This window comes from Amblyomma americanum, chromosome 9 (assembly GCF_052857255.1).
Source record: "Amblyomma americanum isolate KBUSLIRL-KWMA chromosome 9, ASM5285725v1, whole genome shotgun sequence".
NCBI classification, from domain to species: domain Eukaryota; kingdom Metazoa; phylum Arthropoda; class Arachnida; order Ixodida; family Ixodidae; genus Amblyomma; species Amblyomma americanum.
Window position 1 is genome coordinate 73,995,321 of NC_135505.1, and position 144,179 is coordinate 74,139,499.

Here is a 144,179-nt window from a genome sequence, read left to right on the forward strand (position 1 = left end):
CGCAGCGCTGCTTGGAGCGCTGCTGTGAGTCCAAAATGCGAGTGCGGCCAAGTCGGCGTGCTTACACAGCTCGGGAAACAGTGGCGGCGATTGAAGGCTCTTCGTGAAGAACAATAAGAAGGATTGTGCCGCGACAGGTGCGGGACACGTCAGCATACAGAAGGTAAAATGGGCTGTATCCAGTTGTGTCATGTTGCGCAGTGTTGTACGCATAAACAATGAAAGAGAAAAAGTCATCCCAATTGTAGTGGTCAGAAGTGACGTACATCGGCAGCACAGTGATGAGTGTGTAGTTTGGGCACCAACTCCGACACCACTGGCGTTGGTTGTGAACTTCGATGGGAGCAGAAGGGCAGAAATGGCGCAGGATAAGGCCTAACGTCAGAAGAAATTTAAAAAGGCGGAAGGCAGAGTCACAGTCGGAGGCCACGTGAAAGGCATATTTTTGTGTAATTGGGAATACTGGTAGGTGCTTGGCCCCCAATGTACTAATTTTGTAGCTCTTATAAGATTGCTTTCATACTATCCTGGCAATGATGCACGAGTCCTTTTATGCTGCGTCTCTGGTTCCGCGTTTGTTTTTTTGGTCGAGCTGGTGCCTTTGGAGATGGTATGTTTCCGACATCACTAAGTCCTCTTCATGTTGCAGCAGTCTTGGTGCTATTGATGTGTAGTCTTCAATCTCTTGGTTTAACTTGACTTGAGTTTGAGGGGCCTATTCTACTTCTGTGGAATTACGGAGACGTTTTCGTGCCTTCCTCATGTGAAGTAGCCGACTGTCGATCTCTGTGGTACCACGTCTTTTGCGATATCGAGTTTGAGGGTTCGAACGCCATCAGAGAGCTAGTGCGTTCACTTTTCTATGTAGTGATTGCTATTAGGCACTACCTCCTATCTGCCTTTCTATATTCAATCCCATTATGTTAGTCATGCTGGTTTTACTCGAAATTATTGTATGACCAGGTGGCGGGAGAATGCTTTGATGGCGCAGGTCCAGCCTTGAAAGGTGACTTACACTAAGAAAAAGCACAAAAATGCTAGGGTTGGGGCATTGTTGCACTCAATATATAGGGGTCGCTTCCCGGGCATACCTCTGTGCTGAACCACAAGCAGTTAACCACGTTTTTGGCCAATGTGAGGTCTGGGGACACGTTGGTGGTGACGATGTTTCGTATTCCTGAATCACAACGCGGTTCATTTAGGAGCGTCACTACGTCTTGCTTTTTCGCCATTGACAAGTAGTTGCACTAAGGCATTTCTGTTCGATACCCTCATGATGCTCCAAAGGCGTTGAAAAGCCTTACTATAAACAAAGAATTTTTCTTTTATCCTAAAATAGTGTCGTGGAAAAGGGAATGAAAGCGATTGTGCCTAAACTTGGGAATGATGTATGCGCAGAGAAGGAAATGGTATATTCCTTCCCCCTGCGTGGGAAAAGCTCTAACAAGGCACTCTATTTATCTTTGTACGATTTAATGTGGAATAGTCGTTTCCATGTCTGGGTATGGCAGCGAACATATATTAGCCCTCTCCCTGGTAGTTTTTGTAACTTGCCGATTTTGGTGTCACCTCCCTTTCCTGCAAGTATATGAAATTGTGTCGGTCGCCCTGCGGGCGCAAGTATTTGTTAGACAATTCCCTGTTTTCGTTCATCTCATTTGCAGCCCCATTTCCAGATTCGGCATTTCCGACTCTAAATCTCGATCAAAAATGCATTTGTGAAGTGTATAGGTTCCAAAGGCATTGATAGGACTGCTCTAGCGTGCTGCGTTTTGAAATTACAAGTCTAGGCCGTCGAGTTGCTGTTGTGTCCGCTATAATGTGAGCAATGTTTTAAGCCTTGTTCACTTTTCTTACTGTTATTTATTTTATTCCCAACTCGTAGTTACGCTGTCGTTCTCTGGTGTTGTGACTGCATGATTGATTGGCTATGTCCCGGCGTGGAATGAAGGTCATAGATTGCGTGCTCGATGGCTTCATGACTAAAGTCATCATGAATTAATGACAATGACTTCACCACGCACTCATTCGCTATGAAAACTCGCTCACAAATGGGCTTGAATTTTCAAAGCTGTTCCTTCCTGTGCAGTTCAAGCGCGAACGAAGTTGGCTTTTTAGGAAGTGTTTTTTTAACAAAAGCTTATCGCGTCAAGAGTAACCTCTTTCGACAAGCGAGGACTGGAATATAATTTCATGGCGACGGGGCCTCTAAAATGCTAGTCATTAATAGCGCTGGTAGAAAAACAAAACGAAAATATATAGCGTTTAGCAGCCACTCACAGCATTTCCAAGACAAGGCATCCAACCGGAATGGCACAGCAGCGCCTCTGGTAGTGTGTTACCGTATGGCCTTGTTTTTGTTTTAAGTACGCTCGGCTGCTCCTCTAGTCCACTTTATATTCACTCGAACATGACCACCTAGACATTTTCGGCTCACTGTCGTCGCCTGGTTCAGTAAGCGTCCAATTTTGGCGACTGACCTCAGCGATGGCCTAGTGGTAGAGCGTCCGCTTTGCATGCGGGAGGTGCGGAGTTCGATCCCCAGTGTCACGGGGTACCCACCGGTGATAGAATGGGTACAAGCTTCCCCTGCTTGATGTTCGGCTTCATTAGGGTGAAATGCTTGGGAAATGGGTCTTTGACCATACCTTGAGCAAACGAATATACCTTATGCCATGGAGCTCTTTGGCCGCAGCTGCCCTTGCGCCATTAAAAAAAAACATTTGGCGACACCCTCTTAGCTGGCTCTCAACTATATTTGAATTTTATTTATTACTGAAAGCAGAAAAAAAATTAAAAAAATGATGATAATTTTTTATCAGTGCTTAACGTATTAAAAATCCGGTAATTCTTGGCGAAAGGTTCGACGGTTGACAACTGCTATCCTTTGACTGTGGATAAACAGATAATGCCAGATACAGAGAACAAGCCTTGACGCGTCCAAAAAAGGTGTTGCTAACGAATTTGGTTGATTGTCGCAGAAACTGTCGACGCGTTCCTTGGTCAGAAAATGAGAGAGCGGCTGTGCAGTCAACACTAGGCATGTGTGCGTGTTTACTTCGGTGCGCACTAAGAAACAGAAGCGGCACACTTTATATATGAGGGATAATTAACTACCTTCGGTCAGCCCGTGCCATAGTTCTCCATTTAGCCAAGCGCTCTTCTGATGCCCAGCCACAGACGGGCGATGAAGCACGCGCCAGTCTGCAGGACGGCAACATGGTCATCCTCTATTGTTGGTTCGCAAATTTCATTTATTTGTTTGCCTCTCTCCTGCGTTGGTGCGCTGTTGCCGTTAGATCTTTCTTAGTGCTGTACCCTCTCTGGTGTTACTTAGCATATGGTACATAGTTTTGTACATCACCCTGTATGAGTTGTCACGAGTGATTAGATATTCCAGTTTATCGTCTCTGCTGTATAAAGCTTGGTATGCTTAAGAACATTTCACTCTGATCCATTCTCTAGATTGCGACCGGCGCAAGCTAGACACCAAACTACCACAGCCCCTTCTTCATTTCATGGCTGGATTTAGCCTGAGCTTGCCAAGCCGACTCGAGCAAAACTCCTTAGAGGCCGAAACCGTTACCGCCGCAAGCTCAAATGGCGTCTGGTAGCGCATGCAACAGTGCGCGGTTCTTCGAAGCTTGAACTACGACACGGGCTACCGACGGCGCTAAACTATCTTTATATGTAGGGCGAGCAGCATCTGTTCGAGCAATCGATGGCATGGAGCTGTTCGCTGTGAACCAAGCTGCCGGTAGGAAAGAGAAACTGGTCAAGTTATTCCATTTCACCGCATGGTTCATAAAGGATTGACAAAGACAACCTCGACTAGATCAAATAAAGATATAATCCTGGTGTTCTGCAGCGCACTACTGTCAGGCACCTCGCACTGCCGTGAACTGCATAATGGGAGACTCCAAGGGAACGCCAAATGCTGAAGTTCCGCTCATGGCTCAAGCAGTACAGATACAGGAAACGTTGAAAGTGGGCTACCATCATGTACACAGTGTTTAGAACTAACGGGACCAGAGATCCTCAAAGGACAAATTTTGCTAACGAGATTATGATTGATGTTGTTGTTGTCTAAGAAACGATGGCACATACCCACGGTGGGGGATTGGCCAGGGTTTGGTGCAGATCCAAACAGGGAAAAACTCCTCCAGGTTTATCTCAAGCGCCTCATAAATGCAGAGAAATCTGAGAGAAAAAATAAAGAATTTTGAGAGATCTTGAAGAAATCGGAATGAAAATCGAGGAAACAAAGAGGTGTGGGTTGAATAACTAAATTTTAAGGAATTAATCGGAAAGAAAATAATTTTGAGAGAAAACTAAAGGTATCGTGAAGTAAACACAAAAATATCCGAGTTTCAATAATATTCCTGTGAAGAAACTGACACACCTGCCTAATGGCATGCCCTTTGACGGTTGCACCGAAGGAGAGGAGAACGGGAAGAGTAAGCGGTTGCCCAAATTGAGCGAGAGGATTTTTTCAAAAACTGAATTCGCTGCCGTGCAAACCGCCGGCAGTAGATGACGTAATGATCTATCGTTTCTACGTCCCCGCATGACGCACATAGATTTGATGGCGTGAACCCAGAACGGCATTAATATAGATTAAGGCGAGGAATCCTGAAGCTCAACAGCCTCATGGAAACCTCACATTATCTTGATGCGCAAGAACGTATGTTCCATGGGAATTTTAAATGTTGTTGGCTTGACTGTTACTGCCTTCATCGGCTTCTTCTACAGAAGGAAGGAAGGAAAACGTTTATTGAGCTTTAGAGAGTAGGTGAGCAATTTGGCGGAGTCAGGTGTGTCGTCCGTCTTCTTAGCAATGGTCTACAGAACAGTCGCCACAGCAACTGCCACTACCCATCTCATCTGGCGGGAATGGAGAGCTTTGAAATAAGAATAGGGTTAATTGACTGCGAACAATTCTATATACCCCCTTTTCCGCGTCCCTGATCAGCTAGAAATGCTGACCAAAATTCCGATATGTGCGCGTGCACGTTATGCGCACGTTTGCACGCGTGAGGAAGCAGAAGAAGAAATTTTTCACCCTTCCTAGCTAGGCTGCAGCGTCGCTCCTGCAAATATGACGGAGGAGAAGCGACAGGTCAAGAACCCATCGCTAGACAGCAGCAAAGAAGCCAACAGCTCTGGAAGCAAGTCGAGGCGTAGCTTGGCAGAAGAAATGTCGCAAGGAGAATCTCGCTCTCGTCGCCGACGGCGACCGAAGCGAAGGCGTCCCTCAAAGAACAGCGACAGCCACGAAGCGGACTTGAGTGCACGCGACGGCGGAGGGCAGCCGTCCGAGTCGCATCCTCTTACCGCGGTGAGGAGAAGTTCCAGGAGGAACAGCGGCTCTGCCACGCCAGGCGCGAAGTCGAAACGACGGCCAGATGCGCAGGCTGCAGGCAAGGGCACGCCCACAGTCCGCACCAGGACTCCACACGACAGTGGAAAGACGTCGGACACGCCTCGTCCTGCCGAGGGCTCAGCCGCGGTGATGACGGGTGCCAGGAACGATGGCGGTTCAATCTCACCAGGTGCGAGGCCAACACCACGACCAGATGCAGAGTCTCCAGTCACTGGCACGTCCGGCCTCCTCCCTAGGACTCGACACGACAGTGGACCGACGTCGGACTCACCTCACCCTGCCGAGGGCTCAGCCGTGGTGATGACTGGCGCCAAGAGCGATGGTGGTTTAGTCTCGCTAGGTACGAAGCATACACCGCGCTCCGATACAGAACAACCGGACTCTGGCCCGTCAAACATGAGCGCTGGCACTTGCGACAGTAAAGCAGACACGTCAGCCTCTTGTCATCCCGTCGAGAGCCCGGCCGCCGCCACGACAGGCGCGAGGACGGAATGCAGTTTAACCTCGCCACATCATAAGCAGACACCGCCGCCTGATGCGGACTCCCTACGCACTGGTACTGCCAACATGCCCACTGAGACTGCCGACGGCAAGGTACAGGCACCGGCATCCCATCTTGCCGAAGGCGCAGCTATGGTGACAGCCAGTGCCAGCAAATCAGCCAGTTCCGTTGAGCAAGGTACGAGGGTATTCGGCACTGGTACGTCCGGCGTTTGGGCGCATGCTGAAGTGCAGTTTTGAACAAAGTGCCGGTTGCTCAGAGCTTGTCCTCTCTCTGTGCTGAGCACTAATCGGTCTTTACTAGGCGTCACATGTCTTGAGACTCCCGAGCTAGCGATAACGCGTCATTCGAGACTGACAGAGCTGGAATATCCTGCTGACACACGTGGGATTGCTCCCGTGATTAGTAGTAACCTCTCTTAAAACAGTGATTAGCGCCAGCTGGTGTCACACGTGCAGTCTGGAGCTTGCAGCTAGGACTTTGTGGAAACTAAATTTGTCGTCGGTATGCTGTGGCACATTACTTTCAGGAATCAAGGCGCTGGGGGGAAATTACAAACCATGCAGTAGAACAGAAAAAGGTGAAATGTGGTCTTGGCGAGAATCGGAGTTTTGTATCGGAGCTGCTGGATGAAAGCAGAGCAAGGGCGTGGTGAATGCCTCGCATAGCCCCCCGCCTTTCTTTGGTTGCCTTTCTTTGGCTACACATTTTAGGATGCTTCCTACGCCACACAGCCTACCAAGCTCTGGCTCTTTATATCATTAGTCTCGTATCATTTGCTCAGGGAAACGGCCACCGTATAGTGTTTCAGTGGATCCCCGGACACTGCGGACTCGATGGAAATGAGACCGCCGACGCTGAAGCAAGGAGCGCCTTCAACAGTGGCCTGCGTACAGCTGTACCGTTCTCTATAGTGGACACAACTTGTCTCCTTTCGGAATTGATGAGGAGGGTGACGGCTAGGTACTGGGCCCTGCCAGACACCCGCCATATCCGTCTTAAACGGCTAGATCCGACGATGACCCTTTCAGTTCCTCGCGGAATACCTCGCCCTATTGCACGCGTTATCCGTAGACTACGTTTAAACGTGGCATTCACGCGCAAATACTTGCACTTAATAGGACAAGCGGACTCCCCGGAATGTACCACATGTGACGTGCTAGAGACTATAGAACATGTTTTAGTGGCGTGTCCAGCGTATGCACGTGAAAGACTCATACTCGCATCTACTCTGAAGCCTATGGACACATCGCTCCTCTCTGAGGATTTGATCCTCGGCGCTTGGCCAGATAGTTTTAGAACTGTAAAGGCAACGCGAGCGCTCTCACGCTTTTTGAGCGACACGGACCTTGTCTCGCGTTTGTGATGTCAGAAAGTGTGCCTTGTTTTTTTTTTCATCTGCCTCCTCCCATCATCGTCGTCCCCCATCGTGACCTTCTTTTATTTCCTCTTCCCGTCCCCCAGAGCAGAGTAGCAGGCCAGATATTTATTTTTCAGGCCAATCTCTGTGCATTTCCTATCAATAAACCCCCCCCCCTCTCTCTTGGTTGACAGCGCAAAACGGCGCGGCACGTTGTAGTGTTTATATATGTTGCATTGTAGCCCAGCAGTCACTCGGACATCTCTGAAAATTTCTTTCGATATTTGCAGGATCAACAATGCCTTCTTTTCAGGTTGGACGGTATGGATATTTAGAAGCTGTTTTTCGACTGTGAAGCCTTCGCTTACAGTGGGCAAAGCTGCATTATTCTTGGGCTGCCAAACACAATGAGGAAAAGGGTACTCTGATGGAAGAGGAACCAAACTCAGAAACTGAGGACAATCTTGTTCACCGCCAGGCGTTAAGGGGGGAGCATCTCTTGGGAGTGTGCTCACGCGTCGTCCTCCTCAAATGCAGGGCAGTGTCATCCTGGTAATATGTCGACTGGAGGCAGCGATCTTCCTGCCACCAGGGACGATGAGCAGCTCCCGGATCATGGTCAGGAACCAGCACCAGCAGTGCTGGTCGCCTCCCCGCCGACAGCTGTATTGGCGATCCAACAAGAGGACATGTTCCCATCACCAGGCGCTCTCAAGGTTTTTGAGAGCACCCAGGTGCATAAGGTGAGCTCAGCGTGTGGTTGAAGGGCATTCCCCATAGAACATAACTTTCATCCTTTCGTCAAGCTTTCTGGTATGATATTGTGTATATTAGGCGGTGTTTCCCGCAGTACGTCATCCTACCACCTTAATGCAGCTGTATTCGGACATATTTACACTACTGGGGATTGGGCCCCGATGTTGGTTCAGATAAGCTGTACTCGATGACAACTTTCCGAGGCTCTGCGGTGTACGCTGCCAACACGATGAGCTAGATTCTACGCCTGCTTGGCTGTCTTTAAGGGATACAAATACAGGCCACCGGAGAAACTTGTCGCCTTGCGCTCGTAGCATTTATTGTAGAGTCTGAAAAAAAATGGTCCCTCACCGTTTTCACGCTGGGTGACCAGGCTGCGTGCGGGGCGGGGGCAGGTCGCGGCTCTGGGTGGGGAATGGGGGGGGGGGGGGGTTAGGAACGATGCGCCATGATGTTTCGGACAGTTCAAATACAGGGCAGTAGAAAACTTCGCATGTTGTCTGAAACTCGTCATACTACTAGTTTTCTGGGCGTGACATGTCCGGTACTTGGGATTTCTTTGAATAATGTTGCTCGAAGCAGTGTCTCATGTGGCCTCAGGATAAGATATTCAGAACGGAGCTTCCCGTTTTTAAATGCATGGCATAAACTGCTTGAAAATCCTCGCGAAAGTAATAGCTGGAAAGAGACAAGGGCACAGATTGAAGAAGCTCGGACTGTTATCCCAAAGAGATTGTGTAGAAATGCGTTGCAAAACCTTTGAGTACAGCCTGAAGTTTTGATTCCAGAGAACAGACCATGTGCTGCTAGAGAAGAACATCGGTCTTCTACTAGTTTACACCGGAGCCAACTACGACTTCTTTTAGGAATATATGGACAATAGGATTGGGGGCTTCCTTCGAACGCCAGCTTGTTACCGTAATTCAACCCTCCTCCACTAGCGGCGTATTTACTAAGTTTACAGTATTGATTTTAAACATCAAGGTACAATAATTAAGCATTCCATAATTACTTCCTCTCAACCAATAGTCCATATTGTACCCACTCTAAGCTTACATGTAACTAGGGCCTGAACGAATGTTGTTCTTTGAATATCTGCAGCTGGACCACTACGCATTGTCAACTTCCACTGTTGCGGAAACGAAGCAGTCAACAGTATTACCATGGCGTAAAACACTTGTTCGATGTAAGTATCTTCGATTTCGTTACACAATTATCCACAGCTTTCTGTTCCTGAACAACATTTAAGGCCAGAACTGCATGCGTTTTAAGCGTCCTCGGGAAGACTGGTGAGCAATTAAGAAGTAGTTCTGAATGATTACCGTTCGTACAGATTTATGGCTCTAAACATACTGTGGAAACGGCTGCATAAGCGTCAAGGGGACTGGAGATGTCTTTTACAACTTGTCGCAAAACATGCCAAACAGATAACATCATATGCCCGCTTGCTGGACGGCAACTTTATTTGTGTGTACCATCCGCAGAATACAAAGCTCTTATAAATTGCTGTTCAGGAGACGAAAGTAATTAAACTCACCATCATCATCATTACTAGCCGGGTAGCATCTATTTACAGGACTAAGGCTTCTTTCAGTGACCCTCACTGGCACTGTCATGCTGCGTCTGTCGGGCCGGCTCTTATACTGCTGAACTGCCTGTTAACTGATCTTTCCATCTGATTCTCACTCTCTTCTGCCTGCATTTTATTTCCTCGGAAGTCAGTGTGCTAACCTCTATGCTCCCAATTAATTTATTTCAAAGCGCTTACTACTCATCTCATTGACCTGAGCAGAGCCAGAAGGGTACAATGAAAAATCCATGTTTTTTTTTAAGAATCACCACATTTGAATAAAATTCGTCTTCTCCAACCCGGTCTCGGAAAGGACCAAAGCTTAGGAGTGCTCTATATTTTTTAAAGGGGAACATTGCCCACTGGACTTCAGAAATTTTCTCCTTCACTCTGATCTGCTGCACAACTGAGGATTCATTTAAACTCACTGGTGTGGAGTTCATTTCCTGCTCTGTATATACCTTACAATATCAAGAACTCTAGTTTGTTGGCGGTAGTTGTGATTATACAAGTAACATTATGCGTTCCCGCAATTATAGCACAACAGAGAGTTATAGCATAGCGCGATCCGCTACCGTGAACCGCCACCGCGGGGCTCCACTGTGCTTGCGCAGAGCTCCATAAGGGCGCCAGATGGCGCCACGTTCCCGTCAACTGCATGCGCGCCTGCCTCGTCGCGACCAATCAGCGCGTACGCAGTGGCGCCCCGTCGATCACGGTACCGGATCGTGGATCACGCTATGCTATAAAGGCTGAACACCATGTACGCGAAAACTCACGAGAACGCGAAGGCGACGGCAAACGCCGTCGCGCGAAGCATTTTTGCCGTGTCGCTTGTCTCGTCGTTCGGATCTGCACCAACAGAAAATTTCGCTCGTCGACCGAAAGTCCCCCACGTGATTGGCCAATCAGAGCCCCGCACAGCCGTTTCCGGTTTTTTTCGTGGTTTGTCAGCGTATCTCCTCCGACGTCCGAGACCGCCTCACCCACCGTGGCCTCAACAAGCGCGTTGTCTTGGTCATGACCTCCGCGGAGAAAATATTTGCTTTGCTGTAGCTGTGAGGCAGACCCGAATCATTTAAATAATGAGTAGAATGTGCTTGTCTGTTACGGAGGGCTAATAGCATTTGGAGCGGGCGTACTGCAGGGAGAGATGCGTGTCGAGCCGCGTGTACCGGCACTCGATCCACCGTGCCGCTGCGCTCCAACTGTATATACGTGTAGAAACACTCGCGGCGCGTATTCTCACTTTCACATATTAGTTTGGTCCTCACTTAGAAGCAGATTGCGGTGACAGTTTACGGGAGTGTTTTTACTAAGCCGGAGTGCACAGGCACCGAACGAAAGCACACCTCCCCCGTGAATCCGTGATGTGACTTCGTCTCCGCAACCACGCCGGCTTGGTTATCTCCACTGCCGTAGAGGAAATATTTCTTTTTCCCTGACTATGAGGCACACTCACAAAATTTTAATAGAGAGAACAGGTTACGGGGCGTGTTTACTAAGCTGGAGTGCGCAAAGCACGGAGTCCGCTGTGCACGTCGCCTACCGCCTTCGCTTGCATGGGGGTTGCCCACTAAAAGCGACGGAGCGAACGTCGCTGGTTCTTTCGCGCACATGAAGCCCACTCTTAACTCTTTAATACTGAAGGTTCACCGCTCGTCTTACCACATCTTTCCTTCCTTAAACGCTGCAGTCGGCGGAGCAACACTTCGCGAGTTCGTCCCTCTGACCACCGTCACCGAGAAAATATCGCAGGCCCCAGCGATGTACGGCAGTCTCGGAGTCTTCGTCGGCCTGGCCTGTGTCGCTGTGGTCTTCATGGTGTGGGCCACGGAAACGAGGCGCCGGCGCAACGAATGCGGGAGCGCAGAGTGTCGCGATGCCCGTGCCTTTTTGGACTCCTTCCTGGACAAGGCCATCGAGCCCTGCAGCGACTTCTACCGGCATGTGTGCCGTCGCTGGCGCATGGAGAACGTCGACGGCGCCACCCTGGCTGAGAAAGCAGCGCGAGACCTCATTGGTTCGCTTCATTTGACCCTGCTCGAACGAGCAAGGCATCAGGAAGCAGGTGAGTCCGCGTATCCAATCCAATCAAAGAATGGGCTTGGGCAGGGCGTGTAATGCGAAGACAAGATAACCGTTTCTGCCTATGGAGCACAAACGTGGAAGCTAACTAAAGGGGTTCAGCTCAAGTTAAAGACAACGCAGCGAGCTATGGAAACAAAAAGATAACTGTAACTCGAGGGTGAGGGAACAAACGCGGGTTAATGACATCCCAGTCGCAATGAAGAGGAAGAAATGGGCTTGGGCAGGGCCGCCAAGACAAGGTAACCGCTGGCCTTTGGGGGTAACGGAGTGGATTCCAAGAGAAGGTGAGCGTAGCAGGGGGTGGCAAAAAGTTAGATGGAATGACGAGATCAAGAAGTTTGCGGAGATATGGTGGGCGCAGATGTCAAAGGACGCGGTTAATTGGAAAGATATGGGAGGGGTCTTTCCCCTGCAGTGGGCGTGGTCCGGCAGATAATGAATATAGAGGCCGTCTGCTCAAGTCAAATCGAAATGTAGTTTTTTGCCTAATCGAGCACGTTACGTGACGCAGGGAAGCCTACTGTAGACCCACTTATAAAACCGTTTCTACTGCGTCTTCCTGAAAAAGTTACAAATTTGATAATCTTCCTTTCTCATGATGGGTAAATAAAAAGGGCCCAGTTCAGTTATCCCTGATAAAACTGGTCTATAGACTCTCTATAGACTTCTTACAGACTCTATTGTCTTCCTGGGTATTTTTTGCCTATTCATAGTTTATAGACTGTCTATAGACAAAAGTAGACTAAAAGTGTATGGTGATAAATCTATAGACTCTCTATAGACTGTCTATAAGGTTTGTATTGCCAGTATACTAGTCTGAAGGCTTTGTCACTAAAGGCTTGGTTTGGTTTGGTTTATGGGGTTTAGCGCCCAAAGTGACTCATACCCCTGTCACACGGGCACTCTAAAGGCACTTTGAACTAATGCTCCTTTACGCTCCCAAAGGAGCACTACTTCAAGGGAGTTCGTCCGTGCTACACGGTCGCGGAACGACCGTCGCAAGAACTTTTTAGCGCCCTCATCGGCGAAAAGAGTTATTTAAATTGCAAACCTCACTGCACATATAAATGCATAAATGTCACATGTTTTTTTAGTAAATTAGCTTTATAACCGTATTATGTTAAAGCAACGCAATTTTAACTGCAATAATGACACGATTTTCCAAGTACAGAGCATAACATCACAGTGCTGGCCACACTGAGCCCAACTCGCTCGTATATCTGGAACGAGAGTATGGCGTGGTGAGACTGCCGCAAAACAAATGGTCTTATATTTTAAAACACCACTAATCTATGAAGTGAATTTATAAAACGAAAATTGAACGTTTCTTTTCTCAATTTATTTGTGCTGTTAACTCGCTGGGAGAGAGAGTACTCCCTTGAAGCCTCAAAGGACGAACTCGAGCTGCCTTGTTTCGAAGCTCCTTTGAGCTAGGTGTCCTTTGGCACGTCCGTGTGGCAGCGCGCGTTCGTCCTTAGAGTAATGGAGCATTAGTTCAAAGTACCTTTACAGTGTCCGTGTGACAGGGGTATCAGGCTATGAGGGACGCTGTATAGTGGAGGGCTCTGAGTAATTTAGACCACCTTGGCTTCTTTAACCTGCAACGACATTGCAAAATACACAGGCATTCATAGAAATGCGATCGCCGCGGCCGAGATCAAACCCGTGTCTTTCGGGTCAGCAGCCCAGCACCATAACGACTGAGCCACCGCAGTGGCTCAGAGACACGGGGGAGGCCTCTGCCCTGATGTGGGTGTAGTCAGGCTGATGATGATGAAGTGAAAGGGGCAAACGGTGTTGAGAAGGTGACAGGACAGGAGCAGAGACAGGGCTCTAAATTGTCATAGGCAGTCGGGTAGACAGAACAGGAGGCATAAGAACAGAGAAGGGAAAGGTGTCAGCAAAAATAGAGAAATAGACCTTTAAAACACAAACACATTTTTAACTAGAACTCTTTTCTTAACTAGCTTCCCAAGCCGAAGCCCTCCTGGTCAACTTCTACAACGGTTGCAGGCAGTTCGTGTCATCCACACGCCGCATCCAGGGGCGGCGATTCGTGAGACCGAACGAAAGCGACATCGACATTCTGCGGCTCCCAAACCCATCCGCCGTTCTTCGGAAGGTCGTTCTTTTGTCTCTACACCGGGGAATCTCCACCCTCCTCAGCGTCAACATCGTGCGACACGGCGACAGGGGCATGGCCCTTTACGTCTCCAAAGGCAGGACCTTAGCCGAGAAGCTGGCGGACACTGCTCACAGAACCGCACTGACTGAATACATCACGGAGTCGCTCGAGCAGCACACCGGCGAGATTGAAGCCAGCATGAATATGTCAAACATTGGAGCCAAAATTCACGAGCTGATGTCCTTTGATAGAATAACTTCCAGGAACGAAGACAACTTTCCAACAGCAGAGACAGTTAACGCGTCGCACTTCGCCACGCTTATGCAGGAAACGCAGCCTCGGCACTGGCTTGAGTTCGTCAACTCGCTCTTGCATGGAGCTTTCAGGCTGAGCGAAGAGTCGCCTGTAATGAGCCATCACCTGACTCTTGTGAAGGCCGCAGTCGAGTACTTTGCAAATAACCAGAGAATTGGGCTTATCTACATTTTCCTGCACATAATTACGGAAGTCGGCCAATTTTACCACAAAAGCTCATTGAAAAGCGAAGCAGACGTGTGCCTCACTGCGAGCCAGGAAGTGATGGGGCCCAGCTGGCTAATCATTTTCTCAGGTCTCACACGGTCCCTGCTGTCGACGCCATCACGTGCCGGCAGCATATTCTATAGCGTTCGAAGGCTATCCTCGCAGCAGTTGCTAGACTACGCAATGGAGGAGGCGGACAAGATGAGAGCACTAGCGGCTCTTAAGGGCGTCGCCATGCTTGTGGACTACGAGCCCCTGCATCCACGATCACCGCCCAATGGGTCGGTCGTACCTCAATTAATTCTTGCCGACAATTTCTCTTACTATTATGCGTCTCTCAAGGCTCTTGAAGCGAGACGACGTCTGCAGGAGCCACCTTACCTCGCAGAGGTTCTCATCGCCGAATCATTCATGACGGGAGAGACCACCTACTCCCGCCTGGCGAACGCCATTGTGCTGCCGCCTGCAGTGAGACAACCCCCTATGATGTACTCTACCAGAGTCCCGCTTGAGTTTGACACGGGCACAGTTGGCGTCCTCTTAGCCAAGGAAGTGTTCCAAGCTGGTCTGCCCTCTGCCGGAAACGGGAAGTCCTGGTACGAACAGAACGTCAAGAGGTTTGTCCAGTGTGTTCAAAGTTCCATTATGGGCAATGCTACTATGTCCCTTCGACAAGGTCTCGAACTGTTCTCCTGGGCCCGTGCCGTTAAGGTCGCCCATAACGTGACGTTGCACATGTACGGGGCCAATAGAGCCAAGGAGGACTTTGAGGAAGTCTGGACCGCAGCACAGCAGACTTTCTTCCACCGGTTATGCCTGATGACCTGCAGCGCCGTCGAAACAGGAGTCGATTCTCGGTTACGGTGCCTTGTGCCAGTCCTCAACATGATGGAGTTTTCCAGCGCCTTCAGATGCAACGCTTCCGAGGGGGCAAGCCTCAAACATTGCGCTATCTTCTTGGGCTACTAGGGACGAAGGAGCCTACCTCAATGATTCTGTTCGCAAACTAAATGATGTTACCTGTGCAGACCACGCGACAAGCAATGGCGAAACCTCGCATGAACACTTCAGTTCTGATTACAGTGCAAATAGCCATCAACGTCATTTTCTTTATCACCTTAGTTATCGGGATGCACTTGATTTGCGACAGTGTAATCCTGCTGACTTTATTTGCAAGCGTGATACTGCGTACTTTGGTGCATGATTGCCTTTTTTCTTTGTTCTTGTGCAGAGCCTTTGTTTTGCAACGTCTTACAATCGAACTGATGCGCGTAATCGCTCATTACAACCTTCTATTGCAAAAGGGTTCTTTTTGCACTGTGTATTAGGATAATTATTAGATATATTGCTGCCTGTGCAATCAGCTACAGATATGTTGCTGCGTGACATCACTTAACGCTTATTTTGACGCTCCCATTTGCATCTTACTGTTTCTTTAGCAAACACAATTCGATGCTACGTATTAAACGTCATTTTGTTGTAAGCCCTTACAGAATGACTTGTGTATAATACAGCTGACTTGTAATTGCGTTAGCGTTAGAAGCTCCACCATGAAGAAAAATAAACCGGCGCTGTCTGCCTGCGTGGCGTTGTGTGCTCTTGGCGCCACCTGCCAGAGAAGGCATGCAACAAAGTGGAGAAAGAAATCCCTCCGTCCACTTTTAGGATAGAGGCCGGATGGTGGTTGCTACGGGAAAAACCGCCAAAAAAGACTGGAAAATTAAATAATGACTAATAATAAGCGCGAATTACACCGAAAAAAGAAAAATGGTAAGAAATCACTCAGCGAAAATGACAGATTTAGCCTCACTCCACAAAAGATGCAGCATAGAGAAAGCAAGTTTCTCAGCAGTTCGCTAAGAAAAGTTAAGCAAAATACCTTTAATGAGTAACGCAATACATGATAAATTATACGAGAAAGTATTTATTTCGATCTAATAAGGGCTACCAGATGTGGGAGGCCCGCATAAAAGCTGTCATAGAGGCAGCTTGAAAAAGCCGGAGACCACCCTATACGAAGAAATATGAAGGGAAGACGTAGAAGGAGAAGCAGTTAAAAGCAAGGAGAAGACCTCGTTCCAACACTTTCTCATGGCGTAATAACAAGCTTCTTATCATTATCATTTATTTATTCATCATGCCAACCTCCACCGGACTGGCTGTGCCATGTCCTCTGTAAATCCGAGTTAGCCACTTCTTGTGGAGAACCATCTCATTAGACATACCTAGCAATTCAGGACGAAAGCATTTTTGATCTAAAAGCCATTTAAAACGCAGTTTTTTTCATATAATGTAAGATTTCACTACAAAAATCAATATATCCACAGATCACCCGATGACAGTCTTGCCTTTTTTTTTCTCGTATACGTTAACGCTATCATAAAAAGCGTTCCCCACTGGCTTTCTATGGCACTATTATCCGTTCGATGCGATTGATGGAAACAATTTAGGCGAAATATTTTGCAACATAGTGGATGAATCGACCATTACCCTCAAATTTTAATCGGGGCATCATACAATTTTAAAAATGTTTAAATTTTCGTCGCATTCGCATCGATCAACTAGACGATTTCTTACGTTTCCTCGTTATACACTGTAAATCATGTCGACGTTTCCCACCTAAAATATGAGATTTACGAACTGAGTTGGGGCGTAAAGACCAAAAATGCGTTTGTTTCCTCTACGAACAAATTACATAATGGAGTAAATAGCAAGGGGGAACGAGCAACAATAACAGTTTTAACCCCATATTGCTAAAGGTTCGCTTACGCACAAAATCCGCCGTCGGCGTTGTAGACGTTGTGGGCGATTAATACGGTGGCGTAGGGTGGCCCAGGCTCCAACCCCAGAACAGTAACCAAGGTGGGCAGCCTGCGTCATGTGACCTTGATGCGTCATCACAACCTGCCCACCGTATAGTCATCAAACTGCCCACCATGGCAGGTGGCAGGCAAATTAATGATTTGTCGCTCGGGCAGAGCAACCTGGGTCGCACAAGGCCCACCGCTGGGAGCACCTGCCGTCGCAGAGTGGTTCTGCATCGCTTGAATCACCACTGCGCCAGGAGAGGAATGAGGACTCACAGGGATCTATGAATGTAAAGAAAAAATGATGTTCTGCATGTATGGGAATCAAACCATTGCGCTATGGCGTCATACCCTTAAGGCGGAGCTTTAGTGTCCCCGCCATTTTTTTTCGTTCGATCACTAGGTGTTCACCCATGTTGAACGCTAACCTACCCAAAATTAGCATGCTGCTACTTTAGCATCCGCTTTCTAGCAAACTGCTAGAAAGCGGATATTTCTGCAAAAGTTCTGCATCACGCTGAAAAAAAAAGTCTTAACAGGCAGCAAGAAATCTTTAGTGAATTCGCCCTCTTTTAATTTTTCCGTTAGATTGGTGTATTCGGTTCTGGAACAACAGATTTATTCTTTAAGTGCAAGAATTTATATGAAAATTAGAGAGTTTGCATAAGATAGTTAGCATCATTTAGGCAATCGCAGAGTGCAACGAGCAACATTTTTTTTTTTTTCAGTTCGCTCGTTAGGCCTTCTCTATCAGCTTGACGTCACAACTTCACAGCATCCGGCCTCCGAAAAATTTCGTTGTGCGACTTCAAAGAGCAAGTGTGCAGATGTCTTCTGTAGAAAACGGTTCCATCTTGTTGGAAAAGGCAGGGTGTAACGAATCGCAAAAATAGTTTCAGAGAGACAGCGTCATGATGGATTTTCTCCATTTTTGTAGCGAATGTGTATCGCAGCATGTCATGAACGGAAAGTTCTCGCTTTAAGCTTCAATTACCGAAGAGGGACCTTTCATGACGCACTGAAAATATTCCATTATCAGTCATGTGGTAAAGGATGACATGAGTGGTATGCTAGTAGTTGGGCGATCGTGGAGACGATGGATCGAACTGCAGCACTGCTATGAATGCCACTTCGAACTTAAGAGTTGCCTTAAAGTCAGACGTGTTTTAGAGCTTGTACACTGCATACACTTTTGACACTTGACGAGCGAGTAGGCTACGGCTCTTCACGGATGCAAAAGGCGTTGTTTGAAATCAGTAGATGGCCAAAGAAACCAGTAGTAAAGGAAGAAGTCATCAAGCCCCTTCATGTTGTAGTTATATATGTGAAACAGTATGTACGGGGACTTCTTTTTGCTGAGGCACGCTGCCGCCTCACAGGCCGTCACATAGACAAAATCCTATAGTACTTTTACTGGTCATGAAGCTTCGCGGTTGAGCTATGGCACAGCTTTGCACGCTGCAAGGAGCGACCACGCCGCGGCGCTATAGTTTAACAGGGTAAAGTTGTAGGCCAGTTGGTGCGACATTAAGACTAAAAAACCGCAACAGACGCAAGACAGAGGGAGAAGACAACACAGGGCGGTACTTACAAGTGAATTTTTATTGAAAAACAGCATGACTTTTACAAATGGGAAACACGTGTGCGCTAATATCAAAAATGACAAGGAGCCGTAAAATATAAACACACAAGAGGAAAATTTTCTCGGAGGATAAAAAACGATAGGTTACTTTTGGAAATGAAAAAGCGATAATGGCACCAAAACTAAAATGGAAAGCTCCTGATAATGATAACAACCCAGGTTCAGAAACAGAGAAGATAACAGTGATGCCACAGAATGCACATAGATATACCAGTGTGCAACAAAGAAATTAAACTGCAAGAAAACGCAGTTCTTTTTGCAAGATAGCAACCGAAGGAGAGCTAACATATTCGTGTTATAGGTGTCGTCTTAGATAACCGAGCAGACGGAGGGCTATATTTCCAGAGTTGTCAATTAGAGATAGAGAAGCCGATTGGCACGTAGTTTTTGCCGCTCATTCTACGTGTTGCAACTATTAGGTTGTGTGTGAGCGCTATGAAGGATCGTGAACAGCTGTTGTGTTGCTGGGTTTCTAGAAACACACAGAAAAAAAAGGAAAAGGTGTTTTCTCTGCCTAGTTTCTACCAATCGTGCTAGAGGTGGAAGCGGCCATACAGCGGCAGGGAACTTGGCGAGTTACGTTCGGCTTCTGGACAGCAGTAGTGGCGCAGTGGTTTGAGCATCCGCCTCTCTTACGGGGTGTGCGGGGTTGAATCGCCAGTTCCGCCAGATAGCCACCGGTAATAATACGTTGGGTACAAGTTTCCTCTAGCCTGGTGCTCGCCCTCTTCGGGTTGAAGTGCTTGGGAAGTGGGTCTTTGACTCCACCTTGAGTGGCGGCAGAAAGTCAGCTGGGCGGATGAGATTAAGAAAACAATAAGATCTACATGCATTGAATAAACATTCATGTGAATGTTAGCGCATGTGGTGTCTCCTTCGTGTTCTTCGTGGTTACGAGCGCTGCAGTCGACATAAAGATATTAGGAAGTTTGCGGGGATACGGCAGCCGCAGCTGGCACACGAGAGATTTAATTGGAGAGACATGGGAGAGGCCTTAGGCCTGCACTGGGCGTAGTCGGGCTGATGATGACTAAACTAAAATACCTTGTGCCATGACGATATTTAGCCACAGATACTCATGCGCCAAAAAAATAACTTCAGCCACCTAATTAAGTAACTAAACTATATTAAAGAACTTCGTAGCCACTATCGTTAGCGTGAATGTTAACATTTGAAACATAAGGGTGGTCGCATTTACAGACTACTTCATTTGGCAGAGTAGTTTAGAAGAACTTCTATTTGGGCTAGATGCTTCAGCGCTTGTCCTATGTCGTTCTTCTGCTGTGTGTGTGTGTTTTTCGGCGCTAATGTTTCCCTTTCTCCATTTGGTAGAATTCCTCTAAATCTCGCGTGTTCCGAGATATTCGCCACAAAGTTGCCATGGGTCTCGCATAATTACGGGCGCAAGGCGGTGCAGACGCCTCCCTGCCCCGTAAGCATTTCGAGCCAGTGCATTGTAAGCCCTGTGTATCGTGTGCCGTACCTGTGTAGTGTGTATCATGTCGCCAGTTCCAGTGCGATTTGTTCTCGTGGGCGAAAAGCAGCGGCGCCATTGTCGGGTGCCAACCTGCGCTTTCATGCCCATGACAATAAGAAAAAAAACGTGATGCAAGCGTAGGTGGCCAAGTCGAACATTTGTATGAACAACGGAAGCTTCTGCGTTTCTCAAGAGCATTCCGAAAAAATGTGCACAGGCTGATGAAAGCGCGATTGCACAGTCACCAGATTCACTCTCAAGGAACAAGACGACGCCAAAAAGAGCAGCGCGAAACAAATGGCCATGGGATAAACGATCTCAGCCTGCGTAAATCTACGTCGAGCTTGCTCTGATCGGTTCATATGGGGAGCAGGTATCGGCAGAATAAACCTAAGCAGAGTTTACTACTGAGCAAGTCGGTTTGACATACTCAAATACGCAGCGCAGGCAGACGACGGACGAAGAGAGGACGAGACACACAGTTGCGCTGAACTATCAACTTGAATACATGGCATGCTCAGGTTTCGTCATATATTGGGTACAGAGAGGCAGTGACTTATGTGCGCAGTGACAAATCATGTGGTAGTCACAGCCTCATGCAGGATTCCAGATGAGCACAGCTTCGCTATCTACGCACCCACGCCATTTTGCGACCTTTCTGCGTCATTCTCCAAAGATACGAGCAGGAACGTGTCATCCTTCTGCTCCTTTCGCGACGTCGTATAGAAGCGGAGAACACGACGTTGTTTTTTTTTAAAGCATTGTACAAACGCTTCACGCTCTGAATGAAAGGTAAGAAAGCACGAGAGACGACAGGCGAATCCGCCTACTTCTGTTTCTTTGAGCCAGCAGCGCATATGCCGTAGCTTTAGATGCGCTGAAACTGTACTACGCCCACATTTAAACTTTATCAGCGTCAAAGTCATTTAAAAAAAGAACGCCAGAATTCTTAGGCTTAATTGCGTTTAGCGCTTTTCGCTCCATGTGTTCGTCACGTTACGGCAGTAGATAATAGTCAGCCCATGGCCCCCTGAACCGACGCCAACCGGTTGTCACTAGGTTTCTTAATCTTATTTTCCGCTAAATAATGACAAGCTGGGCTCACTATCTAAGACCCGCTGTGCAACACAGGCAACTGGACAACGCTTGTGGTCGCCGCCGAGCCACTGGCGAACAAATAGCTTTCAGTGAAAGCGTACAGTCCACTGTGCACACGCGCGGGGTAGACAAATCGATTCTATCGGGGCATCGCACGCACTGCGCCACCAACCATGCACCCCGCTCCGTTTTCGATATTGGGAGCCTTCCTATGTCTCCACGCTGTTGCCCTTAAAACATTCCCATGGGTGGACGAGAAAAGGCTTGTGAAGCACCAGGATTCTTGGCAGGCGTTCATTTTCTTTGCATCTTACGACTTTGCTTTAACGCGCTTAAGAAGCACCTAACAGTAGAACAATATCGTTTCAGAGACAGGCAATAAAATTCTGTGCAATTCAATTTCAAGAGTATTTAATCTCGATCCACTGCCAATGACAAGTCATTGCGAACAAGGCGTCCCTACCGGAACCGATACGGCGTTTTTCCGCTTGTTTTTTGAGTTTTAATAAAACATGACTATGAATGGAAAACTAAACAGAACACCTACAACTATACATATATGTGAGGTCGCTCTCATATACTTCACCACAACATATCGTGAAGCATAAATACATTAACAGCTGTGGCTGAATCTGGCGTTAACTACTGGTAACAGTCCTGACAATTTTAAAGCGAAAGCTTTACTGGCCGCAGTTTCGCGTGATTCCCGGAGAGCCGTGCTGCGCATGCGTGAGGAGCAGTGGCGACCAGAGGTGGGCATTTGACATAAAAAATCTCGAACTCACCTCAACCTCAACCAATATTTGCTGACCTCACTCAACCTCAACAGTTGAGGTTGAAGTCTCCTGATACGCCCTCACCTCACTTTTCCTAAGGCCGCTGCCAACCTCACCCAACCTGACCTAAACCTCAAAAATTGAGGCTGAGGTCGGCTGCTCGACCTCATCAAACATGCAAAAAGCGATTAAGTTTTTCTGTTAAAACTGAGAAGCCTGTGAGACAGGAAGGCCAAAATGATGGTGGTATTATTTAATAAGGTAAAACGTGACATTGAAGACGCGGACCACAACAAAGAAAAGAACACACAAAAGACGTTTAGGCTCTCATACGGGAGTCTTGTTCACAGTAAAAAACGAGAAGCGGGTGCGCGAGCTTATGTATGCTTGAAAAGGGGGAGCGGAGAGCGTGCGTAAGCAGTTGTCAGATAGCTGCAGTTTCGGTTCAAGGTGTGACAGGTCGTTTGTACAATCAAAGATTCCAGGCGAAGGCGAGGGAATTTCCTCCTCTCTGCCGCAGGAACTTGTGCCTTGTCCCAGTCGATAATGTGCTGTTTCGATATGCAGTGTTCGGCGATATCACTGGAATCCACTGTCCTGTGTTTGACGTCGTTTTTGTGATCTTTTAGGCGCCTTTCGAAGTTACCAGTTTCGCCAATGTCGACGCAGTCGCAGTCGGAGCAGGTGGTGCTGCAAACCACGCTGGGATATTTTTTCTTTTGGAAGAACGTCCTTTACGTTGACCAAAGCATGTCGCAGTTTTCTGGTCGGAACGTGGGCAATGTAAACATTGCCCACGTCTTTTGTGTGTTCTTTTCTTTGCTGGGGTCGGCGTCTTCAATGTCACCTTTTATGATTCACCCCGACCGGACGAGGTTTCGTCCACTTCTTGATTTCATTTTATTTAATAAGGTGTGCAAGACACTATTGACGTGCATGCAGTAGGAGAAGCGTATAATCTGGGATGAACCCTTGGAGAATTTATGGCCTCCGGGCAGGGGTGTCCCATACGCGACTACCACCAGCACCTCGGTGAGTACTTTCCTTTACCGGTGTCAATATTCGGCAACCTGCTTCGTGTATACACATACTATGCATACACTTGTTCGTATTGGAAGCCTCTCGCTCATTCACCCACGAACTGGCAACTGACAACCACAGACCTTCTACACCATCTACCAAAAATTGGAAGGCGGGCGAAGGTATTCACGATACTCTTTTTAGATTTGAGAATAGTTAGCGAATGTAAAGAAACTGGTCGTCGATGTATTTCCATGGCGACGGCTACGCAGACGCATATGAGTATATTTCGATTTGCTAGCTCTATCCGGCATACCGAGAGGACTCAACGTAGATAATCTGACGGTTCTCTTCTCTCGTGTGTGTGTGTGTGTGGGGGGGGGGGGGGGGGGTCGGGCGCTTCTAAAGTACAATGATCAATTACCAACTACCCCAACAAGAAGTTCTCTTAAGCTTTATTTCTAATACAGTGGGCCCTTCTGTTTGTGTGTCGTCTCCAAGCTTTATTGACGAATGGATTACACGTGTCGTCACCAACACCTGTCGCGCAAGAAGCATCGCCTTCTGCATCAAGAATGAATTGGTTCCCGCAGAAGTGAGTGCCCTTTTTCGCCCAGTGTTACCTTCATGTGGACACGTGAAAAAAAGGCGCTCTGTACCGTTCTCTTCTCTCGTGCGTGTGTGTGTGTGTGTGTTTTGCCGACTTTAAAATAAACTAATTTTGTCCCCCAGCAAACGCTGTTTTCAGTCCTCTGTATGCAGCCTTCAAAAAACACTTGCGATTCGGCGCCATTTCTCGCTAGAAATGAAGGCATGCGCTTTTAAGTTGCAGACTTTCGCTCATACGTCGAGGTTTGAGTAACAACGCCATGTTTTTGAGACAGCCTGACGATTTTTGAGCAATTAAGCCTAACTATATGTCGTGTTGTGGAAACCTGTGCCCCCTCCATTTCGACTCGGCCCATCTTCATCGTCAGCCGTCAGGACAGCACCGGTTGGGCGAGGAGGGAAGTCTCTCCCGTGCGGAAAAGGGAACGGCGTCGGGAGCGCCACCTCGTAGGTTACGCGGAATTCTGCGGGTCCGGACAGTCTCATCGGGATCCGGCCAGCGTTGTGAGCGTTTGCAGCCGCTCCTGGTCGCGTCACCTTCCGCGGCAGGCGCACGGGGATCCGTTGTGTCTTGCCGCTGCACTTCTGGTTCCAGGCAGCGAGTGCGCGCAGCAAATGCGCGCTCTCGGCACCTTCCCCGGCAAGTGCTCGGGGATTGGCCTTGCCCCAAGAATGCGGCTCGCACGGGAAAACCCGGCCGCCATTGTCGGCGCATAAACACGTTCGCCGCCGATACCTCCGAAGTCGCACCCCTGCTCCAGCCGGAAAGTCGGAAGTCCTTCTTACGTTGCCTTCTACTTCCGAGGAATGCCTCGTTGATGCTCTGTAGCTAGCTGGCCCGCTCTGTGTGTTACTTGCAACTGTAATAAATAGCATATGAATGTTAATGCTATTGTCGTCACCTCCCTTTGTTTCCTTCGAGCACGAACCCCTCCGCGGTTAGTGAGCGGGAACGCTGCATCCGCGGTGTGGGAGTGCGGCAGGGGCAAAAGGCTGTCCCCCGCTATATTTCCGCAGTGTACATAGCCAAATAGCAACGACTACACTGCAGCTCTTCAGGGTTATGCGCGATTTGATATTTTTCTATACTTTCATGATTTTGTTTCCTTGAAAGAAAAAAAGACTGATAATTCTTCTACTAAATTCATCAGTAAATGCGGAAAATAAAAGGTTTCTCAAGCCCTGGGTTGGCGCGCTTTAACTTACTGTCACTAGATGGCGCCACTATGTTTGCAAACACACAAAGAAGCGACGATGCGGCACGGCAAACAAGTGCCGTAGTTGCACTTTTTAACAGCGCTCACAACGCAGCACATTTGAAAAGCCGCTTAGTCGGCTGTTAGCTGAAGTGTAGCCGGTATACGTCTTTATATGCAGAGAAAAAAGATTACTAAAGTGCATATAGCATCTCATTTCATAGAAATGATTGCGAAGCATCCGTATTTTTGTCTGCATTAAAGGCTGGGCATCTGCCATCATAACCACTCGTTTTAGCCTAACGGTAACTGGTTACGGGAGAGACGGTACGCTAAAACGTCTTCTGCCATGCGGCGCGCTAACCGGAAAGTCCGGCGTCCGGTAACACGGTATACGGTAACGTAAACACGGTAACCATATGCTATAACTCTCTAATTTGACCATTCCAGTAAAACAGGAGCTAAACGCAGCTCAAAATGGACAAACAGGCCGTTGTCGTAAAGGGCCGTGTGTTTCGGGGATGTTCGAACACGGGGAATTGCTACTTTCCAAATGCAGTCAGCACGGCAGTTCTTTGTATCGTTTAAAAAAAGACTTCCTCGGAGCTAAATGGCTGACGGGGTGCATTGGGTATTCGCTATATCCCTTCGTATACTCGTGGGAAAATTGTAATTCGTAGAAACCAGATATGAATACATAGGCGCCTACAGTAATTTCCATAGGCTGTCGGTGTGCGATCTTCATACGAATTATTTGCTAATAAAACGTTCCGGTGTAACAAAGTAGTGCTGCATGTCTCCTTCCCGCATTGCGCAGCATGCCGCTAGTTGGTATTTTTTTGCCGGGAAATATATCTGCACAGCCCAGTCGAAATCATGAGGAAGAAGTGCACGTGCGTAGGGCATGTGATGCGAAGTCAAGATAACCGAAGGGGCTCTAATAATTATAGTCGCAATACGCCTGGGATGTTAAAGCACACCGGTTCACGAATATTGTCCTTCAAGAACTTTTTTAATGCGCTTTATAAAAGCTGCTTTATCTATGGCCAATTTTTGAATTTCAGCGTCCTCGCGCCTTTCCCTCTCCTCTCGCCACTTTTTGCACGCTGGAAGGTCGGCGCTCCACGGCCGGCCCCACCTCTGGGAGCAGAACTTCCTGACTACGCGGCTTATTGGCCGCGGTCATGGTGCACGGTAGCTGCCTCACGTCTGAAAGAATCTAACCAACACCCACCTCTCAACTTGTATACGCAGGTGCGAGCAGCAGAGGAGGGTGCGAGCATGAAAAAGTTGCCGGGAAGGGCTCGACAACTTGACCGCGTGATTGTGGCTCCTCTGCTGCGAGTGGAAGTGTATTATTTGACTCAGGATTTCATGAGAACACAGTGGAGTGACTGCGAGAGTTCATGTGCTCTCTTCAGAACGTGTCTCAGGGCCCCTTTACGGGTAACGGATTGTGGTACCAATAGATGGCGAGCACAGCAGCGGCGACAGAAAATCAGCTGGGCGGAAGAGATGAAGAAGTTTGCGAGGATACAATGGCCGTAGCTGGGACAGGACAGGGTTAAGCGGAGAGACACGGGAGGGGCCTTATCTCTGCAGTGGGCGTAAACATACCAAGATTGAATAACCCAACAACTGAGGACTGGGAGGCGGCGCTGTCCGGCTCACATTCGGAGGACTAGCTTTCGCTGGTGGGCCGTGCAAGAGAGGAGACAAAAGTCAATACTGGCTCCTGCAATGAGGGCCCACCTAATAAACGTTTTGATCTCTCCCTCTCTCTGGGCGTAAACACGCTGATGATGATTATCTTCATGAGTGCACACACACCTGAATTTTCGCATGACGTGCATTTGGGGACAACGTCTGCATAGCGCGAACTTCCCGTATTCAAATTCTCCGACGTTTGCTAGTCCTCAGATCGGGGCTGTTTGCAGCGTCCGAGAGGAGTTGTGAACCACTCTGTGACGTCAGAGTCAGGCGACACCTCAAGACAGCTCGTTCCACCTGTTACTGACAAAGGCAAGACTAAGAGCAGAGCTCAGGGCGGTTGTAGGGGGGGGGGGGGGGGGTAATATTACCACGGTGAAGCGGCCGCCTCCAACGAAAAGACGAGAGAAGCGCGAGACGCGAGCAATGGGTCTTCTCAGAGTTCATTTAGGTGTAGACGCCAGGAGCCACAACCACTCATTAGCCCACGGGGAGCCAACAAAACACCGGCTAAAACAAATAAAAATTTATTTCGCATGGATTTTCACTCCTGCATTTAACGAAGTCGCCTGTGCCGGAATAGCACGAGCGATAGCCCCTCAACAAAACCGCTCCTCCCCCCTCATGACACTCTCGGAGCCATTTCAATCACAGGTGGGACTGCAGTTATGGACGAACTAAGAAGACTCCGCGCACGGAAGGTACAACGATGCAAAATACAGCCGCAGCCCTCAGCTTGCCTAACATCGATTATACCCATGTACGCACACTCATGCCGGAAAATTCGTGGCGGTGTTTATCTCTCTGTCATTTTATATTCAAGCGGCTGCACTGCTTCACCAGGTTCAGTTGTCCCTCTGCTGTTTCATGGCAGCTCGATCATTGAGACACATCCTCAGAACCACCGAGCGTAGGACCCGCTGCGCTGTCCTAACATATTCGCTGATGTCACGTGAGGACACAGTAGTTACAGCATTTTAAATTACGAATGCTTAGCTTACTTTGGATAAGCTGAGCTTTGTGGTAAACTTCTTAACGCAATACACTCTTCACTCGTCTATATTATTCTTTTCCCATGTATGATTCTAAAGTGACCAAATTTTTTACGTGACAGCGCATACAGCTGGTTCGGTCGAAAAGCCGTGACCTAGTCGGCACCACGTGTCGAAAATAATGACGGGCTGCGCAAAACAAAAATCGCGCCATGCCAACCGTTTTGCCGCAGAATGTTCTCGGTGGTGGCATACGATTCACCGTTTCGTGCAGCATAAACTTACATAACTTACAGCCTAGCTCGCGGCACGGATTTGAATCGGCGATGAATAATGGACGGCTGTGTAAGAAAAATCGTATGATGGTAATTTCCGGTTCTTTTGATTGATGATTGATCGGTATGTGATAGGAGGTGAGCAGTTAATGAAATCATTTTACATATTTCAATAATTAAGAAACTTACAAATAAAAATTATCAACGGCGCTCCAAAGGTGTCGAAATGCTCATAATGAAAAGGCAATGCTTGATGCTGATAACTTTAAGGCGTGTAATTGATGAATTAATTGAAACAATCAGAAAAAAGATGAAAAATGCGTTCAAAAGTGTGAAACTGCTCAAAATGGAAAGCCTAACCCACTACCCTCTCGCGCCATTCCTTTAAGCCGGAGATGAACCGTCCTTTGAATTTCCTTTTTTTTTTTGCACTCGAAGGACGAAATTGGCAAATAAAGTAAGAGTAGAAAGATTCTAGCCCCCATATGTTAAGATGCACCCAACGCGTACATCAGTACATCAACACGCATAGCGTATTTCGTATACAGGGAACACGCCCGTCTGGACGGCCTGCTTGTCCGTGCCACAAATACGCGTCTCGACGGGACAAAAAAGAATGAGGGAAAGCTACCCGTGGTTGTCAACGGGCAAAAAAACATATCCTGAATTTCATGTGTTATGCTAATGCTCCCGAAGCCTGTGTATTACAAAGCTTGCATGAATACCAACCACAGTAAACAATCTGCTTCTACCAAACGCAAATTAAATACGGTACCGACACGGTTCATTCAGAAACGAGAACATACCATATAATTTTTAAGTAACTTGGGTAAAAATGTCAAATACAAAGAGAATCAAGTTCATGGTCGCTAAGGTTTCGGCAATTCTGGTAGGTTCGCGTACAATGCTAAATCAACAACCACCAGGCAGGACATTTTATTTTTATTTCTCCTTAAGATCCCACTTCTATATGTGTGTGTCCACGGAGCTCCATCGCAGCGATGCTGACGTGGTCGCTGTACACACATTCCGGCTTAAATCACGGAAGCAGCTCCAACTTCAGCCGAAGCTGGTCGTTTTCCACGTAACCCCCGCTGATGAGATCCTCGAGATAAAAAATTAAAGAAGTCTCATATAGATATTGTGCACGTCCCTCTTGCGGCCGTTGAAGTGGTGGACGGGAACCAAACACATCTTCTTCGCGCTCCCGTTCTTCTCCTCTCTTTGGATGCACGACACGAAGTTTGAATCTCGGCTGGAACGGCCAGTGAACAACGTCGTCCATGTCACCCTGGCGCAGGCGGAAGAACGCACGCATCTGTGTAATTCCACTCGACAAGTGGAAGAAGCGGAAACTGGGGGACATGCAGTAGCCTCGGAGGTATACACGCTCGCTCTCATAATCAGCCCAACCTCGCTGCCGTGTTTTTTCTTTGAGTGATCTGACACCCTTGACGACAAACTCGCACACAGATGCCTGTGGGTCAGGTTGTTTGGACACTGCTTTGTCCATGCGGCCCATTGCACTGCTGCTTTCTCCCGCTTGTTGCGTGGCCCCCTCGGCGCCTCCTGCAACCTGTGCGCCACAGACGCGCTTTCCTCTGGCCTTTTCTGTCAGCTCGCGTTCAAGTAGCTTTTCTATCGAATGTGTGCAGTTGGCAATGGCGTTCATAGTCTCACAGCTAGCAATGAAACGGCCTTTCGTGTCCTCTCTGAACGCGGTAATTTCATCCGAGCACTTTTTCAAAGACTCACGATGCTCTGATCTGACTTGTACGACTTCTTGCCTCAATATGTCTTTAACGCTGCTGATGCCCAGTCTGAGTTCTTCTCTCAGTGTTTTTTGGCAGGTGAACACCGCGGCTATTTCATCCCGGTATTTTTTCACGGAGTCACGATGCTCTGTTCTGGCTTGTACCCCTTCTTTGCTTAAAGTGTCCTTCACATTACTCATGCCCAGTCTCAGTTCCTCTCTCAGTGTTTCTTGGCAGCTGTTCACCCCGTGAACTACTTCGTTGAGTCGGTCGCCATTGGCGCCAGTTGCCACGAGCACACGCTCCATAAGCGCCTTCAGTTCACCGGCCTGCGCTTCTAAGGATTGCATGGGGGATGTCAGCAGCGCCGTCTCCTCCTTGCGGCCTGAATCCCCCTGGCATTCCAATCCAGCAGGCGTCGCAGTTGTAGTGCAGCACTCCGACTCCAAGTGCGCGCACACATCAGTGCAAAGAACTCTGGCCGTACACTTTGGGCAGCGAATGGAATGGTGCCGACATTCACGACGGAAGTGCTGGCCGATCTGCGATGCAGGTAGAACTGCACTGCAGGCACTTCCTTCGTTCCAACATTTCACCTGCAAGATTAAAACATGGGTCGTATTCTCAGCAATCGTCACTGCGTCTCCTGGCATGTGCCAAGAATTTGTTCCCTTCTTTCTTATTTATGAACGGGCTATATGCGACACGGCGGTCAAAAACAGCCTAGCTAATTGCACTTGAGCAATTTTGTGACGTCGAGCTCCACATTCCGCAAACTGACTTGGCTGGTGCGGTGCCCTTTAGAGCACAGTCATTTAAGTTTACAGCGAGTGCCGTTTAGACAGCACTTCCCGCCGCTCGTCAACACCCCGGTATGCTCCGCAGTCACGTGAGCGTCCCCTCAAACTGCACTCCTTGCGTATCGTGCAACATTTGTCGTCATTTTTTGGCAAGCTCAGTCTAGCGACGCCGCCTAGCGCGCTTTGAAACACCCCTCGTAAGTTGCATGCAGCCAGCAGGGGACGGCCCCTATACCACATGAAGGAAAGGAATAAGTAAAAGGGTTAGATTTAAATTATGCGCGGTTACGACAGCTCACGCCTTATGTGATTATCGCCCCCAGCGTCGATGTATTTATTTTTTAATTTTGAATTCTGGCTGAAGAGCAAAAGTACAACTACGAGTAACATTTGGCAGAATAGGCAAGTGTTAAATGCATATTTTGCACAGAACTTCTTTCGTGGGTCTGCCCAAGGTTAGAAATGAGCTCCGGCGAAATTACACACAAAAACTTGCTTAATACATCTGGACGTTGCCCACGAGTGCATAACTGAAGGGTTGCTAGTGCAACTGATGCTTAAGAGGCATGTTGAGCGCAAAACATGTCAGCGCTGTGTTCTGTCCCTTTCTGTTGGGCTTCGAGCCGTTGCGCTGGTTTACAAGAACTATGTCTGACCAACTCGCCCACCAGTTCATGTTTTAAAGAATTGCACACAACACGCCTATCCACAGTCCAGTGCGGCGCTTATAGAAAAACTCACAGAACAAGGAATGGTTTAAGAAAAAATTGGTAACCTGTCTCCTCGTCTCAAGCAAGTTGGCATAACCTGGCCTTGAGGAAACAGCGTAACGTAGTCTAGAACTGCCGTCGGCGATTCAGCCAAGCTTTACCTCGTCACTTGTCGGGGTGCATGGCGCAGAAGGTGTAGCGCTGATTGCATAAAGAAACCTGAAGCAAAGCATGAAGGGAAAAAAAACGGTTGCGATGATTTAGCCGCTATATCAACTGCTGCAAAGGCTGACAGAGGGCACGAAATTCCCGAGCAACGAAAACAACGCAAGCTCGATGAGGAAATCGTCAAGCTTGACCAGTGCTTCGTGAACCTGTTATCAGGCAAATCTCTTTCGACGACGGCGCCTTTTGCTTGAATTTGCATGAACAAAACAGCAACATATCCCTTCATGCAGCGACTTCGAGGCAACCACTTTGGTCCCCAGGTAAATCTCTGCTTCCGGTGAGACAGCCTGACTAGACCACTTCAGCGAGCTCTGACATTTTGCCGCAATAAATGCATACAAAAAAGTTCCAACCACTCCGTTTCCTGCTGGAGGTATAAGAAATGCGGGCACAAGGCAGTATGTTCTTTCACTAGATAATGTAGCAATTTTACAACCGTATATGCAACTAACGTACAGCTGGATCATATGATTCCACGCTATTAGTTGCACCTAGCTTTCCGTGGTATAGGAGTCTTACCTAAATCTTGGATACACGTGGCTGTGAACCTCCGCTCAGTCAGAGTCATTCAACACTGCTGAGACAAAAAGCCAAAATTCTCAACGGTCTATAATGCAACATTCATTCCAAAGCACAAGGACTGATAGAAGGATTTTAGACGGTTTTTTTTCCCTATTGGAGCACGAACACATGAGGTACTTAATATCTCTTCTCTGCCTCTGGACAGATACGGTGTTCTTAGACAACAAAGTCGCCAGTAAATTATACACAGTAGCACTGCGGTCCCTTTGCACCCCTCCCCACGCATACCTCTCTCCTTAGCAGCTCCTGGACGGGAAACTCCTTCAGGTCGACGTCTTCCTCCTCGCACTGGAGACCGTCCAGGGGACACACGCGCCCGCCATGACGAGTGCTCAGCTCGTAGCAAGACTCGCACAGTGTGTGCCTGCATGGAAGCACTGCCGCTCTGTTGCGCACCAGGCCACAGGCTTCGCACACCCTGTGCGGTGGAATGGGCTTCACGAAACGCAGGGGCCTCCAGTCCAGCTCTGCGGAGAACCCGACCAGGGTGTACTGCATGCTTCCGGAAGGCATTGCGCACCGCGCGCTCTTGTTGCTCGGGGATCTGTGCGACGGGATTTTTCCGCCCCCAGAGCGCGCTCTCATCGTTCCTACTTGGCTTTTGTTTTGTCTATCGTCGAGGCTGCAATCGCGCCGCCGCTGCACGCAGTCGGCGACTGTAATCCGATGAGCTGCGTCGGCCGGCGGCTCTGCAGCGCCGACGTGGCTTTTTCGGGACGGCACACAGCAGACTCAGTTCTCGTGACGCACCATTTTTCGATGAGACGCCCAAGAGATGCGATATGCTATCAAGTGGTCCAAGTGGCCTATGAGCACACACCTTCGAATCAAAGTTTCGCTGAATTTCTCGAGTAGTTCGGTACTAATCAGATATACCAGGTGTTTCAGGGAAGCCGGCCACTAACGTTTAATAATAGTTCTTTGAGGTAAAGAGAAGCTTTCTGCGGCATTGTAATACTATTCTTGGCGAACGTCACAAACCGGACGATTTATTGTAACTAGTTGTCAGCGAGGAAGTGGCCGGATTCTTCTCGATTAAAAGCAAACTGGTTTATTCGAGCTTACGGATACAAGGGTAAAACGAACTGGTTCATTAATACGTAGTAGGTTCGAAGGATCTGCAGAGCTGGGAGGACCGTGCTGACGCGTCTCGTTTCGTCGGCGTCTCTCGTTGGTCTCCCTGGGAAAATGCTCTCGCTCGAAGCTCGGAGTCTCGCAGCGCGCCTGTCGACGGCTCACGTTACGTCGTTGTTCGTCGCTCGCGTGATGCCGAGGCTTGGGAGATTTAGGAGTTCGGAGTACGGGCGCGGGCAGCCCTCGTGAACGCGTGGTTTATGTGGCGCGGAGTCGTGTGCCTTGGGCCACGGGGTCTGTGTTTAGACATGATTCAGAATGAATGTGCAGCCGATCCCCAGTCAGCGTGGCTCGAAAGCAGTCCCCCCCCCCCAGGCGTCGTTCCGCTCGGCGCTCACCTCGTGAGCCGGAAAGAGAGCCGGAAGAGGGACGCCTCGTGGTCGCTGCGAAGGAGCGTTAAGTGTCTTGTGCTGGCGTGATGGGTCCGCGTGGCGTGCAAGTAATGCGACCGCTGACATAGTAAAGAGATTAGCTAAATTCTAGTTAAATTTTAACAAATATTATTAGGCGTCTAGCTGATTGCAGTTAGATATTTAGTGCCGGCCGTTATTATTAGCCACATCCGTTTTCTGAAGCATGAAAACATAATAACCCTGGCCGCTGTGGCTCGAATACTTTCGGCCATACCTCACGCTGTTCGAAAACCGCGCACTTGCTGGAGGGCACATCGGGACGTCAATCTAACCGCGACATTCTCTGATGCACGTACCACGTGACAATTTAAGAACCGCCCTTGCTGCTGAGTGCCCCCCCCCCCTCCCCACTTCAGTGCTCCAGTGCGGGCGGGCGGAGAAGGTCACATTTTACGTGCGTTAATACGATTCGCCGGGTTTCGGACCCATTAAATTGGTTAAATTATAATAATAATAATAATAATAATAATAATAATAATAATAATAATAATAATAATAATAATAATAATAATAATAATAATCTACTTCCATCACCATAGAGTACTGGAGGGGATGGCGATAAAAGCGGTTATCGCTTGACAAGGTCCCCACCCCCTCTACAGCAAGTGGGCAGTGGCATGCGACGTCACTTCTGTGAACAGACAAATACACAATCACCAGTGCGGGTAAAAAATAAATACGGGTTGAAGCAATAGCAATAAAAACAACAAGAAAGAGAAAAAACGCTGTTATAAAGATTATAACAACAAGAGCAAGCAATACATGACAAAAAAATGTTTACACTATGAATACTAGGAAAACGTGGCTTCAGAAATAACGTAGTCGAGGAGGTCAGAGGAGCTAATGTTTCCTATGTCAATATTTGCAGCAATTAATCTATTCAGGAGTGAGGGAAGTTGGAATGTTAGCATTTGGCGTCCGTAGTTTGTTCTCACTAGGGGTACTGCACAGTGTGGTTTCCGACGGCGTGGGTATGCGCACTGAAATAGCTGAATCGGGGTTAAGTCATATATATTTGTTATGCATCTCCTTTGTTCTATTTTATAGGTGCGCAATAGTTTATAAGCATACAGGTTGAAAACGTTAATAATCTAGTGCCTGGAAAATAATTTTTTAGTTGAGTGTCTATTTGGGAGGTTATGAACAATTCTGAGGGCCCTGTTTTCAAGAACAGCAAGTTTTTTCAGACTCGTTCGTGTAGCAGTATCCCATACTAATGAACAGTAGTTTAGATGTGAGCGAAACAATGCACGATACAACAGAGGTTTTACCTTTTGTGGGAGACAACATTTAAAACGTGTCATAAATCCTATGGCTCGAGATGTCTTTAATGCTATATGATTTATGTGGTCATCCCATTGCATATCTTCGGTGAATATTACGCCAAGCGATTTCAATGACTTTACTAACTCAATCTGGTCTCGGTTGTAACGTAGCTCAATAAATTCGCTGCACTTTGATTTTTTTGGATGAAAGAGTATGACCTTAGATTTTGTTACATTAACTGAAAGAAGATTATTATCAGACCATGCCATCATTTTTTCCAGGAGTATGATTGCATTTTCCAGTAACTTACTACTAGAACCGTCGGATAAAAAGAAAGTGGTGTCATCAGCGTAAATTATAAAGCGAGCGTTATTATCCACACTAATGATGTAGTTAATATACAGGTTCAATAGCAATGGTCCAAGGATACTTCCTTGGGGCACTCCGCAGGTGACTGTTCGAAGAGTTGACTTGTATTCATTTATTTGGACATACTGTTTTCTATTGGACAAGTAAGATTTAAGTAAGACTAACGCTGGGCCTCTAATTCCATAAGATTCAAGTTTTTCCAACAAGATGATATGGTTTATGCAATCAAATGCTTTGCTGTAATCTAAGAAAATTCACAATACCAGGTTCCTATTTTCAAAATTTCTTTCTATATATTCCTTGTGGTATAAAAGAGCAAGTTCCGTTGCCCGGTTTTTTCTGAAGCCATAATGGCAGTCGGTAATTATGGCGTGTTTATTTAAAAAGCTTTCAACACGTTTGAGAATCAGTTTCTCGAACGCTTTGGAGAATACGAGCAAAATACTAATTGGTCGATAGTTCCCAAAACTGTTTTTGTTAACTTTTTTGTATATGACTGCTACTCTAGGAATCTGCCGTCTTGCACCGAAGGTGAAAGTTTCTCTGCATAGGTTGTATATGTGCTCCAATGGCGCAGCGATGATGTCGATAACATATTTAACTGAACGCATCTGAATATTATCCTCATCACACGAGGTACTGTTCTTTAGGTCACTAAAAGTGGACAAAATTTCTCTGGCAGAGACAGGTTCGAGGAACAAAGAATTGCACGCCTGTCAATGGATATGTGAGATGTAAAAGCAGAGGGGTTCAACGCAGGAGTAAAATACTTATTAAACTCTTCTGCGAGATGGTTACCTGTGTATTCTATGCCATTTTTAGTAATTTTATCGGGTTTACCAGACTGTGAAGCGCCAGAGTCAAGTGACCGGGTTTTACGCTAGAGTTTATCAGGGTGATTACATGTATCTGCGAAGTAGTTCTCGTAATACCTCAATTTTGCTACTCGTATGTCAGAGTTTATTTCTATACTTCTTGAAGCGGTCAAAAATAAGGATATCCTTGATGTGAATGAATAGCTGATATAGTTTGTGCTTTTCTTAAGTACGCGTATTCAGTTGCGTGATATCCATGGCTTTCTTATTGTTTTCGCTAGCCTCTTTATTTTTGAAACAAAGTATATGTTGTAAGCATGAGTAAAGTGGTCAAGGAATAAGTCATGAGCACTCTCCGCACTGGCCTCTTTGTATATATCGCACCAGTCCACACCTAGAATATGCGCTCGAAATCTTTCTAAAGCTCTTTCTGTTATACACTGGCACATAACTTTCTCACGAGGGTCGCGCTTCAGAACCTCCTTCTGGAAAAACAAATATACGCCCATATGGTCACTTATGTCACAGCATGTAACTCCTGAGTGAGTAAGTGCAGAATCAATATTTGTTAAGAATAGATATATGCATGTTTGGGAATTTGGAGTTAAATGGGTTGCTCTGGTTATCATATTTGTAAGACATCAAAATTCACACTGCTGCTCGTTGAACATGACATATCTATGTTAAAATCGCCTCCAATGATTACACCGTATTTATTCCTAATTACAAAACCTAAATAAGATTCTATTGTTTCAAGAAACATAAGCATGCCACGAGACGGTGGCCTGTACACCACAGACATTACAATGTTTCCTGGTTTAACTCAAAGGATTTCAACGTCATCCAACAGGTAACACAAAAGGTTTAAAATTTCCCACTGAAAGTGGGCATTAACAAGTATGCGTACACCACCTCCACGAGAGGTTTTTCAATTTAAAGGAAATGTTGAAAATGAAGGCAATTCAAAGGTATCGCTGTCGGTCAGCCAGGTCTCCGAGATCATAATTATACATCGAAAGGGACGCCAAAGCTACTTAACAAGATAGAGATGTCATCTCGCTTGTTCCTAACTGACCTGGCGTTTAGATGAAAACATCTGAGTATCGACGGGCTTTTCAATTCAAAACAAACGCTGCTACCGATTTCGGACCGGAGAGGGTACGTGTCCGGCGCCATCATGCAACATTCACAAACGGTACCTATTCACGGCACCGGATCAACAAGGTCATTCTCATCTGGAATGATCTGAACAGAATCACCTTCCCTACAAACATTTTCCCGTTTGAGCACCAAACAAACCGGAAATTGTTTTTCTTAGCTCAATCTTTAGTTTGCAGAAGCAGCCATTTCGTTCTTCGAATCAGGTTTTCACAGACGTGCACGTTTTTGCCTTTCTCTACCAAACATTTTCTTAAAACCTAAGACCCATCTCGTTAACATCATGTCTAGGCAAACTCTACGAAAGGGTCATCACGAAAAGAATACAGCAACACCTTGAAGACGAGGAACAATACCTCCAAAGTATGTTCGGCTTCAGAGCAAACTTGTCAACCCAAGACATCCTCCTACAAATCAAAGAGGAAATAATAGACAATTCCCAAAACAGGAGAAAACATCGTAATGGCCCTGGACATCAAGGGTGCTTTTGACAACGTCAGTCATGAAGCAATCATGGAAGGAATCAACAATACCAGGTGTGGGAGAAGAATCCACAACTATGTAAGGGCCTTCCTGTCAAACCGCACGGCCATGGTGGGACTGGGAGACCTAAGAAGAGAAACATTTAACACACCAAACAAAGGAACTCCACAAGTATCGGTGATCTCACCGGTCCTGTTCAACATGGCAATGATCGGCCTCGCACGCAAGCTGAGCAAGATCGAAGGTATCCAGCATGCCATGTATGCGGATGACATCACTGTCTGGGTCGACCAAGGGTCACTTGGCCGAAAAGAAGAATTATTGCAGAAAGCAGCGACATGCGTGGAGGAATACGTCAGGGCTAGAGGAACCAGCCAACTCCAGACTCCAGCAGTCGACCACCGGCCGTGCGCTCCTCCGCAGGTTAGGGTATAGCAGTAAAGAAACAGAAGGCAGAATAGCAAACATACCAAAAGAAGTCAGACAAACCATCAGAGTCTCAGAGTCTACCCCTTACCGAGAAACATGGACCCAAACCTGCACGCGGCTAGACGGGCCGCTAGGGCAGAGTACGTAGAAAAACACCTAGCTACCAAAGAAAACACGGTGTACACGGATGCAGGCCTGTATCCGTGGAAATGGGACACCAAAGAACATAGAGTTACATCAGTGGTCGTCAACCAGAGCCTAGAGGCGGTCACGTGTATAACAACAAAAAGTGTTCGGTAACCGATGGGGAAGAAGTTGCCGTAGCTCTGGCAGTAGCTGAAGGGAACCGACTAAATAAATCACTCACGATTCTGGCGGACTCGAAAGCCGCGTGTAGAAGCTACACGGCGGGAAGAATATAGAAGGGAGCACTGCAAATCATCCTCCAGACAGGGCCTCCCAATACATCATTACAACACAAAATTTTCTGGATACCGGGACACGCCGGAGTGGAAGGGAACCTGAGGGGAGACAGTCTAGCTCGCGAGATGACCCACCGAGCAGACACAACGGAGTCACAGGAACATACCACAACGGTAGAACCCACATATGCAGAAATACTAAATTACCACAGAGGAAGGAGACTGACCAGACCCGTTGCTGACGCAGCACGAGGCAGTGGGATGGCGAAGATTAAAAACAGGTACCTTTACAAACCTACACACACTACATAAGATGTATCCAGGACAATACAATGACAACTGCAACCCCCCCCCCCCCCCGCTATATCATACTACATGGGAATGTAGACACAACTATGCATTCCATAAACCAGAAAAGCCCAGTGCGGAACAGTGGGAGGGCCTGCTCACCAGCAGCGAGCTGGAAGTCCAGAGAGGACTCGTGCAGCACGCAAGCGAGGTGGCAAAGCTCAGCGGGGCCCTGGAATGAGGGCACCGACCATTGGAACTCGGAAGATGAAGACGTCCGGAATCCGCTAAACCCAAAGAAACGAAAATAAAGTTTTATTCATTCATTCATTCTTGGAGGCATTGGTCTCTTTGTGCTTGTCGTTGAAACCGAACAATAATGGCTGGTACCTTATCGATTTTTGCAGGAAGCCGGTGACATGCCTCAATGTCACTCTCACTAAGCTCAGCAACATTGATTTCTTTAGTCCCTTCGTTCACTTTCGGCTACGAGGTCGTCACGCTTGGTTTTAGAAATGCCATCAATTTCTGTATTCTTTTTGCTGCTTCGGAATTCCAGCTCGTCCAAGTCGGTATTAAGCTGACAAATTTGTTCTTCAAATCGCGTATTTTCGACCTGTGCCATTCTTTTCCGCAGGTGCGCGATTTGTTTTTCTTGGTTATCAACACGCTTCATGATTTCATCGAAATGGTCGGACATTGTCTGGACTGACTGCTCAATGTTGTCTACCTTATCTTTCAACGGCATTAGGCTATCCAGTTTTTGGCTGAGCTGAAGAAAACCAGCGACCACGTCGAATGGAGGAGCGTCGGCAGCGGGGAGCATTTTTCCGCCACGAGCAGCTCCCGTTTTACATGTTGGGCAGAGGAACGCTTTACGCGAACGAGCACTCAATGCTTTACCCGACTCGGGAATTCCGGAACGGCCTTGTACATGATAAGGGTACTGACGTTCTTTGCATCTTATAAGGTCATCAGGAGCATCACTTGTTTTGTTGCAAGCAATGCAGACTTCGTCCGCATCCCCTATAAAGAACAATCACGTATAAAACAACCACGTTACGACACGTTTTGGCAGCATCAGTGGCGCTGGAATTGGTCCACGGTGGCTCATTTAACAAGAAAGAGTGCATCAACATGGAAAGTGTGCAGAGGCGTGCAAGCCAAACTGCCGAAAGCGAGGGGCCTGTCAAGGAAAGCATAGGCTTTTACATGAACGAGGAAAACATGCTTTCACCGATCTCGCATGGAGAACATTCATTTACAAGCTTTCCTCCGTTCCCCGACGTTATTCTCTGCCCCCCGAAAGCTGTAAGTTTCATTCCACGGCCAAGTGTGCGTTTTGTTCTAGAAATGTTTGGCACCATGACGGCTTCAACACGGACATCCAACCAATCGTTCACAGTGTGTTGGAGCACTGAGAACAAATGTGCGGATGCAATTTGTATGTCTTCAGAAGCAATTTTCGGCGCATCAGGTGCTTGTTTTCTGAAGCGCTTACTTTTGTAGCGATAGCTAAATTACGGTAGCGTTTCGAGCCTTCAGCGTGGCGGCGCCGCCATGTTGTCACGTGGTGCGGAGCAGCTGCCGGCGGCGCGGCGCCGTGGCTGATCACGTGGTTGGCCACGTGACCAAGTTCCACTCGGCAAGCTGTAGCTATAACACAGTAGTGGTTATAGCTGTAGCTATAACCACTAAACAGTGTGGTTACCACCTAATCTGTTACGGATTTCCTGGGGCCACATTTCGCCAAGTGCGCGCTCTTTATGAATCTATTTCTCTATGGCCGCGCATGCGGTGGATGCGGTGCCAGGGCGTATTTGAAAAGATGGCGAAGGCGGGAACTAAACGCAGTCATGAGGTACTGAACCACAGCGAACTTGTAGCGAGCCATACACTCATGTAGTTAAATGAACAAATAATTCGAACGTTGTGCACCGACACAAGAGAGATTATTATTAAAACACAAGATTTTATAAGCCGAACAGCATTTTGTCTAAACCAATATGCCGAATTTTGTCATTATAGTGCAACGTGCTTACTGCGCCCCTAGTTAATGACTGTGGCTGGACAGGAAGCACGACTTTCCCCTGCCTTGTTACGGTTTCTGGTCGCAGTGGCTGGAGCTTACGAAGCAACTCATACGAAGCAGTTTCTTATCGCTGCTGTCCCGCTGCCGGCACTGGCGCGCCTGAGAAAGTGTGTAAAGTTAGCTCTCAAGTCTAGAATTGTGTCGGTCGAGATGTTTTAATCTAAACCAAGATGGTCGCACCTCTGTCATTGCCGTTTGGTAGGATTAATACCACGCTGTTGCCGACTTGCCTTGGCCCGTGTTCTCCTGTTCTGCGTGCTGCCAAAGTGAACTATTGTTGCGCCGGTGCAACGCAGATGCTCCTTGGCCGTTGTGGCTAGCTTATCACTTTTGGTTTGAAGCGCTTAGCGCTGTATGATACGATATGCTTGCGGCGCGTTAAAAACCGATGCCCTGGGGCAAGCTGCTGAAATGTTGACTCTAACGTCGGTGTCGCACGACATTACTTTCACAACTTTCACAACGGATGCATACTGGCTTGCCGAACTAAGCACAGCCATTTTCCTGCACCTGACCTAAAGAAAATGTATAGAGTAATGGGACTGCTCTACGCTCCATGTCTATAATGATGTGCTTGAATTTCATGTCATCGTTGTCTCAGTAGCAGCAACACAGCTATTTCCTTCTATCTGAACAAATACAAATCTGAAGAGTAATCCAACTACTCTATGCCTGATATAAATAATGATGAACCAACATATCATGTCATCGTAGTCCCAATTGCAGCAATCCTAACGTTGTTGTTCTGCACATTTTCGACGCTTACCTGGTGAAGTGTTGTAGCACTTCAGGCCGTTTCTATGTATGTGCTTTGATCAATGAGCTACTTTACGCGCTTAAACGATGGATACAATAAATCACGAACGTTGCAGCCACACTTGCTGGACACTCTTCCGATTTGCGCGTTTACGGCATTGCTCTACAGGTGATACCTTGCTGCAGTGTGCGACAAAATACGTGCTCAAGAGTTTCCACTAAGAATTATGCTGAGTCTTCCTATCTGGAAGATTTCCTTCCTGTCTGACCTGCCTTGTTTGCCAGGCACTTCTGTTTGCTTGCCAGCTGCATACAATGAACAGGAACTCGAGAAAGTATGAACGGCAAAGGTTGGCCTGCACTGCAAGGCAACAACCCTCAAGAGGGACGAGCTCGTAAGTGCGATGGGCCGGATCCAAAAATAAAAAGAGCAGTTTAACATTCGCGCCAAAAGCATACGCCGGCGCGAAGTCATACAGAATCATGAAATTGACTGGCAGCCCAGCACCCAGAGGCGCTGGTGATCCCATGAGCTGCCATGTTTTGAACGCATTAGTTCCTATGGAAACTTCGCTACCATTTAAAATTTACCTTGGTTGACGCGCCAGTCGGCACCTGGGCCGCCGGCCTCTCCTGGAATCAGCCCGCACACCTTTGCCAATTCGACCTTTGTCCGCTCGACGAGGATTTGCCCATCACCTGCCGTTATGAACCACCCCGAGGGGACCCGAATGTGTGTGCTTTCAATCACCGTGCTCCAATCACCGTCAACAACCAAACAGGTCCGCGCGCGGAAGTTGGGCGCAAAGGGGCCCCCAATTCCAGTGTCTCTTCAAGTACGAGCCCCGCTGCGGCGTGTGGGAGGATGGGGGAGGAGGAGGGGGGCATTATGCCCAATAGCCTCGACAAGACGTGGAGACAATGGTAACGTTTGTCGGTGGTTCACCTCTCGTGTGCTCGCCTTGCGCGTCGAGTGTTATGAAGAGCAGGATGTCGGCAACACACGTCTACAACCAGCTGGTCATATATGGAACGTCACATGCTGCCTGACGACAGTCGACGCTGGCCCCACGGCATCCTCCTCTCCCTCAGCCGCAACATGTGTCGGGGGGCGTGTCCATTAGTGCGGAGGTGAGAGATTCTGCCCAAAAGTGAACGGGACAGGCCACTCCCCCCTCAGCGATGCCGACCTCAATCTTGGGACTTCAGGGAATGAGAGCCTTACAAAACTCGGAAACAGGGGTGCCCCATAGACACTCTTATTTCTTCGTGACATTCGACAATATGTGAAATAAACTTGCAGAGCCTTTCCGTCATCGTACGGCTCTCGCTACTCCGCTTCCGGCCGCGTAGTTCGGAACCCGTCTACGAACACCGACTGCAACAATGGCTTGCGTGCTGGCCTCGTAATCTGGTAAACCTTGCTTCATTTCCCCTAACTTTCGCCAGATTTGTTTCTTCTTTGCTGGTGGCTTTGTGGGCAGCATTTCCTGGGCGCCGACGTCGAAGCCGGGTTTCCGTTGCTTATGAGCCACGTAAGGCTTTCGCCTCAAAATAGAGCCACGCCCCTCAGATGGCCTAACACCGGTCGGCACTCGGGCAACGCAGCGAGCTATGGAAAAGTAAATGATTGGTGCAACGTTAAGAGACAGGAAAGGAGCAGAATTGGACAAGAAAGAAATACGAATAATATCGTCCCGGTTGAAATAGACCATAACAAATTGGGCCAGTTCAAGGCATGCAACGCGAAGGCGGGATATCTGTAAGCGCAACGGACAATGCTCCAAGCGAAGGTGGCAGAAGGTAATATGGCCGACGAGGTTAGGAAGTCTACCGGAATATGACGTCCGCTCTAGCAACGGTCAGTGTTATTTGGGAGTATATTAGAGAGGCCTTTCCCGGGGAGTAGACGCGTTTATGATGATGATGATGCGTTGCCTTGGTTGGCATTGCCCACCGCACAAAATTACGTGGCCGGACCACTACACTTCTCCGCATGTCAGCAGTGCCTTGAGGCGAGTGCGTACGCCAGACCGAAAGCTTCAGTGGTGGTCGCCTTCTGAACAACTGATTACACCCTCCTTTTCCCCCCTTTGGCTTTGTCAAACCGGTCGGACCTTGATATCGTCAAGCGCACCAAGCCACATGATTTTAATAATCTCACCATGCTGCTGAAACAGCCGCTAAAATCTGTATATATGCTGCCAGCAGGTTCGAGCACGCGGGAACTGAAATTTGCCAAAAGCAGTCACTTGGGCAGTGTTCTATATCGTGTAAAAAAAAGACTTCCTCTGCACTAAATGGAAAACGGAGTTCACTGGGTCTTCGTTATATCGCGCCAAAGGATAATCTTACGTTGTAAAAACCACATATGAAATACATAGGCTTCTACACTACCTTCCAAGACGTATCGCTGTTCGCTCTTAATATCCGTTATAGCAAGGTTCCACAGCATGTCGCTTTCCCGCATTGCACATTATGCCGTGAGTTGGCATTTTTGCAAAGAAATATGTGCGCACATCTCATTTGAAATCAAGAAGAAAAAAATGCTTGGGTAGGAGATATAGGAGGTATTCAGGTGATGTCACGGGCGCCATTTTGTTGTCGAGCGCGTAGCTTCAGCAGTGCAGGCCGAGCAGGAGGGAACAATAATCCCATCAGACACGCCTGCAGCCTTTCGCAGTACTCCACAAGCAACAAAGTGGCTGTCGTCACTGAATACTCCATACAATGGAATCCTAACGGTATCTAACTCAGTGCCTGTTTGCCGATGCCCAGGAAGTGAGTAAAATACGACGCCAGGTGCACATCCCTTTATAACTGACCCGAACATGCGAAACACTCGCAGTGTGCTTTCGCTCTTCCTGCCTGCTGTTCACCGTGGCCTCCGAGACTCCAAAATATCGCAGAGGCCGTTCTTACGAGCGGCCGACGCCGACATCTGCAGTCAGAAATTCGTACAGCTAGCAACATCACCTACAGTAATAGCCCTAGGGACCGCGCTGGCAACAGGCGCTTTATAGAAACGGTGGAAAACGCGGGACCCACGAGCATGCACACGTGAAATACTGCGACTATGATGGTGCCGTTTTCTCGGACACACATCTCTGCTATGTTTGCCGGTTTCGATGCATATATACGCTGCAGAGCCTCAGATAGAGCAACTTCCGAAAATATCTCTGCACAATTCTCAATCCGATCTCAGCTAGCCTCAATGTGCGTTTAAGATGATAGTAAGTACGGCAAGCCACATGGCTTGTCAACCGCGGTGCCTGTGTGATTGAAGCGCGAATAAATACATTGCAGCTGCTATCACATTCCACATTCTTCACAAAATGCCCCCACTTGAAATAGTTGTTCTATTTTTCCTCTACTTGGGAGCTTCCCACCACCCTCTGTACAGAGAAATTCTCTGCATCAATAGCGTCGTCTGCTCGCGCGCGCATTGCACGACGGGACTGCACCGCCACCGTCGGTCTCCACTGTGGCGCAGTGCCGCGCACTGGTGTTGTGCTCCTCCCAGCCGAACGTACGGCACTGCACGAGTGCCCAGAAAACTGGACCCCGTCAGATACCCGCCGGTCCTTAAGGGTAACGGAGGGGATTCCAAGAGAAGGCAAACGCAGCAAGTTGGGCGGATGAGATTAAGAAGTGTGCAAGGATAAGGTGGCCGCAGCTAACAAAGGACAGGGTCAATTGGAGAGACATGTGAGAGGCTTTATTTCTGCGGTTGAACTTAACATGCTGATGATGATAATCATCATGAGTGCACACACGTCCTGAAGTTTCGCGGGCAGCGCATTTGGGGACAGCGTGTGTATAGCGCGAACTTCCCGTATGCGAACTGCGCCAGGTTTGCTGGTCCTTACCTCTCGGCTACGTGCAGCCTCCGAGAAGAGTTGTGAAAGCACTCGGTGGCGTCACAGCCACGTGACGTCTCAAGACAGCGCCTTCCACCGGTTGCTGACAGAGGCGAGAGGAAGCGCAGTGTGGTTGTAGGGCGTGTTAACGTCGCCGTGGTGGAGCGCCCGCCTACAACGAAAAGACGATAGCAACGCGAGACCCGACCAACGGCTCTTCGCAGAGTTCAGTTCTATGTAGATGCCAGGAGCTTAAATTTAGAGGCGCGAAAAATTGGAATTTTTCTCGGCAATAACCGTTCATTTGCCCACAGTGAACGAACATAGCAAAGACCAAAACGCATAATTTTTTTTTTTGCAAGGATTTTCACTCCTGCACTTAACGAAGTCGCCTGTGCCGGAATAGCACGAGCGATAGCCCCTCAACAAAACCGCTCCTCCCACCCCATGACACTCTCGGAGCCATTTCAGTCACAGGTGGGACTGCAGTTATGGACGAACGAAGAAGGGTCCGTGCACGGAAGGTACAACGATGCAAAATACAGCCGCAGCCCTCGGCTCGCCTAACATCGATTGTTCCCATGTACGCACACGCTTTTCGGCAAATTCGCGGCGGTGTTTATTTCTTTGTCGCTTTACAGTCTAGCGGCTGCATTGCGCAACCAGGTTCAGTTGTCCCTCAGCCGTTTCAATTGTCCCTCAGCTGTGCAGAGAAATCCTCAGAACCACCGAGCGTAGGACCCGCTGCACTGGGTCCTAACATATTCGCTGCTGTCACCGTGTGCATGCACACAGTAGTACGGCATTTTAAATGATGACTGCTTACCTTAATTTGGGTAACCTGAGCTTCGTAGTAAATTTCGAAACGCAAATCACTATTCACACGTCTATATAACTATTTTATTACGTAGGTTACCGGTAGTCCACTTATTATTTACGCACATAAAGAGCTAGTTCGGTCAAAAAGCCGTCGGCGTGGTTCGCACCGCGTCTTGAAAAATACTCGCAGGGTACGCGAAAGCAATCGTATCATGCCAACTGTTTTCCGCAGAATGTTCCAGGTGGTGTCATAGAATTCAGCGTTTTGTGCAACTTACTATTTTAGATAAAGCCTAGCTCTCTGCACGAATTTGATCCGGCGACCTACAATCGGGGGCTGCGTAAAAAAAATGGTATCATGACAATTTGTGGTTCTAGTGATTGATGTTTATTGGTGTGGGACAGGCGGTGAAGAGTTAAAGATATCATTCTAACTTAAATTGGAAAGTAATTAAAATCAGCAGTGCTTTAAAAATGGCTAATTGGTCGTTCATTATTACAGGGGAGCGTTAACTCCAGAACTAACAAATCTGACGCAACAACACGAGACACCAAGCGCAGACTATCAACTGAGTTTATTTTCGAAGGGGCTCATTTCTATACAAACCTAGTCGTGTAAAAAAGCGAGAACAAAGACAAAAAGCAGAAACCACCAAAAACCAAGCAAACATGACACGAACCGCACGTGGCTCCATCTTTTCGCACAAATCATGCTTAATCACCTTAAGCTGCTAAAAACATTTTTCTTTTTTGGTCAAAGCCACAGACGGGTCGCTTACGTGCCCCGCGGATGGTGTCATATTTGCTTGATTTTTGGTGTTTTTTGCCTGTTTTCGTTTTTTTTCCACGATTAGGTTTGTATAAAAATAAGCCCCTTCGAAAATAGACTCGGTTGATAGTCTGCGCTTGGTGTCTCGTGTTGTTTCGTCAGTTTCGTCCGTCCCGAAGTTAAGCGATCCCCTATCATAAAGGAATTAAAAAGTGAAAAAATTTGAAATATGGGCTTCAAAGGTGTGAAGCAATGCTTGATGCTGATAATTAGAAAAAAATGAGAACGGGTAATTGACGATTAATTTACAAAAATTGAAGAAAAGAAAAACATGCGTTCAAAGGTGCAAAACTGCTCAGAATGAAAAACCTAACCCACTACGCTCTCACGCCATACCCTTAACGCGGAGCGCCAACTGCCCTCTTCATTTTTTTTTTTTGCGTTCGAAGGGCGAGCTTGAAAAACAAAGTCCGAGTAGAAATTTCTGGCCACTGTGTATTTTATAAGCGCACAATGCGTACATTACCACGCACAGCGTAATTCGTATGTTGGAAACGAGGCCGTCTGAATGGCCTGCCTGTCCGTATTACATATACGCGCGTCGATGAAAAAAAAAAAAAGAAAGCAAAATCTGCCGGTAACTTTAATAACTGGCAAAAAACACATGCTCAATTTGTTTTAGTATGCGAATGCTCCCGAATCCTGTGTATTACAAAGCTTGCATCAATACCGGGCAGAATAAACATTAATCTGCTTGTATGATACGCAAATTCAATATGTTACGCCGCGATTCAATCACAAGAGGGAACACATCAATTAATTTTGAAGTAACTTGGGTCAAAATGTTACATATACGCTGAGAATGAAGTTCATGGTCACTAAGCCTTCAGCAATTCTGGTAGGTTCGCATACAACGCTAAACCAACAACCACCAGGCAGGACATTTTATTTTTATTTCTCCTTAAGATCCCACTCCTATATGTGTGTGTCCACGGAGCTCCATCGCAGCGATGCTGACGTGGTCGCTGTACACGTATTCCAGCTTAAATCACGGAAGCAGCTCGAACTTCATCCGAAGCTGGTCGTTTTCCACGTAACCCCCGCTGATGAGATCCTCGAGATAAAAAAATAAAGCAGTCCCATATAGAACTTGTGCACGTCCCTCTTGCGGCCGTTGAAGAGGTGGAGGGGAAGTAAGCACACCTCCTTCGCGCTCCCGTTCTTCTCCTCCCTTTGGATGCACGACACGAAGTTTGAATCTCGGCTGGAACGGCCACCGAACAACGTCGTCCATGTCACCCTGGTGCAGGCGGAAGAGCACATCCAGCTCTGTAATTCCACCCCAACAGTGCATGAAGCGGACACCGAAGGACATGCAGTAGCCTCGGAGGTATACACGCTCGCTCTCATAATCAGCCCGACCTATCATACGTGCTTTTTCTTTGAGTGACCGGACACCCTTGACGACAAACTCGCACACCGATGCCTGTATGTCAGGAGGTTCTAGCACTACTTTATCCACTCGGCTAATTGCACTGCTGCTTTCTCCCGCTTGTTCCGTGGCCCCCTCGGCGCCTCCTGCAACCTTCGAAGGCTTGTCCCGCTTTTCCGTGGTCACTTTTGCCAACTCATCTCTGGGCACCTTTTCCAGTGCATTCACACTGTTGCAGATGGTGTTCATAGCCTCACTGCTTGCAATCAAACGCCCTTTCGTCTCTTGCTTCAAATCACGGAAGCAGCTCGAACTTCGGCCGAAGCTGGTCGTTTTCCACGTAACCATCACTGATGAGATCATGGAGATTAAAACCTGCAGTAGTCCAAGGTGAATCTTGTGCACGTCCCTCTTGCGGCCTTTGACAAGATGGATGCAAATAATTCACAACCCCTACGCTCTCTTCCTCTTCTCCTGCCTTTGGATGTACGACACGAAGTTTGATTCTTTGCCTGAACGGCCTCCGAACAACGTCGTCCATGTCGCCCTGGTGCAGGCGGAAGAGCACATCCAGCAGTGTAATTCCACCCCAACAGTGCATGAAGCGGACACCGAAGGACATGCAGTAGCCTCGGAGGTTTACACGCTCGCTCTCATAATCAGCCCGACCTATCATACGTGCTTTTTCTTTGAGTGACCGGACACCCTTGACGACAAACTCGCACACCGATGCCTGTATGTCAGGAGGTTCTAGCACTACTTTATCCACTCGGCTAATTGCACTGCTGCTTTCTCCCGCTTGTTCCGTGGCCCCCTCGGCGTCTCCTGCAACCTTCGAAGGCTTGTCCCGCTTTTCCGTGGTCACTTTTGCCAACTCATCTCTGGGCACCTTTTCCAGTGCATTCACACTGTTGCAGATGGTGTTCATAGCCTCACTGCTTGCAATGAAACGCCCTTTCGTCTCTTGCTTCAAATCACGGAAGCAGCTCGAACTTCAGCCGAAGCTGGTCGTTTTCCACGTAACCATCACTGATGAGATCATGGAGATTAAAACCTGCAGTAGTCCAAGGTGAATCTTGTGCACGTCCCTCTTGCGGCCTTTGACAAGATGGATGCAAATAATTCACAACCCCTACGCTCTCTTCCTCTTCTCCTGTCTTTGGATGCACGACACGAAGTTTGATTCTTTGCCTGAACGGCCACCGAACAACGTCGTCCATGTCGCCCTGGTGTAGGCGGAACTGTGCATTCAGACATATACTTCCATACAAGGCGCTGCATTGGAAACAGACACTGGGGGATATGCAGTAGCCTCTGAGGTATACACGCTCGCTCTCATAATCAGCCCGACCTTCCTTACGTGCTTTTTCTTTGAGTGATCCGACACCTTTGACGACAAACTCGCAAACCGATGCATGTAGGTGAGGTTGTTTGGGCACCGCTTTGTCCATGTGGCCCATTGCACTGCTCCTTCCTCCCGTTTGTCCCGTGACCCCCTCGGCGCCTCCTGCAACCTTTGAATGCCTGTCCCGCTTTTCTGTGGCCACTTTTGCCAACTCATCTCTGAGCTCTGTTCCGACTTGTACCACTTCTTGCCTCACTGTGTCCTTCACATTAGTAATGCCCAGTCTGAGTTCCTCTCTCAGTGTTTCGTTGCAGGTGAACAACGCGGCTATTTCATCCGAGCATTTCTTAAAAGAAGCACGATGCTCTCTTCTGGCTTGTACCTCTTCTTTGCCTACAGAGTCCTTCACATTACTAATGCCCAGTCTGACTTCTCTCAGCGCTTCTTGGCAGCTGTTCACCCCGTGAACTACTTCGTTGAGTCGGTCGCCATTGGCGCCAGTTGCGACGAGCAGCCGCTCCATGAGCGCCTTCAGTTCACCGGCCTGCTCTTCTAAGGATTGCATGGAGGATGTCAGCAGCGCCGTCTCCTCCTTGCGGCCTGAATTTCCCTGGCATTCCAATCCAGCAGGCGTCGCTGTAGTAGTGCCGCACTCCGATGCCAAGTGCGCGCACACGTCGGTGCAAAGAACTCTGGCCGAACACTTTGGGCAGCGAATGGAATGGTGCCGGCATTCACGACGGAAGTGCTGGCCGATTTGCGATGCAGGCAGAACTGCCCCGCAGTCGCTTCCTTCGTTCCAACATTTCACCTGCAAGATTAAAACATGGGTCATTTTCTCAGCATTCGTCACTGCATCTCCAGTTATGCGGCGAGAACTCGTGTTCTTGCTTCTTATTTATGCACCTGCTATATGCGGCACAGCGGTAAACAACTGCTTATGTAAATAAATTCTCATGTACTACAACTTTAGGATGTTTAAGGCCACATTCCAGGTACTGATTTTGTAGGTGCGGTCCACCACAGCACGATCATTTAAATTTTGCAGTGAGTGGTGCTTACAGAACAATCTCCGCCACTCGGCTGCTCACTCGTACGCTACGCAGTCAGGTGGGCATCCCCTCAAAATGCATGCCTTGAGTATCGTGCAACATTTGTCGTCATTTTCAGGCAAGCTGAGTCTAACGGGTCCGCCCAGCGCGCTCTCGAACGCCGCTGGTACGCTGTATGCGACCAGAAGGGGTCAGTCCGTTACCATGAAAGAAAGGATTAAGTAAAAGGGTTAAATTTAAATTATCTACGGCTACAATATATCTCGCCTTACTATGTGGTTTTCAAAACCGGAGTCAATTTTTTTGTTCGTTTTTTTTTCAATTCTCTCTAAAGAACGACGCTAAATTACTGGTAACGTTTGGCGTAACAGGCAGTGTGATGTCAATATTTCACAGTGATCTTCTTTGGTGGGTTTTGCCGGGGCTAACAATTTTCTCCGGCGATATTCCCCACAGCAACTTGCACAAACCATCTGGACATTGTACACACGTACATGTTTGCAGGCTAGCTGGTGCATTGCACACAGAAATTGCACACAGTGATGCCCATCCAGGCCTTAGTGCGGTGCTGAGAGAAAATCACATAGAATATGAAGAGGATAAAATTAAATTGATAGCTTGTTTCCTCGTCTCAAGCAGGTTGGCATGGACTGGCCTAGAGGAAACTCCATAGCGTACTCTATAGCAGTTAATTTCACACAGAGTGGTAGCCGCACTAGGACATTGGGAAGATCATTTTGGGTGATGAACCTGCCCATGGCATGAAAATCGGTTTTCGAGGAAAGGAAATGGCGCAGGATATGTCTCACATTTCGGCATAGACAGCTCAGCTGAGCCGCGCCGTAAGGGAAGGGATAAAGGAGGGAGTGAAAGAATTAAGGAAGAAAGAATAGTTTCGACAAACTGGGGATCTTCAGCTCCACCGCTCTCTGAACTGAGCAACGTGCATGTCTCCCTGGTGAAAATCAAGGAATACAATCAAGGAACAATCACTGAGCCTGTAGCAGTTCCGAGCCTGCGAGTTTAAAATTGAGTTAACTTTCGAGCGCTGCCGACGCGCGCCGCTCGACACAACATTGGCGCTCAATTCCAAATGAGGAGGCCTCGACATTCAGCTACAACAAATGTTGGTCAAAACTAAAAGCAACGATAAGTTTTAATTTCTAAGCTGAGAAGCATTTATTTTAATCCTTTACACGATATCTTTTCAACGGATGGGAGCTTCATTCAGATCAATCTACTTGCAAACGCCCAAAGCCTGCAGCGCAATCACATTCTCTCAGGAACGCTTAAACACATAGCCGTGTGTCGGAGTGTTTAAAACTTTGACAACGTTTTCCGACACAGAACTTGCCTCTCCGAGTCTATGGGTTGTTCTGCCCACATTGGCTCAGGCAATTACTAGTTCACATACAGTTTTCTTTGAAGCCGCACTGCAGCCTCGGTAAAAAATAAACGAATGATATGCGAATGCGAAATCAAAAGAAGAGCGTTAGCCAAGTTGTTTTCAACTATCCTTTCCAGGAAATTAGGATACAGCCGTGTACATCACGAAACAACAATTCGTTTGGCACCACCGGCATCCCTCTGCGACCACTGGTTCGCCCGCCACGGCCTCCGAAGGTCGCCACCCATTACGGTTTCCATGATCAAAGGTCGTCGGTACCAATCCCTCGCGCACACCAGGCTTCAACTCGACTAACTACTTTGTGCACCGAATCTACCCATTCGTTTGCCTCCACCCTGAGTCCTGTGCGCCAAATGGGTGGGCCACGGTTCCCACAGCTTCGTTACCAATGGGGAACCCAAGTGTGTGTGTGTTGTGTTATATATATATATATATATATATATATATATATATAATATATATATATATATATATATATATATATATATATATATATATATATATATATATATATAAACACACACACACACACACTTGGGTTCCCCATATATATATATCGGAACGCCAGCATGGGTTTAAAAACCAGGGCGCCCGCACGGTCACGTGCTAGGATGGTTGGGGGGGGGGTCAAACTTTGAGCTACGCTGGAGCAATTTGATCACATCACACCGGCCGCCATCTTGTAATCTCGCACGGACAAGAAAACGCTCTAATGCGAGCAGTAAAAGCGAACGCTCTCAATGTAAAAGTGATAACATAAGGAAATACAAGGCGCGACAGCATGGCGATTCGCGTCGCAGTGAGTGAGTGAGTGAGTGAGTGAGTGAGTGAGTGAGTGAGTGAGTGAGTGAGTGAGTGAGTGAGTGAGTGAGTGAGTGAGTGAGTGAGTGAGTGAGTGAAAGACTTCATTGACCAACAGAAGAGGACGACCTCATCCTATCCTCGGGCTCTCCCTCTCAGCCGAGAGATGAGGTCCAGGAGGGATTAGGGTGGACAGGGTCGCCGCGTCAGATGCTGGCCTGGATTTCTGGAATCCCGGCGGCCTCTTCAGCCAGTCGGACGGCTGGGAGCTGGTGCTCGGGGTTTGGGCTACGCAGCGAGGTCTCCCAGGCGTCTCTACTATCTATTTTATTCGCCCTGCCTGTGTGCACTCCCAATAATATGACCGAGGGTTCCTCTCGCTCCACATTTCTTACATTTGTCATCCTCAATTTCCAGGATATGTTTAATAATGTTGGGTGCGGCCAGACGCCTGTCTGATGACGTCTCCACGCCACCGCTTGCTGATTGTTAAGCTTCAAACTGGGCGGGAGAAGTTGCCTGCGGTGTCGGCTGTAGTACTGAGTCACTTCTTGATATGCGCCACAACGCTTTCAGCAGGCACCGACGCGCGCTGTCAGCAGACCCTTACCTCGTGCGTCCGGCGATCACTCACGGCTGCTCGAACGGGCGAATCTTACTTTCAGGCTGAAACACCAGGGGTTTATTTGGCGCTAGCTGCGATGCGTTCGAATTGCGATGCGCGCCGCTTGAAGCGGGTCTGCACTGTCGCGTGTGGCCTGCATGGTGCACTGAGCACACGTCATGGCTGCCTGACTTGATTATTTAATCCAGTCATGATGCTGCAATTAGGGGCGGGTCGCTTGGCGTTGTTATATTTCTTGTGCTACAGTCGAAAGCCTCCATTTCAGTTTCTCCCTAGGATAAATCCTTGCTCAGGAACGGAATCCTTCATTCCACGGTGACAGCAACAGCGCTAGAACGCGCTATGAGCGTCTTAAATCAGGTATAATGCGCAAGATGTTTTGTTTATAAGGTCATTTAACTACTTAAATTCGTCCGCATGATCCATCAATATTTCTCATAACCTAAGCAGAAGAAATTATTGTTGAGAGAACGTATGCCCCATGGTTCATATTGTGCTTGACATTTTGAATGATAATGCAATCATAAGCACCGAAATCAGAGACTAGATGAATGTTTTTCAGTGCCCTTTCTTGTTGCTGTGGTTGTCCGTTAACAGGCTACTTAAATTTACTTAAAAGTACCCCCCTACCATCCATTTCTAACAAACATCATTCCCTCTCACCGGCAATAATGGTCGCTTCTGTGAGGGTCTCAATTAGTGAGCGAGGCCTGCTGTAGTAACGACCAAACGGAGTCACGTCGCAATAAGTCCCGCGCATTACAAAAGATTTAACGAGCTGACAACAGTGCGTTCTCACGGTCTTCGTGTGACCATCGAATGAAGGATGCCGTTCCTCAGCGCGGCTTCTGACCGAGAAGCCGGAGCGAAGCCTTGAAGAACAAGAAATAAAATTGGAGGACGCTTAGAGGGCCACTGACCACCCTCAGGTCGGAAATATTTTCTACCTCTCTGGTAGCGAGGCACCGTCCCCACGGTAAGCGCCGCCGCAAAAATGTTTTGAAAAGGCTCATCAATAGCGTTGTTACAGCCATCGCAATCAAGCTACTTCGCGCTGCTCCTCTGCTTCCGTTCCCTCCCCGAGATGTTTCGCACCTCGTGGAGCAGGCTCCGCAAGCGAAATTAGCCCTTCCTCCTCTGACGTTAGCCGGAGGCGTGGTGTCTGGTGGAGTACGTCACATGTGTACGTCATGGGCCCGCCTTGAAAATGATTCTTTTCTTTCTTTTTCCTACCCGGGATACTTCATGCCGTGGGGGAGGGGGGAGGGGGGGGGGGGGCAGCGTCATGGTTTCTCAACGCTTTCTCTAATTTGCTCCTCGGGTTTCCTTTGGTTTCCTCGCGATTTGTTTCTCTGTGCTTCCTCGCCCTGGTCACTTTTGTTTGTTTCAAGCATTTTTTCACCTTCTCCACTCCCTGCCTTGCCTTCCTCGGTTGGGCATGCAACACAACAGCTTGACCCCCGTCTTTTGCCGGCCTGTGTTCGTCCCCCGCTTCTGCACCGTCATTGCACACTGCTTGGCGGCCTTGCTCCGCTGCGCTCAGAGATGTTTTTTCTGCACTCCGCGCCTTCGATGTTATCTAAGGCGGCTTTGTCTAGGAGGCGCTTTTGCCTAGGATCGTGGTTCGACTCCAGTCGCTGCGTGCACATCCAACGACGAAACAGCGTCGTCGCATTTTTCTCCGCACATTGAACGATCGAGAGACGCGATCGGCTCGACCGCCTCAACACGTTAGCGAGCGCACCCTTAGATATATCTGGTTGTTTTTGTCAGTGACATACCCGGTTAGCGAGCTTCCTTTTCACGACTATTTTTTTGTGCGTGTATGTGTGTGAGAGAGTCCTCCCCGCTGTTTTACGACCGGAGGGGCGGGAGTCGCTTTTGTTCCAAACGTCCGGCAAAACGCGGACCCCGCAACCATCCGGTATTTCTTGGAATTGCACATTTGCGCTTCTCCGTGGGTGTTTGTGTGCTCTGTGCGTTTGTGTCTTTTCTCTGTTCCTAAGCTTCCTGTCTTTCAACGGAGCTGAGAAATGCCAGTACAGCGGCACTGGAGACAGGATGGACGAGCGAGAAGTAGTGTGTGTGCGGAGCGGTCGAGAGTGCGATGGAGGGAAAGGCTCTACGACACTGGGCACACGCACAGAACACGCTGAAGTATACATTAACCGGCAAGAGTAACTAAATACCTTGTTTGGGGGGGGGGGGGGGGAGGGAGCCGCTACGGAAAGCGTGCGTGCAACGAGCAGACGACGCAACGAACTGGCTCCGCCCACCCTTCGCACGTCAGTCAAAACGACGCACCAATGGAATGCCTTTCGCGAGGGTCTTCGAGATGACGTCAACTTGAAGGCTCGGGAGCCAGAGTAGAGATAAGGAGGTTTGCTTCTCGAAGGAAAGAGCGGCCGAGGTTTGATTTGATTTTTTACTGCTTTTCGGGGCGCGCATGGCTCTAGTATTTTGCAGAGGTTATCCTCGATGCCTCATCTATGCACTGGGCTTGTTTGTCTAAAATGCCCAGATCACTGGTCAGTTGCACTTTAAGCTTCGCCTTTAAGAGTGAAACGCGACAGCGTGTCACAGCACTGCCAGGGAGTCCACGGAACGCCAACGCCTGTTCGGCGCGACGCCTTGCCCGTTAGACAAATCGCTCTGCTACGTACAGGGGTAGTCAAAAAATCCTGCAGACCGCTCCGAACGGCCGCGGAGCGGCTCCTCTCCGCTATCGGGGCGCTGTTATCGCACGCTTGTCTCGCCACGCTTGTGTTTCCAGGGTATGTGCAGAGAGGGGGTGATGCCCCCCCCCCCCCCCTCTCTCGCTCTCCTCGATAACGAAGCAGTGAAAAAAACAGTGCGGCGTATGCCTGCAGCGTTCGCTCTTCGCTCTCCGTATTCGGCTGTGGTGCAGCGCGTCGCGGTGCAGATGACCCTTCGCATAAAGTGACGCACTACGCCGGCGGCCGTATTTAGTACGACTTCGTGTGCGTTTTCCTACGTTTCGGTTTCCTTGCGTACGATATAGTGCATTTACCTTCACCTAAGTTCTGTTGCGGCTCTCTGAGCAGTCAACTTTGAATTTTCACGTTCAGTATTTCCAGTATTTTTGTTCAACTTTCTGGAAGCTTAGTACACTCGAACAGGGTTTGAAGACGCACTCTCTGCCTGCATTTCTGAAGAGTTTTTACTGCTTCGTTATTGACAGGTTGTCATCTCGAGTCTTGTGTTAATGAATAGGTTTAGCGTCTTCGCGCAGGCAAAGCAGATGAAGTCGTACTAAATACGGCCGCCAGCATAGTGCGTCACTTTATGCGAATGGTCGTCTGGACCGCGACGCGCTGCACAACAGCCGAATACGGAGAGCGACCAGCGAACGCTGCAGGCGTACGCCGCACTATTTTTTTCACTGCTTCGTTATCGAGGAGAGCGAGAAAGGGGGGGGGGGGGCATCACTCCCTCTCAGCGCATACCCTGGAAACACAAGCGCGGCGAGGTAAGCGTGCGATAACAGCGCCCCGATAGCGGAGAGGAGCCGCTCCGCGGCCGTTCGGAGCGGCCTGCAGGATTTTTTGACTACCCCTGTACGGTGGAACGGACGCGCGGGGCGTCAAACCACGTAGAAGCGCTGCCAGGCGCCTTGCCGAAACGCGCGGGACTCAAGCTGCAGTCGTAGTTCGTCGGAACATCGTTCTCGACAAACCCGATGCCACGAACGCCAGCATAGCTTCCGCGCCGAACGAACGGGCAGCAAGCCGCAAGCTTCGTGGTGAACGCGCTTTGGAAAATGTGCGCTGCGTTGTTCGCCGCTCACCGCGTGATTCCTGCGTGCCCGCACGGCCCCACTGCGCCCGAACGAGACGAGCGGGGGGAGGAGGAGGAGTGCGAGGAGAATTTTTCGTTCATGTCCGACGCCGCCAACGCGGACACCGGCTTTTCTGCGACACGAGCTCCTTAACGCTGTGGCGTTAAAAGAGCGCCCCGAGACACGCCGCCCATATATCAGCATCATGACGAAACTACACAATCAAAGCAAGCCGTCGTGTAGTGTTCCCATTGGCGGAGGCCGCACTCGACAGCTGCCGGGCCACTTCAAACGGCGCGAACAGCTCTTGAAACGCACCGCTGCCAGCGCATACGAAATCCCCGGTGTTGCGATTGAAAAGCAACAAGCATCCATTTTAGCAGCCGGGAGTGATCGCTAGACAGGCAAGATAAGGATCAGCCGATAGCTCGCGGTCTTTCGGCGAACGATCTTACCCGTTATGAGCGCCGGTGTTACAGTGAGCTGTCGCACAGATTGCCACTCTGCATCGCATTCCAGTTACTTCATACGGCACCTGTACACACGTTTTACGTTCGCATTGCATCACGGTTATTGTCATGAAGTCGTGGCCAGACTACGCTTTGAGAATTCTTAAAGAACGAAGCTGGAAATAAACAACAACCCAAACATGGCTGCTCCTTTGTCTCTATGCTTACCTCTCTTCTGAGGAGGTCGCCGACAGTAAATTCCTTCAGGAAAACATCCTCCACGTCAAAGTGGCGGCCATCGAGAGGACAGACGTGGACACCGTCCCGGGCGCTCTGCTCGTAGCAAGACTCGCAAAGCGTGTGCGAGCACGGAAGGAAGGCGCTCCGCTTTCGCACCAGTCCGCAGGCGCCGCAGACGCTGTGCGGTGGAATGGGCTTCACGAAGTGTAGAGGCCTCCAGTCGAGTTCCGCGGAGAACCCGACCAGGGTGTACTGCATGCTTCCAGGAGGCATCACTCACGGCACCCGCCCGCGCGTCTCGAATGTCTGCACGAAGGGAATTTTTACGCCCCCTGACCGCACTCATATCGCTATTTCCTTCCTTTCTGTGCTGGCGATCGCCATGACAACAATCGCGCTGATATCTGCCGGCTCTCAGTCGCAGCATGAGCAAGGCCGCGCATCCAGCGAATGCGGGGCGTTTGAAAGCGTGGGCAGTCGGTTACACAGTTTCTACAGCCTTCTTTCGAGACAACTCATATGTAGACTGAACAGTTTTTTCACAGCTCTTACTAGCTCTTACTCCTCGCATTCGAACGTTTCTTGTTCGTCCGTGATTTCATTATGGCGGCCGCAAATCTTCAGAGGCTTCTGCCGACTTTCTGGCCTGGTCGTCGAGGCGCGCGCTTTTAAGCTTCACCTCCCACAGCTGCTGGGCTGGATTACCCGGCTTTAGATGGTTAGGCTTCTGGGGACATGTCCATGTGACATGTGTTGTCGTTGAGGTGTCGCCGCAGCATTAACACTTGTCTTCGTAAAGAGCGATGTAAGTGGTGTAGGTTGAGATAGGTGTTTCTTTGAAGACGCATTCGGTTTTATTGCTTGTGCTTTTTGAAGCGATACTGAAGCTATAGCTTCACTGCACCGTGTAAAACCGAGGTCACGGGGCCGAGCCGGAGCCGTCAATGCGCATGCGCCGAGCAACAGGTGCGCCGCGCGTGACGTCAGAGCTGCGCCGCTGCCGCTGCCGACTCCGCAGCCCCGCTGCTCGCGTCGTGCATGCGCAGTACGTACGAAATCCTTCACGGATCATCGTAGTGTCTTCGTAGCTAAAACGAAGGAAACACCTTCTGCTGATTAAAGAGCTTTACCACGCGCAACCATGTGTATGAAGCTATCGCGTACACACTTGTTTAACCGGAGCTAAACCGTCAGCACTTTTTTATATTTAATTTTTTTTGCAAGACGCCTGGAAACTCGTGATAGAAATATAAGTGTTGCGCTTCTAAGTTAAACGGGCATGTTCTGGAAGGAAGTCAGTGCAATGCCACCTACCAAGGAATCAGGCCGGTTATCTTAGCATACTGACAGTCGAGCGATTTAAAGTGCTCGTTCCCACATTGAAATCGTATTCGACCGAGTCTGGAATCACCCACGGTGTTAGCCCTGTAACTGTGCTCGCTCTGGTGCTGCTTCGATCGCGGTAGCTGAACCTTTTTCCAGCGTTAACGTAAGAGACCCGCCGCGGTGGCTCAGTGGTTAGGGCGCTCGGCTACTGATCCGGAGCTCCCGGGTTCGAACCCGACCGCGGCGGCTGCGTCTTTATGGAGGCGAAACGCTAAGGCGCCCGTGTGCTGTGGGATGTCAGTGCACGTTAAAGATCCCCAGGTGGTCGAAATTATTCCAGAGCCTTTCCCACTACAGCACCTCTTCCTTTCTTCTTTCACTCCCTCCTACAGCCCTTCCCTTACGGCGAGGTTCAGGTGTCCACCGATATATGAGACAGATACTGCGCCATTTCGTTTCGCCAAAAACAAATTATTATTGTTAATATTGTTATTATTATTAAGGTAAGAACAATATTGGCGAACATGCACAAATGCTGCACGATGTTAGTGCGCGTTCAATGTGGCGAAAAGAGAAGACCCTGCGCCGTAACACTGCGAGGATAAACATGAAAAGGCATTCGCTGATTGCAAGAAAGAAGTAGTTTTCGCAGTTCCCTTATCGTGTGGTAATCGAACATGGACGGATAGGCCGCTGCCTGAATGGCAGGTTACAAGCCAGCACACCAAGGATATCAATAATGGTTTGAAAAGGAAGCTATAGAAACAGGTGTTCTTTTGGAAGTGCAGTGCTGACCTGGGCAAAAGCAACGTTCTCGGACGATACAAGCATCAGCTTCTGCGCCAATTTTACGAACCGAGTTAACCCGTCCCACAGATGGGGACTGCGTCAGCGCCCCGTCTGTAGATCTGAAAAGACAATGGATTAGGTTTGTAGATTGGTTGCAATATAAAGAAACTTGCTTCTTTGTCGGAATTTTTTTGTTTTTATGAATACGACGAAGTTCTAGAAAGGTTGTTCAAAATTAAACTTTTGTTTTACTATTTTTAACTACCCAGAGCAGTACACAAAAGTCATTGCCGTAAATCGGTTATACGGTCAGGCGGACACGTAATGAGAAAAACTGTAATTGTCATCTGAATACTTAACTATAATTGATGAAATAACTTTTTAATCACATTACTTCGCGTGATTGTTTATATAAAAGACTTCGAAGCAGTGGCATATAGTGCACAATTTTTTGTGAACGTCTGTGCCCTGAAATATGCGCGTGTAATATCTGGGCCCAAACTGTGCAATTACGCTTGCGAGATCTCGGTGCTCGGCATCAGGCTTCGTCCCGATGTGACGCAGCTGTTGCGTATGGCGCTCCGCCTGACAAGAATGTGTCGATGCAGGCGACGGTTCCGAAGTTTCGCTCTTCGCCAACATTTCGTTACAGCGGCGCTTGACCGCACGCGGAGTCGAAAGCGGAACCATGTCTTATCACCCACTCTTGCAGCCAGCGCTTAAACAGCGCTCGCCCAGGGCCGCGGGCACAGCGATTCCTCGGTTGGGCTGGCAGATAACGATAAGTTATCAACCTCGCCTGCAACGCCACAGTCTAGTCAGGCGGAGAGCGTTACGCAACTGCTGCGTCACACCTGGGAGGTGCCTCAAGCTGACTGAACGCCGCTGTCTCAGATGCGTAATTACACGGCTTGAGCTGAAAGTTTAAACGTGTGTATCTCAGGGCGCAGGCATGCTACTTAAATTGTACAAAACAGATTTCACTTTGAATTCCACGGCTTATAAATTTTATTTATGAATACGCAAGGTAACAGCAATGAATGAAAAGTTAATAGAGGAACTGTAGGTAATTACTCAGCTCGCGATGAAAACTTTTTTCACTGCGACTTTTCTCAAATTACTTTTCTGTACTGCTGCGATATTTGTTAAGCCATTAAAGCTCAACTTTCAACGCCCTCTAAGTTGCGCGTGCAGCAATGAGCTCTTTCAGCTAATGTCCGCACTACTGTCTGTGCCTCATTCTACTCTGTCCCATTTTTGGTGCTTCTAATTTTAGGTGGGATCTTCACAGCACGCACACATTACGCATTTGTCGCCTTCACTTAATTTCGCCCTGAAATTTGTTCATCGGTTCTAATAGAATACATCAAAGGCCAATTTTAGCAGACTCGTTCTTGGTCCAGTTTTGTTTAAATGATGTCAACATGCGTTGATTGTTATTCTTTGCATTTAAGCACTTGGCCTCCTTAAATGCATCCTATTTTCTAAGCTCTAGAACTTTTCAATTTCACATTCCTTACTGTGAGCACTGACTTTAGGAACACCTAAACACAACCAGAGAAATGTTTCAAACGATAGGAAAATGCGTTAACGCAGTAAGCAGTTTAATATCCGGCGCTATTGAAACTAACAATGCGCCATTTCAATTTCCTTTTCGCGCATATACTGAACAATCGGGAATTTCAGGCACCTGTTCATATATTGATATGTGTGTGTTAAACTATTTACTCTTTCATTAAAGGCATTACTTTTGATGTTACATTTTGGCCCATCTTTCCTTCGTGCCTTCTTCATATAACCTTCCTGTACACTACTTTTTTAGTGCATGAAAGCTAGTCTCCTGCAATTCACTATGCACACATATTTTAAAGACGTCCGAAGTGTGAGAAGGAATTAACGGCACGTATCGTCAACTGGACACCGGCGGTTGGGAAATATAGACAGCAAAGCCGACTGTGCTCACAACAGCGAAGACTAGTGCTTCACAAGACTGCAGCGTAGGACAGCTTGCGCAGAGAGCGTCACAACTTATGCAGGGGTCCCCATCGAACGCCACCTCCTCCTGACCGTCCGGTGACTGGCGAATTTTGTTTCACAGCGATGTTCGAGCGCAGCGCGTCGGTGTAATCACGTCTGTAGAGTCAGTGCTAAAATTTTCAGAGTTGAGTATTCATTTTCTCTATGCCGCCGCGCAAGGAAGGAATATGGCCGCCACTTCCCAGTGCCGCTACAAAAGCTGGAACGAGCCTTCCCACGTAACTTGCATAAAGCGCGCCCTTCCAACAACGTTGTTCTAGGACCTGCATAAGTTCACAATGTGCTGCCCAAACAAGGTTCAAAAGTTATTCTTTCCTGTTCCTTGGGTTAGTTCACGACGTCGTCGATGCAAGTTTTGTGAGCTGCGCATGTTCTTAAATGATCGCCTAAAAACACGACGTTGCGAATGGAGATACGCATGACGTCACAACGGTTATTGTTTGACTGCGAAGACTATCCAGCGGCAGCTATATCATCGTCAGGCCCGAACAAACATTTCAACGTTAACCCAAACATTAAGGCGGAAGCCTCTAATGGCTCATACACGCAGTGTCCGTCCGTCCGTCCGACCGTGTCACTCTTCAACTCGATAAGAAAAAAAATCTTTGTGCCCAATAGGATGCCAACCACCATCCTTCAGTTTCCCAGCTGAGCGTGCTAGCGACTACGCTACTTCCTGCCAACGCATATGTAGTTCTCCTTGTTTTAGGACGCTCGAGAGTGTTTGCAAAAAGGCGTCGAATCAGATGGATGCCTCTAAAATGCCCTGAGGTGTCTCCAGCATTTAAGATTCACACACACTTGTATACTTAACATCTTAACCACACATCAGTGACACAAGCAGCGACACCGCGCTAAAGGCTGTCGCCTCATCTCACTTTAGGTCAAATAACGCCCCCTGATTTTTTTTTTTACCTCAAGCATTGGCGGCCGCGTTATATTCACACAAAATATGGCAGTCGTAGCTGCAAGATTTCTTCGCTTATTGGTTTTCTCTGTGATTTCCGCTCAGGCTAATTAGCTTACATAAAGTAGGCAACAACGTTTTATGGAGTATATTTAATTAAATATAAGGACGGCATAATGTGCAACTGAATCAAAATTACAAGAAATCTCTTGCAAAAGTGCGAGCGACTTTGGAGCTGTTTCGACGCTGCGGGCAGGAACCTGGTCTAGACACATCCCCCAGCCATGGAGGCTGCTCAGAGCGCCCATATCGTTTCGCAATTTATGTGAGGAAACTGACTACGTGGGAGCACCGGGAGTACATTCCGAATCTGGAGGCGTGGAGAGGACAGAGGCATTCTGGCAAACCTTCCAGTGACTCTAATCGTGTCTGCGAAGGGGGTCGAAAGGCAGATGTGCGCGCAAAGGCGCTTTGCCGAGCGATGGGGAGCACACTAAAGGGATGTGTGTTACGTCATTGTGGCATTATGGAATGCAAGATAGCGTGGGAGAAAAAACAGCTACTCCAAGATCGGAAAGCACGTTTGTCAATTATAACTTTACACAGCTCATGAAGCTGTTGAAGTGGGCAGCGAAGACAAGGATGAAAGAAAAATCCTACAAATTCACTTGGACACGCAATAGAAAAGTATTCAAGAAGGCAATGGAGGAAGATTCACTCATCCATATAACATTTGATGACGACGTGCAAAACCTTCGAATATTACTCATTAGACACTTAATAGACAAACCGTCGTGCTTATCTCACTTGTTGGAGCGACTGCGCCGGTGGGGCGTTGATCGCGGTTTCCAACCCCGGAGCGGGAAGACTCTTTAACTACGAAGTTTCTGTGGAAGCTGTATAGCTTTAAGTTTTAACCGCATGGCTGCGTTTGGACGGATTCTGGTCAGTAATTACCTCCTTATTACAGATCGGAAAGTGTTTCAATCAAGGAAACAAGATCTACATAATGTCAATCGTGTTGTGTTTACGGGAGATATTTAAAGTACTGGATTAGGAACGCTTAGAGAAAAAGCTGATGCAGAATACCTGTCAATCTCGGACTTGATGATACCATTGCTTTGCGCATGAGTGCTTTGCAAAGGATGATCGAGCACAGACAGTCACCGTTGATCCGGATAAAGACAGGGAATAAATTGGCAGGTTAAGAATGGGTCGAGTTAAACTGCCCCGCACTCTCAGCTGCTGAATATCAGTTTACCATTATCCCTTAAGAGAACAGTATTTAAGGCCTCTGTCTTGCTGCTACTAATCCATGCAGCAGAGCCGTGGAGGCCGACAAAAAGGGCTAAACTTAATTTGAATACAACACAGCGAGGTGTGGAAAAATCAATGATTAGTGTAACGTTAAGAGACGGGGAGGGACCCGAACTGGTCAGGGAACAAATACGAAATTATATTGTCCCTGTAGAAATAGACCACAAGAAATGCGGCCAGTTCAGAGCACGCATTGCGAAGGCAGGATATCTGTAAGTGCGACGGACAGTACTCCAAAAGAAGGTGGCGGAAGGTAATGTGGCCGGCGAGGTGAGGGAGTTTACCGGAATGTGATCTCCGCTCTGGCAAAGGTCAGTATTATTGGTTGGTATATTAGAGAGGCCTTTGCCGGAGAGTAGACGTGTTTATGATGATGATGATGATGACCTGTCTTGGTTTGGTTTGACGCCACGACACAATCAGGCGGACCACAAAACTTCTCCGGATGCCAGCATTGCCTTGAGGCGAGTGCATACATCAGACCGAAGGCTTCGATGGTGGTCGCCTTCTGATCGACTGGAATTGTTTTGCGCCTTTCTTTTCCCCCGGAGTGATACCGGCCGGACCTTGATACCGTGAAGCACACCGGGGTACACGATTTTAACAGTCAGACCATGTTGCTAAACCAGCAGCTAAACGCTGCTCAACAGCAGACGAACAGACCGTGATCGTAAAGGGCCGTGTGTTCCGAGGAGGTTCGAGCACGGGGCATTGCTACTTGCCATATGCAGTCAATACGCCAGTTCTCTGTATCGTTTAAAAAAAGACTTCCGCGGGGCTAAATGGCTGACGGAGTGCATTGGATCTTCGTTATATAACGTCGTATACTCGTAAAAAAATTGTAATTCGTAGAAACCAGATATGAAATACATAGGCGCCTACAGTAATTTCCGAAGGGTGTCGGTGTGCGATCTTCATACGAATTATTTGCTAATAAAACGTTCCGGTGTAACAATGTAGTGCTGCATGTCTCCTTCCCGCATTGCGCAGCATGCCGCTAGTTGGTATTTTTTTGCCGGGAAATATATCTGCACAGCCCAGTCGAAATCATGAGGAAGAAGTGCACGTGCGTAGGGCATGTGATGCGAAGTCGAGATAACCGAAGGGGCTCTAATAATTATAGTCGCAATACGCCTGGGATGTTAAAGCACACCGGTTCACGAATATTGTCCTTCAAGAACTTTTTTAATGCGGTTTATAAAAGCTGCTTTATCTATGGCCAATTTTTGAATTTCAGCGTCCTCGCGCCTTTCCCTCTCCTCTCGCCACTTTTTGCACGCTGGAAGGTCGGCGCTCCACGGCCGGCCCCACCTCTGGGAGCAGAACTTCCTGACTACGCGGCTTATTGGCCGCGGTCATGGTGCACGGTAGCTGCCTCACGTCTGAAAGAATCTAACCAACACCCACCTCTCAACTTGTACACGCAGGTGCGAGCGACGGAGGAGGGTGCGGGCATGAAAAAGTCGCCGGGAAGGGCTCGACAACTTGAGCGCGTGATCGTGGCTCCTCTGCTGCGAGTGGTAGTGTATTATTTGACTCAGGTTTTCATGAGAACGCAATGAAGTGATTGCGCGAGTTCATGTGCTTTCTTCGGAAGGTGACTCAGGGCCCCTTTACGGGTAACAGATTGTGGTACCAGTAGATGGCGAGCACAGCAGCGGCGACAGAAAATCAGCTGGGCGGAAGAGGTTAAGAAGTTTGCGAGGATACAATGGCCGTAGCTGGGACAGGACAGGGTTAAGCGGAGAGACACGGGAGGGGCCTTATCTCTGCAGTGGGCGTAAACATACCAAGACTGAATAACCCAACAACTGAGGACTGGGAGGCGGCGCTGTCCGGCTCGCATTCCGAGGAGCAGCTTTGGCTGGTGGGCCTTGCAAGAGAGGAGACAAAAGTCAATACTGGCTCCTGCAATGAGGGCCCGACCAAACATTCTGTCCAATAAACGTTTCGCTCTCTCCCTCTCTCTGGGCGTAAATACGCTGATGATGATTATCTTCAAGAGTTCACACACACCTCCGGAATTTTCGCATGCAGCGCATTTGGGGACAGCGTCTGTATAGCGCGAACTTCCGTATTCAAACTGTCGGACGTTTGGTGGTCCTCAGATCGGGGCTGTTTGCAGAGTCCGCGGGGAGTTGTGAACCGCTCTGTGACGTCAGAGTCAGGCGACGTCTCAAGACAGCGCGTTCCACACCGGTTGCTGACAAAGGCGAGATGAAGCGCACTGTGGTTGTAGGGGGTGCTAACACCGTGGTGGAGCGCCCGCCTACAACGAAAAGACGAGAGAAGCGCGAGACGCGTGCAATGGGTCTTCACGGAGTTCATTTCTGTCTAGACGCCAGGAGCTTAAAGGGAGCACGCCCGTCTGGACGGCCTGCTTGTCCGTGCCACAAATACGCGTCTCGACGGGACAAAAAAGAATGAGGGAAAGCTACCCGTGGTACATCAACGGGCAAAGAAACATATCCTGAATTTCGTGTGTTATGCTAATGCTCCCGAAGCCTGTGTATTACAAAGCTTGCATGAATACCAACCACAGTAAACAATCTGCTTCTACCAAACGCAAATTAAATACGTTACCGTCACGGTTCATTCAGAAAAGAGAACATACCATATAATTTTTAAGTAACTTGGGTCAAAATGTCAAATACAAAGAGAATCAAGTTCATGGTCGCTAATGTTTCGGCAATTCTGGTAGGTTCGCACACAACGCTAAATCAACAACCTCCGGGCAGGACAATTATATTTTTATTTCTCCTTAAGATCCCACTCCTAAATGTGTGTGTCCACGGAGCTCCATCGCAGCGATGCTGACGTGGTCGCTGTACACATATTCCGGCTTAAATCTCGGAAGCAGCTCGAACTTCATCCGAAGCTGGTCGTTTTCCACGTAAACCCCCGCGGATGAGACCCTCGAGAAAAAAACCTGCAACAGTAAAATATAGATCTTGTGCACGTCCCTCTTGCGGCCGTTGAAGAAATGGATGGGAACCACTATACACACCTCCTTCGCTCTGCCGTTCTTCTCCTCCCTTTGGATGCACGACACGAAGTTTGATTATTTTCTCTAACGGCCACTCAACAACGTCGTCCATGTCGCCCTGGTGCAGGCGGAAGAACGCACGCAGCCATATACGTCCATTCAAGGCGTCGTATCGAAAACAGACACTGGGGGACATGCAGTAGCCTCGGAGGTATACACGCTCGCACTCATATTCAGCCCAAACTCGCTTACGCGCTCCTGCTTCGAGTGAGTTGACACCCTTGACGACAAACTCGCACACCGATGCCAGTGGGTCAGGTTGTTTTGGCACTGCTTTGTCCATGCGTCCCATTGCACTGCTGCTTTCTCCCACTTGTTCCGTGGCCCCCTCGGCGCCTCCTGCAACATTTGAAGGCTCGTCCCGCTTTTCTGTGGCCACTTTTGCCAACTCATCTCTGAGCACCTTTTCCAGTGCATTCACACTGTTGCAGATGGTGTTCATAGCCTCGCTGCTTGCAATCAAACGCCCTTTCGTCTCTTCACTTCGCGCGGCTATTTCGTCCGAGCATTTCTTCAAAGACTCACGATGCTCTGTTCTGACTTGTACCACTTCTTGCCTCACTGTGTCCTGCATGCTACTAATGCCCAGTCTGAGTTCTTCTGTCAGTGTTTCGTTGCAGGTGAACAGCGCGGCTATTTCGTCCGAGAATTTCTTCAAAGACTCACGATGCTCTGTTCTGACTTGTACCACTTCTTGCCTCACTGTCTCCTGCATGCTACTAATGCCCAGTCTGAGTTCTTCTGTCAGTGTTTCGTTGCAGGTGAACAGCGCGGCTATTTCGTCCGAGCATTTCTTCAAAGACTCACGATGCTCTGTTCTGACTTGTACCACTTCTTGCCTCACTGTGTCCTGCATGCTACTAATGCCCAGTCTGAGTTCTTCTGTCAGTGTTTCGTTGCAGGTGAACAGCGCGGCTATTTCGTCCGAGCATTTCTTCAAAGACTCACGATGCTCTGTTCTGACTTGTACCACTTCTTGCCTCACTGTGTCCTGCATGCTACTAATGCCCAGTCTGAGTTCTTCTGTCAGTGTTTCGTTGCAGGTGAACAGCGCGGCTATTTCGTCCGAGCATTTCTTCAAAGACTCACGATGCTCTGTTCTGACTTGTACCACTTCTTGCCTCACTGTGTCCTGCATGCTACTAATGCCCAGTCTGAGTTCTTCTGTCAGTGTTTCGTTGCAGGTGAACAGCGCGGCTATTTCGTCCGAGCATTTCTTCAAAGACTCACGATGCTCTGTTCTGACTTGTACCACTTCTTGCCTCACTGTGTCCTGCATGCTACTAATGCCCAGTCTGAGTTCTTCTGTCAGTGTTTCGTTGCAGGTGAACAGCGCGGCTATTTCGTCCGAGCATTTCTTCAAAGACTCACGATGCTCTGTTCTGACTTGTACCACTTCTTGCCTCACTGTGTCCTGCATGCTACTAATGCCCAGTCTGAGTTCTTCTGTCAGTGTTTTGTTGCAGGTGAACAGCGCGGCTATTTCGTCTGAGCATTTTTTCACAAAGTCACGATGCTCTCTTCTGGCTTGTACCCCTTCTGTGCTTAAAGTGTCCTTCACATCAATAATTCCCAGTCTGAGTTCCTCTCTCAGTGCTTCTTGGCAGCTGTTCACACCGTGAACTACTTCGTTGAGTCGGTCGCCATTGGCGCCAGTTGCGACGAGCACCTGCTCCATGAGCGCCTTCAGTTCACCGGCCTGCGCTTCTAAGGATTGCATGGCGGATGTCAGCAGCGCCTTGCGGCCTGAATCCCCCTGGCATTCCAATCCAGCAGGCGTCGAAGTTGTAGCGCAGCACTCCGACTCCAAGTGCGCGCACACATCAGTGCAAAGAACTCTGGCCGAACACTTTGGGCAGCGGATGGAATGGTGCCGGCATTCACGACGGAAGTGCTGGCCGATCTGCGATGCAGGCAGAACTGCACTGCAGGCACTTCCTTCGTTCCAACATTTCACCTGCAAGATTAAAACATGGGTCGTATTCTCAGCAATCGTCACTGCGTCTCCGAGCATGCGCCAAGAATTTGTTCTCTTCTTTCTTATTTATGAACAGGCTATATACGACACGGCGGTCAAAAACAGCCTAGCTAATTGCACTTGCGCAATTTTGAGAGGTACAGCTCCACATCCGGCATATTGATTTGGCTGGTGCGGTGCTCTATAGAGCACGGTCATTTAAATTTTACAGCGAGTGCCGCTTAGACAACACTTTCCGCCGCTCGTCTACTCTCTCGTATGCTCCGCAGTCACGTGAGCGTCCCCTCAAATGCACTCCTTGCGTATCGTGCAACATCTGTCGTCATTTTTTGGAAAGCTCAGTCTAGCGACGCCGCGTAGCGCGCTTTGAAATGCCCCTCGTAAGTTTCATGCAGCCAGCATGGGATAACCCCTATACCATATGAAGGAAAGGAATAAGTAAAAGGGTTAGATTTAAATTATGCGCGGTTACGATAGCTCACGCCTAATGTGATTATCGCCCCCAGCGTCGATGTATTTATTTTTTTATTTTGAATTCTGGCTGAAGAACAAAAGTATAACCACAAGTAACATTCGACACAATAGGCAAGTTTGATTTGCATATTTTGCACAGAAGTGCTGACGAGGGTTTGCTCAGAAATTAGCTCCGGCTAAAGTCCCCACAACTTGCATAATACATCTGGACATTCCCCACGAATGTAATTGGAGGTTTGCTGGTGCAACTGATGCTTAAGAAGCATGTTGCGCGCAAAACAAGAATTACACACAACACGCCTATCAACAGCCCAGTGCGGCGCTTATAGAAAAACGCACAGAACAAAGAACAGTTTAAGAAAAAATCGGTAACCTGTCTCCTCGTCTAAAGCAAATTGGCATAACCTGGCCATGAGGAAACAGCGTAACGTAGTCTAGAACTGCCGTCGGCGATTCAGCCAAGCTTTACCTCCTCATTTGTCGGGGTGCGTCGCGCAGAAGGTGTAGCGCTGATTGCATAAAGAAATCTGAAGCAAAGCATGAAGGGAAAAAACGGTTGCGATGATTTAGCCGCTATATCAAGTGCTGCAAAGGCTGACAGAGGGCACGAAATTCACGAGCAACGAAAACAACGCAAGCTCGATGAGGAAATCGTCAAGCTTGACCAGTGCTTCGTGAACCTTTTATCACGCAAATCTCTTTCGACGACGTCGCCTTTTGCTTGAGTTTGCACGAACAAAAAAGCAACACATCCCTTCATGCAGCGACTTCAAGGCAACCACTTTGGTCCCCAGGTAAATCTCTGCTTCCGGTGACACAGCCTGACTAGCGCACTTCAGCGACCTCTGACATTTTGCTGCAATAAATGCATACAAAAAAAAAGTTGCAACCACTCAGTTTCCTGCTGGAGGTATAAGAAATGTGGGCACAAGGCAGTATGTCCTTACAATAGATAACGAGCGATTTTACAACCGTATATATAAATAACGTACAGCTGGATCATATGATTCGACACTATTAGTTGTAGCTTGTTTTCCGTGGTATAGGAGTCTTACCTAAATCTTGGATACATGTAGCCACGAACTCCCGCTCACTCACAGTCATTCAACACTGCTGAGACAAATGGCCAAGATTCTCAACGGTCCACAGTGCAACATTCATTCCAAAGCACAAGAACTGGTTCAAAGGATTTTCGAGGGTTTTTTTTTTCCTTATTGGAGCACGGACACATGAGGTACTTAATATCTCTTCTCGGCCTGTGGACAGATACGGTGTTCTTAGACAACAAGGTCGCCATTAAATTATACACAGTAGCACTGCTGTCCCTTTGCCCCCCCCCCCCCCCCCACCACGCATACCTCTCTCTTTAGCAGCTCCTGGACGGGAAACTCCTTCAGGTCGACGTCTTCCTCCTCGCAGTGGAGACCGTCCAGGGGACACACGCGCCCGCCATCACGAGTGCTCAGCTCGTAGCAAGACTCGCACAGTGTGTGCCTGCATGGGAGCACTGCCGCTCTGTTGCGCACGAGGCCACAGGCTTCGCACACCCTGTGCAACGGGATGGGCTTCACGAAACGCAGGGGCCTCCAGTCCAGCTCTGCGGAGAAACCAACAAGGGTGTAATCCATGCGTCCCGGAGGCATTGCTCACACTGTTCGGTCGCCGCTCGACGATCTGCACAAGGTCACCTTTCCGCCCGCTCAAAGAAACTAGTTCTAGGTGGCATTGTCAAAGCGCGCTCATATCTCCTCCTTTCCACTCTGCTCTTGACGTGCGCAGACGTGCGCGGATGGGCTCCCGCCCGACCCCGAAAGCTGCGAGTATCTCTCCCCACCATCGCCTGCTGTGAGCCGGCTGCCCCGACCGCCTCCCTACCGACCCGAATGGTTTCGGCTTAAAACCTGCTTGCCGGATCCGTGGTATGAGGGGGGCCTTCCGCTCGCCTCGCGCCCCTCGTTCTCGAGCTTCGTGTTGGTGATTTTCATCGAACTGATTTCCTGTGAGGCTACAGGACCACCAAATGGCCACTGCGTCGTCGTCGAGCGGCGCGACACCGCTATGCGGCACCTGCCCGAATGCATACTCTCCAAACCCGTTGCACGACGACTCCGAAATGGATTCCCGTGACACTCCCCCGCAGAACCAGGATCTTCTGTCCTCTTCGTCCGTGGAGAATGCGAGCCCACCTCTTGGCGGTGGTCCAGGCTGGCAGCACGCACTCAACAAGCGACGGGCAAAGAAGCTCCGCAGACAGGCCAGGCAAGCCCAGAATCCATCCACTCCGGACTCTTCTGCCTCCGTGGGCGGAAACCCGCCGAACACGTCAGGACAGTCATCGAACACAATCCGTCAACCGGGCACTCGCCGTCCCAAGCTTCAGCCCCTTCCAAAAAATGATATAAAAGTCGTCATCCGACCGACACGTGGGCTAGCGCTCAAGACCTACCCGACCCGCGTCATTTCGGCGGCGCTCGTTCATTCCTGCCGAGACCCGACCAAGGTGAAAGGCAAATACATACTCCGACCTCATGTCGGGTCCAACATCCTCGTAATCAGCACCCCGCACGAAGAAACAGCGGCGGAGCTCTGTACGATCACCCACCTCACCCTGGACTAGAGCCCCCACCCCGTGCGAGCGTACGTCCCTTTTCCAGCTACCACACTCCGAGGGGTCATTCACGGACTCGATCCCCAGGAGACACGCGACACCCTCATGGCGGGGGTGCGCATCAGGGACAACCGTATCGAACTGTTAGACGCCAGAATCCTTGGCTCTTCAACGACAGCCCTTCTCACGCTCGAAGGACCCCAACTCCCCCAATCCGTATACTACGACGGCTGCGAATACCCGTGCTTCGTGTACAGGCCAGCCAGGCAATTCTGCCATATATGCATGCAACCCGGACATCGCCCGGACGTCTGCCCGACACCAAAAGTCAGAGTCTGCCGCCTATGCGGGGCCCAGGACCCGCCCATAACACACCAGTGCCAACCCAAGTGCGGACTGTGCGCCGGCCAGCACGAGACGGGGTCTCGGGAGTGCCCAAATCGTCTAAAACCAGCCAGAACACCACGACCCGCTACTAACAAAGGCGCCAAGAAGACGACTCACCAGTCCCGTAAAGACGCGGGACCCGGGATCTACAACAACAGATGGTTCTCATCGGACGACGAGGAGACTACAGGTCGTAGCCAGAGCAGCAGCCGCTCACGGAGCCGTTCCAACTCCAGACCCCGGACGAAGACACCAGTCCCACCCCCAGCCCTTCCAGCCGCGGACGAGGGAAAACGAAATAAGAAGACGCCACCACAAGGCCAAAAGCAGACAGCACCTCAAGGCAGCAGGCGGGCGAGCCAGTCTGGGAGCCGTTCCCGTTCAAAGACCAGGATCCCGGTGCCGCCCCGGACCACACCGAATCCGGCGCCAAGGAAAAACAAGCCGCCGCCGACGACGAAACAGGTGAGCTGGGCAGAGAAGGTTACGGCCTCCCTTCCTCCTTCGTTAACTGACTCCCGAACTGCTAAACTACAGGCCCAAATCGCGGCCCAGGAAACCCGCCTAGCAACACATGAAAAGCTTATAGCGGATATCAACGCCAAACTAGACCGCCTCCTCGCGCAAAAAGAATCCCCTGTCCCTAGCCCGACGTACGTCACGCAGGAGCAGCTCTCCCGATTCGCGGAGCGTCTTGACCAAACAATCCAAACCGAGGTAACCTCCCAACTCACGCACCTCCTTGAGACCAAAATCGAAGCGCGCCTTGCTCGTATAGAAGCGCAGATTGAACACGTTCTCAGTATACAAACACAAAACGCGGCTGACATTCAGTCCCTCCGGTCTACGCAGGGAAAGCGTGCCGCCTCGAGCGACTCGGGCCCCACCCGAAATCGGGGTCATTGCTAAAGCTCCTATCACACCCGATTTGATATGCCTGCAAGAGGTCAAGGCCGACAGAGCCCCCTCCGTGCCGGGATACTACACGGTCGTTCATCCCCTCATGCCGACGGTTGCAACCCTGGTTGCAAAAGATGTGACCGTTGTCGAGCACACGCTACCTGTGCCGGATGTAGAGCACTTAGCGGTCGAAATAGTGCCTAATAAGCGTGGCCGAAAAAGCACATTCGTCGTAAATATGTACAAACCACCGACCCCAGCGAGAGCTGACTTCACAGATTTCTTAACGGCGGCCGTGCAAAAGGCGCAATCTAACCAACTTGTCGTAGTCGGCGATTTTAACGCCCCGCACAAAGACTGGGGATATCGCACCAACTCGGCAAGAGGAGCCTCAGTGGCTAGGGCGATAGCAACTCTCGACCTCGAACTCCTCACCGATCCAGCCTATCCGACACGAGAGGGAAACAGCGTCACGAGAGACACTTGTCCGGACCTGACCCTTGTCAAAAATGTCACCCATGTCACATGGACGAATTTCGGAGAAACTCTAGGAAGTGATCACTGCATCCTCAGTACCTCGCTCACATCGACGAAAATTCGCAGAAACCTTGGCCCGGCACGGATAACTGATTGGACTAAATTCAGACAATCAGAAATTTCAGAGGGCGCCATCGAGTCGCTCTCGGATTGGTGCGACGCCATAAGACAGGCGCATGCTTCCGCCACCGAGATAGTACAGCGTACGCCGGAATCGCCGGAAATAGATCGGCACCTGCTCAAGCTATGGCAGCAAAGAATCAAACTAGTGCGACGGTGGAAGCGTCAACGCCTGAATCGCCCCCTAAAGAAACGCATCGCAACACTTACAGAGGAGGCCCAAACGTATGCCCTACAGCTTTCTGAAAGGAATTGGCAACAGTTCTGCGAGTCGCTGAGAGGCACGCTGGGAACATCGCGTACTTGGACTATCTTGCGAAATCTAATCGATCCCACGAAGTCCAAGACTGAATCAACTCGTACGTTAAAGCGCATCGCTCATCTGTTCCCGGGAGACGATGCAGCGCTGCTCCGAGCCCTGGAAAACAGATACGTCGGCACAATGCCTACACCGCCGAGCACGGTCGAGTACCGAGGAAATCCCAATTCGGCCTTGGACGCTCCCATCACTACGGCGGAAGTCTACGCTGCGGCCCGTTCGTGCGTCCGGAATACGGCGGCGGGCGTGGACCGCATCAACAACGCAATGATCCGGAACCTCAGCAACGCTCAAATTCGAGACCTGACAAAATATATCAATGATTCGCTCTGGGAGAAGAACGTCATCCCTGAAGAATGGAAACATTCGGAGGTGATCGTAATCCCCAAACCCGGAAAAAACCTACAATTGAAGCCCTCCGGCCCATCTCGCTTACATCGTGCCTCGGCAAGTTGTACGAACGAGTAGTGCAAACAAGACGGCAAAATTATTTAGAAGAAAACAACATTTTCCACCCATCGATGCTGGGATTCCGGGCGGGTCTCTCTGCGCAAGACGCCTTCCTCCTTCTGCATAACGAGGTCCTTGTCGGCATCCCGAGAGAATGCGAGCACGTCATCATGGCTCTCGATCTCAAGGGAGCTTTCGACAACGTCTCGCATGACGCCATCCTGAACGAACTGAATAACCTCCACTGTGGTGAACGGGTATTCCAATACATGAAGAATTTCCTCTCGAACCGCACGGCCACGATTGGCATAGGCGAAACACGCTCCGACGTCAAGAGCATGCCCAACAAGGGCACGCCGCAGGGATCCATCATCTCCCCGCTCCTATTTAACATCGCCATGATTGGAGTGGCAAAGGCCTTGCAAGAAGTCCCCAACATCGAATTCACTCTGTATGCGGACGATATCATCATATGGACCACCAAAGGCTCTTTGGCGGCCAAGGAACAAGCGCTACAAGTGGCGGCGACATGCGTCGAAAGAGAAGCACTATGCCGCGGCCTGCAATGTTCCCCCGAGAATTCAGAAATAATCAGAGTGAAGGGGTTTGCTTACAGATCCCAAGACACCCCGATCAACGTCCTACTTCACGGCACCTACGTCAAGGAAACCCCTCTAGTCCGCATACTAGGTCTCTGGATACAAAGCGACCGCAAAGCCACACACACCTTCAAGCTCCTGTCCCACGCCACCCAGCAAATCGCCCGAATGATACGCCGGGTGGCCAGAAACAGAAAGGGCATGCGAGAAGAAGACACATTAAGACTGGTGCAGGCGCTTGTCCTCAGCCGCATCTCTTACGGTCTTCCGTATCACACACTTCTCAGACAAGACTTCAAGAAAGCGGACGCGTTGATCCACACGACATGCAAACACGCCCTCGGACTGCCCCTGTATACGACCAACGCTAAACCCGAAACACTGGGACTTCACAACACCTTCGACGAAATCAGAGACTCTCTCCTCCTGGCACAACGAGAGCGACTCCTTCGCACGGAAACCGGCAGGCAGATACTGAGTAGAGTCATTGAGTTGACGGAAAATCTTTCACCTAAATACCCCAATAGGGTTCATGTCAATCCATTGCCCAAGAACATGTCACGCTCGCACAACGAGGGCCGACGCAACGCTCGGATCGACTACCTAAAGCGCACAGTCGCCCGCAGCTCCAAGACTCTATATGTAGACGCCGCCCTACATAGAGACGCAACGCGCGCCACGGCAGTGGTGGTGGACTCGACATTCCAAGAAGTGGCCAGCGTTTCCCTGAGGCACTGCACGGTCACCGAAGCTGAAACGGCCGCGATAGTGCTCGCCGTCCAATACGGAGATACTCACGGCAAAGAAGTACAGATTGTGTCGGACTCCCAGGCGGCATGTCGACTTCTTCTCGCAGGAAGAATCCCAAAAAAGTTAGCCAGATTTGCAACAACCTCTCCTGTACTCAATTCCGAACTCCAACACGAAATCACGTGGGCTCCGGGGCACTCGTGGTTCGAGGGAAACGAGGTCGCGGACCTGTCAGCTCGAGGGCACACCAACCGAGCGACAGACACCCCCGACCCGGATACCACACCCGAAATCCCCACTGCATACAGTGCACGGCTCCAATACTTTAGGATGCTTCGCCAGCATTACCCCCCACCGCATAAACGGCTAAATGCTCAGGAGGCACGTGAATGGAGACAGCTCCAGACCGATACCTTTCCTAATCCATATAAGTACCACATTATTTTCCCAGGCCGTTACAAAGGTTCCTGCCCGTGGTGCGAAGAACGTCCCACAACCTACCACATTACAAGTGGATGCGTCGGACCAAAACCATTACAGCTAAAATTCCCTAGAACGAAGGAGCAGTGGGAGGCCACTCTGCTCAGCTCGGACCTTGCCATTCAGCGAAAGCTGATTATGCAAGCCCGGGCGGCAGCGATAGCCACTGGGGTCCTGAAATGAGGACACCACCCGTTCTGCAACCTTTCCTTTTATGATTTTCTTTCATTTTTGTCAATAAATGTTTCAACAACAACAACGGCATGCAAGGCTGCAATCGCGCCGATATCTGCCGCCTCTCGTTCGTAGCTTCGGGAAGGCCGCACATCCGTCGAATGCAATCCGTTGAGCTGCGTCGGCCTGAGTCAACGTTTTCAGATACGGACAGTTGGAAAACGTGCTCCCGGGATGCGGCCGCACTTCCGTTGCTGCTTTTATCTCAATGTAGAGGTACGCGCCGAGACATGGGCGCGCCACCTACGAGTGCCCTCGCCGCGCCGCGCCGCCGACGCAAACTGATCGGCGCGCCGCCGCCGCCGACGTTTTCATGGATGGATGGATGGATGGATGGATACGGCTGAACCCTTTACATCGGGCGGTGGCTCAAGCCACCTAGCCATGTCTTGTGAAATTTTACTCCTGTCTTGCTTTTAGCCACCAATCAGATGACCTTCGCTTGGTTACTTCTAACCTCTTAAAATCCACTTTCCCTTCACTATCCCTAAACCCCAATGCCTTGGGTAAGTCAGCCCCGCTGCCTTCCATTTTAGGGTGAAGCCCTTTACAGAAAAGTATCAAGTGTTCAGCCGTTTCCTCCTCCTTTCCGCACGCAATGCACAAAGTGTCTATCTCCTGGTACCTGACTCTATACGTCTTAGTCCGCAAAACTCCATTCCTGGCCTCAAACAACAAAGAACTTCCCCTACAATTATCATAGATATTTTCTTTGACAATTTCCTGTTTAAAGGTCCGGTATGTTTCTAGTGCCGATTTCGTCAGCATCCCTGTTTTCCACAAAGCTCTCTCTGTTCCTTTAACCTTTTTCTTAACCGATAATTGCTGATTTGCCCCCTTACTGCTGTCCAGATATTTGCTTGTCAATTTTCTAGTTTGCTTTCTCCATTTCGTGTCAACATTCTTTATATACAGGTATCTGAAAACTTTCCTAGCCCACCGCTTTGCCTCCATCCTTCTCAATCGTTCCTCAAATGCTATCTTACTGCTAGCCTCTCTGCTCTCGAAAGACGCCCATCCCATATCACCCTGTACCCCCTGATTTGGTGTATTGCCATGTGCTCCCAAAGCTAACCTCCCTACTTCCCGTTGCCTAATTTCCAGCCTTGCTTGGACATCTGGCCTCATACACAGGACCGCATTCCCGAAGGTCAGGCTAGGGACCATCACCCCTTTCCAGATCCCTCTTACCACCTCATACCTATTGTAATTCCACAGTGCCCTATTTTTCATGACAGCTGCATTCCTACTAGCTTTATTCATTACATATTTTGCATGCTCTGTCAGATACTCAACACTGTTATTTATCCACACCCCAAGATACTTGTACTCATTCACTACTTTTAGCACGAACTCCTGTATTCTATGCTCGCCGCCCTCTTCATTAAATGTCATGACTGCAGATTTTTCCTTACTATACTTGAAGCCTAATCTATCTCCCTCTGTACTGCATATGTCTAACAACTTCTGCAGGTCTTCCTTGTTGTCAGCCATTATCACTATATCGTCCGCATATATTAGTCCCGGTAATGTCTGTTTAATCAATTCCCCTTGCTTGAAAAAAGATAGGTTGAAACCTAGTCCGCTCCCCTCTAGCTTGGCCTCCAAACCTTGCAGGTACAACATGAACAACAAAGGGGACAGAGGACATCCTTGTCTAAGCCCCCGCTGTATCTCTACAGGCCCTGATACATTTTTTTCCCATTTTATGAGCACTCTGTTACCTCTATATATATCTTTTAAAAGATTAATTACTCCATTTTCCACATCCAATGTGCCCAATATGTCCCACAAATGCTCCTGAGTAACGTTGTCATAGGCTCCCCTAATATCCAGAAATGCTAGCAATAAGGGCCTATGTTCCTTTTCCGCAATTTCTATACACTGTGTCAATGAAAATAGATTGTCTTCCAACCTCCTTTGTTTCCGGAACCCATTCTGTAGTTCCCCTAACACCCCCTCGTTCTCCACCCAAGCCTGCAGTCTATCCTTTATAATTTGCATCACCACCCTGTAAACCACAGATGTCACTGTTATGGGGCGATAGTTACTTACGTCTGCTTTGTCCCCCTTTCCCTTATATATCATGTTCATTCTACTTAATCGCCATTCATCGGGAACTTTCTCATCCACTATCATTTTGTTCACTACCTGTATTAATGTTTGCTTGGATTTTGGTCCTAACTTCTTTATCAACATAATCGGGATACCATCTGGTCCTGTTGATGTGCCACTAGGAACCTTCTTCTCTGCCCTTTCCCACTCTCCTTGCTCAAGTGAAGCTATTGCTGTAACCAGTCTATCCTCCTTCGATAAATTATGTACCACGTGCTTTGCTGAAAATTTTTCCGTCATCCTTGTTCCTATGTGTTTTATTGCTTCATCCCCTTCTAGTCGAATACCCTCATCTGTAACAATAAACCTTTGTTCTAGCCTAGTTTTATTACTCATTGCATTTAGATGTTTCCAGAATTTTTGGGCTGCTTTTCTATCCTTTTTATTTACTTTTGACATCCATTGGGCACCCTTTCTTCTAATTTTCTCATTTATCAAATAGGATGCGTCCCTTCTAAACTTTATGAAGGTATTCCATTTTCTGTCTACTTCGGGTTTTGGTTCCCCCCTCTTCTTGGAATATCTGTGTTCCCTGGATGCTTCCTTGCGCTTTTCTATTGCCCTCTTGACCTCCTCATCCCACCAACTCTTGGGTTTGCATCTTTTCCCTTTTAGCTTTACTCGCACCTTAGCTAGCTCCAGCTCCAGTAATCGAGTTAATTTGGTATAAGTCCATTCTGTTTCACTATCCTCAAAAATTACTTTCTCGATTTGTTTGGCTGCTACTTCCAATTGCTTTTCTGAGTAAAAATTTCCCCCTGATTGTTTATCTTGATTCAGTCCTACATTGCTTTTTCTTCTGAAGCTCAACTTGATACGCTTGTGGTCACTACCTAGACTTCTGGAACCATCTTCATCTATGCTCATTACCCCTAATCTGTTATACATCCTCTGTAACATTAGTGCATAATCTATCGTCGAGTGCAGACTCCCCGCCTCCCATGTTATGAGCCCTTCACACTTCTCGGTGCTGTTGCATACAACTAAATCATGCCTGTCACACATGTCCTGCAGCATGCTTCCTGTCGAATCCGTGTACCCATCCAGGTCTTCTATGTGTGCATTCATGTCGCCTAATATAATTATCTCGCCCTGTCCTCCTAGCTCATCAATGTCGCTTGCAATACATTCTAACATTTTCCTGTTTTCCTCTTTGGCATTAACCCCTGTCCACAGGTATACAAAGCCAAGGAGTGTTTGCTTGCCTGCCACTGTTCCTTTTAGCCATAAATGTTCCCTGCATCCCAGTCTAACCCTTTGAAAATTCATACTTTTATGAATGAATGCCCCAATTCCAGCTCCCTTTCTGCTGCCCTCTGTTCTATTGCAATATTCCCATGCGTAGTCTGGGTTACAGGGTGGTTGCTCCATGTCTCTAAGATGGCGCGCCCTCTAAATATGAATATATTTTTCCCCGCAAACCTAGCTGTGTCTGAGGTTTGGTTTTTTCTTTTTGCATTCGTTTCCCTGTCTGAGGCATATAATCATGTCAAGGAGTCAACATGTCAACTGTGCAGCTGTTGTCATGACAACTATGTACATGCCATGGTTGCATACGCCAACGCGCACACAGAGCAGCTGTTCCCATGGCAAAGTGTGAAAAATAGACGCGACGCCGGTAATTGCAAATGGCGGCGCCCTGCCGCCTCTGGGTGTTCGTGCTTTTCGATGACAGCAACGATGACTGCCGCTTGCGGCGACTATCAGACTATGCGAGTGCCGTTTGGACAAGCTTAATTCAAGGTGGGTATTTTTTTCGCTTTCATTCTTTGCTTCGACGCCGGTAAGGCGGTGAAGCAACGATGTCTGCCGAAAGGGTGGTATGGGATAAGTTTAATGAAGGTGAGTAGTTTATCTGGGACAACTGTGCTGTCCGTTTTTTTTTTTAGTGCGTAAGAGACTACATGGATACATGGCGTAAAAGAGCGCCGTTTGGGCAATTTATCTGGGACAACTAGGCTGTCCGTTTTTTTTTTAGTGCGTTCCACGACCACAGAACAGTTTACCCTGTGGACTTTCTTAGAGAGGAACAGAAAGAAGTTGTGAAGAACAAGGTACCGTGAATGGTACAGGTGAATATTCTAGGTAATGCTTTTTTTTTATTAGAAATTTGCCACAACTTGGGCTATTTTCATCTTCTTCAATCATGCAAATGTTTTAAAACCTGCTGGTATTTTCTGGCTTTTTTTGGGTATGCCCAAAAATTAGTGCCTACGCACGCATGCAGTTTACTTGCAAAATCAGCTGGTGATGACAACACCTGTAGTTCACCTTTTGGTGTTTTCCGTCTTATTAAAGCTCAGTTTTCGGTGACAGCAGTTCCTTTGACATTAGAATATCATAGTCTGCCGAGTAGCAGGTCAACTTTAATTTATCCTCAATGTTCTTTTAAGTTTTGTTTGATTTGTGCCCAGTCATAACTGAAGCTTATATTGTGTGTAGTTATGCAGCATTCATTTGGGGGCTGAAATTTTTCAGAGCACTTTAAAATTACTCTGAATGGTGCACTTTCTCCTTAAATTATTTAGTTAACATGAGGTTCACGATTGCTGTGCACTGAGAGAGCAGTAAAACTTGTACGTTGTACAAAGATTGCTTTTAGATAATGAGTCTAAAGCTGTGTAAGTGAGGTTGTATATTGACTAATAATAAGCTGGTTCATCTAAAAACCAGATCTTTCATATGCGCAATTTCATATTCCAGAGAGCTGTGGCGTACAAAGTTTCTGAACGGCAAACACTGAAATATACACCTCATTAGTGTTGCACCCAGCTTCAGTGTATGTTGACTCGAGATAGATTGCTCGAAATGTAGGTGCATGAAACTATATCTGAAGGGAATTTAGTGAGGAAATCACTTCCAGTTCTCGGCATTTGAAAGGGTCATACACATAGTGTAACGCTGAACAAACTTGCAAAGGCTTAGTCCCGTTTTGAGCTGTGCTAATTTCCCTTGCAATTCTACATGTATGAAATTATATGCATTTAAAAAAAAGATGAGGCCAGACATGGTGTCAGTGAGGTCATTAATTGTTTCATTCTTGCTGAGATGGCCGCTTGTGCTGCTAGCTAAGCTTTCTCCAACCGCTACGAATTGCAAACATGCTCATGACAGAAGAAAGTTGGCACATTTTGTATGTGCCAGTCAGAGTCCTTTCATACATTGCACAAGTAGTGTACTTTATTACATAGATAAGCTTCATGCAGTTACTACAATCTGAACTGCATGAAAATGTTGATGTATTGTGAACATGGTTAAACAAGAATAAAGGGAGGACACAGTAAATGTCATACTGTCACTCACTTTCGAAAATGACACCTAATATTAGTTACATCTTGTCTTCTCTGAAGTGAAGCATAAGATATTAGAATACACGGATCACCACATGGTATTTTGATAGGCCTGCTATGTGATTTAAAATTCAATTTATTTTCTCATGCTGTTTCGGTTTAGGCAGCCAAACAATGGCAATGACATCAAAGGTCGTATAGGTCACTGCTTCTTCATTTGTAGTCATTCTCGTTCTTGAGACAGGCTGGTTTTAGCATTGCAGTTAATGAAAACAAAGAAGGAGCAGTTATATTGCAGTTTTTTTTATGCCGAATGTGGCGTACACCAACCTTTGATATCACAACCATCTCCTAGCCGCTGGAATCAAAACAGCATCAAGAGGAAATTCGATTGTAAATTATTTAGCGACTCTGATGTGTATGGGGTGATCCATATATACTAATGTGTAACGCATTGTTTCAAACAAGAAAACACGCAAGCAAAGATTTGGTGGGTATAGTCCTGTAAAAAAAAACAGTGAAAAAGCAAGAAAGGAAGGAGGAGAAATGAGTACACACACACACACAGAAATGAGTACACACACACACACACACACACACACACACACACACACACACACACACACACACACACACACACACACACACACACACACACACACACACACACACACACACACACACACACACACACACACACACACACACACACACACACACACACACACACACACACACACACACACACACACACACACACACACACACACACACACACACACACACACACACACACACACACACACACACACACACACACACACACACACACACACACACACACACACACACACACACACACACACACACACACACACACACACACACACACACACACACACACACACACACACACACACACACACACACACACACACACACACACACACACACACACACACACACACACACACACACACACACACACACACACACACACACACACACACACACACACACACACACACACACACACACACACACACACACACACACACACACACACACACACACACACACACACACACACACACACACACACACACACACACACACACACACACACACACAGCATTTGAAGAGCAATGAAGAGAGGAAGCGAGTGTGTTCCATGCCTTACCTGCATTATGTTTCTCACGTCAAGAAAGCTGCAGGCAGGTAACGAGTAAGCCTATGTTTTTGGTGCCATTTATGCGAGGAGCTCCAAATTTTTGTGGAATTTGGCAATACATTTTGCTGCATGAATGTTCTGTCTTGTCAAGCTTATAGTGGCATTCCTATGTCGTTTTAGAGGCATAACTGCTTCATGGCGCTTTTCCAAATACACATACTGACTATAAATATGAGAAAAATGGGGAGATAGTCCAAAGACAACGGCGACATTCTTGAAAGAACAAAAATAAACAAGGATACTGTACCATTTTCACTATGAGTTCGGGCCCACCTATTGATTTGTTGAATTCCAACAGCATTTTGTGAATGAAGATTCATCTAGGACCACTGTTTATTTCCAGAAATGAGACCACTGCCACTCGGAACAGTGAATTGCAAAAGCTACAAAGGAATAATTTCAAAGCATATTAGGAAAAATAAATCTGTCACAACAAGAAACACACTGACATCAATGGCAAATATGTTGAGAGATGTTTGAATGAGTAGACTCTTTTGGTACAACCTTTGTCTTTCGTTCCATCAACTAACGGCCACAAATTTTATACCTCCTCTCGTAAGCTTGCCAAGGTGTACCCAAGGTTGAGCAAAAGATTAAGAGCTGAAAGAGTTAACAAAAAAATGTGTAAGCAAACACAATGCGCCTCACGGCCATCAACAAGGCCTTTTATTCCAACTTGCGGCTCATTCAAAAACATCCTCTTTGGTAATACTGTCTGTGGGGCTAAGTTGGTGCATGGTTTTGAAAACAGACGTGCAAAACAGACAACGCTGGGGGAAGATAGAAGAAACAAGTGCAACTGTTTATTGACGTATTGAAGCAAGTGATTATATAGACAAAAAGGCAAGAGCAGAGAGGGACCTACACATGCGCACAAGTAGAAACAAAAAGGTAACAAATGGCTATAGAAAAAAATGTGTCTCCGCACATATCTAAAAAGACACTTTCTTTTCTGTCAATTGTAAGCGAGGGTGTGCTTACATAATCTCTTCTGCCTTTGTTGATGTGGAACGCCTCTATAAGTTCACAGGCTGTAGTATCTTTGCCCCTGTTTAGGATTTTTGTTTCCTTCAGCTTCGCCTGGCATTTTTTATTCTTCTTCCCTGCAGGCTTTACAGTAATGTGGTAAGAAAGAACCCGTGCCATTCTTTAATGCGTGATTATGGTCAGCAAGGCTATCATTAATACATCAGCCCGTTTGGTCAATGTAAGATTTCCCACATGTCAGCGGGATCTGATAAACTACGCCCGCTACACGTTTCACAAATGGCGTCACATGCTTTTTCTGGCATTCTGCTTTTTTCGGTTTGTTTGAATCCATTTTGCCACACAAGGAGAACAGCTTCTTGGGGGTGGAAAAACTACACGAACTTTAAACTTTGCCTCAACATGTTTCAGATTGTGTGCCATCTTATGAATATAAAGAATTATCACAGGTTTAGTTTTCTGTTTGGCAACATCGTTTTTTGCACTGTTATTACACTTTTCTTTTGTTAACCTTTTTCAGTAACACTTTGGCAACTGAGCAGAGTAGGATAGCCAGCTTGAAGGGACACAAATTGGAATACAGGCCGAGATTCGCCTACCGTGTGGGAGTATGCCCATTTGGCAATGCACTGTAGTATATGCAAGAAACATGGCTGCTGCCCTGCGCTTGAAAACACAGTGTTCTTTGCAAAGGCAAGAGGTAAAGCTGAAAGGAAGGTAACTGAGGCTTTCATATCGCCTAGAATGCCGACAAAAATATATGAGCACGCCATCTATCTTCATCATTATCATCATCAGCATGACTGCGCCCACTGCAGGGCAAAAACCTCTCCCATGTCTCTCCCATTAACCCTGTCCTTTGCCAGCTGCAGCCACCGTATCCCCGTAAACTTCCTAATCTCATCCGCCCACTTAACTTTCTGCCGTCCCCTGCTACGCTTGCCTTCTCTTGAAATCCACTCCGTTACCCCTAAGGACCAGCAGTTGCCTTGCCTTCGCATTACACGCCCTGCCCAAGCCCATTTCTTCTTCTTAATTTTGACTAGAATGTCATTAACCCGTGTTTGTTCCCTCACCCACTCCGCCCGCTTCTGGTCTCATAACGTTACACCTAACATTTTTCTTTCCATAGCTCGCTGTATTGTCTTTAACTTAAGCTGAACCCTTTTCGTTAGCCTCTACGTTTCTGCCCCATAGGCGAGTACCAGCTAGATACAGCTGTTGTACACTTTTCTGTTGAGGGATATTGGTAAACTGCTATTCATGATCCGAGAGAACCTGCCATATACGCTCCACCCTTCTTATCCTAGTTATATCCCTCTCATGATCCGGATCATCAACAGTCTCTGCCTGCCCTAAGTAGACATATTCCCTTACCACTTCCAGCAACTCGCTTCCAATTGTGAACTGCTGTTCCCTTGCTAGGCTATTGAACATTACTTTGCTTTTCTGCATGCTAATTTTTAGACCCACTGTTTTGCTCTGCTTGTCTAAATCATTGATCATGCTTTGCAATTCATCTCGTGAGTGACCCAGCAAGGCAATGTCATCAGCAAATCACAGATTATTTAGGTATTTTCCATTAACCGTTATCCCCAGCTGTTCCCAGTTCAGGCCACATGATGTTATAACCCTTTTTTTTGCTGTAGTATGCAGTCTCACCTTCATATTTTGTGCATATACAAGGTGTCCGATTTGATTAAATACAAATGGTTTATTAAACATTGAATTTGCTGTCCACCACAGCTTTGGAAGTTGAATAATCAGTATGGCTCATGCCTCAGTCAAGTGCAATGTAAATAATAAATGCTTATCCATATAACACTTTCAGATTGGCTTTTTAAATCCTGCGTTTAAGTCATATCTATAGGGAATAACATGGCACACCCTGTATACCATGAGTATTCCGCCCAAACATATTCTTTAAGAATAAATGAAAACACTGAAATGGCTCCATTGTGCCATCTTCTCACAATATGTCAATGCTAATGGCAATTGCTAGAGTTTATCAAGGCCGGAAATCAAAGCAGCTATTTACCTGACGGACCATAACAGGTGCTGGCACCACATCGTTGGAACTCCTTTATAAAAATTTATTTCTCGCCAACAAAAAATATTTTTCTAGTTTTTTAATATGTGAAACTAAATGGGTTGACTATTTGGCTAATTTTTTTGTCTAGCACCGTTACCCACATAGCATTTTCTGGTCCTCAATGTGGCCATTTCCGCAGAAATCTATGTACTTTTTATTAAATTACAGAACAACGCAAGGTTCAAGTTTAATTCAAACAGTGCTAGATCAAGGTTTCAGGCAACACTCCAAAAAAGTTTGCTTAAATTTAGACACCAAGTTTAGTTTAAAAAATGCGGAAATCTTTAAATTTTTCTCCTGTTAAGCACTTCCATTTTAAATCAAAATGGCGTCATCCACAGTTTATTTTTTGAGGCATGACAGGGCATCTCAATACCAGACTACGTGCAGAGATAAACTTTGCCAACAAGGACCGGTTCCTGAACAATAATTCTTGCAAAATGCCCAGATGAAGGTGATGTCTTACACTTTGGAGCATGATATATGGAGAAAATTTTTTTTTTCTTTGAAAGAAGGTCTCTACACTTCTGTTGGGACTGGTCTTCCATGAATTTTCTCAGCGGAATCTAGAATACCAAGAATTTGGTGCATCTCCTTTCGCGTGGAATGACTCTGCTGTCCCCAAATTTAATTCTTGAAATCGACTGGAAAGTACTGCAAAAAAAAATTGTTTCATGAACCTCGGCAGATGTGAATAGTGACGAAACATTCAAGAAACGGGCAATTTTCTCTGTTAAGGTTTTCTGCCTAGATATATGCCTTACGGAGCATACTTGTCCCCAACAGTTTTATGTTTTCTGGGCCACTTGTTTCATTGCACTCCTAGGACCGCAGTGCAGGTCTAGACAACCGTTTTTTCAAATTTATGAATTTTAAACTTCTTGTATGAAATTGTCTTCTCACTTTAATATGTCAACAAACACTGAAACTCAAAAATTCAAAACAAAAATTTGAGCTTTGCAAAACAAAAAGAATTACAAGAATGACTTCACCCTGCAAGAACAATGAATGTTAAACTAGCCTTCTGCCATATATTTCCTTAGCTTTGCAGGTTTTAAGAAAAATATATTTAGGAAAATAATGTTCTGCACATAAAACAGTGACATTTGATGAGAGCAGTCATAAAATTATTTTTAAATTGCTCAAAAAATTTCATGTAAATACAGCTAGAAATAAACTAAATTTGTTGAAAGTTGCGTCCCTTCTTAAATGGAGATGTGGGACAGACTGCCGGACATATCATGCTGACTTGAAATCCTATTGTTTACATCAAGTGTCGTATTGCTTGCTGCATTGCCTTTCTGTCTGGTTCTCGCATTTCCTTGCCAAGTGCGAGTGAACTTTGAAAATGGGCAAGGTGCCACCTCTTTTTGACACAGAGTGGCACATGATCATAAATGTTGTTTGAAGTAATGGCCATTTGGCAATCACTAAGTGCCAGCAGACTGGTTGGAAATATGCGGAAATCACTCTTGCTTGACACTTCAGCAGCCGACCATGATGCAGGAATACTTTACTGTGAGACTGTTTATTGCCATGGGTGCACTCCAGAAACGCCACTTTGTAGCACTCTGTATGTAGCCACTGTCCGCAAGTTACCACATCTGTTCTTCCATGGCCGAGATAAAGGTGACCCCCTGCCATCATTTGTGTCCAAAGAGTCTCCCTGTGCATCGCTCCCACTATAGTGGCAGTCTTTATCATGCTGTTCGTCTTTTGATACAGCCACATTAGAAGATGCATGCAAAGTTAGTGGGCTTCCTCGTAACAGGAACATTGATAGGACTCTCAAAATGAACACTGAAGCTTGTTTGGCTGGCTGCTGTTTACTTCAGAAAGTTTTGCATAATACCTTTTCTGTGTGCTCAACTTACTGCCCTACCATTTCTCTATTTTTTTTGTCATAGCAGGAATGAGGGACATTCCTTAGGAAGGCCATGCATATCATGCGAAATCAGGTGGCGTTTTTCGAATACTGCATGGTTATAGAGGCATGCCTCGTTAATATGGTACTTTTGTCCCCCGTCAAAACTGTCCATAACAAATTGGGAATAAAATAAAAAGAAGGCATTTATTCAGATATATACACTGGGATTACAGTATGCTTTTCTGCATAACAACAAGCAGTGAATTGCAAATTATAATCTTAGAAACTTGAACATTTTCCCGGTCGCAAAAGTTGTACTGCGGTGCAAAGTGCCTCACAGACCGTGAGAGACATGATGGCATTATTCGCACTTGGTGTCCGATTCTCTGTCCGATTCTGTTTTTGCTGTTGTATCCACAGTGGCCCTGTTGACTACTTGCTTGTTCACCAGTTGTTCATCACTTCCTGGTCTACTGCATCAGCTGCAGGCATTCGTGAAGACTCACGAGGAGGATGTCATTGATGCGCACATTCATTTGCCTGTGACCTCCCTGTGAGGAATGCGATTTCTTGGCTGCTCTGTGACAACGATGGTGAGCCAATGTATATGTGGGCTTTGTTGGCTATGCAGAATCTTTCCAGGTTTGTGTGCGTTTGCTTGTACTGGAGTTATAGGTTCCCTGGTTCACCCATCTGTTTGCATATGGTTCTGTGTTCATGTTAGCACCATTTGCATGTTCCCTAACGAAATTCCAATTCTTGTGCAGGATGTCTGCACAATGACAGACACTGCACTGCTGAGTTAAGCCATTCCCGAATCTGGCAATATCGATGCTAGGGTCTGTGCGTCAAAGCTGAGGTTAAGTGTTGGACCTGTCTAACTCCCAAAGTTTAATTTCGGTTTCATTCCTCACTGGTCGGACTAAATTAAATTGTTCTTGCTGCTTATACTTGTAAATTTAGAGCTTTGAACTGCTGTTAAGCTCAGTTTCTCTGCGCTTAACCGCAGTCATATCTCAAGACCAAATACCGCTCAATTTTCACCGCAACTGTTTTTCTTGTGTGCTTTTTTTTTCGAGTGATCATCACACTGCAAGTGAACAGCTTTGTTTTCATTATTTTTTGAGTGGCTTTGTTCTCTTTGGAGGCGCAGGTTGGTGCAACAAAGGATGACGAAGCTTCCATTCTTTTCTTTGCAATGTTGAAATGCTTATGGAGGTGGTCATTTGAAAATTTATTTATTTCACATCCTGCAGCCTCAGGTGAAACTGTGGCGTGAGGAGCGGAAAAAATGTGTACCCCAGTGTGCCTTTCTGAACACCTGCCTGATGACAGCAGGGTCTAATACACTGAATATTGTGCAGTGGAATTTTTTCCTTACATATTTCTTTACACTTTTTTCCCAGAAATGGTTGCCCTCATCCTACAAAATAATGCAACTAGTGCTGTGCAAAAAAAAAAACACTGACATTAGTTTGCTGCCAGATTTTCAAGCTATGCAACAGCTGAAATGCCCTGGGGACTATACCATGAAGTCTTCAGCAACACCCGCCGCGGTGGCTCAGTGGTTATGGCGCTCGGCTGCTTACCCGGAAGTAGCGGGTTCAATCCCGGCCGTGGCGGCGAAATTCTAGAGGCTTGTGTACTGTGCGATGTCAGTGCACGTTAAAGAACCCTAGGCGGTTGAAATTTCCGGAGCCCTTCACTACGGCGTCCCTCATAGCCTGAGTCGCTTTGGGACGTTAAGCCCCCATAACCCTTCAGCAACATTGGCCAAAACGTAGTTAAGGTACTGTGCTTCTGCTAAGTGTGCATTCTTTGAGGACCTGATGCCAACATGGTGTGAACATGACATTGAAGAGATGTCTTCACGATAGCTGTCTTGACAAGTTTACGGTGGAATGAATTGTATGGAAGCAGTCCTTTAACAAAGGCACTGTCTCCTCATTGCTCTTCAGAGCAACCAAACTGCCATATATATAGCTGGTCTTGTGCCTCTGTAGACCTGTGCTCAGGAATTGTCACTTTCGTCAATGTTTTGTGTATCTGTCTTTTCATTTGAGATTGGTTGCCACTGTATTTAAGTAGTGGAAATCGCCTCAATAAACCAGTTGTAAGTTCTTCGCCGTGTCTGTGCACTCGTCACGTCCTTTGTCCCCTGCGCTGCTGAAAACCCATGTCACACCAACTTGCCCAAGCTTCTACAGTATATGTTTGCTACGTCCTTTTGCATACATTCCTCCCAGATATTTTGGGGGACATTGTGTTATCTGTTCTTATAAGTAAACACAGGTTTTTTTGTAATGCTCCTTTTCTTATTCTCAATTTGCTGTTAACTATTGTTACAACCCTGCTAGGGGCACGTTGTTTGACCCCTCGTTGACCTTACGAAAAAGAAAAAAAGATGACTCGGAGAAACTACCCATGGAATCTCCCACGCACGCTACCCTTGTGTCGGACCGTGAGACGCGACTGATGATGGACAAGATAACGAAAGGAAGCGGGCAGAAGCGCATTCCAGAGGACGAAGTAGCAGCGGACCTCCGTATCCTCCTCGCCCATTCCCACAGGGCTCAGCGTGTTATGTGCGACGACTCTTCCAATCTGTGAATCGTGTGGTGAAAGCGGCAGAGCCTCGGTGCATTTAATAAGTGTCCCGAGTACGAACGATCGCTCTGGGCCCTGACGACAAGGCTCATCCAGTTGCTCGACGCTATGAACTTTTAATTCTTGACTGTTTGCTCTTTCTGTTTCCTTTTAAATTATGTAATCAAGTTTCATGAAAAGTGCCAGTAAACCCGTTTGTTTTTTGTTTTCCCAAGCTTGAAGTTCCACATTTCTTCAACCTGAAGGCTCGGACACGTTACCCAACGGAGCCCGGGTTAGAGATAACCCCTGTGCCACAACACTATGAAATGATTTACTTTTCACTGTTCAGACATTTTTTACAGTTGAACATAGTCTCAGCAGATACTTTCTTGTTACACAGTACTCAGTACCGTAAGTAACTGTTTTCATGAAAAGTATTTTCAACAAATCTGTTTTGCACTCATCTGCCCAAACTTTGGCCTACAGCAGATAGATCTGAGAAAAATGCACCAAGAGTTTATTGCCACTCAATGTTATTTCACAATATCCTCATACGGTGATGCCAAGTTCAGCAATACATAGTACCACAACTTGTTTGGCAGACTTCGCTACAAATGTATTAGGCTGTCTTGCCATGCTGTTGCCAAATACAAGGCATGTTAACCAGCTGCAGCATTTGTCATTATGAGCAGGCAATGGTGATGAAAAACACTTACAGTAAAAAAAGAGAGAGAGAGAGAGAGAAGAGGCTATCAAATACAGATGCTTTGCTAAAGCATGTTGATGACCTCTGTTAACACTAGTTATGTCAAACTGAACTGGTAGCCGCGTTCACACTCATTTGAGGTGCTGAATCGAGCTGGACTGGTCAGAAACGTGCTTATGGAGTGCCTTTATACAGTTATGAAGACCTCAACTGTACAGCAATTGTAAATGAACTTTTTCTGCAACTGATACGAAATGCGCTGGAAACATGGCTCAGAATTATTAAAAAATGACACCACAATAGCACCATAAAAACAATGAAAGCTGACAGCAAAAATAACGAAAGTACAGATTTTAGACAAAACTGCCAACCGTAAAATCAAAACCGAAACTCTGCAAAGAATGCACTCGGAAGGCAACTTCACCAAATTTTTTTTTGTCATCTAAGCGCGTTGACCTACAGCTGCACCAACTTGAGTCTCAATTTCGAAGCGTAAAAATGTTATTCCTAAAACCGGCACCATTTTTTTCCTGTCCGAGTAGCGACAGCGCCTGCGTCACGGCAGCGGCAGATCTCCCAGGCATGAGAAGTATTTCAAGCAGAAATTTACAAGCTACATATTGTATGTACACCGTAGATCTAGATACTCTTTCTCGAATCAAATGCTCTCTCGTGACCGAAACAAGATTGGTTTCGGTTCCATAGCGTGCACTGCCATCAGACAGTACACGGGCCTCTAGCATTAACGCCTCCATCGGAATGCGACAGCCGCTGCGGGATCGAACCCGCGTCTTTCGGGTGAGGAGCCGAGCACAATAACCACAGCAGCGGCTGAACGGAGGTGCTGGCATTCATGGAGGTACATGGAAGATATGGCGAAGCTATATTATAATTGTGCAGTCTCAACCCCTTTTCTCGAGGCGTCATATCTCGTTTCACAATTGGACGCGTAAAGATTGCAGGCTGAGATAAGCCGCGTGTACAAGAATACAGCAGTGCCGCACCGCATATTTCGTGGACGCGACACGCCACTATTCACATATGTACTATCGGGCACAAAAGTTTGCGGGACGAGAGTATTTGGAAAAACGTTTATTGCAGCTACACCTCGCTAGTCAGTCGCCAGATAGTGTATGAAGTATACTAAAGAGTGCTTGGCTAAGGTGGCCTACTTGGCCATTGTCCGGACCCTTGGCAAGTTTACACTTTATCATAATGGCCGTCCTTTTGACGTGGTCACCAACCACCATGCCCTATGTTGGCTTTCTCCGCTAAAAGATCCCTCCGGTCTCCTGCTATGGCTCGATGGGCTCTCCATCTACAAGAATATAACATACGTGTTGTATATCAGTCGTGCCTTAAGCACCATGATGCTGATGCCTTGTCCCGCTCCCCGCTACTGGCCAAGCTTGCCAGCCTCTCTGCCCTCGAATCCGCTGCGCCTTCACTCAACACCTGCGACATGACTTCTGAGCAGCGTAAAGATCACTGGATTGCCACTCTTCTTGACTTTCTCTCTGCCCCATCTACGGCACCAGCGTACTGCACGAGGAAAATTTGTAAATTGTAGGGTTTAACATCCAAAAACAACCCGCCAGCTACAAGGGTTGCCTTAGTGGAGGGCTCCGGATTAATTTCAAGCACGTAAAGAAGACTGAAGAGACATACACTTAATGCAATGTGACCATGCTGCCTCGAGAACTTTTGCATAGGCTGTCAGAAGCAAAAGGCCAAGGGCTATCCCGAACTATTTCCTGCGTAGTGTCTCATGGTGTCAGAAGCTCCAAACCATTTAGCTAAAGAGAGCTAATTGATCAACAGCTCAGAGCGAGACTAACACCGTTCGTGCTTCAGGTTGTTGATCAATTCGACCTCACCATGACATCTGCGAGGCATCCTGGTTAGCTTAAATGTAGAGTGACTGCCTAGGCAAGCAGTGGTCCCTGGTTTTATCCCCAGACTAAGACGAATTTTCCTTCAGCTGCAAAGCTTCTGAGAAAGCTGTCTAGCTTTGCTCTGCAACCGTATAACTGCGATCAAGTAGAAACTCATGAGTAATTACAGCCTAATTGAAATTCACTTCGCCTCTAGTGTTGGAATGTGCATTCCAAGAGCATCTTCCATTCCCCAATATTATCCTTGCCCTAAAACAGTTAGCAATCTGAAACTCAAAACAAAACAAGAGGCTCCATGCTGACACTGTCAAGAGGAATTTTCTATTCAGTCTTTAAGAATATATGGATCCTATTGTAACAATATTTTTGATACAGCATTGTGTATACAGACTTAGGACACAAATCAATCACACTCTCACTTTACAGTTCCATTCAGTGCCTCTCACGATGAACCTTCATGTCTGCTCTTTGGTTATAAGAGGGTTTCTGCTGCAGTGCTGCCTGCATTACCTATTCCTTTCCAATTTCCTATTCTTCTTTTACCAAGGCTGTGGAGACTGATTGCACCTGTTTCAGTTAATAGGTATATTTAGCAGGCTAGTAGCTGCAGTCCACAGAGTGTTTGAAGTTACTTTCCTTGCAATAGAATAAAATGTAGCAGGAAGCTTTTAGATAACTGGATTCTTATGCTTCAAACCTGTTGGACCTAACATGTGCTTTCTGGCAGTTTCTCAGGGTCAACTTTCTGCATTTTTGGAGTACACTGAAACTTAGGATTAGAGACAATGTTAGATAACGCTTTGTGCAACATGCATGGAAGCAACTTCACATTCTTTTGCCGTGGCTGCAATCCTAGCAGGATGATCTAGAGCATGAACTAACACATGCGGACGTTTTGAGTTTAGGTTCCCTGTTGGGTTTTCTAGAAACTATATGCTTGCTGCATGAAGTGAAGGGGTGGACGGAAACCTGTCTGGTCGGGGCTGGGCGTGGAAAAGGCAGAACACCGAGCAAAATAAAATGAACTCCTAAATGACGTTTCAGTTCCCACAGGGGAGCCTTGTTCACAAACAGGTGCAGACGTGTAAGGCTGGCCATTTAAGCTTGAAAATGTGCCCTAGGCAGTGGGCGTATGCACTATAGGAAGTGCCCCGTCAGTGCGATTAAGAGTGTGTTTGGTTGTCTGAATCATAAAGGATTCTAGATATAGACAGCTCGGAGATTCTTTTCTATTTTCAAAATGCACGCGTTGCTCAATCTATATGATGCTGCTTGCTTTCAGAATTTTCGGCGAGTGCATTTGACGAAGCTTTCTTGTTTGCAACATCATACTGTTGTTGTTTCAACCTTTCAACGAAGTTTCCACTTTCACCCACATGCACATGGTTTTACAGTCTCTGCACGGTATACTGTACACTACGCCCGGAAATTTTTTTTTGGTGCAGACAACAGCTCTATACCTGGCTTGAAAACTGATGATATTCTAGAGTTTCGTTTTTATTCATTATTCTCAGCAATCACTGTCTGCAACTCTCTACTGACAATCATCACATCATCTAGTACAGAAGCATCATTCCATAAAAGGTTGAAAAAGTGTGTACTTTTTAATTACCTTCATTTGCAATGCCAATGAACCCTGTATTTATTGTGTATGGCTTTTATTGCTTGAGTGCTTTTGTATAGTATTGTGTTCTCTTTTTGCCATGTTCCTTAATGAGTTTGTAAAACTGAGCATGCTTAATCTGATTTTTTGTTGTGATTGTTAATTCCTGCTGCACCTGTTTTCCGATACGTAGTTGGTATCTGCTATATATTTAATATGCGTCATATATACAATTAATAACAGGAGGTCCCCCTGACAGTTTCTACTCGGGGCCTCCTCGTCTACTAATTTATTTACCTCATGCCTGCACTAGTTTTTGATTATGATCCATAGCGCAGCAACAAAACAGGGGACAAACACAAGCGCTAATACCCATATGCATACCCACTAGCCCGAACCATCACCTTGCTAGTTTTTGAATAAACAATAATGTATGTCAAACAAAACTTTGCAGTGGTTATTCGTCATCTGCATGCCGTCTTGCTTACATACTGTTAGATTCACACCGCCTGCTAAGCTAGACCGCATGCTGGAGGTCAGATTTTGAGTTAACGGGATTGGTATATTATTCCAAGATGTTAATTAGGCCAAGGTATTTGGTCCTGATGATATTCCTCCAGTGTAATTCACAAATTGTGTATGATTCACCTACTCTGCTAAAAGCTTTGCAAACTGTTCACATCACCTTTAAAGAAAGTGCTGTAATCACTTTGATAGGTACAGAGTTAATCATATTACTTTAAGAACAAGCAAGAAATTTGTTTAGGAGTGCTTTTTATCTCAGGCCTTGGATTAAGCATGTGAATTACATTTGGAACGAGGCAGCCATCAGCTCCGGGTTTATTACAGTAGAGATTCGGTCATTTGCAAAGTGATTTCAGAATACAGCTGATAGTCAAGTATGACCTATACTTGAGCATGGATGTGTTTCTTAGGGCTTGCATACATGGCCACTTATAAGTAAATTGAAAAAATTCACAACAGTGCTGCTTGATTTCCAACGGGAAATTAAAAGCAGTAACTCAGAATGACAGAGCAAATATAGCAAACTGAAAGAGAAACAGCAGTGGAACGACCACGGGAAAAATCTGATTAAAATCTTTCTACAATATTTACTTGCTAAACCTGCTGTAAACTGTGGGAAATATACTCAACCAACAACTTAATTACATATTGAAGCATTTCAAGGTAAAAGAGCTTTCCTTAAAGGGTGGTGTTTTCCATTCTTCTGCTTTTTACCAATCCTAGAGTAGAACAGCTTAGTGTCAAGTACTGTTCATATATTATCCAATGGTGCTTTCTTCCATGATTTCAATGAGTAGACTGTTTTCTTTTTCAACATTTTTAACTCCTTGGATGCTATGGTGTGGTACAAGTAACTCTTAAAAAAATATATTGATGTTCAGAGAAGTAGCCACCTTTCTTTTTATTATTCTGAGGACACTAGATAAGCTCCAAGCCATCAAAGGGGTGCTCACTACACAACATCAAAAGAGTCATTATGCATTGGAGAAAAGGAGCAAGCACATAAACCAAGCATGGAAAGCAGATCTCTAAGTGAGAGAAGCTTGCACTTTCAGAAGCAATATCACTTATGTTTAGGACCTACCAGATCACAGATTGCAGAAGATATGTGGATGCCACATCGAGCTCAGATTAGACACAAAGCAGTGGATGCAAGATTAATAATGACTACTGTTTGCACTCTGAACAGTTAATTTAGGGGAGGTTGTGCTTAGTGGGATTTTTTCCTTCCTGTGCCCAATGTTAAGATAAGACAGCAAGTATATGCCACCGTGAAACTGTTTGCAACAGTGTCTAAATTAAGGAAATGATCTTACAGCCCAATGCACTGTTCTAGGTTACCTGACACAATTGTCACTTCAGCTCCTTTATTTAAGTTTCACCTAATCAATCATGCGACAACGTCACCCGTAGCCACGCGCAGCTTTCATGAGAGGTGTGAGATAGATTAACGTTTGACGATTCAGCAATTTGAAAAAAAAATGTGCCACAACCCAAGGCGAAGAATGGGCAAAATGAGTATGGACGGTCGTGACAATATTTGCAGTAAACCACGAAAATATACGCTGAAAACCTACTTCATACAAAAAACACTCCGGCAGGGACATTACAGCCGCCGCGCTAAGAGAAAAGGCTCAACAAAGCGACGGTTACGCAGAAAAATCACCGACAATGAAACAAAAGTGCAGGCAGGAATGTTGGCTTGCTTATTGTGAAAGGCCAGGAATTTTACACACTGCCTGTGACACTCACGCGTAATGCAGGCCAGGCTAACGTTACTACAATACAACTTTGGCCTGGCAGACGCTTGCATTTGTCGGGAACGGGCGTGGGCAACACTGCACTTGGCTGCAGCGTCTGTTTTGGCAACATTGCACTTGTCGGGAACGGGCATGGGCAACATTGGGCTTGTCTGCAGCGGCTAGCAAACGGAAATACGCGGCCTGGAAGTGTGGACGAGACAGCATTTCGGCGACCGCGGATTCCGCTTCCTCGCGCCGCCAAATGTCCAAGTGTGAACGCGTTCACTTGGACATTCGGTGGCGAGAGCGAGCGGAATCCGCTTCCGCGGCAGAGGTTCCGCCGAAATACCCAGCGGAATGACGCGTTGAGGCATATAATCATGTCAAGGAGTCAACATGCTAAGTGTGTTGCAATGAATCAACACAAAACCAACAGAAGCAACCCTGCTCTCCGCGCCTCTACGCATGCGTATCGTCACCAGACAACGCAACGCGGCATTCCGAAACTTCTTCAAAAGCGAAACATGGCACAACAAAAAGAAACAACGGTTCCGGAACGTCGAAATCACGACTTGTGGGTCGCGGGCACTGTGGCTGCGGATGCAATGAACGATATGTCCCAAATTGGCATCAACGCATCTTAACGTATCTCAGCTAGAAAAATGTTCACCTGCTGGAAAAAAATAGTTTTATTTATTTTTATTCCGGGAATCGTGGCCACGCTGTTCACCAACTAAGACGTGCTTTTTGCTGTCGATCGCTTCGCGCCGTGCTGCCCATCTGCTGATTGACCCTGGTCGTCGAAGGAGCAGCCGCCCGGCCCTCGACACATCACGCAACGACAACGCATGCATGATAAAAGCTGTGACGTAACACCGAAGACAACGCCACTCTACTACAAAAAGGGATGATCGCCTTCGCCGCCTCGGGAATCGTGGCCACGCTGTTCACCAACTAAGACGTGCTTTTTGCTGTCGTAGGTAGGAATTTTCCCTATTCATTCCGTCTTTTTGCTCTATAAGTTTGTGGTCATTGATCCCCATCTGACTCGTGATTCTGTGATTTGCTTTCCCTTGGTTCCCTGCTTTTTATTTAATGGGGATCGATGTGTGTACGTACCGAGCGCGCATTGGCACGTTTTTCGCTCACCAGCGTCATGATCACACTCATGATTATGGCTGGAGAGGGGCACCCAGACTAATCTGCATGCTTTGCCCAAGACCGTCTGTGGTGCTGCTGACTCTTTTTTCACTGTTACTGCTTTGTTCTGGGGATGTCGAGGCAAACCCTGGTCCAAAGATGGACGACGTTTTAGCTCTCATCAGTGAATGCCATAGTGAAACCACAGCCACCCTAGCTGCAATCAAAAAAGACAATCAGCATAAAAACGCGGGTTAAAAACATTGAACAGAACATCGGAAGTGTCTCCGAAATTGGGAACAATGTCGAGGCGGTGAAGTTGGGCATTGCAAAAACAAGTGAAGAGCTGGCAGATGTAGTAGACGACATAAATAACCGCATGAGACGAAACAATCTGCTCATCAAAGGCCTCCCCGAAGAAGAACAGGAGGGTTTCGCCGAATCTGAACGTATTGTGAAGAATTTCTTCGCCACCCACCTCGATTTAAACGTCACTGACATCGAACGTGCTCATCGTATAGGGGGGGACCGCTCAGGAATTAACAGGCCATTAATTGTGAAATTTCTCAACATTAAAACAAAAACAGAGGCTTGCGCAACGCTCACAAACTGAAGGACTTGGAATCAATGACAGTATGGCTGGAGGAGGATTTCTCTCCCAAGATTCAGCTAGCGCGCAAGAAGTTGCGAGACTTCGTCAAGGGAAATCGGGACGAAAGGGAACGTTTCCGCATACGCTTCAACAAATTGCATTTTAGGGGGAGCACCTTTATGTATGATGCAGCTACTAGCAGTGTCGTAGAAATACGCCAAAATAGGCCGAGCACAGAACGAGACGAACTAGCCTCGGCCGAAACCAGCCAAACCAACTCTCAGCCAAGCGAAGAACAACCAAACAAAATTTCAGACTGACTTCCCCCGCCCGGCTATAGCAAACACATGGACACCAATAACGTTTCGGTTCTCTTGGCAAACTTCCGCAGTATACTACCGAAACTTCATGTTCTCAATTCATTCATCTACACATGTTCCGCGGATGTCATTGTCGGCACTGAAACCTGGCTTTCGGACGACATCCCCGACTCTGATTTGTCATTTCCGCCTTCGTTTCAAATTTTTCGTAAAGATAGGATCGGTTCTCGAGGGGGAGGAGTAATCATAACAATAAAAAAGGAATTCCGCCCGACCATTGTACCTATTGACACAGGACTGGAAATGATTTGGGTCTCGGCACATGTTGGAACTAGAAAAATTATCTTAGGAGTTCTTTACAGACCTCCTGACTCTGCATCTGATTTTACTGATTCCCTGAATGAAGCCTTAGAGCAGATAACACTTAAACATCCCAAATCAATTCTTGTCCTGTGCGGAGATTTCAACTATCCTTCTATCAACTGGTTGGATTATTCTGTCAGCCATCATAATAACCGAGCCGAATGTATTTGCTTTCTCAATCTGTTGCAACTTTATCAACTAACTCAGCTGGTTCGTGAACCCACACGCAGCGATAATACCTTAGATCTAGTTTTCACCAACCATCCTGACCATGCGTCTGCTTCTGTGCTGGAGGAAATCAGCGACCACAAGATTATTCATTAGTGATACTGGATTACGCACCTGCAGATATACCTAAAATGAATAGCATTCTACCAAGCTTTGTAGCTGATTTCCGCCACGACTTCACTAAATGTACTACGAATGAAAACTGGTGCTTATTTCGTGATAAATTAAAAGAACTTGAGAAGATATGCGTTCCCAAATTCACAATCTCAAACCGAATAAATGATCCCTGGTTCACTAACGAATGCAAAAGGTACTTAAACAGAAAAAAGAGGGTAAGGCGAGTTAAATTTGAATTTGAGCAATGATAGTGTGGCGCATGTTTTTAGATTTCTTTTTACAACTTCGTTGTCCTTTTACAACTAAATAAATATAACAATGCTCTTGTTGCTCACTCGGTCCAAGAGCGGTTTTTTGTCGTCTCCAGTTCTATTAATTTTTTTCTTCCAACTACTGCAAAATGACTCGTTCCAGTTTTTAGATCTAAGATTGTTTTTTTAACACGAGAAGCCACATAAGTTCGGCCTATACACCACGTACAAAGAAAACCCCATTATCTTATCATTCCTTACATTCAAAACTTATGAAGTGTGGTATCGTCTCGTTGTCAGTTTGATCCGCGATGTCTAAGTGGTGTTTTGGCCAAGTAGAATCAAGTTTCGGATATCAGGTCGAACGCCTCAAGAATGCTGGCTATCCTGTTCCGGTACTGACGGCTGTAGCGGAAGGCCTGTTTAATCAGTTACGTAAGCAAGAAAAGAGAGGACCTGTTTTCAGCCCTGCCGTGGAACCCAGGCAGAAAAAGAAATAAGTTGTGCTGCCTTACGTTAAACCCGCGTGGCGCATAACCTAAAGCGGATAGCAAGCAAGTTTGGTGTGGACGCCGTTTTCACGGCACCTCGAGAACTCTCAAGCCTTTGCGCGCTGGCGGGCCAAAGTCAAAACAAGGTGGCTTGCAACATAAAACCTGCAACCAAGTTCGTTACGTGCAAGGTTGGTGTTGTTTACGAAGTCCCTCTGAGCTGTGGCCTCGTCTACATAGAGAAGACTGCTCGCTGCCTTAATGAACGCCTAAGAGAACACGCTGCTTCTTTTAAATCGCCTCAATCTAATAGCCTGCCTAAGCATTGTTCGAGCTCCAAATGTCACCTACTTTTTGGAAAAACAGAAGTTATCGGCCCTTCTAGGAGACAACTTGCAATAAGGCTTCTTGAGGCGGCATTTATTCATAGGTTAGGAAGGGATAGGTGCGTGACTGAAGCGTCTATTGTTCTGTTGCGAAAAAAAGCTATGTTTCTTCATGCTGCTGAATTACTTGGGTTTTGCTGCTTAAAGTGGAAGATACGGTTCCGGTTTCCTTCCGTGCCATTTTATGCGTTGTTTAGCCACACATTATCTTGGCTCAGATTGTCTTTATTCTGCCCCCCGTCTTAATCAGCGGTTAGCTGGGGATGCGCATTCACTTTCTCGAGTTTCAATTTCAATTTCAAATCATTTTATTTTACCAGAAGTTTGGAAAGATATCTGGGCTAAAGTTGTGAAATATCAGCTCGACATGGCCCAGACAACCTCTACAAGACAGTGCCGACATAGTTATTAACAATAGTTAAGAGAAACAATGGAAAGATCTAGAATAGCAGATACTATATAATATTAACTTTGAGTAGTATTCAAAACACAAACAAGCTCAGTTTCTAAATATTATCAGAAATAACCCAAGAATACAGCATACATACATATTTTAATAAAACTTTAGATTTGTACAATCATAACTGAAATCAAGATAGCGTAGAGGCACGAGAAATAATTGGTCAGTGAAGCAAACATATATCAGAAACGCGACTACTTATAGTTTGGAAAAGGATACTTGAAGCTGTTTAACTGAAATTATCTTGGCATATTCATGATGATTTAGTATTTGTAGGAGGTTGTGCTGCAATGACTGAAATTTGTAGATTGTGCGGAAATGCGGAATATGCCATAATTGAGTACTACCACTAGGTATAACTGTTTTTTGGCTGTAAGGCATGCAGTTTGTACCAAAATATTCTTCTGCTCAGTAGTTGAGAAAAAGAATGAACGCAAAATACGGAAATCACATATTTTATTAGCTCTGACGATTTTGTATGAGGGAAATAGCATTTGGGTCGAGTTTAGGAACGAAACATTGGCAATACAGCGAATAGCCTTTTTTTGTAGTGCAAGTATTTTTTGAATGTTTGTTCTTGTTGTGGTAAGCCAAATAAGGCTACAGTAATTTAAATGAGATGAAAATAGAGCGTAATATATTTGCAGCTTTTTTTTCGTATAGAGGAGTGTTCGGCGACGAGAGAGTGCTCCAGTTGTTGCAGAGAGTTTTCCACAGAGACTATGGACTTGCGAATCCCAGCTAAGATGAGGTGAAAAAGTAACTCCTAGGATCTTATGTTCATGTAAAATATCAATTTGTTGTCCAGCATATTTAACAATATGATTAAATTTAAGTGGCTTGTTTCTTGCCCTGAAAATAACTGTTTTAGTTTTTTTTTTGCGTTAACATTTAGTTTATTCGACTGTGACCAAATATGGAGTTGTTCAAGTATTTCATTGGTATTGTTAATCAATTCATCTTCAATGTGACTAGAGATTAGAATGCTGCAGTCATCCGCATAAATGACAAATTTCGCTGTTTGATTAATTGTAACAATATTATTTATGTAAGCATTAAAAAGAAGAGGTCCCAAAAAACTGCCTTGTGGGACACAGCATGTAATAAGCAGAAAGGATGGCCGTGTAGCGCCTATGCATACACATTGGCTTCTTTCAGTTAAATATGATGCTATCAGTTCTAAAGGCTTCCCGCGTATACCTTACGACGAGAGTTTGGGTAATAATATCTTGTGATCTAAGGAATCAAAAGCCTTCGTGAAATCAATAAAGAGCGCTAACGTGCAAATATTATTTTCAATGTTTTCCACAATTGTCTCTTTTATTGTCAATAATGCTGTTTCGGATGATTTTTTTTTCCTGAGTCCAAACTGGGCTTCAGCCAAAATGTGGTGTTTGTCTAAAAACCGCGGGATGCGACAGGAGATAAGCTTTTCTAGTCGCTTGGAGAATATGGGTATAATCGATATCGGCCTATAGTTTGATGTTAAGTTCCTGTCACCACTTTTCTATATTATTGTCGTAAATCTGCTTCCGTTTAATTCAGTTGAAAGTTAGTGCTCATCCTGTGTCTCTCTCTGGTCCTCGTTTGTCTTGCGCTAAGCCTGCCTGCAAATCATGGATCACCAACTGGCCCAAAACTCCAGTGTGCTAAAACATGGAACATAGCCTCATGCACGTGGTATTGCCATTTTTACCGCCTAGTCGCAGGTGTACCAGCAAACTTCTTTTTACCTTTCTTGCATGTGAAGCGGATAGCAATAAAGAGCGGCACAACTATTCCTCAAGCATCTGTGTGAAAATAATTTATCTCCTTGGCGAGCCATTCATCAAATGAGGAGTCATTGTAGTTTGAAGGGGCGTAGTAAATATCTTTTTATGCTGGAGAGCCCCTTTCAGCGTGACACTTCAGTATTCGAAACGTGATATATATCGCAGCCAGCATGGCTGTGCGTCGCACCTGTGGGAGACAGTTGGCGGTTATATAGACTAGGTTCCTTACATACAGCCACAGCTGGGTGCATGTACTGGAGCGTATCATCCTTGAGTTTAAATGCTTTGTTTTTATATTCATTCGGGGTCTCAAGATCTAATTCTATGATTTGCACGTGAGGAATAATGGAAAAAATGGCTGACTTAGAAAACAACGATACCTAATCATCTTGAGGAGAATATTTCTTTTTCTCCATATAACACATACTAGTGTCGTTTATTTCATTTATATAGGAAATATTTGACCTAGACAGCGTTGCTTAGAGAGTTTTGGTGCAGTTCTATTTCCCACGAGCAAGGTTTGTGTTGATTCACACTCTTGAATGGAGTATAGGTAGTTATTCCTATAGCGAGAAATTTCATGCAGTACTTGCAAATCCTAAAACAGCCTTTCACTGGTATATGACCAGGCTGCAACGTAAGTCGTTAGGTACGCGGTAGCCAAGAGTTGTGAAATAATTTCGACTACATTCTCCTCAAATGCACTGAAACCTTAGTAAAATGTGTTCTGCATGTCTTTTTCATTGAAATATTGTTTTCACTCGTACCATGAGCACCTCGCTCGAACCTTGAAAAAATTGTCTCGCGCAAATAGAGAGATATCTACTTTATCTAATATGTTTATTGTGCAAGTTGAAGAAATCTTTTGTGTGGTGTCATTGGTAATTAGTCAGTTGAAGTTTGATTTCTATATAATCTCAATCTATAAACAGCCTCACGCAGCCTGCACGTAATTACTGTTGAAACTTCTCGATTGTAAATGTCCTCTTTAACCTTCATATTCTATTTGGTCATTAAATTGTTAATTGCTGTATTTCTGCTTTGGTATGAACTGAACGATAACACCTTAGCCCTTCACATGCTTTTCAGAAAACTGCATATTGAATTATGTTGATAAATGTTCATTTTAACACAGGACAAAAAAGAACACTATTTCTACTGTATGGGAATGGGCAATTCAATAACTATTGTGAAGAACAATCCGGAGCTTCGGATATCTGAATTATAGACAACCCAAAAATTCTTATCTTAATTTACCAAATACATAACATTTTAAACGCAATAAATATTGCAGAGAAGGCAATATACATTTTGTCTTTTATGAACTGAATCTAATTGTAACATTGTTTTCCGCCACACTCACTGGGCTTCAAAGCCACAGAGGGTTTCTGTTGTCTTTTCACTTCCTAGTTTCGTCCAGTAAGCGTTGTCTATTCTAGTTTCTTGTTCTCCATTTTTTGTTTAGTGAACTAGTTAGTCACTTGAATGATGGGAAAACTTAACAAATTTTAATCATGAACTTTTACCTATGACAGTTTGGTGTCTGGTGAGGATTAGAAACTTCTAGCGGGCAATTGGTAGCCACCGAATCAATTTGTGGCGTTTCGGAAAGAGAACAAGGCCTAGCGTTATAGCAGAATTTCAGACATGTTGCTCGGTTTAAGTACACCACGCTTCTCAGCCGCGTCGTTTTTCATAAGTGCACGAGATGGGAAGAACACTTTGTTCCGTAGTTCAAAGCATATTCGCTTTACTGATATCCTAAAGTTGCACATGAATACTGCGAACGGCCAGCTTCAAAACATTATAACAACCACACTTAAAGCCCTAATAACTAAAAAAGACTATTCTGATTGAATTAACCTACTAATGAGGTAGCAAGCTTCACCACTGTTTGGTAAGATGCTGTCGGTTTCAGCACTCTGCTGGCCATTAAAAATTTAGGCTTTAAAAACCTAGTGTTCAAAATCAGTGGCCTCCTCCCCCACAATACAAGTTGTTCCTAGAATCATTTCCTGACATAAGAGTTTTATCAGCTTTGCCTTAATTTTTGCTTTAAGAAAAGGGAACGTTAAGGCATCCCTGCGTAACGTGGCAGTCACGGACATTTGTTGATATTATTTTATTACGAAAGCAATACTTCACGAATTTTTACAGTGTGTTTAGAATATGCTTGGCTTGACCTTGAGTGCGATCCTCTAGAAGACGGTCGGCGCCGCTGATTACAACTTCTCAAGGAAATACTTAAAATTGCTACCTACTATACAGAATACAGGAATGTCTTTAACAACATTGCATTTCAATATAGCGATAGCAATAAAGGGCAATCGTTGATTTAACACGTGGTCTAATATGTGTGTATCCAGGTTCGTAACCAACGTGACACCTGGGATTGAACTAAATGCAAAACAAAAGCTAAGCCAAATAAAACCGTGATTTTGCGCGTCGAACTTGGTTTAAACTCAGCTGAAACACGGAATTTTTTTAACTTTTCCGCCATAATGAGGAATGACGTCTGATACCATACTGGACTGTTTTTATTTTTTAAGTATAGTAGCATTCTAAGTAGAATTTTCTTTACAGTCATGCTAGAAGCCATGTGATCGAAGATGTGGCAAGAGATGTATTTGAGGTGCTCGAACAACGCCAAACTCTATAAGACGAAATCTTTACACGAGCTTCTAGAGGTGACCACACCTTCGGAAAGATTTATGCGGGCAAGAAACTACGCCGTCACACGTGATGTCTCTCTGATGGCACCACTCAGATGGTTGCGTTGCGTTTGGTAACTACGGTAACTTTATTAGTGGTGCCAGAACAACTCTCATGCTCCTCATCCTCTTTCCGAGTGTTTACCACCCTATTGATATGTCGATTAATATTTCTACTACTAATTGTAGTTGTTGCACAGATATTACTGTACTACAACTATACTACTGCTACTACCACTATGACGACGATAACGATGACGCTAAACCACAGGAACGGGTCTTCAACACCTGTCACTGTGTAAGAGACCAAACTACTGGCAGCTTTGTGAAGCATTATTTTTAGAAGTGAATCCTCATAGATGCGACTGGTTTCAAATCGCTCAGCGGGATGATTTCCCACTGTGCGCTACAGGGACGTTCAGAATGACGTCAGTGGACATCCATTCCATTTACCATGGTTACCTCCCTCCAGTTAAGCCGACCAACACTGCTACTACCGGAATGATAAAACGGTAAGACACAATATCGGGACTTTACACCCGTCACTGTAAACGGCACAGAAAAAAATAACTTGTATACCACCTTGTGTTCACTTATTCATGCAACCCACATGAGAAAGTATGCGGCGTTTTCTCAAACGTTGTCGCATGCTTGTAAAGTATTATCTAGGTTGTAGCCTTGAATGTATATCGTCCAAACAAATGCATAGATCTACTACGTAAACGTGTTTTATGATGTCCCTTATGCGGTTTCCGGAAATAAGGAAGTTTGTTTTCTTGAAGCATTCAGTTTCGTCGATGTATAGTAATCACAACAGTTGCAATTTCATGTTGAACGTTGTAAACGTGGTTTGTAAATTGAAGTGTCTCCGCACTTTCCCCGTTGCGGTGCTAAGGCTCGCATAAGCAATTTCGGCTTCCTAACAATACTCTGTAAGAATATTTTTATGGGTTCACACTCCGCCCGACTGCGCACCCACATATTCTTCGGCGCTCCTTGTGGTTTTTTTTTCAACGCGGACAGATTGCATCAAACTTTATCCGCTTGTCAAGAGATAGATCTCCAGCGGCCGTGCTGCAGGTGTTGTGAGCTCGTTTTGTGCCCTGGCGTGTACGTATGCTTGTTTAAGTGCTGCAAGGCACAGAAGGATTCAGCCTACAGTAAAAACGCAGTCATACTAGGTTGCTTCGCGTACTGCCTGTGCTTATCTACCAAATAGACAATGATCAGATTATGGGATGCAAATCCGAGAGTGCATGTGCGTTGTTTTTCGGCTAGTGCAGTACACTGTTGGCTCCACGACGCAAAAAATATTTCTGCAATTGGCCCTGATGTTCCTCCCGCCAAAATGAAAGAACCACGGGGCGGGAAAATGGGGTTGGTGGATGTTAGTGTACGATTGCAGTTGGCCTGCTAAAGCGACTATGGTGCCCTCAATTACCTTGCGCCATGAAAATGTCTAAGTAACACTCAAAAGTGTTACAAATTATGCGGTTGCATGTATATTATAAACGTTGCTGGTATATTTCCTGCCTTTCATACCACCACTTTTGTTGCACCATAATGTAGAGAGGGTGGGAACTGCTGCAGGTCACGAGGGCGCCAAGCAAAATGATTTCGGGGCTACTGTGCCACCTCGCATCCAGTGCATCTACGTTTCTATACTCGGTAGTTATGTCCTACCTGCACTTCCGATTTCCCAACACCGAATTTTTAAGCGAACAGTCACCATGAAACTATAAAAAAGCAACGTTAGATCCGGGCAAGTTTGGTAGCAAGGTGTTCATTGGGATACGAAGCACATCCTTCGAAAAATCGGGTTAAGATGGCTCGTGTACCCTGCCGGATGTGGAAGTGTTCCGCGGCAGTGACTTACACAACACAGCAGCCATGTACATAGACGGCTAAAACCTAGCACAGGGTCAGCCAGGGCCTCCACATGACCTTGGACAAAGGTAACTGCTGCGGATCCCAAACAAAAGGCTTGTTCTAAAAACTTTTTACGCGCTAAGTGCACATAAAGTCCTTGCATCAGAAAAAAATTACGTTGGACCATTTCGGTGCATTCTGAGAGCAAGAACATAGACAAACACAGCTTCATTAACCGCGACCAGTCTGGCACGGCGCTTACCTGTTATGGCCTTTCCGCAATCGGTTGGCCATGGCTCGCAGTTCACCGGTGCCGCCAATCGGCGCATGTACTAGACCGCGCACAGATAATGGTTACGCGTGTTTAGGTGTGGAGCCCTAAACATGTTCTTACACCATGCTGACAATGCACTTGGTGATGCAAAAAACACCATTTCCTTTCGTTTTTCTCAGTTCAAGTTGTTTCGGTAGGGGACCAGAAATGAAGCAATGAAGCCTATACTTTGTCATGTTTTGTGCGGGGGTGACGTCATGGCAGCAGTTTGCAGACCACGTTCGTTATGTTTCTTTGGCGCCGAAGTGTCCATGAAATTATTCGTTCTAAAGAGACACACTATACGGAAATAGCTAAAAAAAAAAAGAAAGCGCTACGTTATATCTACTGAGCCTCAAAAAACTGCTAAAGACGAGTATAATGCGGGAGAATAAAATGTAACTGAAGAATGTTTGCAAGGTTAGTATATGGAGGATATTATAGGAGGGCGAAGTAGCCTATATATAAACCATGTGTTGGCATACGGACTGGTTCCTCATGGCTTGACTAATGCATAATAAGGGTGGGAAAACGCAATGCTTACATAACTAATGATTTATTAATGCGAACCAGAGTTTGGTTTCATCTCTTATTTTCATGTCATATGTGTTGTTTCCACTGCAGTAAAGTGAAATGCAGATCTGTATTGCGGGTGCGTTGGAGTTTTTGTCCTATTTCGCTAGCGTTCGCGATGCATACTGAATGTGACTGAGCACCATCATTTTCAACGTTGTTTATATTATACGTTGAATATGCAAGAGAAAAACCCATACCCTATTTTATGGCTGCTAAAGACTGACCGGCCGCTCACAAGCTCTTGGACGCCCGTGATCGCTTGTTCGTTTTTTTAATGGATACAAAGTTTGATCTTTGCAGCAGCTTTCGTTGCAAGTGTGTTAGCTTCTCAATCAATCAAACCGTGCTTTTTGAACACAGGATTGCGACGTCGCATTTCAAGAGGTCACCACTAAGTAGCTCCCAGTGTAAGGTGTGATCACCCCATGATATCTGGTTTGTGTTACAGGACAGATCATTAGTTTGCCACGAAATCTCGAAACAAAACCATGCGCCTGTAACTACGAGAACCGAAGGGCACAGCTTTTTATATTTACTTGCAGTAAATTTTTTCGCCTTTTTTAAATTTTAAAATGTTTCTTTTCTATCTCTTCAACGTACTGAAACTTACTGAGGTGCAGGGTTTATTGTGCAGTATTTGTAAATTTGCTTAGGGAAGAACCATCCCTAGAGAGAACAATACAAGTATCATCGTATTTGGCTCTATGAGAAGCGTGAGCAAAAAGCATCTGGACTGCTAGCTACTAATGATTGCCTTTTACATAGTAATAAGTGGTACTTTTCGCGAAATTCGCTTAACTGGAAAACTTGCTAAGTGAGCTGTGTGATGATGTTTTCGGAAAGAAGAATTATGCTCGAAAAAATAAGCACGTATTGTATTTTGCGGCAGCTAAGCCAGTATTGCATAGTTTTTATTGCCCAAATCAAAGTTGGTGACGAATATGCGTGTTGAATCCCTCTTAGATGAGAAACGACAAACTTAGCTAGACCCGCACCGGTTAATTCAGCCACTGCCGACATGAAATCGGATATTGTCTTCATGCACAGGTCGGATCCTTACTGCCGAGAATTCATGGATTTCGTGATTGAAGACACACCGCCGTGTGTGCCACGCGTCATTGTTTTTGTTATTGCCCGTTCTCACCACACTAAAGTCTTTCTCACCTTTCCCGATCGCCCACACATAGCCCTTTGACTTTCATGCTGACTCCCAGGCGCATTAAAAGCCACTCCGTCTGATCGCTCCTATCCACCAGCGTGAAATAATACAGAGCCTTTTTTTATCCCTGAAACTGGCCGGCGTTTGCTTCTGGTGGTCCCCTTCAACAAATTTTGTGTTCTTTCAAACCTCTTTCACTTTTTCGCATTCAACTCTAAGAACCTGTGTATCGACATTGCGGAGAATCGCTAGGTAGACACCCAGCCTGTCACCTGACCAGACATGTCGGAACAGCTGCTCTTCTTTACTACTTCTCTTCAGGAAATAGCAGAGATTATCACATGCGAGTCTTCTGTGACGCAAAAGCTCTCGTGTCTTTCTAACAAGTGGTAGAAAGTTTTTTTCGGTCCAGCTTACTCGAGATCATTCTTCACCCTCAAACTACTCCCAAAGAAAAGCACCCGCCTAAACTCGCGACGCAATTAGCTTCACAGAATAATTTAATCGTACCAATAGTAACGTGCTCTGCACCTACATTACCCCGACAACATTATTTGGGATCCATTACTCCGTTCGTTTGCTTTGCAAACTACAACAGCATAAAAAACAATCACATGCTCCATTTCCCCTCTTACTACACCGCCAAACTGCATGTGTCTTAGAACCTGTTATCGAACTGTCTCCCAAAGCGGACGAAAGTAGTCTGTCGCTAAGTGAGAGCGACTATAGAATGACGCTATAACCACCGCTGTGATGACGTCACCGCTTGCTCTGCTGCTGATGGCATGACGTTGCGCGTGTGTAGTAGCATGCGGTAAGGGGCGGGTTGTGCAGCATCGCTGTATTAGTGCGACCTGAAAGCCGCTACGATGCGTTCTGAAAACGCAGAAGCATACACGGTAGCAGCAAGTGGCGTTTCATATGTGTGTTCCTTACCTGGAAAGAAGCCGTTATCAAGCAGCTAAAGATCAATGTCTGCAGTTGCTTCTTGTGATTATAATCAATTACCGTTATTGGTAATCGATTGCGTGTTCGTTTTCAGAGACAAATGGAAAAGGAAAGGAACAAAGAGAAAAAAAGGAGCAGAAGGCGCTCGTCTACTCTTAAGGCGAAGCTCGAGAATCCTCCTAATTTTACATGATAAAGATCATGACAACGTCGCGACAAAAATATGCAGTTTTTTTTTGTCGTGAAAAACTTCCGAGATGAGAAATGACACAGACAAATTTTGGTTTTCCGCACGCCGGGCGTGTTACTGGATTGTAGAGGTAGGTGTTGGAAATTGAGGAAAAAAGTACGAGCTTATTAAGGACGTTCGTAATAGAATATAAAACAGGGAAATCGACTTTTACAGCTGCCGTATAAACCTTTGCATGAGTTTTTTCACATGTGGCGGAAAGTTAATGGCTTAGGTACAAACACATAGCGGCGCATTTGACTCAAATTATTTCATATCAGGTTATAGTGCACTCCCAACAAACACCACAATAGGCTAAATATGTAGCTAGTACAAAAAACTCACAGTCTGAATATCTATAGGCTTGACACAGTTCAGGTTGGGAAGACACGATTACGACATATACATTTGAGCCATGCATTCCTGTTTGTTTTTTTTTAAGCGCGATTAGCCAAAGTTTATGAATGACTTGCGGGGGATTAGCACTGGCTGTTTATTTGAAAAGGGTTAGCTTTAGCTACCTAATAGTGCAGGAGCTCAACAAAAAGCATAAAAAATAAATAAAGCCGGAAATAATTACTTTATTTTCTTTTGCGTTAGCAGATAAATTCACAGCTGATGTTGCTGCGTGTAGATACAGCACGGCATTTATTTAAAATACAGCTGGTCTGTCTATACAACAATTTTTTTCCATAAGGTTATAGTTTTAAGTGCCTTATTAACCCATTTTATGTACTTAGAAACCCGAGTGAACACGTTCGGAACAAGTCCACTCGGATTTCTTTTATTACCAAAAGACACTATTCCAAGCTGAACTGCTTTTGTGGCCTTCCCTCGACGGATATACGCCGTGAGTGGGCTGCCCGAGTCGCCCTGCATAAACAAAAAACATGATATCACTATTTTTCAGAGCTACAGGCGAACTTAGGGGTACCTTTAAAATGCCGGATGACATATCACGTCCCCGGAATAAAAAATGATCCCTTAATTAGATGGCCCCATTGTTACGGTTGCATAAAGGGATATTGAAATCTCTCTGCTCTCGATCAGATGTTGTCTTCTGATTAGAAATTCTTTTAGGATTTTCAAACTATGCCGACTTATTTGCGCCTGCTTAAGGACGCGTTAGTGCAGAACTAATTTTACTCCAAGGTTTGACGAAAGTCCAAAAGTCATAGTGATATGGAGAAGGCATCGGATTAACGTAGTAGTAGTAAGTGGATGAAAGGGGAAGAGGAAAGGAAAATGCACGGGCCTGTGAGTGGTGTTAAAACACCACAACCACTGCCGGCGTGCAGATAGAGAGAAGGATAGGTAGGGTTTCAGAAGAAGAAGGAAGAACGCGCGCGCAGGGGCGCGCGCGCTCCTCTCTCCGAACCTCGGATTAACGCTCGAATGCGATGGTATCTCTTGAAGGACCAGGATATATTTTTCAATTGTTGTCCCTCTTTTTGCGGGGTCTTTATCAAAAAGCTGTGCCACTGAAGATAACGCACGCTTAACGAGTTCCCCTTACTGTTGGTTTCAATATGAACATTTTCTGCTGGTGTCCTGGATTGAACTAATGGTTTCGTAGCCCGTCTGCTGAACATAAATACACTGGATCTAAACGAATCTAGGCAACCGGATATCTGGATAGGCTTGTGTGCTGCTCATTAGAATTGAACACTAAATAACAGGAGTCGCTTGATATAATCCGATGCTTTCTGCTGCAGCCTTTACCATCACACAAGTAGTTTCAAGGCTAGAAACCACACTAACATGATTGCGGCATCATCAAGCTGTTGACTCTATATTTCTGATTATAATCTATACTATATTGCTTCTATTTATCCCCTACTTTTCTTTAGGCTACTTGTCCCAACTGAAGCGAGATAAAATTATTTTACTTTGTGGTTCGTTGGATTATTTGTGACATGCTCTTACATCGGTCGCACTTTTACCAATACACGCGCCACATTCATATTTTGACGTTTTGTTTCTGAATTTATTCCTAGTTACTCCTGGTTGGGAAGCCGGATGGCCATCGCTTTCATGAACTCAAACCTCTATGACCGTATGGTCGCACACGCCACAATGGCGAAAATATTGAAACTATTTCATGTGTTGCCTCGGAGGCCATCCAAAACGTTCTTCCTTGCCGCCACCAATCGCGAGCACGTTTCTTTTTTTTTGTCCACAGGCAGCGACGCTGAAAGTCCTGCTTTTTTTTCAGAACGATCTTGACTGCCCTCGTAAGATACTGACGGGGAAAGTGACTGGCAATTTTTCGTTCACTCTGTCCAGACAGCTAATGGTAAAAAGAAGAAAGCGATTGCACTGAAGTCAACTCAGGATAGTCAAGGTTTCCAGCTCCGCTTATAATCAGCGTAAAGAAATAGTTATAGAAAGGTTGTGAGAAACAAAAATCTGCGTTATTCTTCTCCATGGAATATAATTGTGCTCAAAGGAACATCAAAGAACGTCCACAAAAGCCCTAAAAGTCGTGATAAACAGCATTTCTTCTGGTTTCTAGCTCGGCAGAAAATATAAACCATTATCATCGAAGCTTGCATTCAGTTAGGTGACCTGATAAAACGAGAGTGAAAATTTACGCATCCCACGTTTTATCTTTCTACGAAGGAAAGAAAACCGCCGTCAGCTTTATAAAGTTGTCCAATACTCTGGACGAAACTTGCCACAAGCTCAGGAAGGTCCAACAAAGTTTTAGTTTTTTCAGTCAGACGGCGTTAAAAAAGGGCTCATGAGGCTTTGGGAAAACCAGGGGAGCTAAGGGTCAGAAGGCGGCTTCATGAGTATAACTATTCGACTATCGTGTTATTGTTTTGTGGTAGTGAGGACAGGTAGATTATAAGGCTGACAAGGGCACTAGTGCTGACCAATATAAGAAATGCTGCATAACGTGAGCTCGCAGATTTTGCAGTCATGAAGATTCGCAGTGTGCCTGCGGCTCTCAAATTTGTAAGTAACGCGCATTGAAATTGTGTGAGACTTGCTGAACAATACCGAAGCTCTTGTTTCTAAAAAGGATTTTTCCGCAATTGTCATTGCATTTCTAAAACACACAGGATGACGACGTTGCTTTTTATAAGATAAAAAACAATTTAAATATTTATACAGGCACCCCAAAAGTAAAATGGCCACAGGAACTCTAGAATCTGCTTCCCAGCGCAATACAGCAGCGATAGTGCATATACACAACCAAGGTGCGGCAGACGTGTCCTCCAGTTATGATACCTGCCGGCGTGACCGAATCCGCATTTGTTTTGTGATCATCCGGGAGACTTTAAATATTTAACTCAGGTGTTTATTGTTGTCGCGTAATGTACTTTAACAGTTGGTCGTTTGCGGTCCACGTGTTCATCTTCGCCATCAATACGGCAACATTCACAGCTCATGTTGGAGTTGTTGCCGTGGTTAGCGCTACGCTTCCCAGTTATTCTGCTAAAATCCTGGATGAACCATAAATGGCCCGCTGGCTAACACTGATGGAAGCAGATAGGCTGTTTCATTGCCGATGAAAACGCCAGCATCAAAATTGCAAAATGGGTCACCGGAGCCTCGCTGTTGGCGTTAGTTGCCGCTGATAGAGAGCACTAGAAATGAAAGGCGGTTTGTCACCGCTTGCGAGATTCATTTTAATTTTGGTGCACCTGAACATGTCGAGTAATGGGAAAGGTTTAGAAAAACTAGCTTAAAATATCTTCAACGCAATTTACTAAGGAAGAACTAAAATAATCTTATGGTATTGTTGTGCTCTAAGTTTCAGTATTCAGACATAATATTTTGTCTCGTAATTTCAGCCCTATAAATTACCTTATAGCGTTTAATGGAAGATATAAAAAAAACTTCTTTAACTCTTACACAAAACAGAACCCTACAGGTCTGTTTCAAGTGTTGTTATAATCTTCAAATAAAAACTGTCAAGAAACTTCACAAATATATTTGTAGTGCTGTGTCGGAGAACTTTTTACAATAAGTTAATACACAATGATGATCTTCAAAGCGCAGACTTATCAGCTGAAATCTCCCTGATTGCGGCGGGTGGGATGACGTTTCGCTGGAAATAAATGTTGAAACTCACTTCTGAATAGCAGCAAAAGAAGCCGCGTGCTATGAACATGCATACATGTTGCAGTTGCCACATGGATTCTCTACGTACCTTATAAGCCGTCCCACGGAGATTATTAGTGCAAAAGGCTATCGGTGTCAAATGACAGTAGCACCATCCGAAAGAAGCACAGCATGCCTTCATTGGAACTGTTGTCGTGACCAGGTAAAGAACTTTTTTAGGTAAATTTTGCTCTGCATTTCAAACAAAACAGTAAAAGCGGTGAAATTGCAGCGCTTCCCTCGCACACGCCAAGATGTAGTATATGCTCAAGTAACAGACAATTTCGGGCCTCCAAAACAAACAACGAGGATTCAAGAAGGGCAGAGCCTAAAATATGTACAGATGCTCTTTGTGGGCGACAGGTGTCTAAACGAAAATAGGGCAGGCCACACTATATTTGGGATGGATCTCATCACAGCCCTGTAAGAGCTAATGAAGCCAAATTTCACTTCTTTAAACGCGACTTTTTTCCTGCTCATCACGCTTGAGTGGACCCTTGTTGATCTCAATTATTTATTTTTTCTCCAATTTGGGTATTTTGTTTTTATTTGTGTCCCCGTCATGGCTCGGAACAGTTTTCTCCGTTTCCTAGACAGCCCGTCCCGTCCACAATTATTCCCGTTGCCATCGGGGGCAGCACTCGATGGCGCACGTTACCTACCTTGCAGTCTTCCTAGATCTGCACAGGAGACAGATTCAACATAAATGGGGTCTCTGTTTACGGAACAACTATTCAAGTCAAAATGAAACCATCTATATTAAGCCTCAACTCGCTTGTATCGGGCACGGTGGCTCATGAAATGTGGCAAGCCTGCACGGTCCAATTTGAAACTTTGTCCGAGAAGCACTAGTGGAACTAAATGCGACATAACTTAAATACGGCCTTTCCAGCCGGGAAAAAATTAGGGCACAAAATGGGAATAATGCAAAGGGGAATTCGTTAACATCCGGGTTCCTGTTTGTTTAGCGCTTTGGTTTGACGAATTGAATTAATTCACGCCAATGAGTTCAAAGATATGTTGCTGTGGGAGTTAAAATCTCCCGCAGTTCTGCGTAACTTACACTATGCTAGTCAGATGACCCTTCCTTCGAGCATTCTGGCGGAGTTGGATGGAGGGAATGTGAATATTGCATGCTCTTGATTTCGAAACTCTGTTTCAAAGAAGGCCACGAATCTGAACTTGCGTAGGACGTGCAAGTGCCCAGGTGCTTTTGTATTAGGAATGTTGATGAAGACGACTATATCCCAAGCGCGACACCAGAGGCTGGCACCTCAACATGCGGGGTGAAAGGCCCCGGTTACGGCCGAGATGTCTAGAGCATCGGCAAGCAAAGCTCATCACTTTGCATCACCCTTGTTTCGCATCCCGATCGGAAATTTAAGTATGGTAAGTTTTTAAAGGCCGCTCACAGGTATGAGGCTTTTCGCGGATAGCGCACCAAAGTTGTGAATATGAGAGATCTAATTCTATAGCATTAAAATGCTCGGCATACATGACTGTGACAGGAAAAACATGCCCACAGTTGGCTTTGTGTGGTAAAACTAGATGACATGGTAACAACCTACTACGTATAAATTCTCTTCTTTAGGTAGTGTATGTTATCCTATACAAATGTGATTAATGCAAGTAACAGTGGTGAAGAATTTTAAACCACGCTTTTGTTTCCGCAGAAATGAAAACTTTTCGGCTTTAGCAGCAACGAAAACTGCATGTATTACGTTAGCTCAAGCAGAAATAAATTTAAAACACCTCTAGTATTCTTGCGGCTACACGCCAGAAACCTTAATTTGTCGCAGATTAAAACATATGCAAATACTAACTTCGCCCACATTAACCCTACGAGCAAAGTGCAGTAGGCTTTAGGTGGCCTGCCGCGATATGCCCGCATGAAGCCGGTATCTTGATCAGGCGTCGCCTGCCTGCCTAGTCTGATGTGAGTGTGACAGGGGGCCGTTAAGCTGCCTATTTTTGCCCAACATATTGCAGGCGGGCATATGATGTTGCGTTCGGGCAAGCCCCACGTGAGAGGCTCTTGCAGGGGCAGCCATTCTCACGCCTATGACGACCATTTGGCCGCTCGTTTAATTCCAACGCGCGCAACCTTTACTCATGCCTGTTAGTGATTTTATGCTGTCGGTGCTAATTATTCAGCAACGGTGATAAAATACCCTCATTTTGCGAATTCAGCTTGGAAAATTTATTACGGTCATTATTTCGCATTGAGGTAGTCGTGCACAGGACAGGTCAGGTGCCTGATCTGGAATGTATATCTTTCGGCCGTCCAGATAGCGTCCGAAACGCTATGGCATCCGATTTGTTACGGGGAAAATCTACGAGCTGCACTTGAGTAATATGGAAAGCCTGAATAGTACTCGTTTTTTACTTCGCCCGTTTCTGTTTGAAATAAGGGCGTGTCTTAATCGTTTTTCGTGTGTTCTGTCCATGTTCCTTACCGAGCATTACTCACGTTCATCGAAGCCACTGCGGCCTGAGGTGAATTATTGTTTATTCGTTCAGAATGGAAAAGTCACTGTTAGTACGGAAAGCCAAATAATTTTTGGCTCCTTTACTAACACTTGTTTGAAAGAAATTGACAACGTCAGAACAATGGTTTCTAAGGGATCACACTTGCTGACAGATGTCCAGTAGTTTTATATAGGTCTCACGGGGTTTAACTACCCAAAGCGAAACAGCATTGCACTGCCACCGGTGGAGCTTTTGAGACCCAAGTTGTTCTTCACGAGCAACTTCTTGCAACCAGTCATTGATTTAACTGCCACTCTCCACGGTGGGCAGCTTGCTCAAAGTTCGTATGGCAGGTTCTGATTACGTCATAATGTGGCGTAATCTAGGCGGAAACCGGCCACCTAGAATGGTTCTCTAGAGATTTTTTGCGGAATTTTGTCGATGGCCAACGGCGCATGACACGACAACTTAGGCTTTTCGGCGACACAGGACCATTTGCGCTGCCGCGTTAAAAATACCTTGTTGCTGCTGTGTTCGCTACGCAACTAAAGAGATTGCAATGCTCCGGTCAGAGGCGGCGTTTTTCCTTTGCACGCTCTCTGAAAGCTCTTAGTTGTCGCTTTAGGTCAGCGCTGAACTTTTTACACTCTGCACGTCTTAAGATTTCTACGATTTTGTTTAGTGATGATTATAAAGAATCCGATAGGCCTACTATTACATGCGGCGTTGTTTCTGAAGCATGCAAAAGTCAAATGAACAAGGAGAAAACTTACGGAAGTCAATAGCACCGTATCCTGCCAAAAGCATTTTTACTTGCGGTGTCTTCGCACCTTGACGTGGTAGACACACTGGTCTGACAAAATTGTCAAAGTTCGGTAACGGTTTGTTCAGCTGCGTAAAAATGATGGTTAAAAGACATTAGCGTTTGCTGTGCCGTGGAGGATTCTAATTAGCCAGTTAACCAAATACATGTGCCAGGAGTAATATTCCTATGTGAACGCTGAATTAGTGTGCACGCCAGATTACTTTCTTAAACCGGGAGAACATAATTTATGTCTCTCTGTAAAACGAAATATATGACAACAATCAATTACTGCCGTTTAGAGGCAGCGATTGTTTAAGTAGTTTAATTAAAAATAAACGCTGATTTTTGTAGTACACTAGTATCCAGACAGGCATCAATAACTAAGCGAATTTAGTATATCAGAATCGTAAAAATATTAGCGTGGCAAAAATTGGCACGCAACCACACAAACTTCAACACTATTTAAATTCCTTCAAATAAAATCAATAAGTATATATTACCCTGAATTGTGCTTAGAAAATTGCCACCTTTAATGTTGATACTACTGTGCTTGCCGTATTCGAACAAAACAATGATAGAACATAGCTATAACTTCCGTGAATTTCTCGAAAGGACTAATGGGTGTTGGTGTACTTTTTTATGTTTATTATGGCCGTCCCGTGTGGAAAACAACAATACGAGAGAAAGCTTTTCTTTTTCAGCTGATGCCCGAGCTTACTTAGCTACCAGGACGATCATCTATGAAACAATGTATCCTTCCTTTTCAGCGATGTGTTCCTTTTCTTGTTCACAAAGATCTGGAAAAAGTAGTTCAATCTCCAGTTTTCCAACCTCAAATTTTTTAAAGTGCCACACTCTTTCTCATTGCTCTCAGTTTGTGCATTTGCGGATGCTTGAGCTTATCAATTGCCGCCAATATGAACTTTTCTGCCACAAATATTGAATTGAGGTTGCCCATAAAAAGCCTTCTCTGTTTGCGAATTGGCAGATCGGTCAGAAGCTTTTTGTGCGTTTTTTGTGCTTTCAAAGCTAAGTTGTTTCCTGCAATGGATGAAAAAGTGTTCTGTGCTTCCAGACTTTCCTTTGGGCCATATAAAACGACATGTTGAATGCTCGGAATTTTTAAATTGAGGGAGCCTCGAATATGGCTGCTAAAGCTTGTTTCCTTAATACTGTTTAGCTTTGAAGATAACAGCTAGCAGGTGATAATCTTCTTGTGATAACAATTTTTAAATTACGCTCACTGCATTCTTTATTTAGTTTGAGGAGACCATTTGTTACGTTTAATGTGCTTAGAAAATTACCACAAACGGATTGGCATCATTTTTATGTTTTAATTGTTTTTAGGGATAAATCTTTCCTGCGGCACTCCTATATCGTAGTAAGGCATGCTGAAATAAAGATTAAACGAATTATATAACAAATTGTTTTCCAGTTTGAACATTCTAACTTTCCTGTTCTTCAGCTCATAGAGGAAATGCACAAATAAACGTGATTGTTTTAAAAGCACGTTGTCTTCTCTATGAATTGCATGTTTCCATTTCTCTTTCGCTGGATGTGCTTAGAATGAGCATAAAATTTCTGTACTCTGCTCGAAGCAGCCTTTTTACTGAAACAAAGCGCTGCTTTATCCGACGCCTTGCAATCATATGATTTCTTAACGAGCTTTCTCTGGCGCTGGTGGTCACTCTACTACGTGGTACGGAGCGACAGTGCTGCTTGCGCCAGATGTTGAGGACACGAACTAGATTTGGTGCCTTGTTCGATTTGTTAACTTTAACTTTTCATTTCCCACCGGGGAATTAATTGGCGCCTTTGTCATTAATTTCTGGTTTTCTTTTGGCTTCTTGATGAAAGGGCCACCGTTTAGACATTTTCAGAGCCGGTGTCGTAGACTCCCTGCAGACAATATGGCGTTTACTTGACATTTGCTCTTACGTAGTACGCTTGTTAAGTACCGTCCATTTCTATTGCAGTGTTTAAAAATATCCGTTTTGTTTCGGTGTTCATCATTACAATTAAAGCAGGGTAGCCCCACAAACATTCCAAAAAAGGTTTTTGGGTAAACTCTTGATGCGATACCTATGCGTACATTATGTTCTTATGATTCATGACCTTTGGTATAACAGGCTCGAGTTAAACGTCTTCTGTCAACTGAGTGTCGCCAGAGAGCCCAGGGTGACAAAGCAGTGATTATCGTTCTGTTTAAAACGCGCGTGCCATTAGTAAACAGGCTGGAGCCAAACGCCATCTGTAATCTGAGTGTCTCCAGAGGGCATAGGGTGACGTATCCGCGGTATTTGTTGTTTCAAATGCGCATGCCGCTTCGGCGCCTTCACGACTATTACGCATTCCCCTGCTTAGGCAGAGCCCATGAGTCAGATATGGAGTCTCGCGATAGTGCCAGGGCTTCAAACTTTGCATGTGCAGGACGTGCGTTATATGCAATTGCAGCCCTTCGCAGAGAGGAGTGGAAGTAACGGCACCGACTTGGTTTGTGACAGCTTAAGTGATATATTAGTGCTCCGGGAGGTTCTAGTCATAACTGTGCCGCCTGGGCGGTCTCAAAATAAAAAAAACTAATCCCTCTGCGTGCAGATTACTAGCCTACAGTCATCAACATAGAATGAATTTAAAGGTTCTAAAGAAGGTAATGACCCCAGGGAGACGATGCGCCTAGCGGCCTCGCCATGAAACAGGTGGGCACGATGCAGGCGTCACCATTTGTCCAGGGTTTAGCCATGTCGAGGGAATTCATAAAAAAAAGAAGTGTATACCTCGTCATCGCAATTCTAGCGGCGTTGAAAGTGTACGTTATAAGCCATTACATGTCGAGGTCTTGCAATCCACCGGCACATTCATCGAGGCGTGTTGGTAAGAGTATTGTTTTGGCGATAGGCTACACCCATTTGCATAAAGTGCCGTGTCGAAAGGTTGTTGCGCACGAACGCAGGAGCTCCTCGAAAACACCCAAAGTGAACACACAGTCTCAGGCACTTATGGTAACTAGCGGTCGCTTTGAGCGTACTTTGACATGGTGCAATATAATAAGCAACCTCTGCACACAACAGTGAATACGAAAGAATGTGTCTCGAGCTAACTTTAAAGATAACAGACAAAAGTGGTGACCTCCGTATTGCCATAGGAGCACTGCGGAAACGAAGCCAGCAGATTATGCTGACGTGCGCGAACGAGGCGCTCAGAGGCGATACACGTAGGTGATGACACTCACAGAAACTGAGGTCGTACTGCGCAAGCCACTACGGTTAGAGACTGCGCTAGTGAGCACTCTCAAAGTTAGGTTACACGCAACATAAATACGCTTGAATGTAGAGGGTACTAGAGGCGCCGCCGTAAGTCAGTCAATAACGAAAAAAATGCGCCGTTGCTCAACTGGTAGAGGACCGGGTACAAAATTCGGAGGTCATGGCCTCTTATCATACCAGCGACATCTTGTGGTTGTTTTGCTTCTACTTTGAAATCAATTTTCTTTCAGTTATATATATCTGCAACATTACTTTCCGCTCATCAACGCCAGAAATGTTTCAAAATATAAATGCACACCACTACGCTTATTTTAAGGACAACGCAGCGAGATATAGAAAGAGAAATGATAGGTGTGACGTTAAGAGACCGGAAACGGGCAGAGTTGGTGAGGTAACAAACGCTTGTTAATGAACTTCTAGTCGAAATTAAGAGGAGAAATGTGTTTGGGCAGGGTATGTAATTCTAAGGCAAGATAACCGCTGGGCCTTAAGGGTACGGTATCAATTCTAAGAGAAGGCAAGCGTAGCAGGAGGCACCAAAAAGTTAGGTTGGCGTATGATATCAAAAACATTACAGGGACACGGTGGGCACAGCTGACAAAGGACCAGATTAATTGGGGAGACATGGGAGCCGCCTTTGCCCTGCAATGGCTGTAGTGAGGCTGATGTTTTTGATGAGGAGATGCTCCTTGGTTTCTATGCCCGTTGGCTTCCTTGATGTCTATGTCATAGCGAGCGCCTTATTTATATGCACTTCTTCCTCCTATAATGCACTTCACATTCTCTGAATAACGGAGGGAGCATAAAAGAGGGGAAGGGGAAACTAGGCATTGCTAAAAGCCAGATGTACGCGCTAAGAGACAAGAAGGGCAATGTCATTCGCAACATGGATTAGCAATATGGCAGTTAGCGATATGGATTAAGTAGCCGAAGATTCTCCAGAATAATATACAGTATTAATGTAATCAGAACGTTAATGAGAGGGACGGCAGCGCAGAACAATACGTGATCCGGCCAGTAACGAAAGACAAAGTAAAGAAACACTTAGGAGCAATGGAAAAGGGATAGGCAGCTGGTGAGGATCACGAAACCGCAGATCTGTTGAAGGATGGAGGGAAGATTGTGCTAGATAAGCTAGGCATCCTGTATACGCAATGCATTATGACGTAAACCGCGGCAGAAGCTTTGAAGAACGCAAACATTATCTTAATTCATAAGAAAGTAGACGCCACGGGCTTGAAACATTACAGACCGACAAACTTACTGTCCTCTGCCTATAAGGTACTTACTAAGGTAATTGCTAACAGAGTCAGGACAACCATAGGCTTCAATCATCATCATAATTATGGATTTTTATGATGCGAGGGCATCTGTGGGCAAAAATCGCCATGGCACAAGCTAGTTATGACTTCTCAAAGTGGGGTCAAAGACCCATTTACCAAGCATTTCACCCTAAGTAAGCCGAACACCAGACCAGGGGAAAGCTTGTACCCATTGTATCACAGGTCGGTACATGGCGGCACTGGGGATCGAACCCCGCAACTGCCGCATGCGAGGCGGGTGCTCAAGCACTTGGAACTGCTGCGATCCTTAGACTTGAATCAACCAAATGATCAGGCAGACTTTTGTAAAGGATATTCAAAAATAGATCATATTCACACTAACAATCAAGTGATAGAGAAATGCACAGAATATAATCAACCCTTCTATATATCCTTCATTGATTATGAGAGAGCATTCGACTCAGTGGAAACTTCAGCTGTCATGCAGGCACTGCGGAATCAGTGTGTAGAAGCGCCTTATGTTAAAATACTGGAAGATATATATAGCAACTACACAACTACCACAGTCCTCCATAATGTCAGCAATTAAAATCTAATAAGGAATATCGTCAAACATCGAGATGCGATCTCGCCAATGCTATTCATCGCCTGTTCACAGAAGGAATTGCGATGCCTGAATTGGAAACAGCTGTGGATAAGAGTTAATTGAGAATACCTAAATAATCTGCGATTCGCTGATAACATTGCCTTGCTGAGTCACTCAGGAGGCGAACTGCAAATTATGAACAACGAGTTAGACAGGCAGAGTAGAACTGTGGGTATAAAAATAGATGTGAAGAAAACCGAAATAAAGTTCAACAGTCTAGCAAGAAAAAATCAGTTCACAATTGGTTGCGAGATGCTGGAAAAGGTAAAGGAATACGTCTGCTTAAGGCCAGTAGTGATAGCTGATCACGATCATGGGAGTCAAATAATAGACGGATAAGAATGGCGTGGACGCGTATGGCAGGCTCTCTCATATCATGAATGGCACTTCACCAATACCCATCAAGAGAAAAGTGTACAACAGCTGTTACTTACTGGTACTAACCTAGGGCGCACAAAAGTGGATGCTAAGGAAGAGGGTTAAGCTTAAGTTAAGAACAACGCAGTGAGCCATTAAAAGACCGTAAGCGGGCAGAGTGAGTGATGGAACAAACGCTGGTTAATGAAATTCTAATCAAAATCAAGAGGAAGAAATGGGCTTTGCAGGGCATGTAATGTCCTGCAAAGGTTAGGTAGGCGGATGAGAATAAGAAGTTGTAGTAATGCTGCTGATAATAATGATGACGAGATGATCGTTGGTTTCATTGCCCGGTGGCTTCCTTGATGTCTGTGTCATAGCGAGCGCCTCATTTATATACACTTGTTTCTACACTAATGCACTTCACATAAAAAGTGCGTTTCTCATTTGGCGCCAAAATATCACTGTATGCATTTACGAGGCAAGATAATCGGTGGTGCTTAATTGAAATCAGTGGGATTTCAAGACAACGCGCGTGCAGCACGTGGCAGTAGCATGTAAAGTGCATTGTGAAGATTAGTAAGTTTCTCTGGAAAGGAGCCACAGCTGACTCATGACACAGTTAATTGGAAGGATATCGATGATTACAGTGCCGTGCTTTGGATGGCATTAACCTTGAGATAAAGATTACCATACAGTACGATACATTATCCTTTACATATGTACTAAGTCGTCTATACACTTAATATATAGCAATTCATTTTGCTTAATAGTTATCAACTTAATCGTTACATTCAATTCACCTCTAGATATAATTATAATGAATTTCAAACAGTCAACAATTAAATAATATTAAGAAAAATATGAACATACCTTTTCCTAGAGTGTGCACCAATTATTGGAAAACAATTAGAAAGTCCTACGTGCTATGCCTTTTTAAGAAATTATTGAAGAACTGCAGGGATTAAGTAGAATCACAGACGCGAAAAAGATGCTAGAGACTTCTTCCCTCCTTCTTTCATGAACTCATCATTGCCATATAAGTATTTCGCGTCCCTCCTGTCTTGATTTTTTGCAATGGGGGAAGAGCGTATTTTTTTCGTCTATTCCTGTTGATTGTTTCTCTTTGCTCCAAATGTAACCAAATATTGCATCTCCTCCGCGTTAAATCTTGTTCTAACTATTGCTTTACATCATGCGTACGTAATAAAGCTTCTGGTACGTTCCCGCTGACCTGCCTTCCCATCCACAAGAGCTGTATGCTTATGTATGGTAGATAATGTGTACATAAAATTGCAATTGGTAATAAAGATTATTAAATATTATTATTATTATTATTATTATTTTATATTATTATTATTATTATTATTATTATTATTATTATTATTATTATTATTATTATTATTATTATTATTATTATTATTATTATTATTATTATTATTATTATTATTATTATTATTATTATTATTATTATTATTATTATTATTATTATTATTATTATTATTATTATTATACACAAACAATGACCTGGTTCGCTGATAACCATTTAAAGGTTAACGCCTCAAAAGCCCAACTCGTTTGCTTCAGATCCCCTTAAATATTTACCGCAATAGACATAGACGCGCCAGTTTTTCTACACAGTCACAACTGTCATTCCTGTCGATGAGTGACAATTACCTACGTGAACTGGGTAAAATACCTGGGTGTATTCTTCGACAGTGATATGTCGTGGCACACTCAGCTATCAGACGTCTGCGATAAGCTCAGGAGCGCTGCATGGTTATTTTTCAACATCAAATCTATCGTACCGTTTCAAGTAAAAAGAAATGATAGCACATGCTTTGGTCTACAGCACTCTTCGATATGAGATTACCGCCTTTGCTTTTTGCCCTACCCGATGGCAAAACCGCGTGCATTATTTGTCAAGGAACATACTAAGAAATATAGCCTACAATAATCCGCCACTGAAAGATCATAACATCTTCTCGGCGCTAGGCTTACAATGCTCCTGGCCTTTGTTTGTGCAAACTGTGGTGCTACGGAATTTTTGGTTTAGTTATTTTAAAACATGCCCCACAGCCTCCCGAAGCCTTCGTAATAGGGATCGCTTCGTAGTGCCGCGCTCCTCAACAAGATATGGTGAAGCTAGACGCTGTGTTTATGTGCCGAAAATTCTAAACGATTTGCCAAATGAGGCATTCTCGATTACGTCAAAAAAGGAATTAAAAAACATTATTTGTTCATTGTAACGCGGTTGCTTCATTACTTCTAATATGCATTGGTCGTCATCTCTGAAATATGTACATCTTATCTTAATGGTATTTATCCTAATCTCGCGATTTTCTCCTTGTTTGTGTTAAGCTTCTTATTTCTAAGTACTCCTGCATTTACCTCGTTAAGCGTCGATACTGATATGAATAATGCACACTCGTCCGCTGATTTTGCCGGGCCAATTCCTTAAAGCCATTGGTGGCTCTGACAGGCCCGTTTCTTGTGCTTTGTATTTTTTTGTGCAATAAATCTATGGTTAATATTAATAATAATATTATTATGGCGGCCGCCCCTCCGAAGACGAAGATGAGGAATGATGATGAACATTTATTTTTTTCTATTTTTCCCCGCGCAAATGCCTCATTAGGATTATCTACTGAACCTTGGCCAATCCCCCTGCGTGGATGTGTGCCATGCTTATTAAGAGGAAGAAGAGCGAGCATTTGCAGATGAAGATGAAGGTCGCACAGTGTTCTTACGCTACTAATATTATTATTTTACCTGATGTTGTTGCAAGCGTCTGAAATGACTGTTCGAGTACACGGCCCACCGAAACAGAATCATTGGAAGCTGCTTGTTTTCATGTGGCATGAAGAGAGTTCGCGTCTGACGACCCGTCCACGCGGTGTGCATCCGTGTCCATGACAAATCTTACTCTGAATGGCATTGGTTGTGCAATTCACTTCTTGCTCGACACACCTGTCACCGTACACGTGATATGCCTTACCTCTAAAAGGGCTATATCGTATCCCTTTACTGCACGTTCGAAACGCTTGTGCACTATTCCTCGCTTCACTTCAATCATCGGGCCTCTGAAGAGATTTGTGGTGTTGTAGTGCACTAAAATCTTCCAGTTGTCGAACATGGATCTGCAAAAACAGAGATGATGTGATGCTTTTGGCACAACATATAGAGATGAGTGGATTTGTGTCGCGAATTAAACAGTCCGAACTCGGAGAACTGCCATTCTTAGGCAACGATTTCTGTTCCTTGTTCGCAGTTGATGTGAGATGGCCTCATGATACTAGTTAAATCGGGTGAAAAAAAGCACGTGAATGCAAGGAAACATCACTTATCACCTCAACGTATTGTCTTCCCATTCGTAACACGACCTCGCTTCCCATTAAAAACAAACTCCGTTCCTCTAAAGTAGAGCATGAAATTGATTGTGATGTTCTGGCACGTTAATTGCACAGAAACTAAGTAATACAAAAAGTGGTAAAAAAGTTGAACACAGAAATTCAATGGTTGTATTGATTTCTAAGAAATATATTTGCCTAATTGGAAAAGTTCACGAAGACGAACAATAGGGGAAAAGTGCGTCATCATGGAGTGACTACGAAGTATTGAATTGAATTGATTTTTATTTCCTAATACCGATATATTCGCATGTGAATAATATTGGTAGAGCATGGCTGGCACTATGAGCGTAACCCCCCAGCCCAGATCTCGCAGCTGTATCATTTGCATCATTGAGGCAGTCGGTGCAAGTTGGCGTTAGGACGACCAACTGCAGCTAGCTCGATAACTGTGAAGTGTTTTCACAATCAGTACGTGGCTAGTGTCGGATATGCCTGCCACTGGGTGCAGAAAGCGGATTAGTTGACCTGAGTGGCGCAATGTTGCACATTTCTCACAGCTTGGAGGGCATCCTTATTTCGGTTCATGTACTTTCTATGCAATAACCGGTGAATCCACTTTCTTTTCGCGACCACTATCCCAAGCAAACTTGTTCAAGCTTGAAAAATAAGCTGAGCTTCTCCTGAACCGTTTTTCAACGGTCCAACCTTATCTATGCATTATTTCCTTCCTTTTTCTAAGCATAATACGCAGAGCAATGGTTCGTTCACTTCACGTTGAGCAGCTGAGATGTTAGCGAACAAGTTAACTTGTTTAACTGTTCTTTGTGTATTAATTTAAAGTCTTCACCGGTGCAAAATAATAAGGATATTGATGATCTGCGTAACCATATGTAAGCCGCTCTTAGAACTCGAAGGAGTCTATGGTTCTTATTTGATAACAGTATTTACCTCTCTTTTTATTTGAGTTGGTATGTGATGAAACTTCTAGCGCTTGCACACGACCACGAACATGAATGCACGTGCTGTCTTCCTTATGTTCCTCCTCGTTTGCAAGCGCTAGAAGTTTCATCCTTTGATTTGGCTGCTTAGTCAATTGTTAGCAGCGCCTAGTGTTTGGAGAGAAACGGAGGTGACCGTTTCAATAGGGCGCGTTCTAGCTGGGCGAAAACACTGAAAGATCCTATAATAACTGCAAGCCATGAAACAGCGAGAGTTATATACCACTTTCGTATACGACGTTACGTGTATGTGAGAAGCTCATTGTCTTACGTTTCTTAATCATTTTGCGCGTAATGGAGTTAGCTAAGGATTCGGAGTAAGATGCCTCTCTTTTATGCATTGTCGAAATTGTGACGGGAATCAGTGAGACAGCCTACACGCTAGTGGTGAAAGTGAGTGTCAACGCTGATTTAAATGTTCACGTCAGTGTCTCAGGCCTTCGTTCGTCTGTTCCACGTGTGCATAGGGGCGCAGGCTTCTTTTTATTTCATAGTAACCATTTGGTCTTTTTAATTCAGTTCTCTTGTCAAGCATGTCTTTCTTGCCTTTAGCCAAGATTTTGGCCAAAAAATTCGTTTTGCGGATATTTCTAACATGATAGCCAAGCACGGCCAAAAGTGCGTTCATGTAATGCTTTCATTTATTACGGAATAGCTTAGAAGCCCCTTTGGAGCGATAATCCTGCGACCGGCGTTGTCACACTGGCGGGCAGCCGGATTCGCTGATGGGCAATACGTCCGCAGTGACGTCACCAGGACGGCAGTGACGAAACTGACCGCAATGATCTCGCTGGCCAGGCTTATCTGTGTGAATCCTTCACCTGCCAGCCCTGGCTTGTGGCATGTGGCGCCAAGGAAAAGCAACCTGGGTCTCACAAACTCCACCACGCCAGCCGTGGCGTCACCCGACCAAGTTAGAGCATAACCTTCTCCAAACAAGGGCGGGAGCCATTTTTTTAAATAATCGGGTTTATATTGCTGCAAGAGTACTGGCTGCTTCGTCGTTACATCCCACCCCACGGGTTGTAGCCAGGAAGTTTTAACTGGCAGTGCGGAAAGTCTGCGCTTCGGATAACATTAGTGGTTTGTTACGATTGGTCGATAGCTGAATGTCTGTGGAGTTCGAAGCAGGCATGAATACAAACATGAGCTTCGTCAGACCCCGCGTATAATATATGCGCACTTCTATTTTAAGGATTTCACCAAAACGCATCACTCCGGCAGCGCAAGTGTCATTGAACGTCAGGCAGCACTGGCAACGCTCCCACGTAGACAGCTTTCAAAAGGTGTAAAACAGTACGGCCGGTTTGAGCAGTATCCCAAATTTCTGCGGTTTTCAAAACCACTGCATGTACGTAAATATTATACGCTATCGAACGTTGTTGTATCTTTATTCATGCCCAGAAACACGTAGTAGAGAGCATGTAGAAAACTCAAGAGGTAAGAACTCTTCGATTTATGGTTGCCAGATATTGTGCGGACTTTCTTGGGAGCACCGAGACCTGAGATATGTATTTGGTTAATGGTAACACGCGGAGCTTTTGCTCGAGTGTCATAATCTTAGAAAATAAGACACAATATTGTGTAATGGTATTATGTAGTGTGTGGTTGGGAATGGCACGCACCCGGCCCGCTTTCCCGTTACTACATACCGCATTCGTCCATTATGAGCCCCATGATTTTTCATTACATTACTGAAAGCTCACTAAGACTCAAGCTTGAAACTCGACGCTGCAGCGGAAAGAAATTTTTGCCTGAGAAGATTTTGTGCTTAGCCTAGACAAGACAGTGTCATAGCTTTATGTATGAGAAAGCTGCGCCTTCTTTCTCCTAAAATAATCAGTTTATTGAGCGAAAGGAATTGACGCATAAAAGTTTATATTGTCCTCTATTGGAGTGGTGAATACCGACCGAGGGTGATTAGCCAGGGAGATTTGTACGGTCAAATAGTTGTGAAACATTGAGTTATTTAGGTTAGTGAAGGTTTTTTTGTTAAAAAATATGAGTTATAAGTAACCAAGGAGTGGTTTTTGATTTTGTACTTCTTTTTCAACCTTAACCATGAGGTCGTTTTTCCTGAAGTCTAGAGATTGCTGCCACTTCTTTTTGTTCTCCACCGTTGGTCACTGCTCCCGAAATTTCACCTCGCATGTCGGGACAGAAACAAACTTATGATGCCATGTACTACAATACAAGCTTCCAAAGCCCATGCTGTCCTACTCTACCGACACTGTGACAGCCACAAGTAACACGGTTCACCATGGCGCAGTTAGCCCGCTTGGAAAAACTTTGCAGAATTATCTACGCATCTGAAAAATGTTGTGTAGCTGTGAGATTTATTCGCGAACTATGGACACAGTGATTCAGCTCAGTCGGTTGCGGTTGGAGTATGATGGCCAGCAAAGGCTTTGAAAGCGGTCTATATGTGCCTGCAACGGTTAGTTTGTTTCCTAAACTTCTTTCATAATCATCACGATTTGTGTCTGACTTAGTGAAATGAAAACAAAATTGAAGTACTTCAGAAAATGACCCCATGATTCCTAAAACTAGTTTTTATATATGCCAAATCTTAAATCTACATGTAGATCTTCTTTTCTTTAAAAACAAGCAAAAGTTTAGTAACTTACCGGTTCATTACACAGTGAGCCGCCGTCAATATCACATTTCGGTTTAAAATGCTGCCGCCGCAATAGGATACATTGCCACGCAGGGATATCGTCACTACCTGCACCTATTGGACAACAAACACGGTCGCAGTTAGAAAAACTTTTCTTGATGCTCATCGGCGGGCACTGTTTGCAGGAAAACTTAGAAGTAGGAAGATGCAGTAAAAACTTTGAACTGGCTGTACGCTTCTTTATTTCTCTCATCGTTTCGAGGTCTTTTTTTTGTCATTTTCCACTTCCCTTGCTTAAAGGCAGCATGATTAAAACGAGGATATGCCGTCCTATGGTTGAAATATATCACCGCATCTTCTTATAATCACTGCGTTTGTAATGCAGGATCACCACCTTTTGTTCTGAAACTTCTAAATCACAACCGCCAAACAATCGACCTGAACAACATTCAGACAGAAAAGATGGCAAGGTAAACGTCATTCCAGGTTTTTGTAATTTTTAAACAGAAACTGAAGTACACTTGACGTTGCTATCTCTGATTTTAATTATTACGGCTTTCTACCAGGAAAGAAGATGCTTTTAAATTGAAAGCAAGCTAACGCGAAAAGCATACGGACAGGTGTGCCCTGTCGTTTTCTCAGCGCATAGAAAGATGAGTGAATTGTGCGCACGTATCGGATGAAAGAAGAAGCCCCAGTTTTGGCTGAGGCGTGAAGAACCCTTTGTGGTCTTTGCGGTTGGTGTGGTGCATTAAATACCACTAATGTGCGGAGGTGACTGTATGGAGCCAACGTGTTGTTGTACCAATGATAGAGTATGCCAGGACAATAAATCGCTAGAAAAGATAAATGTTCAAATTCGCTGCAAGAAGCGCAGATGTTCGTTTGTTCTCGAAGGTATGATTCTGGCCAGGAGTCGCAATAAGGCGGCTCGTTAAACACTTGAAGCCTTTCTGATCGCAAAGACAGGCAACGGATGTTGTAGCGATTGCTCTGTAGCCCTTGGGGGAAAGAAAATTGCCTTCAGAAAATCCGTTTTATAATCACAAAGCCTTGACAGTAAACAGCCCCGTTTCCTTCGAGGGCTTAAGTTCATTTCTGCTTGACGTCACTCAATTTCTTTGCGCCGAAAGTGTTCCTGTTTGTTATTTTATTAGTATTGACTCTACTTTTGCGGCATTTACCAGTTATTTCTAAGATTTTATGCACTGGGATCAGGCAACGGAAGCAGAGAGATACCTATGGAAGATAAAAAGTGAATGAAGTTATAATTCTTTTATTGCTATTATCTTTGTTCCACGAAAGATTGGTACTTGGGATTGTGATTGTACGAGGTTCATGTGAATGAGTGCCTTTTATATATTTGGTCCCCGGTCTTTTAAATAACCATTTTGTAATCCAGCCTTTGTGCTTTGGTCTTACCTATTTTCCTGTGTACCTCTTCTTTTGGCTAGTGTTCATCATCACCATTTTCATCACCATCAGCCTTATTACATCCACTGCAGGGCAAAGGCCTCTCCCATGTCTTTCCAATTAACCCTGTCTTTTGCCAGCGTCATCCACCCTTGGCCTGCAAAGTCCTTTATCTCATCCGCCTACCTAACCTTCTGCCGCCCCTGCTACGCTTATTTTCTCTTGTATTTCACTCAGTTACCCTTAAGGACCAGCTGTTATCTTGCCGTCGCATTACATGCACTGTCCAAGCCCATTTCTTCCTCTTGATTTCGACAAGGATGTCATTAAACCACATTTGTTACCTCACCCAGTCTGCCAGCTTCCGGTCTCTTACTGTTACAGCTATCATTTTTCCTTCCATGGCTCACTGCGTTGTTCTTAACTTAAACTGAACTCTTTTCGTTAGCCTCCACGTTTTTGCCCCGTAGGTGAGCACCGGTAAGATACAGCTGTTGTACACTTTTCATTGAGGGATATTCATGATCTGCCACACATTATCTGAGAGAACCTGCATATGCGCTAAGCCACATTCTTATCTTTCTAGTTATTTCCCGCTCATGATCCGGATCAGCTGTCACTACCTGCACTTAAGAGACGTACTCCTTTACCACTTCTAGGCGTTCACTGCCAATTGTGAACAGCTGTTTCCTTGCTAGACTGTTGAAGATTACTTTGGTTTTCAGCATAAGAATTTTTAGACCCAGCATTCTGCTCTGCCTGTCTAAATCATTGATCATGATTTGCAGCTTACCTCCTGAGTGACTCATCAAGGCAATGTCATCACCAAATCGCAGAATATTTAGGTATTCTCTATTTATTCTAATTCCCAACTGTTCCCAATTTAGGCCTCGGAATACCTCCTATAAACACGCGGTGAATAGCATTGGTGAGATCGTGTCTCCCTGCCTGATGTCCTTTCTTATTGGAATTTTATTGCTGATTTTAGATAGCTATGGTTGCTGTGCAGTTGCTATATATATCTTCCAGTATTTTGACATACGGCTCTTCTACAACCTGATTACGCAATGCCTGTATGACTGCTGAGAATTCCACTGAGTCGAATGCTTTCTCGTAATCAATGAAGGCTATATATAGAGGTTGGTTATATTCTGTGCACTTTTCTATCACCTGATTGATAGTGTGAATATGATCTATTGTGGAATATCCTTTTCAAAATCCTGCCTGATCATTTGATTGATTTAGGTCTAAGGTTGGCCTGGCTCTAATAGCGATTACCTTAGTAAGTATCTTGTAAGCAACAGATAGTAAGCTGATCGGTCTATAATTTTTCAAGTCCTTGGCGTCTCTCTTCTTATGAATAATATTATTTTGCTTATTGAAATCCACGAGCTGACCCAAGAACGTGTTTTACTTATACACAATTTACAGAGAATATTTGCTTAATATGTATGTATATATATACACTAGAGGAGATTAGTACCTAGCTTTGTTGTAAATGCAGAAAAGTGTGTGGACAATATAATCAAAATTCACAGGCGATCATAAGATATGATGCGGAGAATTGGCGTGAACCGTATTGGTTGTATATATCGCTTTTATAATTTATCTGCCGCTCATTGCGTATTTGAATTAGATTTGCGCAGCTGGTTCGGTAGATCCAGGGGCCTCTTGAGGGTGGAAGTCAGTGGATGGGCGCTGGCTTGAGGTCTTTTCAAGTATAACGGAAGGCGAGGCTTGTACATAGTTGGTATTGGGCGGTGAAGACAAGTATGTGAAAAGTTTATTTTTGTAGGCGGGTACTCTTACATGCACCTGGCGGAGACTGCATCCGAAGGATGGGTGCTTTCTTGATAACGGTGGTGGGAAGAACTTGTGGACAGTTGATGTGGGTAAATGGTGCCTGAAGGCTTGTATTTGTGGGATGCGTTAGCCGGCGGGTGCCCTGAGCAGCACTAAGCGGAGGCTGGCTGTAGCGACTGCAGTTGCATCTAGAGGGTCCCTGGGTGGGTGGGTAGGTGCGTACGTGTACTCTGGAGGGTGTATATGGGTAAAGTGTATGATGGGTGGAGAACTTTCTTAGCAGGGGTTGGTGGTTGGCAGAGTTGGTACGTTGGCGGGAGATGCATTTTTACTCCTGGTTGCCCGGCTCTGCGCGAACTGGAGGGAGCATTAAGAGGGTGGTTGGTTCAAACCTCACTAACACGCTCCCACATAACGATTCTGGATTGTTTGTGGAAAGAAGACTGCCCCGCTAAACTAAAAAAAAAACATTAATGCTTGAATACCCGAGAAGATACCAAGAACTCCGAATATACAAGTATCTAATGAGCTGCGGAAATGCAGCAACTAGGAGCCAGTAGAGAGCGCAGATCTGGGCTAGGAGAATAAAATATGTCGGAACCTAACAACGGGCTAGCTTGCTTTAGACAGGTATATTAAATTTATAGCAGCAAGTTACCACTGTTTGTAAAAAAGATCTATGTAGTAGCTGTATGTTGATAGTCCCAGCTAGGGGATAAACAAGGCGGCTTTCTTAAACGCTTGAAATCGAATGGACACCACTGCAGGGAGCTGTGAACTGTAAACGCGAGCGATAACATGATGATGACTGAAAGAGCACAAGCAAGGAAAGAAAAATTATGACCCGGCTGAGGTACACATGGTGCGAGAGAATAGATCAAGAGATACAACGTGTAGAAAAATCATGGTAACAGTCTTATTATCGAAAAAATATTTGCACATTTGAGGTAGAATGAAAGAGCTAATTTCAGTTATCGTAGTGATTTCACGTAAGACGCACAATATAATCAAAGCGCTCATCGTCGTGCTTCGATGCACCTTGCTTGCCTTGCCTCTGCGCTTCAAGCGAAAGATTTCTGCGTAATTCTGACTGCACGTACAAATAATAGAACTGAGAGCGAGCGCTCGTTTTCGCATGAGCATAGAAATCCTTCATATCAAATTGTTTTTTTTTGCCTTTTTTTAATAAATGCGCCTTCTTCAACAAATTTTAGCTATACTGCCATCACAACAGCCTAAGTGTTGCAGATATTTTTCAATTATTAACATTTCAATGACACCTGTATAGGTCAAGCACTTTGCCTGTGAAATGTAGTTTACGCCATAATGCCATTCCTGGATAAAATTAGCCATGAATACTGCTGACTTTTGAGCGCTGCATACTACATCAGCATTGTTTTCCTTGCCGCCTGATATAAGAGTACATTTTATCTCGAAATAGTTTCTCACCAGCCATGGCACTTGAGTCTTCGAAATAGTGCTGCCATTGATGATCCTTCCCAAAGGCTGGGAAATTCCACAATCTATTCAGAGTTTAGAATGCCAACTGAGTGAACTACCGACAATATGGACACTTTCATTTGGTCTAATGAATAATAAATAAATTGCTCACCTGGAGCATTGATCTTGTTACTCTGAGCCTTGAGTTCAATGAATGTAAACAATGAAAATGAGTCAAATGCAACAACAAATTTTTTCTGACTATTACAGACTAAAATGTGACCGATATTTTCACCTGAATATTTCCGGTGTTATAAATGAAAACTGCTCTGTTTTGATAGCGATCTTGTATTGGCTAGTAGCATCGCTTTGCTCGAGGAGAATTTCGCGTCTGTTTCATGGCCATATCTACTTCAGCATTTTCCCTTCGAGGCTCGCTTCTTCACAGCCAGTCGACTTTATTGCATACAATTTGGCTTATCAACCTCCATCTACTTATTGCAGCTGCATCGGCTTGGAAGGTAAATGTCATTCCTTTTTTCTTATCACGCTCATGCTTTTCAATATCTCCCTTTAGCTGTGAAGCGGCGATGCTCGTAGCTTTTTTTTTTATTTTATACCTGTACCTGTCCTTCTTCAAAGCTTTGTATTCTGTCACAAGGCTTAAAGTTAAGCTTAACGTGTTTCCCGCTCAGCCTTATCGATACAGCACTCACGGGACAATTGTATTCATAACAAAGGCATTTTACACCGCTATCTCAGCCCATCCTAACTGAATATTAGTATCGCTTCCCGCAGTTCTCCGTGGATGTTTTGGTCGCAGCATGCTTAGATAGTGTTCTAATTATCCTCTAAATATTGTAATGCAGTCTAAAAGTATAAAATTTGCATGCATGTTGATTGCACCATCTATGATGCTGCCTGTTAGCCTGAGCGGGAGCGATTTTTAGGGGGCTTAATAATAGCCGCTGCGCTGCTGCTGCAGCTGGAACAGTGGGTGACATGATGTTTCCACTTTGTTCAATCTGCCGCTAAGTGCCCCGGTCGCATGAGCGGCGGCCTGGTATTTTCAAAACTATTTCTAAGTGCTCCAACATGGTAAATGTCTCTGAGTGCATTGATTAATCTTTTGTATGTTTTTAGGCTTGGAACTATGGTAGTTTGAACACATTTTCTCGTGAATGCCTGATATTTTAACTTAGCAGGGGAATTAATCGGCAACCTTAGCATACCGCTCTCTATGGCACAAACGCTAAATTTGTCAAACAACTCGAATAGAACGGTTTGCGCCTGTTGTCATTTGCTCCGAGGCGCAGGTCGTGATAAAACAGCTGCATTTTGAAAGCAGAAAGTGGCTAACATAAAGAAGGTTCAGGATATGAATGAAATGCTTAAAAGTTTCAGCGTGAGTTCTTGAACGTACAATTTCGACTTGGAAATAATTACGCATTGTTTCATGTTGTGGCCTTATCGTTAGAGCGCTTATTTATATTGCATATAGCACTGCCTGAGCGTCGCGTCGGAAGGCGCGCATGGTTTTCTCGTCCTAGAACATCACTCTCATGCTTTTTTATGGCGTTATCAGACAGGTCCTGGAAATAGCACTATGCTTTTGGGGAAAAGCATTAGAACCTGACTTTCACAGTTACAGCCTCGTGTCAAGAATAGATAACCAGTCTATGAGAATCTTGATCATTTCCCTTCAAAACCCATAACATAGACCCACCCTCATCGCTTCGCTGCACTGCTTTCACTGTTATTGCACAGAGTTTTTTTGTGAATAGGCGAGAAATGTAGGAGTATGTTTTATTCAAAAGCGATAATGGAAGTACTCAGTCTCTAAAATTCATCTACAACTGCATTTAGAAAATAATAGTCTCCTAAGTAGCTATCTCATAAAGACGGAAGACAATACTTCATTCCAAACACGCTATAAAAATGCGTAATACAAAAGTGCAGCGTGCGATGTAAGACACAAGTAGTTCCTTACCTCTGTAATTGACCGCAATAAAAGGAGCTCCACAACAAGAAAGAAGCTTTTTCCGCAAGAATTAAAATAAAGCTCCATGGTTTTGTTTCCAAGTGCTTCAAGTCCTATCTGAAATCCATTTGAGCGTCGGAGAGTACCATACCTTGTAAAATGGCGCAGGCAGCTTAGACACTATTGAAATAAATGTACTGAAGGTGACGGTGACACAAAAAAGGGCGCTCGTTATTTTTTTGTTAAGGTGTTCGTACGTTATTAATGTGCTATAGCAAGGATACCATGCCTTTCATTTGCCGTTTCTTACCGCTAATGAAAGAGTTATCGACTCCGTTGAAGCCTACTAGACTGGTCTGTTTGTTATACTTCGCGAGATCCTGCCAGCAAAAACTCACCAATGAATAAAAAAACACCCATTTGCACGACACTATTGAAATATTACGTGAAGCGTTCTCTAAAAGAAAATATCAATCGTGCTCTTCATGCATTTGCACCTGTAGGAAGGAGCATGTTTAGAAGGTAAACTTCGTGAAATCAAAGGCTATACGGAGTGAAAGCGTGCATTTTTTTCTGTCGCTCTATTACGTTCAACTTCATCTACAGAGGTAACCTTCTTTCTTAAAGAATGCCTCTTGTGATATAGGTCATAAAGTATTAAACATCCTTCTTCAAGAATGCTTCGCGTTACATAGAGCACAACGTACGAGCTTTTACTGTTGGGTATTACCGACACCGGCACCCCTAGCACACACTTTATAGACCTATAGAATTTTTATAAAGGGCAGTTTGCTAGTGCATAGATATTTTATAGCACGCTGTTGCTCTTTCCTGGCCTATTAACTATTGAGCAGATAAAGTTGCAGTCCTGCTTAGTGCTAAGATTTCATGTGGTGGAAGTAGTACGCATGGACACCACGCAGAACATATTAAAATAACAAGAAGTTCTACGTGAACAGCGCATTAAAAATGCATTTTTTACAACAGGGGATTTACCTAAGAAGCGTTGCTCTTCAAATAAACCTGCAATCAGACCGCAAGCCACGAACACAGAGCGACGTAGGGAATCCCACTGATAGAATATGCTATCACGAACATTTTCAATAAATCAGCATTGCAAGAAAGTGATAAATAAACACAAAACAGAGCAGTGCAACCCGCCTCGTCCTTTCACCAATGTTCATTTATTATGCCATCACTCAGCACCGCTTGATACGGAAACTACGCTATGCTGAATGGCAGTATTTGCTTTAAGCTTGAGTGCTCCCCTGCTCTTCAACCTCGATTTCAATGCACCTGGTGGGACAGGAGGGCCCGCTTTTGGAAATAAAACAGCTGCCTGTCGATGTGGATGCCCGGACTTTTGTTCAAAATTTCTTCTTGGCATGAGGGGCGAAGGACGCCAGCTTTGTAAGGTGTCTCGTAAACTTTCAGCATAAGGTTTCAGCAAAAAGAATAGAAGCTCTAGCGTACTGTAAATTGAAACTGATAGGCATGTTTATTTTTTTAGTGGCAGTTAATCTTTTTATCACGTTGAAACATTAACTAAATTACACATGTTGGTCTTGGTAGTGGAAGTTTATTTAAAACATCTGCAGAAAGTGAAAATCTGCTCAACTTTCAGTGGAGGCACATAATCATGCAAAAATTCTACGTGCTTTTACAGTCTGGAAAATAACTGCTTGAGTTAGCGCTGATAATAAGACCCAAATGACCTTCGCTACAGCCTTCCTGTGTAATCTAAACGCGAAAGTTATGTATAAAAGCACCACTCACGTCGAGCAATCGTAAAGTATTGTAGTAAGCTTTTTGAAAAAGACAGCAGCCTTGATGAAACTCGCGTTCATCCGTTCCTTGGCTAGAGGGGGTCTTCTGGAGTGGGCACGTTGTTAGGGAAGCTTCTGTTATCCTCCACACTTGTCGTGCCTTGTATTGAAGCAAATATTTGTGGCCTCTTTCAAAAATGAGAATTAAGTTGATGATGAATTTGCATGGTGCAAAGGCAGCTCTGGCCAAAGAGTGCCATGGCGCAAGGTAGTTGTCATTGCAAAATGGGGGGTCACAAACACCGTTTCTCATGCATGTCACCCTGAAAAAGCCGAGTACCAGGCAGGGAAAAGCTTGTGCCCGTTTTATCACCGGGGGGTACCCGGCGGCACTGGGGATCGAATCCCACACCCCTCACGTGCGAGGTGGATGCTCAAACCACTAGGCTCACGCTGCGGTTGTGATATGAAGTTGACGATCGTCTCAGCATCAACAGTGGATTTATATAGGGGTAGAAAGAATTCTTTCAGTAAGCGCCAAGGATGACATCGCCTTGATGAAAACGATAAGCAGACTGTGTTTTGAGAGTAAATATCTTACATAATCTCACATCCCACATACTCTATTGTCGATAAAACAGCGCCGATTTCTAGCATGTCGTCATATATATATATATATATACCACAGCATCACAACTTAATCTCCGTCGAACAGTGATGCCTTGGTGTTGACGGCTCTAATTTTTCTTGAAACGCTTCAGTCAGCTTGGTCTAAAGTTCTTTGAAGTGGAGCATTGTATTGACACCTCGAAGTTTTATGCCAATATAGTTCAAGTATTTTTCTCACACACATCACACAATAATGCTTCGTACATATACACAGCTTCATACCTATTCAAGGTAAGCTGCCGTAAAAATTTACCTTGGTGTTACCCTGTAGGTGAACATTATGTGGTGGTAAATCTGACGGGACTTCCTTGAGGCCGCATGGTATAAGAAAATATGCCCCATGCAAGGCTAAGTGTACCTGCTGCCGTCTATATTGCCACTCGACCGATAGTAATTTTTGTTATATATATATATATATATATATATATATATATATATATATATATATATATATATATATATATATATATATATATATATATATATATATATATATATATATATATATATATATATATGAGTGTGTGTGTGTGTGTGCGTGCATGCGTGTGTGTGTGTGTGTGTGTGTGTGTGTGTGTGTGTGTGTGTGTGTGTGTGTGTGTGTGTGTGTGTGTGTGTGTGTGTGTGTGTGTGTGTGTGTGTGTGTGTGTGTGTGTGTGTGTGTGTGTGTGTGTGTGTGTGTGTGTGTGTGTGTGTGTGTGTGTGTGTGTGTGTGTGTGTGTGTGTACATTTTCCTGTTGTTTTGCTGAAACTGGGCATATTCTCTCCTCCTTAATTAATTTGAGAGTGACAGTCCTGCTGAAGCGTCATTAGAAGAATGGAAACAAAACAGAAAGCAAGCAACTCCTCCAGATCTGATAAGGCCAAGCCGCAATACTCATTGCAGTGGATAACAGAAATTTTTGCTTTAATAAATAATTTTAACAAGTGATTACGCCAGACCACAGCTATGTATGCAGTCATTAGAGTACACTTTGCCATAAAAAAAGTGCAAAATTTGAGCGCTCAAAAGAATTTTAGAATATAATAGTACAAAAAGATGCAATTAACAAAACACAAGCCTAAAGTGGTTAGTATAGTGCAGTCCCGGAATTTATAACGATGTTGAAATTAATCAGAAAAGAATTGAGGGAAGAAGATTGTACCAGTTAATCGGGAAGCGTGTTCCATATTTTTATCGTTCCGGAAGTGAAATTATGCTTAAAAACATACTTAACGGCTAGGAGGTTATAGGGATATCGATATATTGATAAAGATGCAACAACAGTCTATCAAGATAGCTAAAGCGTCGACATTATTCTGACTTTTTTTATTTAAAAAATTAAGTTAAACGCAGAGCCTATTCATTCTCCCTGACAGCAAAGGTGTCCTTATAGGTATACATTATGAATCATTTTTTGCGAATCTTCCTGGGGAAAAAGAGCTATCATAAAGAAGCATCTGGACTCCTAGCTATTGTTGAAAAAAATGACCAAATTAGCACCATTCAGCTGTTTTACTGATCACTAATATGTTGCAAACCTCTGCCTTGAATCCATGCTTTGCAAAGACCTTTTCTTATTTTAAGCTGGCCTCAACCCATGGCTTTTTTATAGCAACCACACCAGTGGCTACAGTGAATTTCACATAAAATGCATATTACTGAATTAGTTCGACGAAATGATGAACATTGTCTGACATTGTACCACAGTGAACACAGGACTGTACTGCATGAAGGAACCGAGGATAGCGCATTTGGAGTTTTTCATATTGAGTGTTTTTACAGTTCTTTGACCTTTATCAAAAATTAAAATTACGTTTTCTTGCAGATCTCTCTCAAAAACTAGAACTTCAGAACACTTCTTTCAGCAGGGGAGATACGAGTCTACAAGAAACTTCCACACGCGCTCACTTCATGATTTCTCCCTTTGTATGTAATTTTATTTATTCAAAGAGAACGCAACCAGGCGTAGACTTGGTAGATATTGTGGAGCTTAGTAGAGCATAAGAGAAGGAACTTGTTACTTTCGATTGCGTAGAAGTCGATTAATTTTTGTGTATTAGGCAGACACAAACCCTAGACCATGTTTGTTGATATCTCAGCAACGTCCGTACAGGTTACGGTGATTTTTTTACATCGATTGCTTAAATTATGCTCATCATGTTCTCCGCATTGCTAGAGTTATTTTTGAAGACATCTGATTTCGAGCCTGATTTCGAGGATTTCGCATTAGTCTTCAGTGTATCAAGACCACGCGCGATTGAGATGGCCTACAAATAGAATGAGTGAAACAGGCTTGTCGATCTAACAGTAATAATTAGGTAAATACTCATTAACATACATCAGGCGCAGCCCTAAGGGTTTGAAAAACCTATACAACTTTTGCAGAAACTTTTAGCCGAATAAAAATTCGTCTTGGTTCAGGTTTCGAGACCGGGACCACCGCCTAACCAAAACTGCCGCTCTAACATTTCGGTAAGCGGAATGGCTAGCATATGCTGTGGTTTCACACTTCTTTTCATAAACAAAACTATTGTCTCAGTGCTCAAATACCAACTGACTGCGGAATACTTGAATGTTATTACCAAATAAATTGGGACGACACATCAAACATCTATCGCAATACAGGGAAAAGCTGCGGTTCCCGGAAACTCCGTTCGAGTAAATGGCCTGCTGGATTTGAGTAAATATAAGCTCCTTTCTAACTCCTTACAGAGTTGCTTTGTTTTTCAGCTCGACTACCTAACAAATCATTTTATCCTTTATTTGCTAGCTAGCCTCTGTGTTAATTTTTTCTGTGTTCTTGCTCTTTATGCGTTGAAGGCTCCATCTGGTTAGGTGTGCCTGCATTATACTCAACGGTTTATTTACTTCCTTGACGAAATTCCACCGAAAAAGCTTGCGTTCAAAGAAGGCGCGTCACATGTTGGGCATGTTTACCTTTCCGAAATTTCTTCGCTAGCCATGCTGTAGGCAGAGAGCTATTGATGGACACTATTCCAAGGTTTGAAACACTATAATGTACGACTATAGCGCTGCAACCTGAGTAGAACATATCTACAGTTTTTCATTACTAATATGAGGAAGACAGGTAGCGCAGACGTTCCAGTGTGTAGAAAAGTTGCTTTCGTTGTGGCTGATAATGCTGATGACAACGTAATACATCCCGCCTTCTCGGAACGATGA

At 45.7% G+C, this 144,179-nt stretch overlaps 3 protein-coding genes and 1 long non-coding RNA gene across 8 annotated transcripts; 1 reads left to right on the plus strand and 3 right to left on the minus strand.

The window, feature by feature from the left end:
* Positions 1–28,820: 28,820 nt before the first annotated feature.
* Positions 28,821–58,561, minus strand: LOC144105322 (uncharacterized). Of its 2 annotated transcripts, none has more exons than XM_077638457.1 (2): positions 58,198–58,532; positions 28,821–30,261 (listed from the first exon to the last, which is right to left on the minus strand). In XM_077638457.1, exons 1-2 carry the CDS (start codon positions 58,480–58,482, stop codon positions 28,951–28,953), a joined length of 1,596 nt encoding a protein of 531 aa, XP_077494583.1. In that variant the 5' UTR covers positions 58,483–58,532; the 3' UTR covers positions 28,821–28,950. The 2 variants fall into 2 exon arrangements, with proteins under 2 accessions (XP_077494583.1, XP_077494585.1); XM_077638459.1 differs by lacking the exon at positions 28,821–30,261 and adding an exon at positions 47,987–50,646 and having other exon boundaries at positions 58,198–58,561.
* A 1,834-nt stretch (positions 58,562–60,395) lies between these two features.
* On the plus strand, positions 60,396–91,870 carry LOC144105323 (uncharacterized). Of its 4 annotated transcripts, none has more exons than XR_013308765.1 (3): positions 80,673–81,325; positions 81,561–81,667; positions 89,470–91,870. It is a non-coding gene; the product is annotated as an uncharacterized LOC144105323 (long non-coding RNA). The 4 variants fall into 4 exon arrangements; XR_013308764.1 differs by lacking the exon at positions 81,561–81,667 and having other exon boundaries at positions 89,470–89,642; positions 91,407–91,870; XR_013308766.1 differs by lacking the exons at positions 80,673–81,325; positions 81,561–81,667 and adding an exon at positions 60,396–60,463.
* On the minus strand, positions 67,319–69,364 carry LOC144105321 (uncharacterized). Its single transcript, XM_077638456.1, has 2 exons — positions 67,593–69,364; positions 67,319–67,514 (listed from the first exon to the last, which is right to left on the minus strand). Exons 1-2 carry the CDS (start codon positions 69,349–69,351, stop codon positions 67,429–67,431), a joined length of 1,845 nt encoding a protein of 614 aa, XP_077494582.1. The 5' UTR covers positions 69,352–69,364; the 3' UTR covers positions 67,319–67,428.
* A 20,735-nt stretch (positions 91,871–112,605) lies between the features above and the next one.
* LOC144104562 (chymotrypsin-1-like) lies at positions 112,606–138,745 on the minus strand. Its single transcript, XM_077637653.1, has 8 exons — positions 138,588–138,745; positions 136,770–136,797; positions 136,607–136,680; positions 131,952–132,055; positions 127,972–128,113; positions 119,390–119,507; positions 116,197–116,339; positions 112,606–112,907 (listed from the first exon to the last, which is right to left on the minus strand). The coding sequence occupies exons 1-8, from the start codon at positions 138,663–138,665 to the stop codon at positions 112,707–112,709; spliced, it is 888 nt and encodes a 295-aa protein (XP_077493779.1). The 5' UTR covers positions 138,666–138,745; the 3' UTR covers positions 112,606–112,706.
* Between the last annotated feature and the right edge of the window lie 5,434 nt (positions 138,746–144,179).

Excerpts from the sequence above, each read along its gene's own strand:
- LOC144105322 (XM_077638457.1), bottom strand. The coding sequence starts at position 58,482 with ATGCCTCCTGGAAGCATGCAGTACACCCTGGTCGGGTTCTCCGCGGAA. Across the intron at positions 30,262-58,197 it reads GCGACCTCCTCAGAAGAGAG|GTGAAATGTTGGAACGAAGG; the intron begins GTAAGCATAGAG and ends TTAATCTTGCAG.
- LOC144105321 (XM_077638456.1), bottom strand. The coding sequence starts at position 69,351 with ATGCAATCCTTAGAAGCGCAGGCCGGTGAACTGAAGGCGCTCATGGAG. Across the intron at positions 67,515-67,592 it reads AGAACGGCAGAGCGAAGGAG|GTTTTTTTCTCGAGGGTCTC; the intron begins GTGTGTATAGTG and ends TTACTGTTGCAG.
- LOC144104562 (XM_077637653.1), bottom strand. The coding sequence starts at position 138,665 with ATGGAGCTTTATTTTAATTCTTGCGGAAAAAGCTTCTTTCTTGTTGTG. Across the intron at positions 128,114-131,951 it reads GCTCACTGTGTAATGAACCG|ATCCATGTTCGACAACTGGA; the intron begins GTAAGTTACTAA and ends CTGTTTTTGCAG. Across the intron at positions 119,508-127,971 it reads ACGATATAGCCCTTTTAGAG|CTGAACAAACCGTTACCGAA; the intron begins GTAAGGCATATC and ends ATTTTTACGCAG.